At 36.8% G+C, this 121,331-nt stretch overlaps 2 protein-coding genes and 1 long non-coding RNA gene across 5 annotated transcripts; all 3 read left to right on the top strand.

The window, feature by feature from the left end:
* Window positions 1-54,407: 54,407 nt before the first annotated feature.
* LOC135156381 (uncharacterized) lies at window positions 54,408-61,489 on the top strand. The gene is made up of 3 exons (XR_010295509.1): window positions 54,408-54,489; window positions 59,925-60,044; window positions 60,403-61,489. It is a non-coding gene; the product is annotated as an uncharacterized LOC135156381 (long non-coding RNA).
* Window positions 61,490-71,637: 10,148 nt separating this feature from the next.
* Window positions 71,638-85,019, top strand: LOC129274464 (uncharacterized). The gene is made up of 7 exons (XM_064108246.1): window positions 71,638-72,294; window positions 78,753-79,778; window positions 80,106-80,244; window positions 81,567-81,731; window positions 82,751-82,893; window positions 83,238-83,335; window positions 84,597-85,019. Exons 1-7 carry the CDS (start codon window positions 72,168-72,170, stop codon window positions 84,843-84,845), a joined length of 1,947 nt encoding a protein of 648 aa, XP_063964316.1. The 5' UTR covers window positions 71,638-72,167; the 3' UTR covers window positions 84,846-85,019.
* A 10,688-nt stretch (window positions 85,020-95,707) lies between these two features.
* LOC129273937 (uncharacterized) lies at window positions 95,708-110,726 on the top strand. 3 transcript variants are annotated; one of them, XM_064108244.1, is made up of 8 exons: window positions 95,708-95,796; window positions 96,882-97,062; window positions 103,114-104,139; window positions 104,532-104,670; window positions 105,714-105,878; window positions 106,844-106,986; window positions 107,338-107,435; window positions 108,698-110,726. In XM_064108244.1, the coding sequence occupies exons 1-8, from the start codon at window positions 95,749-95,751 to the stop codon at window positions 108,944-108,946; spliced, it is 2,049 nt and encodes a 682-aa protein (XP_063964314.1). In that variant the 5' UTR covers window positions 95,708-95,748; the 3' UTR covers window positions 108,947-110,726. The 3 variants fall into 3 exon arrangements, 2 of the variants coding, with proteins under 2 accessions (XP_063964314.1, XP_063964315.1); XM_064108245.1 differs by lacking the exon at window positions 95,708-95,796 and adding an exon at window positions 96,412-96,432 and having other exon boundaries at window positions 96,721-97,062; XR_010295413.1 differs by lacking the exon at window positions 95,708-95,796 and having other exon boundaries at window positions 96,756-97,062; window positions 108,698-109,075; window positions 109,171-110,294.
* Window positions 110,727-121,331: the final 10,605 nt, after the last annotated feature.

The raw sequence follows: 121,331 nt of genomic DNA, 5'->3' as shown, positions 1-121,331 counted from the left end.
ACTCTCCCAGCAAACTATTAAACATTTGCTGCAGCTGTTGATGGGAAATTAAAAGATAATCAAATGGCTTGCATCACTCGCCCATTTCGCTGCCCTTTGTTGAAATATTAACATTTGTCGATCATGCTTCATGTGACGCGTTAGCAAGGTCGCAATCGACATTTAACATCATAACATCATATCACGCTTCTTTACATTGTCTATACTGACATGTCCATAGCAAATACATTTTTGTATCATTTTATCATTTCATTCTGCATTCTGAATTCTATTTAATAAAAAATCCATATAAAACAAATTATTTTCCCCATTGTTTATATTAAGAACCAAATTTGTCAAGTGAAGGGAAAAGATATACAAAAAATAGGCTACTAGAAACCATAAATGAACATTCGCAAAATAAGGTTATCGTGACATAAAACGCTGTTCAAATTTTAATCATGCCTTGAAATTTCATTAGTGTTTAAAATGGAACCCAACTGATTGAAAATACAAAAAACAATGGAAAATGGGAAAATAATATTTCCTAACAATTCGACTTATGAAATGTCGTAATGCCCTTATACAGTTCAGGCTCCTCTATTTCCTGGTGATTTTGCCCATTTATAGAATCCCCCTATTTATAAATTAAAGGAAAATAGTTGTTTTGGTACTATAGGTAAATAAATATACATACATAAAAGAACTTGTTAGCATTGCAAAAATTGCATTACTCGTGAATTTGTTTCGCATTTCTGATGTCTTATTATTGCCAATACGTGGAAAACCAAGATGCCTATATATATATATGTATATATATATATATATATATATATATACAACGCTAGCATCTCAGCTAATTGTCATCGTGGCAATGATTTTAAAAAGGCACTTTTCCTATCGGAAAGATTTTGTTTTCATCTTATGAAATTCCTGTCAATACTGGAATGCTCTAGAATGCTGTGCAAAAAAACAGGCCTCTTTAAAATTGACTATTTTTGTGTTACATTGGATACGCCACCGAATGTGTTCCGTAGAGTGTGGGGGTGCATAAAACAGCAATAGAAAACAAAGAAAAAAAGTTTGGTATTTGTCTTCTTCAAATCCTCTTGAAGGGTAGATTACTCCTACTTTGCTTGAAAATATCAATCAGTCAATCCTCCCACTTATATCATGCACATGCGTGATATAAGCTATGTAAATATCAACACACTTTCTGAAGAGTATTTCCAAAATTAAACTGGATCGCCATTTCCTCGATGCGAATATGACTTTCCGTCTCAAGAACACTGGCATGAGGCTTATTCAAACACCCATAATCTGTACATTAAATGAAATTACCCTTCATGTTCTTGACTTGCTTTTGCAATGAAAGATCACTTTAAATTTTCGATTAGAGAAAAAGTTTTCCCGTGACAATGAAAGTCCGCGAATAATGCCATTAATGAAGACTCATCGAGTCGTGAGGATATTTACATAGGGACTTACTACGTCTTGAGGGCTTTCTAACATTCCATTGGGCCCCATAACAAAGATGACCTCTGATTGGTTTCAGGTCACTGTCTCGAAGTGAGTGTTGATGCAAGAACGAACCTGATTGGCCATTGGCATTGATTGCGATTGATTCCAGATTTTTATCTTACTGGGCCCAGGTTTAAACAATGTCCCTGTCACCTCGCCGTGCGTGTGTCCGGGCGCCGTGGGATTTAGGAACGCGTGACCGATTAGACGGAAAACTTGTTATGATCACAGAGACACTCAGGGTCACTCCATAACAAGATGAAAAATGTTGAGGTTCAATATAGCACTTGAAATTGTCGAGGGACGAAAAGGACTGATAACGACAAAATGGAACACGCTACTCCGATATCGTTTGACGTAATATCAGAGATTAGTGTAAATAATATTTTCATTTAATTTTAAAGAAAAAAATATATAAGTGATATGGGTTATGTTAATAAATATTTTAAGATATTTCCCCTGTGAAATAATTGAGCGTTACCATGGCAACAGCAAATTGTTGAAAAGGCTTGGCAAAACATATTAGATCTAATCTAGATTATGCATTCAACAGAAATATGCTTGATTTGAATGGGAAAATGATGGAAGAAGGTGTTAAAATGATGTTAAAATGTTGGGCAACTTACTGTCCACTGTGTTGGGTATTGTTGGTAAAAAATGTATATATTCTGGGCAATTATTATCCAATTGAGCAAATTTACTACCCAAGTTGGACAGATTTTACCCAATAGATGTGTGGACAGTATGTTGCCCAGTGATGGATAAAAAATGGGCCTTTATGCTCAACCTTTTTAAGAGTGTACAGATGGCCAGAGCCACAGATATAGAAGGAGAAACTCACTGCTTGCAGTATGCGCTATCACAACCTAATGTCAAACTATATATATTTAAAAGTATGTGTCTGTTCTCAAGTTTTAAAATTCCCCCAAATCTAAAAAAAACGAAAAAAAAACAGGTCATTATTCCCCCCAACCAATTTCGCCAGGAAATGGTGTCCATTAAGTAATAAAGACAGGAATAATCTTCACCGATTTTTACATAATTCATATACATTTGAAGAGCTCACTTGCAAAAGGGGTTAGGTCCATTTTTCATCAAATTTGATTTTTTTTTTGTCTCAATGTATAGATTTTTAGTAGCTCTATTAGATGATACCAAAGAAAAGTTGAAATTCCCATTAAAAAGTGATCTAAAAGGGGGTTAGGTCCATTTCAGTTTAGTTGCAAAAGGGGTTAGGTCCACACAGATTTTTTTTGGAAAATAATATTTAAAAAAAATATGAAGACAGGTAGATTTATTTTACCCAATTTTATGTGTTCATGGTAGGGTATCATAACAATTTAGTTTCGCATAAGAATATAGCAATATGGGAAAAAAAATTCTTGGAGTGGACCTAACCCCTTTTGCAAACAAACTCTTAGAAGAACTCATTTGTCAAAAGGGGTTAGGTCCACTGTTCATAAATTTTATTGTTTTCTGTCTCAAAATCTCGTAATTTTTAGTCGCTCTGATGAAAACTTTGAAATTCATATGAAAACGTGAATAAAAGTGGCAAAGAAAAATCATTTTTTATTCAAAATAGATTGGATTCATTCCAGTTTGCTTGCAAAAGGGGTTAGGTCTACAACGATAATTTTTAAAAGAATGTATATAAAAAAAAAATGAAGACAGGTAGATTTCTTTTATACCCAATTTCATGTTCACATGATAGGGTAGTACATCATGACAATTTAGTTTCTCATAAGAATATTGCAATAAATGAGAATTAAAAAGGATGGTTTTTCTCGGAATGGTCCAAAGTGGACCTAATCCCTTTTGCAACCAAACTCTTCATTTATTTACTAATGAATGGAGAATATCAAATGGCAAAGATCTTAGTGAGATGTTCACAAACAGACAAATAGGCTTATACCGGTTAGCAAAAACAGTAAAATCACCAAGATCGGGCCAAATTCATGCTACTTACGACTGTCCAGGCACATGCCAGATGAGTGGACAATACTAATGGACAGTTCTAAGTGGATTGGCTCTTTTAAGCAAAGGTTACCTTTTAAGAAGCAATGCATAATGTAGACGAAATGAAGTGAAAAAGACATCTTAGAGCGTCCCACTGTCTAGCCCTATAGGATGAATATCAGAATAGAGTTTATCAGAAGAAGTTTCGTTTTCATTGGTAGTATAACATTTTAAGATATTTTCTTTATGGATTTAACTAATGTCTGTTGTTTGTTTATGAATGTTGTTTCTGAATGTTTGTCTTTGAACTCACTTATATTCTGATCATTCACACGATTTACAGAGGGAAAAGGCTGTTTAAAATTGTTAACGCTGGAACTTTACAGCAGTTGTTTAACAGTTTGGACAATAAATTAGTGTCTGAAATCGTAAACTACCAAGTTTGATTGCTAGTATTACGTCTTCAATGAATCAAGCATGGTTGTTTAAACTACCAAACAACCAACCAGTGTCAAGATCATTTAATTAACAGCGTTGTATAAAATTCTGTGTGCACTTTTTTTTCCAAAATCCAGTTAAAATTCTTACGTCTGGTCGGCTAAATAAAGTCTGTTAGAGATGCAAAGTCACGTTTGACAATGTTTTATCCAGAGGCCTAGCGTCCAACATGACTGCCAATAAAAGCATATTCGGTTACCTGACCAATATCTATGGCATCGAGAGCGTGGTCGGGCATGGGGGAGGTGTCGTATTTTTTCGTTTTAAATTAGACACTTTACATTCACCACTATTGAATAGACTCTCAACGTCAAAGATTGAAAACTTTTTCAGAAAAGGTTGTGAATAGTCACCAGCCGAAGATTGGATTTATTTCTAATTCAAACGATTAACTTTCAATTTGTCAACATATTAAAATTCAAAACTTTTAGCTTTACATTTCAATCCAAAAGGTCCATCATATCTGAATATAATATTTCGTCTGGTCACGAATCAAATCCTATCTGAATTAATTTTAAATCCGAGAAATTAAAAGTCTCTAAATTACATAACATACCACATAACTTGATTCCATGACATTTGCTCCGGCGACATTTGCTCCGTTGCAAATCCCACACATTAATTGAATCACCAGCTTCAACCCTGGGTTCAACACTATAATATCCTATCCTCAAAAATTAACACGAAACCTAACATAAAACCCTATTGCAACCCTAACCCTATATCGTACACGAAATAATTCCCGGAGATATTGTTGCCAGAGCAAACGTCGTGTCATCCATAATTGAGCCTGTGCTAGTCAAAAGCTTAGCATTTTTTTTTTAATGAATAAAATGTAGGTCAATATTTATTTCTTTTCCATCTTGAGCCAGAGCCATTAAACAGCTGGAAATATAAACGGTGAGAATTCATAGCCGAATAAAATAGCCATCGAAAGATGAAACAAAAAGTGGGTTACTGCATTATGGTGTGAAATCGAGAGAGTCGACGTCTAAGATGATTGCATCTTCTAAATAAAAAAGCTCCTCATCCAAAACCACATCCCTTCTCTAATTCAATGAACGCAAACCACAGTCTGACGGTAGTTTGAACATATAAATGTTTAACACATATGCCTACAAAATTGATAGATATCAAGTTGTTAATAGAACTTGGACAATTCCATTTCATCTGCTTATATGTTATTTCCGCTGAGTTTTGTTCTAGATAAATTGCTACATTTTTAAATTCCGTCCCCGATTTTCTTACTGAGTATTATATTAATTATTTAATTATTGTACTTTAATATTTGACTGAAAATTGTGTAAATGTTTTGCTTTGTAAAAATGTATTTTTGTATTCCGTTGACGGAAAATAAATGATTTTATCTATCTATTTGGTATTCTTAAAGTTATATCATAGGATACATTGTATAAGCATTATTACTTTACATCATTAAATATACCATTGTGATGTTTTTAATAAAAATATATGGTAACGTAAGACAATTTTTTTATGAATTGAAAAGATTCTATAGTTCATAGCTGTGTCCATGGCAGTAACTTATCATATAAATGAGTAAAATTAAATCAAAATTTAACATGTCATTATCTTTCATTATATACAGTCAATCAATTTGGATGGTATTTAAAAATGATTTCAGGAATTATGTTCAGTGGAAATACAAAAATAAGAAAGATGTTTTAGAAGAACTTGAACAGTTTCTGTTTTAGATACTCTTACCATTTCTGCATTTGTATTTACTCATTTTTTTGTCTACACCTGTTGATTAATTTTGTATACATGTGATTATATTGTTATTTTATTTTATGAAATAAGTACCTCAGAAGAGGAAAAGAACAAAACATTTCATTGTATAGGCTTATGTTATGTATGCGAGCTATGTTTCCTCATCATACTGGTCTTTATTAAAAGGAAAGATCACCTTGACAAAAGATTTGTTGTAAAAAAAAACCCAGAAAAATAATGAAAAAATATTGGTGAAGTTTTGAGGAAAGTTATTAGAATTTCAAGTTTTTGATTTGTGACGTCGTAAAACGAGCAGCTGCCCCATTGTTTTATGTAATATAAAATGCCTAAATTTCATTTTTTATGGTTCGTAATGACTTCGTTTTTATTTACATTATCTTTAGGAGCGGGTGTGAAATGATTTGTGCATTGATATACTGAAGGTTCAGTAAAACCATTTTCAATTTTTTGAGAAAATGACATTAAATTGATTTTTTTTAACCATACAATATGTAGGAAAGGTGTTCGCATATGACGACACAAGTCAAATGATCAAAATTCTAATATTCCTTTTTTTAATTCCCGGTTGGATTTCCCCAAACCGTCCCCAATATTTTTATTATTATTTCTTCTGCTTCTTTTTTTCAATAAACTTTTTTTTTAGGGTGAACTAATTCCCCTTTAAATTTCACAAATAAAATCTATCAGACTGCCAATAATTGAGCAGAGCTTACATTTTAGACTTGTCATGAATGGTGAGGATATCATTTTTATTGTGAGTGCTTTTAATATTTTCATCGCGAACTGTCAGTCCTCAATCGAAAAATAGTGAAGAGAGAGACAAGTTGATAAAGACGCATGATATATCAACGAACGATCAATGATTTATTAGGAGAGTGATAGTAGAATACAACATTCATGTATCTATATATGTTGCAAGTCATATTGAATTTTCGTGACTTTCTCATTCCCCTTTTTATTTGCTAGATGGCTTATTGAACTAGCAACATTTTAATCGAACAAAATGATTGTCGATATGTCCATAATGTTGATACGGCGTGGGTGTCTTGAGCGATATTTGTAATCGTAGCAAAGGGTAGAATTGGATTGTCAATTTCTCTTCAATAATCACGATGACGTCAGATTTTGAATTTTGATCTTTGTAATTAAGCTTTAGAATTAATCCAAATAGATGAATATTTTTTTTTATTAGTAAATTATTAGCAACCACCAAGATATGTTTGTATTTTTGAAAATTATTTTCCCCATTTTGGCGATGTCAGCTTCTGTATACATAAATTAATTTGTATTTGTGGAGCGTTGTAGCCCAATGGATTCGTCTCCGGACTTTTCTAATAGAGGGTCGTGGGTTCGAATCCCAGCCATGACGTATTTTTTTATTCAGCAAGAAATTGATCCACACTGTGCTGCACTCGACCCATGTGAGGTGAATGGGTACCCGGTATAGGATTTATTTCATGAACTCTTTAGCGCCTACATGGAGGCTAAATTCCAGCTGGGGTGATAATATGATACCAATTATTAAAGCCCAGCATAAGGCATAATTATATTACTGCGTTATATAAATGGACCACAAATATTATTATTAACATCATCACAAGAATCTGAATGATTATGATCTAAAAGTAGATAATTATCACATGATATTAAGGATGATATATTTGTATACATTATAGACTATTGTAGGGACGTACAGAGGCTGAAGAGGCTTTAATAGGAGGTAATAATAATTTGTAAACAAATTTTCGGCATTACTCCTATGTGTTTATAAGATCGCATGCTTGATCTGTAATGAAAATCATTAGTCAGAAAAAATTGGAACCAGTGGGATTCGAACCTGCCATCTACTGCTTGCCCGGCAGCAACTCGACCACACCAGGCTGTTCTGGTCACGCTGGTTCACGGCTAAGTCACGATGAAGTGGAATACGAATACCTTCGATCCTCTTCTTTCTGACTCATTAATATGCAAATGCAGTCCGCCGTGGACAATAGATAGTGATTATACTTTCAATTGTTTAAGTTGAAATCAAATTTCAATAAGAAAATTGTTTCAAGTTCACAATGAGAAACATAGCCAAACTTATATCCTACTTTTTCCGCTACTGAAATTATAAGAGTGAAAAATATTTTAAAAATTAAGTTACGTTGAACTGGAAATCTCACTTTTAAATATAGAAACAAAATTATTTTGACCACGAATACTTCAAATCAAAATTTTATTTAAACTCTAATAAGTTAACTGCTATTTCTTACACTTTCAGATATCTTGCATCAACAATATTGTTTGTTAATGAAAATCAGTGGCCTATGTAGGCTTTTACAGTAATCATTCCCCCTTTTTTGGAATCTATTGGGCTTTTATTTGAGAATATAAAATCTTTTTTTATGGTCAATAGCGTGCTGATAAAAGAAGGGACCATTGATTTTAACAAATTAAGCCGAAATATTGATTTTAGAATGAGACAAAAGGAAGGCCGTAATTTTGCGTCGGTGTATAAAGTCCTCTTCTTAGTGGGCGTGTGGTGAACGTGGTGTGCACGTTGATGTTTGTTTTGATGCATCTCCATAATGTTTTCTTGAAAAGTGCGGTTTGAAATAATTTCCTCTGTTGATGGCAACAATGGGAATTATGCTAAACAAAATGATTACTTTTCATGAGTTTATAAATACACATTTTTCATTTAATTGCAACCACGATGCTTTCTGCTGATTCCATTTTCAAAACCTAAAAGCTTGCAGTCGCCATCAACCTAAAGGGTTGATTTAAGATTGTATTTGTTTGATGCGATTCGATAAGCCTTCTGTTTTGAAAACGGTAGTTCAGAATAATCGTTTGTAAGATGTTCCTGTGACGATTTCATGTTTAATGTTTCCAAGGGCACAGTTTCTTTTTTATTGACAACCTACACACATTCATTTCATTGCAGGATGAAATAGTTGTGTAGTCTAGATAGATGTCTTGCTCAAACTTCCGTAAACGAGAAAGAACCCCGGACTTTTGTGTGTCTATAGTAAGGCGCCTTAGACCACGCTGCCACTGCTAATCAACAGTGATGTCAACCGATTTCAATACGGACACACACACTCATGCACGCACACACACCCAAACATGTTAACCAATGGGAGGGGGTATCAAAACTTCTTCTCTTTGTCTTCAATAGTATATAGTACCAAAACTGACATTAACGTGATTTATGACCAAGATGACAAACTAATATTTCCTTTTACCAAGATTTACTTACAGCCCTTATCATGTTTATAAGCATTTATGTCAAGGAAATTGTACATTTGGGACTAAAATAAGATTAGTTGTTGAGAATAACAATCGATGATCGAATGGGTTAAGTTTAAGAGCTTGAATTTTGTATTACATGTTTCATCATTATAACGATTCATCAGTTTGGTTTAATGCGTTTATTATACCACTGCATTCCAGCTACGAATATGGTGGATCTCACCTCAACCACTTCTCGTTGCATTAAAATGATTATTATGGAAATTAGTTTGGTATCAAATGGAAAGTTCCGTAGTAGTAGTAGTAGTAATGATAATAATTATAATAATAGGCCATATAGCGTCATCTATCTAGAAACAATCTATTCCGAGGTGCATTGTTGTTATTATTATTACCCCGGTTTTAGCGTTTTAGCTCGAGCTGCCTTTCAGCACTCGTGCATTCAAGGAATTATTCCTGTCGGGTATACCCATTCACTTCACCTGGGTCGAGTGCATCACAGTGTAGATAAATTTCTTGATGAAGGAAAACACGCCATGGCTAGGATTCGAACCCACGACCCTCTGTTTGAAAGGCGAGAGCCAGAACAGCTAGACCAATGATTCCAATGAAGGTACTGGATGAAAAGTTGCCAAAGTAGTAACCCCCTTTTTTATAACGGGGATCTGGATAACCATGGACGTAAGGGGGTTGTCCTTTTATTCTATATTTTTTTTAAAATCAAGTTTCGAAATCCATCTTCATTGAATCAAATACACCATGCGAATATTTATCATTCTTTTTTTTTATTATTCTATTAAACCTTGTAAATTACTATTTGTATTCGATATAATTCTTTAAATCAGTTATGTACGGCAGAGGACTCACATAAACAAGCGATGCTTTCCAGTGAGCTTGTTTTTTTTTCATTTCTGTTATTCATATTCCGCTTTGTACTTATTGTTAATCTGTTTGAGTCTGAAATGCAGAATACATTCCATCAATCAATCAATTAATGGACTGTGATTCCTTATAATTAATGAACTCAGCGAAACAATGTGTGGGCATTGGAAACAAAAGAAAACCTTTTTTTTTTCCTTTTTACTAAAGCATATGATTGAACTCCTGCATATCACCAAGCATTAACTAAATATTCTCATTTCATGTTTAATAATGAATCCCATATCCATGTGGGCTCGAATACAATAAGCCGTATTCACCTCTGCCACGTCTAAGTATTACTCCAAACGACTTTCATTTTTAATTATTGTTAATTATGATTATGATCACAAGCATGTTATACCCAACTGTGATAAAAGGTACCTTCTTAACAGGATATACAATGTTAGAAAAAATTAAACCTAGAATCATTCTGTACATGGTTGTGACATGAAATTTCCGCAATTAAAAAAACAAAAACAGGTCTGTTATATTATATAAAAAGGAAAAAAAAAGTTTCTTACAGGAAGTTTGTAAGAAATTTCTGTAATTTCCCACAATTCATGTAAGATTACACACGGCAGATAAGATGACAGCTCTGCTCAAGACTCTATTACAGCAACTTTTGATTTTGGGAGAAATTTTGTAATAGTGAAGGAAAATAACGAGTAACTAGTTGCATCTAAACGGGTTTCGATAACTCCTTGCCGTATTCTTGTTTCTCATACTAATTATTTTGAGTTTTATACTCCATTCTGAAAGAGGAGGATGTCGGGAAAAAGGCTTAACCGTAAACAACCGACATTTAGAATGTCCTATTTGCCTCATAGAGTGTAATAGTACCGCCAATATTTACATCCATCACGCCTTACTCCAGATGATGAATTACATCGCAAATATGGTCCTCTTTTAGCATGTGATAATCATAAGTGACCACTCAAACCTCGGGCAATTACGGTGATAGCCAGTGTCAAATTTGCTTAAAACGTAGCGATTGCACGGAAATTGAGTCAAATTGATCACGCTCGTCTCTTCCATATTGTTTTAATTACATTACTAGCGAGATAAGTGATATTACCTTTCACGTAAATTTTCAGTCAACATAAAAACAAGATTGAATTTTTTAAAGTAAAAGACGAGCATGGGAATGGATCTTAATTGGGTCTAGGTTTTGTACCACGCATAATCAGCGTTATCGTATTTTGCAATCATTACGAAGACGTTTTCTACAACGCACCAAATCCAGGTTTTTGTCGAAAGTTGGTGGACCGGGACAGCAGATAGTCCGAAGATTCGGACCAGACGAAAAATTGCAAACATTGTCGTTTTTCCCCAGTCCAGGACGACACTGCTGTTTTGATTCACCTTATTTTCGGCAAAGGGTACTTTGTCAGTGAAGAGGTTTTGAAAAAAAATTTATCTGCGTTACAGAAAAATCACCTGCGTAGTAATTGCGACAATACCCTATTACGGGCACATATATGTCAAGGGTGGATATAGAGGGGGGAGCAGTTAAAATATTCAAGAATGTAAGAAGAGACTGTGTTGTTTTTACGGTCAATGTTTTGCATTTTACATCTGATAATGAAGGATAGAGAACTAGGCCTATATGTCATGTATTATTAGCAGCTTTCTGAGAAAATATGTGGGAACAAGTATGGCTTTGGGGTGATGTACGACATGTAAGATTAGCGAAATGGGAAGCAACATAGATAGCAAAGATACCATACATTGAGTGGGAGAAGGGAGAGAAAGAGAGAAGGGAGTCGGGATGGGCAAAATCACGTACTTGGCGATATTTTAGAAGCCGGAACCCACTAAACACTGACAATCAGATATTCATTGGTGAATCTAAATTAACAATATTCACAAATCTGATACGGTAAAAACCTCAAGTATTGATTTACTTTATACTCAAATATTAACTTACTTTCGGACATAAAGGAGCATTTATAGCAAATCTAATTACGTTTTATTTCATCGAAAACTTGTTCGTTCTTCTCCTTACTTCGAGGCCCGACAAATTATTCAGAATTGACGTGCGAGTAGAAAGTCAATCCGAAATCTGATACATCAAATTTGGATCACAATTTAAAGAAGAAAATGCGTAAGGTATAGCCATTGCCACACTTCTTCATTTAAAATTTAGAGCTTGTCGTGCACGATGTAAGTAAATTGGATAATATTTCAGCATGCTTCTAAAAGGAAATCAAGGATGTTTAAAGGGTAAGTTAATAGTTATAACCAAACCACCTTCTTTATAGACACACGAGCGCAGTTAGTGTCAATAAAAACGACTACAGCACTTGTAACATGTGTATAATAAATTGTAACCCTTCGTTAATTACTAATGAGCTTAAAATGTGCCCTAGATTGAAGATATGTAAAATCATACATCTGGAACATTACATAAGCCGCAATAGAGTAATTACGCTCTTGAAGCTATTTTTTCGGTGACATTGATTTTTGCAAGGGCAAAATGAGTTAACACATCGGAATATTACGAGAACGTGTCATCCGGCTAATTCCCGAATTTTTCAGAAACAATGGACCCTCTTTCGCAGCGTTGATGTATTTTGTTGTAGGTCAGTGGTGTAATGAGCCCACACTGCAAAAACTCCGGTGTTGATTTAACACCAGCCCGGAATCCATATATGTCCACACCAGAGAAGTATTGAAACAACAACAGTTTGGGATCAAACCGATGCTGTTTTAATACTGATTGGTGTTGTATAAACACCTATCTGGTGTTAGACTAATACCGAAACCGGTGTTGTTTAACACTTCTCTGGTGTGGACATATAAAGATTCCGGGCTGGTGTTAAATCAACACCAGAGTTTTTGCAGTGCAACATTCCGAGGGGCCAGATATGGTGCATGACCAAAAAGTTCTAAAAGGCCGAGCGAGTGAAACAAGTGAGTAAAACATTTTGACGATTATAGAAAAAATTGTTCTGTTCTGTAGATAGATTTTGATATAATATATAGACAATAATACCATATTTTTGTGAGGGGATACACCAGAGACACGTATCGCTTGTCGATAAGTTAGAGTTCAATATAAATTTGAATTACACTTCAACACGAGTACAAAAAGAAAGTGTTAGACAGTCTCACGAATAAGCTTTTATTTTCAAAGCCACTATCATGGTAATTGACACATAATTTGCAAGCAGTATCAGACCGACTGGGCCTCCGGATATCTATAATTGTCACAGTTGATACGAGCCTTACGTAGCAAATTAAATGGAAAATCGACCAGTTTAAAAGAAAGCGAATATGCAAAATCGTTTACTGAGTGATAAGGGGACCTATTTCCATTTCAATTACCTGTGATCTTTCAATCAACATTCATTTTTCTGATAGCTTTCCATGATCTGTTCAATATCTACATACATGCGATCGCTTGTATCTACCACAAACACTTGTGTTTGACGGTATTCTTGGTAATCTAATATAAATAAGAAAATAGAAGGAATAGTATTTCAAGAACTGAAAAAAGGTTGGTCCAAAAGTTGACCGCTCTGTTGCTATATAAGGTCGAGGTGCCTTGGCCACACGGCCTAGGGCTCCTCTCTTTTTGTTATTTTATAACCTAACGATTACACATATTAAAAAAAAAACTGGGTAGCACTTCATGGAGATGATTTGTCGGATGTTGTATCCGACAGTCTGTTTTGTCTGACAGTTGATATAAGGCGGTGCTGCACCAGCCCTAGTTTGCTCAATCTCGAGACTTTAGCCCGATCGGCCTTCTTCGCGATTAATCTGGGGATTCAAGAAACCCCGTCTCGAGCGATTCCTGCTGGAGCGAGGCATCGATGCATTATGGTCTGACGCCGTTAATAATCCCGAGTGCGTCTGCACCGGCGAATTAGTATGGAAAGCCATTGGCGGCGGAAGTCAAACAAATTAGAGGGGGACCACCCAAATATTTTGACAAGAAAAAAAAAAAAAAAAAAAAGGTTATCAACCGAAATTTTAGGGGGGGACCACGCAGGAAACAAAATTGACAAGCAAAAAAAAATAATAATAAAAAAAAATAAATAAAAAGGTTATCAACTATAAATCTAGGGGGGGGGTCGTCCCCCCACCTCAAATTTAGGGGGGACAGGTCACCCCCGTCCCCCCGCTTCCGCCGCCTATGTGGAAAGCCATCGCTACCACAAGTCGCATTGCTATACGTATACTCACTTTCTTATACGTACAGGCATTTTTACTATACGTACAGAAATTGTCCAATCAGGAGACATTTTTTAGTATACGTACACTCTGTACGTATACTAGTTAACTCTGTACGTATAGTAGTTAACTCTGTACGTATACTAGTTAACTCTGTACGTGTACTAGTTAACTCTGTACGTATACGAGTTAACTCTGTACGTATACTAGTTAACTCTGTACGTATACTAGTAAACTCTGTACGTATACGAGTTAACTCTTGTACGTATACGATTTCACTCTTGTACGTATAGACGATTGGCCAATCAGCTGCCGCCTTGCATAGTGTCCTGGAGCATGCATTCTGCACTTGCTATAGCGCTAGCGTCCCATCTGGAAGAATGTTTATCCTCCAGGCGCTGGGTGGCAGAATTAAATCGCCCTGCCAGGCGATGTAACTGGGAAGACATACCTGCGATATGGCCTGGCCTGGAGTCCTGGGATAGCGCACCGACAGTAGCGCTTGGCAAGTGCAGAATGCATGCTCCGGGACACTATACAAGACGGCAGCTGATTGGCCAATCATCTATACGTACAAGAGTGAAATCGTATACGTATAAGAGTTAACTCGTATACGTACAGAGTTAACTAGTATAGGTACAGAGTTAACTAGTATACGTACAGAGTTAACTAGTATACGTACAGAGTTAACTAGTATACGTATAGAGTGTACGTATACTAAAAAATGCCTTCTGATTGGACAATTTCTGTATATACGTATAGTAAAAATGTCTGTACGTATAAGAAATTGAGTATACGTATAGCAATGCGACTTGTGGCAGCGATGGCTTTCCATAAACTAGCGGGATAATTCGTAAAATAGCGCGCTATTTTGCAAATAATCCCAAGTTGTCTTGAGATTGCAATCTCGAGATTAATCCTACGAACTAACCCGTTATTTGCGTCTCCATTACAAATAATCTCGAGATTGTTCAGATCGGGATAATTTGGCACATCAGAAATAACGCGCTAATTTGGAAAACTCGGGCTGGTGCAGATGGCCCTATAGTAACCGTCGCACGCATTTCTTTTATACGCAAATCAAAACCACGGACACTGACGGAAAGCTATCAGCACTCTATTCCTCCGTCCGCCTATATAGTTGTCAGATCTGACAACTGTCGGATGAAGGCTTGGTCCCACTGCATTTACGGATGCAGAGAGGAAGTGAAACGGAAAAGAATCTTGTCATATGTTGGAAAACGTATGAAAACGTAAACGCCAGTGGGACCAGGCCTTAAATCTGGACATGTCGGATAAAACGTCCGACAAGTCCGTTCATGAAACGTTCCCGAGATCTGACAACTAGTCAGATGAACTTGTCATATGACAAATGTTCATTTACTTTTTCTCACGTCTATTTATGTATATTAATGATCGTTTGAAGAAAAAAAAATAGTTAGGAGAGCGACATCCCTCGAAAGATATCAGGAAGACTTATACAGTTGGTTATACTTTGATATGAAGGGGGGAAATGACTCTTTCGTTTCCTCGCTGAGATGGTATTTTCAAGTACCTAGGCAAACATAAAGATACCACAATCTGGAAATTTTGCTGATGGTGATCATAATCTTATAAGATGAACCTTTTGACGGTATACACACAGGCAAACTGATTAATTGTCATTATAAAATTATGCATTCAAGAGGAACACATCCCGACTTTGAAGTTTGAGGACCCTTAACTGATTTTCGTGTATAAAAATAGACCTGGGAACAGGAACTCAAACAAACTGTTTACTTTTCATTCTCGTATTACCTAGCAACGAGCGTTTGAAATAACGTTTTCCTCGTTTTTATAGGATTCCCACCCAGTGAGTCAACACGTCCTGATATGCCGTTAGCTGACATGCCATAAGAGCACTTTCAAATTAAATGACGTTTGTCTAAGAGGTAAACACAAAATATATTGATCAGGGGCTGTACCACGTGCTAATTTCTCACAGGTATTTACCTACTCGTAGAACTTGGTGCATGCTTTTAGGAAAAACGCCATGCATTGAACGAATGGATTTTGTTTAAATGTCCATGAAACCTCAGAGGGAAAATGCGATACACCAAAAATTTATAAGAAATACAAGGGATGGTACTTTGAACAAGTTAAATAAATAATTTGAAAAAAGAGGAATTCTGCAAAGTGATTTGTTAATCATATTGACGAATTTGCATCAAAATAGCAACGGGGAGTTAAGAGGAATAATTGAAGGACGATTCTGAAAGTAAAGCTATACGATTTTCATGGATGTCATATAATTCTTTTAAAAGTATCTTTCAAAGTTACCGAAAGAATTCTACCCCTGCAATATAAACTCACCATGTATGTTGCAGGGCATTAAAATATAGTAAGATTTTAGTTTTTGGAGTAGTAGTAAATATAGCAGCAACTTCAGTTTCAGTAGGTTCCGTGTATAAACATGATAAACGGTGATGTAGACTGCATGGGGACGAGCCCCCCCCCCCCCCCCTTAACTCAGTGATCACCTAATTCTTTACAACAAAACTTATCATTTCTGCATTCACTTCTCTCAAGAAACAGCCATTTACAGTACGAAGACTGAAACCTAAAGAAGTGTAGGGGAAGGCGGGGTAAGTTGTGACACTTTTTGCTTTTTGTACTTTAGAATTGATATGATTAATAATCTTGTAGAAATAAGTACCTTGCCTTAAAATTTAATTCTTCTGAAATATTTTTCACCTATATTTGACTTTCTACCCCCATACTGAAAGTCACTATCACCTTTGAAAAAAGAGATGTCAAGTGGCTCAACTTGCCCCATCTGTGGGGTAAGTTGAGCCACTTTCTGGGGTAAGTTGAGCCACAAAAACTGTAGAAAATGTATGGGGGAAGAACCAGCATGTCAATTTTTGTATTTAATGTCTTTTCACTTGCTAATTCTCTATAAATACTAACATTCTCTAAGAGGAAAAGAACAGTCATGTAAATTTGCTCCGTTCTGCCTGCATATCGATGGCTTTTTAAGGTTTGTTTGTTTTTTATATACATTACCATAAGAATTACCATGGCTCAACTTGCCCCATGTTGGCTGGCTCAACTTACCCCAGTCCTAACTTAATACGATAATTTCATATCTACACATTTCTTATGCATCCATCATGTAAAAAACTATGACAAGAATGAAGATCAATACCTGGACTAACAATGTTGTTCTTATGTCTTTATTGTATTTAAAGACTTGTGCGTGTATAAAGCACATCTATTTCACACCCTTTTTATTTTTTTTTGCTGAAATCTGTATTTTTCCCTCTAAAAAAGTACTTTTTGTTTCAAAGTTGAAAACAATGTGGTGGGGTTAGGGATTATGCAATGGGTCATCAATACATGACACCACCACAATGTCTGACTCATTCATTATTGGCCTGGGGGTGGTGGCTCAACTTGCCCCTCTGCTCAACTTACTCCGCCTTCTTCTATTCCATTACTGTAAATCGCTTAATCCTTGGTTTGAAAAAACACGTTAGTATTGCCACGAAAGTGATGAAGGAGATCGCTTGTCTGAGATTCCCAAGCGATGGTGTCTTCAAAACACATCCCTTGCAGGAATGAGCCTATGAATAACGCAGATGTGAGCTAATGATGGCGATTATTTCTGACATTTCGAGTCCATTCCTCTCACCTCGAGCGCAAAGTCAGCGGGGAGTATTAATTCAATTTCAACGAACGTTCCCGGGGCAAAATAGGAAATGTCATTCGATTCGATTATAAATCGACTGCTTTCACGGACATTAAACAAAGACAAAATGACCAATAACTTCAGGCGGAGGATTCAGCGGAGAGTAACGTGATACTCCACGTGGTCGCACTCTCTTTCCTCCTATATCGACAAATAAATCCCAAAGAAAAGATCAGAAGTCTCTTTTGGGACAGCAGAATACAGACCTATCGTTATCATCACAATTTCTACAATTTCTGCTATTCTATGGAGGAATATGAATAATGGTTAAAATAACAAATCAAAATGAAAAAAAAAACAGATCTCTCCCACAGATCGAATTACTAATTATTTTTTGAACGGATTTTCGATTTAAACGAATGCATCTTCCCATTTTGTATCCGGAGGGTTCCACAGTATACACAAACCTTCGTATTTCATCACAGTGTATTTTTTATTTTAACTGAAGCAGAGTTACATCTGGACATTTCTCTATATGGTCATGATGATATTTCGCCTAGAAGCCTAGTTGATTTGGCTGCAAGCAACCGTTCTGATGAAGAGATCTGATACTCAACTTTCTAAGTAGAATTTTTCACATTTAGTAATTTTGCAATTTATTCGAGATAATTTCATTATACATAAATATTAAAAAAAACATTTTTCAAAAATGATGTATCCTATATTTAATTTTATAGGGTTTTAATGCAACCTGAGGTGGGAAGTGGATGGTTTCCAACTATGATTTTGTTCAATAGTGTAAAAAGAAACGAAAAAGGAAAAAAAAGGGGGAGTGACGAAAAAGCAGAAGAAGAAAAAAAGCGTCAAAGAGACCACAGTCGTGCAATTCTATGATACCCCTATCATTTAAAATAATAGGAAAATTGAATGACGTCATATTAATTTTTTTGTTCTATATTAAGATACCCTGGTGCCATCCTTACACACTATTTTAGACCTATGTATTTAGAAGTCTCCACCATATGAAGAGTTTGGTTGCAAAGGGGTTAGGTCCACTTTGGACCATTCCGAGAAAAAACACGTTTGTTATTCTCACTTATTGCAATATTCTTATGAGAAACTAAATTGTCATGACGAACTACCGTATCATGTGAACATAAAATTGGGTATAAAAGAAATATACCTATCTTCAATTTTTTTCTATGTATTTCTAAAAAAAAATCATTGCGGACCTAACCCCTTTTGCAAGCAAACTGAAATGAATCCAATCTCTTTTGATTAAAAAAGTGATTTTTCTTTGCCACTTTTATTCACGTTTTCGTTTGAATTTCAAATTTTCTTTGGTATCATCCGAGCGACTAAAAATTTAGAGGTCTTGAGACAGAAAACAATAAAATTTATGAAAAATGGACCTAACCCGTTATAACAAAATGAGCTCTTCAGAAGAGTTTGGTTGCAAAAGGGGTTAGGTGCACTCCAAGAAAATCATGTTTTAAATTCTCCCATATTGCAATATTCTTATGGGAAACTAAATTTTCATGATACCCTACCATGAAACATAAAATTGGGTATAAAAGAAATCTACCTGTCTTCATATGTTTTTAAATATTCTTTTCCAAAAAAAATCTGTGTGGACCTAACCCCTTTTGAAAGAAAAAAATCTTTGCCATTTTAGTTAAATTCTTAATGGGAATTTCAACTTTTCTTTGGTATCATCTTATAGAGCTACATGTACTAAAAATCTATTCATTGAGACAAAGCAATCAAATTTGAAAAAAAAATGGACCTTACCCCTTTTGCAAGTGAGCTCTTCATATGTATGAATGTTACACATTCATCACACTGCAAAAACTCCGGTGTTGATTTAACACCAGCCTGGAATCTATATATGTCCACACCAGAGAAGTATTTAAACAACACCAGTTTGGAATCAAACCGATGATGTTTTAATACTAATTGGTGTTGTATAAACACCTATCTGGTATTAGACCATAACGAAACTGGTGTTGTTTAACACTTCTCTGGTGTGGACTTATGTAGATTCCGGGCTGGTGTTAAATCAACACAAGAGTTTTTGCAATGCATGACTTGCAATTGGCTATTGCACAACTGTGCACTCACTCCTTTTTAAAAGCCTACACACGTATGATTTTTTTCATTAAGAAAATTATTAGTTTATTTTTTGCACACCTAGATACCAATAATGCATATAGCATTTCAATTTATTTGAAAGTAGGATAAAAGAGCATTGTAGATTAAATGCCTTGCTCACGGGCATAGGTGCCGCGGCCGGGGATCGAACCCCGGACTTTCCATGTATAGCCAGGCGCCTTAGACCACTCGGCCACGGCACCTCCACTACGATGAACCAAAACGATCACTTGAATTCATTTTAAGATTTAGTTTTCATTGAGCATGTTGAAAGGCAATATAACTATTATAATGAGTGTTTATTCCATGTACCGCATCTCACACAGAAACACAGCAATGGACACCTTTAATCTATCATCATCGTCTTTGTCGTCATCAGTAGCAGTTCACTCGTGATGCATAGCGCATATAATTCTAGGTATGTACTTCCAAACGCCTTCTACATGTCCTAGTCTAGCGAATACGACTCTCGTCTTTCAATCAGAGGGACGTGGCTTCGAATCCCAGCCATGGCATGTTTTCCTTTAGTAAGAAATTTACCCGCTAGCACTCAACCAAGGTGAGGTGAATGGGTAGCCTGCAGAATTAAGTCCTTGAATGCACCAGGCGCCTTTAGCAGCTGCTCGGCCGTTACACGGCAAAACGATGTATCTGCAAAATGCACATTCCTAGAAAAACACTTTGAAGTTGCAGCTTTTGTCTTTCTTCAATATAAAATTTCCCAGGGTTAAGTTTAGTTAGATTTATAAGAATGTCATTGAATTCATCTTCCTTAATAGTTTTTATAACATTTAACTTTTGTTTTTCATCAAAATAAATGTTTTTATGTAGATACAGCATATAGCCAACATATTCAACAATGTTTATGGCAAAATGATGTATCTGCAGATACATTTCATTTCATTTTTCATTTCGTTTATTTCCATTTTCAACAATTACAGTTTATTTTGTACATTTTAACATATAAATAACAAAACATATTTCAAGTATTCCTGTACAAAAATTATATTCAAGATTATTACTTATCAGGTTGGAAATGGAGGAGGCTGCTAAAAAGCGGAGCTTGTAGAGTGCAGCCTCCTAATAAATATTCTTGTAGTTGCATAACATATAAAAATCAAAATAACAACTAGCGCATAAACCAGTTAAATTAAAAGGAAATAGGGGAAATTAAAATAGAAAAGGAAATAAGAAAAAGAGAGATTAAAGGTCTCCAGAATCCAGCCCCAGCACTCACAGACGGACCTCGTTGGTCAACAGGAAAACGAAAGAGATGGAAAAGCGTACGTGACATGATAATCATGTTTGATTTAAAAAAAAAATGCAAGAGTTTGAGTGATAAAGAGTTAAATTCAATGGTTATCTTGGAGAAATTTTTTGAACTTATATTTGAAAGAATTAAGGCTTGGTGATTCTTTGATGTTTTTATTAATAGTTCCCCAGAGTCTAGGGCCTTCAAAAGTAAAAATAGATTTTGCAAGGATGGTCCGGGGTAGTGGTAAATGGAATTCATTTGATTGACGTGTGGGATATTTGTGAAGAGTTTTGTTTTTGTTAAATGAAGAATTAAATATGAATGGTAACATATTATTGTTTAACTTATACATGAATTGACCTAAGTTATATTGGTACAGTGTTTTTATTTTTAGAATGTTATTGTTAAAAAACAACTCATCTGTGTGAGATCTCCAGGACAAGTTGAAAATAACACGCCATGCCTTCTTTTGTAAAAGTAATATTCTATCAAGGTAGGTTGAGTGTGTATTTCCCCAAACAATTGCTCCATAATTTAAATATGGTAAAATTAATGTTGAATAAAGCATTTTTAGGGAGGAAGTTGGAAGAAAAAACTTAACTTTGTTAATAACACCAATATTGCATGAAATTGTACGACATATAAAGTCAATGTGTGTTTTCCAAGATAATTTGTTGTCTATTATGAGACCTAAAAATTTTGTTGTAGTAACAACTTCAATGTCTTTATTGTCCAATTTGATATTAGATGGCAATTGTTCTAAAGAATTGCTAATTCCAATTTGATATTAAATGGCAATTGTTCTAAAGAATTGCATCATACAATTACTACGGCGATATTATGGCAAAAGGTGTGCAGATACATTGATTAGTTTCTATGGTTGAATCAGGGCAAAATGATGTATCTGCAGAAACATCCTTTTGTGTTTTTGGTCAAATTCAATAATTTAGCCATGGAACAAGCCTTTAAAACTTTAAAAGACATGACAACTGGTGAAAGGGTGTAATTCGCACATACACACTTTTACCATAAACTAGTATTTGACTTTTGTTGGCACAATTTGTGGAAAAGAAAATGAATGTTGCAGATACACTATTTTGTCATAAACTAGTCTCTGACTTTCGTGGCACACAATTTGTATGATGTAGATACATTTTTTTTGCCATCAACTAGTCTATGAAGTTCGTGGCTCACCGATTATCGTAAAAATATGTATGTTGCAGATACATCCTTTTGCCATATTTCACGAAGCTGGGTGCGCTCACTCATTTGGTGGAAGAAAAGTGTAACTAACAGATACATCTTTTTGACAAAGAACATTGCGCTCTACTGCGGCACTTTTTGAATGTATCTGTAAGATACATCCTTTGACCATCAAACGAGTTGGCAAATTTGAAAAAAAAGGACCGCAGATAGCCCATGCTATCTTAAAATTAGAATATCTGTAATTATGAGAGTAAGATAAATGAAAAGAGCTCCCTGAAAAACCCCACCAAATTTCAAAACCTGAAAAAGTCAAAATTTTCAGATACATCGTTTTGCCATGTGACGGCCGAGCAGCTGGGGCTATATCCAGTTTTATATATAATGCGCCATTGAATAGGTAACTAAATAATGCTATATAATCAAATGAAATTGCGATTTTAATATTGATTCAAAAACCTTTTATCTCGATCATGATTTTATAATGCGAAAATTACACCAAAACAATAAGGCAAGAAGACTTAGAAAAGTTAAAGAAGAGCTTGAAGAAAAAGAAGTGCCCATGCATGAACATGCAGTGATGAAGACATCAATCATCATGTCTACCAAAAAATTATCATAGAAAATATCTTGCCAACATTTGCCCTCTCCACTTCCGCACGGCTCTCAGCCGAATGGCATTAGTAAATATGGAGATCGGGGATAAGAGCCCTCGGCCATGGATCATGAACCATGAGAAAGATGAATGGACGTGAGATTATCATTCATCACCAGAATGGAAAATAAAAATGGAAGATGGATAGTGAAACAGACTGTAAAAACATATGGCCTATACGAATGGGGAGAATAGGACAATACGGACTCTAAAGGGATGGTCCCCTCCCCCGCCCGCCCCCTTAAACAATAATTGAGAAGCAGTGCATCTAGAGTCTATGCATAAATCAAGTAAAAATGGGCCGTAGAAAAACTAAAACCACCATTTCAAGACTGTTCATAAGTGCTTCAGTGTGTGTGAGGGTGTATGGGGTGCGTTGGTGCGCGTGTGTGAATATATGGACAGGTGGTTTTACAGTATTTTATTCATGATATTATATACATTTCTAAAAAAAAAATAACACCTCATATTAAATCAATTCAAAGAATATTGACAAAAGGCATCTTTGTCCAAATTTAGTTGATATGACGTAAATTTTGCAAATTCTTGTTCATAATGGTCACCCCAAAAATGCATGGAGATTCTTTAGAAAGTTATATTTCTTGTCGTTTTTAAAGACACAATTTCATTTGAAGAAATATTAAACAATTCACTGTAAAGTTTGCAAAGCCAACGTATCACCTCGAATCACACATCCACTTCTGTCTAAATTCTATTACAGATTTACTTTTATGGTCACAATATCGGCACACATTTCCCGCTTAATATTCCAACTACATGGCGTGCGTTTCATGCTGATTCATTTTTTGAAAAGTTGGAATAAAATGTTGACGTATTTTTCTCATTTTCAGAGTGGTTGATCGTCATGATCTGTCTATTTGGACAAGACCCCAAAGGTTCTAATGAAGCAGAGAGTCTTAAACATGATGTCAAACAGAAATGTGTTAACTTTATTCTAGTATGGATTAGGGAGACTCAACAGGATTATTCATATATATTCAAAGAATTAGACTGAATATTCTACGTGATTAAAGTTTATTCATCGTGTTTACCGTGTTTGTCTTCGTTGGTAACAGTGGTATATGTTTTAAGTTATTTTCATGACAGGTTACAATATATTTATGATTGTATTTTCAATTAGATTTTTCTTTAAGTTTCTATCTAACTTTATCCCTTTCCCCGTTTTTTTCTTCCTCATCTCGTTCCTTCTCGTTTTCTTCTTTTTCTTGATATTATTCTTATTCTTGATCTTGTCATTTTTCTTGTTCTTCCTCTCCTCCTCCTCGTTCTTCTTCTTCTCCTTCTTCCTTTTCTTCTTCATTTAAATCCTTCTTTTTCTCTATCTGTTGTGCAGGGCAAAATATTCAGCGCACCCGTGATAATGTCCTGTATAACTTAACATTTTCCATTACTGGTGTCCTTTCAATCTATCTCAGTTTCTAGTAAATCATGTAGAAAGGTCAACTGACAGTTAACCAGAAGAATTAATATTTCTGAATAAAATTAAAAGTTGATTAAAAAAAACATGATTGGATGCACTTCACATCGTCGTCTGCTCGTAGTGTCCCTGACGTGACGTCATGTCGAAATCTTACAGAGCGAACGTTGGTTGGTTTTAGACTTATTCTTCCAAATCGTTGTCCCAATGGTATTGTGCTAGGACTTCTTTATTTTAGCAGAGGAAGGGTTCATCTCTCCAAGCTGAAAACATTGCCAATATTTTTAATTCAAGTATTCTATAGTGCAATAAAATAAATCCTATACCAATATGTTGCATTTCTAAGTTTCTAAGTTTACGCTATTTCTTTCTTCAGGTACAATCAAGTGAGTGATAATGATCTGCAAAAAGTCGCGTATATTATATATAGGGCTCTGGCTTTTTGCCAAAACGTCATACATGCATTGATAATAGAGATTCTACATCGCCATTTTTTAATATAAACGGCATTTTTTCATTTTCCACAACATGAATATGATATATTTTCTTGAAGGGTTCTACTGAGTTGATCTTCAGTCAGAATAAAATAGAATAAGTTTATGCATTCAGAGTAAGCAAGTGGAAACTGGAAATCTACTTGTATGATATCAGCCAAATCGAACAGCCTAACAGCCTATTTTCTCGCATCACTTTTGAATTTCAAGCCATCATTAGGGGCTTGTCATTTTTTTTCGGGTACGAAATACCCTTAATTTGTGGTTGAAAACCTTTTTTTCTCTCTCTTTTTTTTGCTTGTCAATTTTTTTTCCTTCGAAAAATTTGCCCCCCCCCCCTTTTAGAAAATCCTTGATCCGCCCCTGCGGCTCAACTTATTTTCGTTCCTAGCACAATGGGACAGATGCAGGGTGCTTTACCGCAGCTTGAAGTGTTATGCTGAACTCGCCTGCGACCCTTCAGAAAATAACCAGCTTCGCTTTGCAAGCTCGGAAACATGAGTTTGAAATAGAGTCCGGATATTAAAGTGTGAAAACGGTTAGGTTACCAGCCGGCTTTGATCTTTACGATTCTACAGATTTCAATCTAATTCCCTATAAAGCGAGAAAGTGTCGTGTAATTCAATCACTGTTTTGAGGTTTATTACCACACGCTCGTCCAGGATAAACAATGTGGTTTGATTAGATTATATACACACTGAGTAAAACTTTACCCAACATTCGGTAGAAAGGGAACATGCATGTTTGCTGGGTATTTTTTTACCCATATTGGGCTTTTTCAACGCAACATTGCTTAAAATTTACAATATATTTTTTTACCCAACCAACATGCATGTTCCCATTTTACAAAATATTGAGTAAACCTTTGTTTAAAGTGTATACATAACTTAATCCCAAAGGAACGAGATGTCAAGTATTTCTTTAACAACAAGCTTTGCTTTTCAGAAGGTTTCTATTTCATTTCATCATGTTATATTATATTTTGCTTTACTTTGTAACCTTGTTGAAATTTTTGGAATGAATAAATTCGTTATCAATTAATCAATTTCCACGATCAAAGAGAAAAAGCAGTGATCCATAAAGAGACTCGTATACTTCCCTTTGAAATAAGAATTATATTGGTCATGCGTTGATGGTCCATTATACGCTGTATAGGTCATCAATAAAAATCTCACACTTTAAGAAACAAGGTTTACCCAATGTTGAGTAAAATGGGAAAATGCACGTTGGATGAGTAAAAAGATACAAACTATTTTGTAAATTTACGCAATGTTGCGTTGAAATTTACCCTCTAAACATGATTTGGCCCAATATGTGTTAGGGTAAAAAAATAATACATTGCACGCCAAACCAACCATTTATAAGCAAGACATCGAGGCGGTGGGTCTGTGTAGCGAGTAACTTTCGTTTTTTTTTTTTTAATTCATGACATGTGACCCTTTTTTCTGCTTGGACATTTTTGTGATGTTGACGAAAATCTGCTACAATATTGATCTTCTCTTGTCTCTGCTTCCTAGCCATTATTCATGACGATATAGAACAAAGATTTATCAGACACACACAACCCTCTAGCAAGAGGTCAAGTTACTATCTACTGCTCATCATCATTGGAATAAGCATATCGTTTAGATCATTAAATTGCAAGCGATCATCATAGTCCCGTTTCATAACAAATTTACTACTAGCCAATCAGATTAAAGGATTTCGGTAGCTTTTAACTATTATTGTAAATTTGTTATTGTAGCAATTTGTTATTATGAAACGGACCCAAGATTTATAATTTGAAATTAATGTTAATGCAATTTTTAATTAATCGAGTCCATGGGCATACTGACAATATGGCTTGTTACTTATAAAAGGAAAAAATAGGTTAGAAAAATATAAATATTTAGAGCTATACATATGATTCATTTTTTAAATTATAATCGCTACAAACGCTACAATTAATTAACTAGAAAATCATCTTGAAATCCAAAAATATAATGAACTAAAAAAATGCTAAAAGAAACTATTTAAAACTTGCAAGGACTATAGGTACCATTATAGAAACTGAAAGTTACCACCTTCAGTTATGATATTTATTTTCCTAAATTGATACCCCATTTTATTTCATCTGTCAGTATTATTATTGATTTATTGACTTTTGTGTAATATCTCAGGCATATTTGCTCTACGGCGGCCGTACGGCGAGTCAAAAACAGCCGTTTTAACATTTTTTTGTACCAGCTGCATATTAGGTGGTTTGAATAAAAATCAATGAAACGCCTGTTTTCGACTCGCCGTACGGCCGCCGTAGAGCAAATGTGACCGAGGTATACGATTCATACAGCTGCCGAAAATTGTACCTTAATCCGTTAAAGAGCCCCTCCTAAATCGCTTTCAAACATTGTCAAATTGTTAACCCAGATAAGCTTGTTCAGCTTTCGGGTATTGGCGTATTATTTTTCGCTACTTGGAATATGATCGCATACAGAAATTGGAGTAATGCAATTAAATTAAGCTTCTTCTTAAAGCGAAATGCATAAGTCATGTACAAGCGTCTGGAGATTTAGATTAGATTTGTGAATTGGAGCAAGTCAATGGAAAGCATTGCGCGCTAAATAGTATGGATATCCTCTTGTTGATTACTACCGATGAGAGGTGATCTAGATTGAAAAGCAAGCGTTCTTCATGAAACCAAGAGCCGTGTAATTAGAGAATATTATTAAAACCTATTTCCACCATTCCTAATTAAGCTAATGGGGCTGATTTAGCCTCAAGCGCTATACAGGAACTGTTTGTTATCAATATCTTTATTAACTAGTTTGTCTTCTTTCCATTTTCTTTCTTTCCCATCTCTCCCTTTCTTTCTCCTTTTTCATTGTATTTATCTTCCCTCTCTTTAACACTCATGGGGCTGGAAAAAAAAAAAAAAAAAACGGTTTCATACTCTAAAAGGAAGGTGATGTGGATATGGAAAGATTTGACAAGCCCCCCCCCCCCAAAAAAAAAAAACAGTTCAAAATAAGGTACCGTTTTTATTGGCTTTTATTGTGTACGAGCCACAAAGCACGACGAACACAACAACTTTTGTCTTACATATTATATCTAGCTGTCATCATGGAGACCTATCAGCTTTATTGCAATGTACTGAAAGACATGAAAGAATAGCAACTGCTTTAGCAATAAGTCCCACCGCAAATAGTAGCTAATATCGAATAATTGGAAAGAAGCCTTCCGACTTTAATTCTTACAATTAGAAACTACCGTATCTTTTACTAATTAAGAGGTTTTCAACACCCGCTTAATTACTAATGTCTGTATTTTGCAGGCTTCCATCAATACCTTAAAATTGTTTGGTAGGCTTACTCTTGAAAGGCGAAGATATAGACCGCCGTTGACCACCTTTAATCATTTCGTCTACCACTTCAACACGAAAAACATGTAAAGTAAAGTGAATATATGCTATATAGAGAGAGAGGGGGGGGGGAGAGATTAGATAATGCAAACAAATTGTGACAACTCTCTTGTAGATAATATACAGTGAAACAAATGAAAATGAGAATAGTAGATGCGGAGCGTCACTCAAGGACCCTCAGAGTTGTCATCCATTCTGAATCTAAGGTTGAAAAGATGCCTCCGTTTGGAATCGAACCCGTGTCCCTGGCTCTGAACACCAATGCCTTAACCACTAGACCACGGAGGCGGGCCAGCAGTTAAGCGAGACCGGGTTCAATTTACCGGCAGGCAAATTTCCAACCTTTTTATTGATTATTTGTCTTTTTGGTGCAGATGATTTAATGAACAATCAGTAGCCGCATGCCAAAGTTGGATCCCAGCTCATTCAAGCCTGAATTCACGCATTTATTCATTCATTTATTCTGATGAATGAATGTATTCAGGCAAAAAAAAAAGACAAAGAATCAATAAAAAGGTTGGAAATTTGTCTGCCGGTAAATTGAACTCGGTCTCGCCTGTCATGCATGTATAGGCCAGCATCCGTGGTCTAGTGGTTAAGGCATTAAGGCGTTCAGAGCCAAGCTCCCGGGTTCGATTTCCTGCAGAGGCATTGTTCAACCTTTGATTGTCTCAGAAAGGATGACAGCTATGAGGGACCTTGAGTGAAGTTACGCATCTATTATTCTCTCATTTTCAGTTGTTTCACTATATATACATTACTCGAATTATATTCATTACTCATTACTCAACATCTACTCAAATTATTTCTTTATCAATTGAACAATACTCTGTTGCCAGTCATCCTTCACTTTACTGTATTGAAATGTTCATTATATCAATATGTTCTTTAGTAACATTGTAATACATGTATATGCCATTTTGATTGATGTATTCTTTGTGAATATTGTACATATGAATTTTTAGCTCAAGGCCCTCAATGACAGCTGCAGTTAAATGTGTAACTGATGAGGCCACCCTGATTAAATAAAGTTGAGAATAATATATACATATATTTATATATACATGTATACACACACACACATATATATATATATGTATATATATATATTATTATCATTATTATTATCATTATTATTATTATTAAAACCACGACCACATGGGTAGCATCGCATTTACGTTAAGAGAAAGGAATTTATGAAAGTATTCTTTGGTCATGTTGGCTGAAACCCGAAAGCTACAATTTGATCTGAAACAGCACAAATGCAAATCAAGATAAAATATTTTAAAAAAGACAATTTAAGCGGTCATCTACAGAAAGGACTTAATTAATATGTCACAACTCTACAATTAAACAAGTAACACACCCTCATCAGGGATATTCATGAAGCAAATCGAACGGTTTTTTTTATAGTTTATTAATTGGTTTTCTCGAACAATCTTCTTATCGCAGAATCATAATGCTGAAACTATCTATAGGGCTATCACTTTCAACTCAATTTGTTCTGTCTAAACAAAGAGTGAGAGAGTGAGTGAAAGCGAGAGAGAGAGAGAGAGAGAGGGGGTATCGACATGATAGAAGTGAATTTTGCAATTCGACTTCCATGCAGGCGAACTATGCGACTATTTCGATGACTGACTGAATGATAACATCGATGCAATGGGATTAATTAACACATCGTATTCAGGGTCAGAAAAGCGCAACAGAATAGATAAATAAGTAAACTATATTTGAAAAAACACTATCTCTTTGTACAATAATCAATCCCATCCTGACAGTTGCATATTCGAAAGTATAATTATTGTAATAAAAAATACGTCGATTTCATTATTTTCATCCAGAGGTAATATAGCAAATGGGTTGCTATTTCAAAAGGCGACGTTTTTTTTTTACTTTCAACCATGTCAACACCTACTTTCATTTCAAATTAAGGCATTGCATTTCAGGAGGATTTTATTAAACAAAAATATTATCCTGAAATGTGTTCCTTGCTTGAGAATTGTTTTGTTACAAAAAAGGAAAAACAACACAATTCGTTTATATGTCGTATGTGATCCAAGAAATAAGTTCTAGTAAAAACGAGAGCACACCCACCGACACACGATGTCATTTCGGGCGCGTCGTGGTCTAGTGGTTCTGACTCTCGCCTTTCAAGCAGAGGGTCGTGGGTTCGAATCCTAACCATGGCGTGTTTTCCTTTAGCAAGAAATTTATCCGCACTGTGCTGCACTCGACCCAGGTGAGGTGAATGGGTACCCGGCAGGATTAATTTCCTGCATGCACTGAGTGCCGGTGATGGTAGCTCGAGCTAAAGCCGGGGTAATAATAGCAGCGCTTTGTATCCTCCGGCAAAAGGCGCTTTATAAATACAGCTATTATAATGATTATTATTATTTCGTAAAGCATACGCACTGTAACAGTAATCATGGTAATAGAGCATTATAAATTCAGGTAAAATACCAACGCTTAACAATGCTTAAGGGGGTTTACAAAAACTTAAGAGAAACTTAAGAAAGGAGTCTGTTTGTCTGTTTGTTTCTTTCTCTCTCTCGATCTTACGCTCCCCCCCCCCCTCCCTCTTCTTTTCTCTCTTACTCATCCTCCCCCTTTCTCTTTTTTTCTCTCCCTTTTCATGTATTTTCTATCTTTCTCGCTACTTCATCAATTTGGAAAAATACATATTTGAGGTGGACCTAGGATTCGCGAGTGATTGCCCCCCCCCCCCACGTTCCTTCCCCTCATGTCGCAGGTACACAAACGATAGCACCTCCTAACCGATCGATGGTAAGCCATTGGTAAGAACGTATTAGCTTTGATCGATCTCGAGTCAATTCCTTTGGCGTGACTGTGGCTTCACTCTAATATCTCACTTTCACTACAGGTACGGTCGTTTTGATTCCCGTAACACAAAACTTTGCGTTGAATAGAAAATATCAAAGAACGCTTCTGATTGGTTCAGGGTCCTTATTTTGAACAAATTGCGCATGTTACATTGATCTTGATTGGTCAGCTCATCTAGCGATTGATCGCTAACCTCTGTGTACCGGACCCTGGTCATCTTTCGGAGCCGTACTTTTCATCAGCATGGCACGGTTCCTCAGCTGTGGCCGTGCTCCAGATATCAAATCATCTTACTTCGATTTATAACACCAAGACGAGTATGGGATGGAAATAGAATATCATCCTCAGATTGAGTGAGAAAGAAGACCACTTTATCTCGTTTGCAATCCGAGTTTTTGTCTTTCAACTCAGCAAGGCTGTTCGGGGATACGAAATGTCCAAGGGCTGTTACAAAACCTTCTGAATGAGGACTGGTATCAAAGGAAGATAAGTATCTTTGATCATGTTGAGGGATTGATTGAATTTATTCTTCTTAATTTCAAACAAATTGGCAAAGTAAGCAGGAACAAAACAGAATATGAATTACAGGAATGAAAAAAGGAACCTCATTGGAAAGCTTCGCTTGTTTATGTGAGTCCACTGAAATAAATAACTGATTAAAATTTATCAAATACAAATAGAAATTAACAATGTTCAATAGAATAATTGAATAATACTAATGGCGTCAAGCTTCGTATGTTTATGCACTATTTATCTCTAGTCCTTGTGTCTCACATATTTCTTTCTCATTACTTGTGTCGCCTTCTAATCACATGATTCATATAAAGTTATAAATACATTACTCATCTAATGTCTAAGCGTAATTGAAAATATTTTCGGGTAAATTAAATTTCGCAACTACCATGGAAACCTTGGTTGTGATTGGCTGCTGAGCCATGTTACCATGGTAGTTGCCACAGTGACAAAACCACAACGTTTTAAATCCTTTATCAACCGGACCACAGAATATCCAACATAACGTATGAAAATATTCAGCCAGGCCAGTGCTTGAACTAGGTATTGATACTGAGATAATGAATTTAACTTAACTGTCTTTTTTTAACTGAAAACAGGCCTCTAATGATTATTAACATGTCATTTATCAGTCGAGATATAATGCATGGTCTATGTAACACAACCCATGTAACAGTATCCTATCAAAAAGTTACGTAGACCCCTATTCCTTTTTCTTTTTTTATAGAAACCCCCTCCCCTAAGAAAGAAATATTCTTAAATCGGGTTCATCATTCTAGACGGTCATCGGTCGCCTTTGTTAAAGATATCGGTGTTAAAGAAAAAGATACGGGATGATGAATAGGAATAATTCGATCTCACAATAAATATCATGAAAATGAGATAAAGAGACAGTTAGGTTACTATTACCACATATAACTAATACAATTGTCCTACACAGGACAATAAATATATTCATTTCAATTCAATTCAAAGGTTTCAATTTCGATAAAGTGTTGGTAAGCCATTCATCTCTTCATACCCATTAAAACCCACACTTTAAGTCTGTGAATAACCCCCGAGTGCACGTTTCCTTTCCATGCCTGTGAACAACGCTAGCTTGAAGCAAAATTGGTAAACTCTGTAGTTTTCAGAGAATTTGAAGTAACATTCGTCTTCCTAACCATCCTAATTCTCGAAGGATAGCTTAACTTTGGGCGCTTTTTCCATTACCAGTAACATTCTATTGTGACATCGAGGGCAAGGATGAAGATATGGGATGGGGAATAATGTTGCACTTCCAGTAATAAATGTATTTGGAGCAGAGTAATTCATAGCCATTCGCCCATTTCCCCTCCCGTCGAATTGAGTTAGCCTGCAGATGTAGTATCAACAATACTCCATCATTGGATAAGTTTTGACTCTCGTGGGAGCTTTTTCGTACGAAATGAATTCTACCTGTAGCATCGGAGTCCATGTCACTCATAATTACACGAACTGTCAGAACATCTACCTCTTAGATAGATTGTCAACGAATCTTCTCTTCACTACCCCCACCCCACCCCCTATTTTCGGTGGATTTCTTATGATGCATTTGCTATAGGGAATCCCTTCTCTTTGTGGCATCCTGTTCATTGACAGAGGACTTGAAGCACATTTACATGGCGGTTCTTGCTTGACTTGTAGCTCTTCTATTTATTCCCTCCAGGCATTCTGTTTGGATCAACTTTAAGGCAAGTTACTTGACCTATTATGCTGTTTGCTTTAAGCAATGACATGTATTTTAAAAGGGGAAAAAAAGATCAATCAAATGTGATTGAAGTCAAATCTTAAAAAATGACGTAGATTTATGATTGTCAAAAGTATGATTTATCGGGTATGAAAATGAAAACCGTAAATTAGAAGAGACTGTCACGATTGACGTATCATCTACGCCAACTGAGAAAATAATACCATTTGAAGTATTTCCATGTATCAATTTCACCTACATGTAATCTTGCCAGTACGGACTACATCGACAATTCTCGGGTTATAACCTATCATTGTAACAATAGTGATGAGAATGAACTTTCTCTTCCTGGAATCACTTGCAGAAGTGAAAAGTATCATATATAATTCAAGCTCGAGCAAAGTCTGTAGCCAACGATAGTTGTATAAATATGTCTGCCTTATCATTTTCGTCACTTTCCTGTGTCGTATTTTCCCATCTCAGTCAAGAGTATTACAGTCGTATCCCGACACAATCACCTGCTTTGGGGTTTTTTACGCCATCTTCCATAATGACATAATTCACATACTGTATTCATATTAATTGTTTTGTACTACGTCATTGATTTGTATATTTTATATGAAAATAACGAAATCTCATTCGGAAGAAATGAATGTTTAACTGAATTGAATTAAACTGTTTTCTTATTTTTTATCCTTTTCTCCATGATTCCAACTGTTTTAGCTGTGTTTTCGAAGATACCATATACTTTTCTCCATGCAGTGCCCACACACTAGTGATATCGCAATAGAGTCCACCTACGTTTATCTCTTCATAAGGGTATATAAAATGACCTTGAATTAAGTGGCGATCAGCATTAGCTTTTAACCTCTCACGTTCCATGAAATGCCAAGTGTGCAACCCCATTAGTAACGTAACATTTTGTGGTATAAACCTTACAAAAAGGTTTTATCCGTTATAGGGTGAAGAGAGATCTTGCATGCCTGTTAGACAAAATGTTTTGCAAAAAGCTATCTTTAAGAATCTTACTGTCAACTGTTTCATGACAGATCTGTTTTCTTCCTTTCAAAGAAAAGATTGGGAGTTTGTAAGGTTCTGCAATCATTGAAATGGGGTCGGGGGGGGGGTCGGTATGAGGGTGCATTCGTCCTGGGGCCCGTAAAACAAGCTCAGCAATGATCGTAGAACATTTTTTAACGATTGATTGCATTGACTACTTTGTACAATCAATCGTAAAAACCAAGCGTACGATCAATCGCTAACCTTTGTGTTACGTAACCCTGGAATCGAAGCTTAAATGTGAAGATGACATAATTCGAGGTTATTGAAATACTCTACACCAGTTTCATATCTACTACAGATTATGAAACTTTCCCTCTTTCTTTCTTTTAATCCTTTACCTCACATCATAGAAAATTATCCAATAGACGATGAAGGTGTTAATAAAAGTCAGACAAATATATCTTGTGCAAATCATTTTATTTCTGGAAAAGTTATACTTAGCCCAAAACATATTCCTTTATTTTTCAATCTAATTCCTTCATTAAATTATTTCATTAAACGAACACGGATTTCTGTCCTCGGTTAATAACAGTGGAGATAGCAGAAGGGAGAGACTGCAAAAATTGACAGACAAATATTACGTGAGGGAAACATCCTCAAGAAAACATGAATGCGATAATTTCTTGACTTTTCGTCAGGTTCCAAGCATCCACATTCATTTTCAACAGATCAAGTATATCCTGAAATAGAATTACTGCTAATAAAGGTGTTTGTCACCACGAAGCCAAAATTAAGAAATCGTCGGGTGAAATCTCGTGACGTTTGCAAACATGAAATGCCAATATGCAATTCATTACGGCAAATAAGTTCTTTCTCTTGACAACTCTGTTTTTTGTTATCGGTTAGCATTTGCAATCATTCGTACGTATACGAAGTTCATTATTGCCAGTTGTCAAACAGTGTATTAGCAAATAACAATTAGTTGCTGCTGTTTGGTAATGATAAGAAAGAAAGAAAGACGTAAAAAACAATAAACGTTCCATGTACATGTGTAAAAAGACATTAACTTTCTTTTCAATTCACGAGTCGATCACAATTCTAATCCTGAATACCACGAGTTACAAAGATAATAGTTAATTTTTTTTCTTCAAATAAATGGGTAGTTTTAATTGTCTGAGTTGATCTATTTTTTCACTAGAAATTATCATTATATTAAGGTCAAGATTCATGCTGTCACATTGATTTGATATATTCAGATTCATTTATCCTACCCATTACACACGGCAGTAAACTCAAGAAAACTAAACCCGTCACTGTGAGCTATTCCCTCTCCCTCTCTCTCTATCTTCAGTAATTCATTCATGCACACCGCCTATTCACAAGAACCCGAACGCGCCCACACACACACAGCCTGAAGCACACGGACTCATATTCTTACATTTCATGCACACATACCCACAAAGTTAAAAACTTAAAAATAAAAAAAAATATTTATATTAATGGAAACTGGGTCGTCTACTCTTACCACATTAAGAGAAACGTTGTTTGAGAAACTTAGACAATTTCATATCTAATGAAGATAAATCAATTATTGAAAGTAAAAAGAAATATTACCAATTTTACCAGACTGGTGCCTTTCATTTTCAATTCGGCCCTCACTGGAAATGAACAAAAATTTGTATTTACCTTTTTACTTAATACACTTTTTTAATATACTAACCGCTTCACTAAATTTCACTACATGAAAGAAAGTGTGAGTATCACAATCCATATTTTCTTTTCTAGGGTTTCATTTCCAACATAAACTGTTTCATGCTTTTAACTCAGGAATTGCCTCCAAGCCACCCCTTTTATAATACCGCTAATGTACTTCATCGTGGGCATCTCACGGATATTTCTAGTTCAAGAATTATAACTGACAGGGTCGAGGCCTTGTTTGCTTCATTTAATCAGATTGGATACATGTAACACAGTCATGCAGGTTCACGAAAGTAGGAAAAATGGTTCCTAATGCTTGCTGATAGTTGCTCTGGACCTGGTTATAAATGTTCCTTTAAATCATATTATTGATTCTACATATCTAAAAGTTTTTTTCCTATTTTATAAAAGATGTCATGCCTGTTTAATTTATTTTGCAACTACGATGTAAACATGATGAACATTTTTTATATATATTTAAAAGTTACGCAATTATTAAGACAAAAATGGCATGCATCTGAGCATACCTTTATAAAAGAGCAAATAGACTCCAAATATATCTTCAGACTGATAAGAAACATTCAACCGTTTCATTTATTAAAAAACAATAATAAAAAATGATTCGATCCTGGAATGTGTATACTTAATTACAAAAAGTGGATTTGTTTATCACGCAACGAAATTAATCGTGTTTTTACAAGAGGGCATTCATATAAATGAATTTCATTTAAAATCGTATATTTTAACATACTTTAATTTATCACACAGCACTTTCTATTTCGCAAGTTCATATAAATGAAGATGTTTATCTGAAAAAACAATGAAAACGGGTATAGACTTTCGCCCATGAACCACGGATGAACATAAAACTGTTGAAATAATTATTGAACTGCAAACCTCTCATATAGGAATCATTAGGATCTTTAATTATTTTTTTTTGTTCTTTTACTACATAATATGATTCATTGATTCAAATTATGTGAAACAAAACATTGAAGTAAAATGAATAATTAAATACGACACAAAACTAACGGTTCATATATGCAAAACAAATTCGTCTAACATACAAATGCAATAAGTTCTAAAAAAGGTTTTACTTACCAGAATGTTGCACCATCTATTCCCTGATTCGGAGTAGCATCAGATGCTTATTCATTGAAATTCAGAAAAGGATTCCATTGGTGTATTGTGCATCCGATACGAGAACTACAATTTTTGTAACTGGTACAGTTGTCTTGAGGAAAATGATCTCGAATGAAGCCACAACTTCAGTGTGAAAAGTGAGAAATGGATGTGAGGACGTATACTGCGTCCGATTAAGTAGGTGACGATTGGACTTTCGAAACGCTTGCGTTAACAGGTACAACCAAAGATCGCCGCTCGTTGGAATATTGCTGATATACGGCGTACACACGGAAAGCACGCACGCACAATATTGACTGTTGATTCAGTGACCACGTTGGGCAATTGATGGCCGTGATTGGCTTAAAGCGCACGTACCACGTGCCCGACACAATGGTGGCATGCGCAATGCATATACTTGGCCTTATTGGTATGGATGGCCCATCAAACCTCGACTGTTGCCCTCAAATCGAAGTAAATTATTGAGCGAATGTCACCCTGATTTGCTGTGAATACTCGAGTCATGATAGATGATTGACGTATTGATCGAGACTTCATCATCAAGTTCACGCTACTGTTAGTTCAGACAATACCGGTTGTGATCACCAAACATTTTCTATTTTTTAAAAACATTGCTAGATCCAGGAAAACTTGAACTTTTCCATGGTTGAAGTTTTTATTTCAATTCAAACTTTTTTTATTTACTCAATAACGGTCGCTTTACGTTCTATAGATCAATTGCAGTAGATGAAACCCTATGACACGATGTTCTCTATAGCAAGTGCATTTTCTTATTGTTATTGAGGGGGATAATTTGTCAGGCTAGTGAACACCCCCGACAACCACATACAAAATGGCGCAACAAAAAATCACAACCCCCAAGAAAAAAAAACCGTGTTAAGTACCCCATAAGCATTCATTATCCTTTTTCATGAAGTTAAGGAAAAAAATAATAAAGGAACTCCATCTGACAGGCCTCGATGTAGAGTGCAAGTTTTTTTTTCCTTGTTCATTCATTCTTGGGGTAATCTATTATTCGTAACCCTAGACTCTTTTCTTGATGTCCTCATTAACTTGCGTACAGATGTATGGAGGGGCATGGTCCTCAAAAATTTCACAGGCAAGAGAGCCAAAAATGTGAAAAGAAAAAAAAAACATGAACAACTATATCATTTTCTGAATATCATGTCTAATCTATCAAAAACTAAGTTGGGTTTTTGGGTGAAATGTCAGTTCTTTATTCACTTGCTACACTCGCTCGCATTTTGGGGGGAACTTTTGCTCCATCACCCATGTCCGGCCCCTTCAACATTTTGGACTAATTACGCCACTCTCTTATCTCGATAAAGTGTACATGGACTCTAATTAGTGAAAGAGTTTTATTGAAATAGAACGTAAATATAAAACTTTTCTATATTTCTAACCAATCAAACAGACACATTGTTTTCCTATTTATCATCAGAATTGCTCTTTTAATTATTTGAGTAACAGAACACAGGTTCCAATTTTCCGCACGGGAATACTCATAAGAAAAGAAGGTTTAGACGTGGTTCTGAATTTCAAGAAGTGTATTATTCAAGTTGGAATCGTATCGGCTGCCTTCCATACCTCGAATTACCCAAGGGTCCACTATAGCACTCGCAGAAATCCTTAAGAGCTTGACTTACTATCTTTATTCCAAATAATTGATTATTCATTAACATTCAATTCATTCCGTGCATTCCGATTTGAATTAACGCCAATTATTCGTCAGAAAAAAATTGCTTATTTTCGTGCTGTAATAGCATCGGGTCCCTCGCGGATTATACTTTGAAAATGATGCAGACGCACTAAATGCCATTTCTTTGTCTTACCATTTCCTCCTACTAAAACCCCATTTCCTATGGCTTTGGAAACAGCAAACGTTTCAAAGCCAAAGGAAATTAAATTTCTTTTCGTTTTCAAAGCTATTGGAAATGAATGCGTTTTTTAAGAAAATGAAAAGAAAGTGTTGATATCGTTGACCGTTCAACAAAGCAATGTGGACCGACTCACCCTTCAAATTAATTTATTGAAAAGTCATTTACTCGATCGCCTTCTGCCTTCAGTTAGGTCAAGGTTTTAAGCTCGGATATTGATGTTTCGCCGTAATTCTGCAAACTTTTTTTTTTTAATAATGGTCAATAAGTTACCTGGTTTACTTTTCGGCAACCGAAAGAATGAAACATGACATAACCGTTTTGTATACGGAGTTCTCGTGGAGTTGTTAGTAATTATTATTATCTATATTATCGTGATATTTCCATGATATCGAGACGAATTTTATGAAAAAGTGTCTAATGCAATGGATAACTCTTCAAAATTCTATCACAATGAGCACATAATTGCAACTGAAACTGTTTGGCTGAGTATTTGGGTGTCGTTTAAGAGCTGTACCTCTATGTAAAGCGCTTGTGAGCTTTAAGGTCAAGTCCACCCCACAAAAAATGTTGATTTGAATAAATAGACAAAAACCAAACGAGCAAAATACTGAAAATTTTCATCAAAATCGGATGTAAAATAAGAAAGTTATGACAATTGAGTGGATGACGTCATCAGTCTCCTCATTAGCACACCCAACAGGATGTGCATATAACTGTTTTGTGAAATTAAGCAAAACTTTAAAATGTCATAACTTTCTTATTTTGCATCCGATTTTGATGAAATTTTCAGTGTTATGCTTGTTTTGATTTTTCTCTTTTTCATTCAAATCAACTTTTTGTTGGGGTGGACTTTTCCTTTAAGGAAGACTGACCGCAAGGCCCTGGATACGTTTTTTTTGTGAGGTGCTGAAGTAAATTTGAAAAGCAAAATAAGAAAAAGTTGTCAAATTGGTCCCGACAAAATTTGAAAAGCAAAGAAAAAAAAGGGGGTTTGCACTACAAAATAGAAATCAATTAATTGGTTCCGATAAATTTGAAAAGCGCAAAGAAAAAATGTTTCACTACGAAATTAAAGTTTTTTTTTTGTTACATTTGTATATTGTTACACATCCGATACCTTGGGGTACTGCCTATGGTGATTAATACAAGCAGCCCCAAAAGTAATTCTAGGGGTGCTTCATTTTACTTAACAGTGATTACATTAGGTATGTAGTATATTTTGTGTCATAAATTGCCTTTCCCGTTGTTGCTACACTACCCTGAAGATATAATTCCCACTTCGCAACAAGAAAAAAAAAATCATATTTATTTGATAATTCCGATATTGTGTAAGATGTGGATCCCTTGAAGCATTACAATGTGTATAAATGACATTAATGTTTACAACAGCTATCATGTGCGTAATTAATTAACATTAACATATTTCTCGGTTAAATTTGAACTATTATTTTTTACTTTCATCGTATGCATATTCCCATATTATATGCCTCTCTCTCTATTAGGACAGTACCGGATATCACAGTTTTCCCGTGTGGCGGGATGTGTGTATTGGTGATTCTTTTTACATTTTACCCGTCAATCGGGGACGTCCTATAACCAGGGACGCCCCCGATCCTGGTAACCATGTCAATCGCATCATTACCTCATTTCAAACATTTATAGTAAACTCGTGATATCTAAAAAGTCCCGTTCGGCCTATTAAGCTCAGGTTGTGTATGTAGGGTGACAGGAAGCCTCACTGTTTAGCCCGGTTAATGGATTGAATTAAAAATAGAATATATGAGCCCGCAGACACACGCCCCCACTTTGGCGATTAATGATAAGTGAGTCCCCGATGGTCAAAATACAAGGCTGTGTGTGTGTGTGCGTTTATAACTGAGTGCGAGTTGTCCACATAATAATGTGTTATATACAGTATATACACTTATAAAAAAACATCCGCTTACATACATGAACACACAGTATGTGTGTATGGGTACCCTCATCAAATCAAATTTCCATTAATGTTCATTAAAATTATGGTATGCACATTCTAATGAGGTTGTAATTTATTGGAATAGTGGCATGCAAATTAAGTGGAATTTGCTAAAACCTATAATCGACTTTTATTTGAGCATGGTCAATTTAACTTTTCATAAAACTATGAGGTGGTTCCCCCCCCCCTTTGAATGATGCCCGAATTCAGCAAACGATGTCGTTCGAGGGTGATTATTGATATGGACGATAAAGGAATCCCGATGAAGATGATAGGTCTGCTACTGAAAGTCAACATAAAACAGTAAATTTGCTTACCCGCGGCGCAGATGAAGATCGACTTAGTACAGAACATCTGGCCTCTTCAGAGCCAATCGATCTAAAATCTAAAAACGGTATCCCAAAGAGCCAGAGAGAAAAGATCGTTCTAAGTGCCCATGAATACGATGGATGCATTCACTCCTCTGGTCAATGATGTAAATATATACATAAACAGTATTGACCTCATAGGGCCGTCACATGCAAATACACGTTAGTCATGTTAGTGGCTTCATGGAATATCGGCTCCTGTTTCTGAACAAAGATCCAAAACGTCAACGCTTGTCGGGCCGGATGGCACCAGTGGCGGATCCGGGGCCGGGGGGGGGGGGGGAGTGGGAGGGTTACATGCGGCCCGTGCCGTATGCACAAGAACGACAAAACGTCTGAATTTCAGATAACCTTAACCCATTGATATGGACCTGCATTATGTTTCCATTCATACATTAAATGTGGATAAATTATTAGTAACAGACCTTCCTGAGACCTATCTGGAACAGTCCCAATTTACTCCTGCACAAAAAAAGTATAAGAGCATCATTGATTTTAGATGGTTTTGTGTGTGTGTGTGTGTGTGTGAGGGCATGCGCGTATTCACAAAGCATTTCATGTCTGGGGACAGTAGTGACTCTATTATGCTTCTGCTTGGGCCCATACATTTCTTTGTCATACTTGATGCTGGATACGCTATTGTGTCTGTGTGTGGGGGGGGGGGTTGAGGGAGGGCATGTGATGTCGAGAGAAATTCCCTGATATCACTGGACATAAATATGAGGGGTACGACCTTTACAAAGTCGTGAATAAAAAAAAATACAGATGCAGCCAAAATATCGCCGTATACAGGTATAGCTTGGAAATGCATTTTAAAGAATATGCGACATCTGGCTTACACAATACCTTCCCTAAGGGCAGCCTTCGAACCACCACGAGTTGAAAATAGAAACATAAATGTAGATCCATTTATCAAGTAAATGCGATCATTTCCTTGGTTTCCAAGAGGGAACAATCCTTTGAAAGCAAGAAGGATCACTGTAAGGTACCTTTATACAAAACGCGATGTCACAGGGTGGTTGGTTCCATGACATTTGCTCCGGCGACAATTCCACGCAATACTGGAATGACTAACTTCAACCCTAGATTTATAACTGTACCCTATTCTAAACTTTACCCTTAACCTAACGTAAAACCCTATTGCAACCCTAGCCCTATATACCCTGGACGAAATAAAGCCCCTAGCAATTGCCGCCGGAGCCAATGTCGTGTCACCATCACGGGGAACCAAGCAGTCGCCCAGGATCTAATGACACCATTGGCGGAATCTTGCGTACAAATGACCACGTGTGGACAAAACGACCTAAGGACTAATGTCCTTATGTATGTATAAATAACAAAATATGTGCATTTTAACATTTGAAACACGTTCTACATGATACACTCTCTAAATCGACACTTGTTTGTACCTCGAAATGAGGGATTTATTCATAATTCATATGTCATAAACATCACAATACATTTAAGATTTTTTCCAGAATCTCTTATCTGGCATTTTCAATTCTTGTTTGTAATTATTCTATTTTCCATTTATCTTACAAAAGGTATCTTAAATTTGAATCTCTTCTATCTAAACCATATCTTTTTCTATTATCATGATTAAGCAACAATTTATATATACAAGGCGATTTTATATATATAAAAGGCGATCGTCATTGTTATATCCATGTTTGTATTTGTAAGAGATAGACAGTCAGCAGACTCCGGGCAGGTTTTCGTGCATGGTGCACGTACGTAATTTCTTGATCAGTGCTACTGGATCTGATGAGATTGGGCCGCGGTGCGATTTTCTAAATCAAAGTCTTTGCGAGCGATGTATTTTTATGGAGAGTGAGTAAGTGAGTGAGAGAGGGAGAGAGTGAAAGAGAGAGGGGGGCGGGGAGCGAGAATGTTGCTGTGTTGTGTGCATGTGGAAGGTATGTTTGTGGATCGCAACGCGGCCCTGCATCAGCTATACTAGTCCATAATCTGTTTCAAAGAGGTTGTGCACACCAAAGAAAGGGAAGTGTATTTCTTTAGGGCTTAAATCCAATACGAAATTCATCCTTGAATGAGAGATTTTTAAAATCTTTGTTCTGCAGTCATTCATTTTATTTTCTTGTTACCTTGATTTTGTACTTTAATTATGCAATAATTCTTGTAAATATTGTGATTTTCTAAATTTTTTAATAAAAACAGAATTATAAAAAAAAAAGAGAAGAGCGAGTGCATTTACTGGAATTGAAACGAAATGAAATCGCTATTCTGGAACTCAAAACAAAACTCTCTGACTCTAGAATTGAGAATGAGGAAACATTACCTGATACAAAACCTAAAGTGCCTAAATTGCCCATATTCAATGAGGAAAATGATGATCTTGATAGTTATATCCTCCGGTTCGAGAAGTATGCTCTGCTCTCTGACAAGGCCTTGCAGGTATATGCTAGGTAGCCTGCAAGGAATTCCCAAGATCATTATTGAAAGAAGCCCTCTTTACTCGTTTTAACTTGACAGAGGAAGGCTTCCGCAAGAAATTTCGCAATGCTAGACCAGAAAAAGATGAAAACTCTCATGAATTTATTCTCAGATGAGAGAATTTACTTGATAAATGGGTAAAATTTGCTAGCATTGGTACCAACTTCTAAAAATTGAAAAATATAATGATACGTGAGCAATATTTCGTCGACGATCATCCGAACCGCCGCACAGTGGGCCGGGGCGAAACAAAAGTGCGCCAAAAGTCATTTTGGGCAATTTTAGATTTTTATTTTTTGTTATGCCCAATTGAAAGACAACACTTTGAAGAATACTTCAGCAAAATATTTCATTCCGAAATTTGCATAAAGGTTGTTAATTTCCAACCTCAAATCGTAAAATGTGACATTTTGCGACATGTCGCGTATATGACAACCTAGTTGAAAAACAGGCAATTTCCCAGGAGGTTTTTCATGTAGGAATCTGAAATGGCTCCAACATAATCCTGATATATTTTTTTTTGTGTGTGAAAGGGTTCAAAGTAGATAAAAGACACCTTTCAGGAGGTTTATAGTATGATTATTCCTCGAAATAGGCTGAAAATCCATGTTTTTTGCATTTACATTAGAAACGTTTGGATTTCCGTCTAATTTCTATCATCATCATTTTTTCTGATGTCTAAGCTTTAAGACAATACCAAATTTAGCTGCCCGTTTTTGCCCGTTGCCATTTGAGAGCCGATTTTACTTGACACAACACCCCCAAAACCTGTTCAAAAACGGTCATTTTATACCGCGCAGTCATCGTAGCGCACCGTATGGGTGTACATTGCCGTTCGCTTTTGCACGGCGAGGACGATTCCCCTTCCATTCCATGAAAATGACATGAATTCCGGGCAAAATGTAAACAAAATAAAGGTTGCTAACGCAAATAAGGGCTATACCCACAACTCTTCCAGAGTTAAAACTTACTTGTAGAATAATTTCAGCCAAAAACCCTCCTCATAGTGATACATTCTTGGTGCTATATACACTGCATTTTACACAAGTCAACACAGCTTCATAAAGCACGGTTAATATTTTTCAGATTTTATTTTTTCTTTTTATAAATCTAATTAATGATCATTTTGATGCCATAAAATTATTTTCAGGATCTCATACACACTTTTTAGGCATGTGAGAAGCCTAAACCAACATTCACTCTGGTCAATCTTAAAGTAGCACATAACACAAATTTATATACTACACATTGTCTAGCGTAATTTGTCTTCACAGATAGGTTTTAAGTAGCCAATCAAAATTTGGTATCAAGGTGACGTCAAATCGGCTTTAGATTATGTTCAGTCGATTCTACGCCCAAAATTACCCGTTATCAACATATTAAAGTAAAAATCTAACACGGAATATAATTTTGGCGCACTTTCAACTCATTCTGGCCCACTGTGCGCCGTATCAGTCAATTTTGGTCCAAAAATCGATTTTGAGATTTTTGCAGAAATTGACAGTACAAGTCCTACTCTATTCGTAACCAAATTTCTAGGTAGTTATTTATTTTATTTTTTGAGATATGAGAGGATTTTCACGGCGGTGTTATGCAAACTTTTAATAAAATGCGCAAATCCCATTGGAAACGTGTACTGTAACAGAGCGATACGACGTTTTGACTGACCGCGATGTCAATGCGTCGTATCGGCACTGGGCACTGCATTGACTTTGCACGTGAAAAGCGATACGAAGTTTTGACTGATCGCGCGCATTGAAATCGCGGTCAGTCAAAACGTCGTATCGCTTTTTCTCTACGGCCTTTTTGTACATGGAAAATCTAAGCCACTCAAACCGAAATTACAAGCATGTAGCTCTTTTGCGATATTTTCTCGGATCCTTGTTTTTTCAAAAAAAATACCAATACCAATGTCAAGCAATTGTCTTGCTCTTTCCAACCTTTTTTTTTTCTAGCAATGAATATGTTGTAAGGCCGGGGAACTAAGTGTGAAAATTATAGTTAACTTTGAAGTCGAGTTTCTCTAAAACGGGTTTGCACCGTCGTATATGCGATAAGACAGTTCGGATGACCGCCGACGATTTAATCAAATGTTGTTCAGATCTGTTGATTTTTTTAAAGGAACGCAGCGTGACAACACTTGAAGAGCTTGGGCAGCTGGCTGAGCATTATGTTGAAGCGATGAGATCAACATTCTCCCAATTCTGCCAACCTGATAGGAAGCTCAGCCTGGCGACTCCTAATCGTCCTTCGACAAACAATAACCTGACACATCCTGAACAGGATGTTGTCGCTTTTTGTGCTTTTCCTGAAAAGGTAAAAAAAAAAGGTTGCTGTTTTGATTTAGACTGAGTAACACTGAGATGCGGTCACCAACTTCCTATATTGTCTGCAGCATGTGGGGAGAGGAACTCCGAGGACATGCCAGTAGTTACGGGTTTTGTTGGTAAACAGCCAGTTAAAGTCCTCAGAGATAGTGGATGTAGCGGAGTTATCCGAAAGGGCCTTGTCCATGCGAGGACCAACTGACCGGTGAGATCAGGGTTCGTGTGTTGATTGACCGCACAGTCAGAAAGATCCCAGTAGCACGTGTTCACGTTGATACCCCCATTTTATAGGGGCGATGTTCCTGCTCTATGTGTAAAAAAAACAGATTTATGATCTTGTTTAAGGGAACATAAGAGGCGTCCCCGCCCAACAGACCCAGACCCAGAGTGGAAGCCTGACTACTCAACATCTGAAATAGAGCAACCAAGCACCCGTCGGCTGATTCACTCGACCAGGCTCAAGCTGTACAGACCAGAGCCCAGAAAGCAGGGACTGACAGACCAATTTAACCTCTGAAAGTACCTCCTCCTATTACCGATGTGGTGAATGTACAGTCCCTACAAAGCGAGCAACAGTCTGACTCCTCCCTAAGTCGTTGCTTCCAGCTAGCACAAGACAGTGATCCTAAGGTTAGTAAAGTGAGATCTGTATCACGGTTTCTTGTGGAAAAGGTGATGCTGTACATGGATTACAAAGACCCCAGTACTGATCTAACTGATATGCAGATAGTCCTTCCATCAACATCACTTCGCAGGCAAGTGATTAAGATAGCACGTGAATCACTCCTTGGTAGTCATCAAGGAATCAAGGAGACCTCTGACCGAATATTGAGAAATTTCTACGGGCCGGGTATTATTGGGGATATATCTCGCTTCGTCCAATCATGTGACATTTGCCAAAGAACCTATCCAAAAGGAAGAGTGCAGAAAGTTAAATTGGGTGCCATGCCCATTATCGTCACGCCATTCAAACGTGTAGCTGTAGACATTGTGGGTCCTACAGAACCACGGACATCTTGAGGCAACAAGCACATACTAACCCTAGTAGATTTTGCCACCCGGTACCCTAACGCAGTTGCTATGGAAAATAGTGAAGCAGTAACCATTGTTGATGCTCTTGTAGATATTTTTTCTCGTATTGGTGTGCCACAGGAAATTTTGAGTGACAAAGGATCACGGGTTGGTGGAAAGATTCAACGGAACATTGAAGATGATGTTCCGCTGAATGTGTGCAGAGAAACCAAGTGACTGGGATCGATACCTTGGAGCACTGCTTTTCACCTATCGTGAGGCCCCGCAGGCAAGCTTAGGTTTCTCGCCGTTTGAGTTGATCTATAGCAGACTTGTCCGTGTACCTCTCACCCTCCTAAAGGAGCTGTGGATAGGTGAATTCCAGCACGAAGAGACGGGCAGTACCTACGAATACGTCTATGACTTGTATGTGTTAATCACAAATCATTGTCTATGCAATTACTATGGTAAACGTCGCTTATACTATTTCAGGTGACTCCTCTTCAAAGAGGGATTTGGGGGATTTGACCTTACCAGCTTGCACTCATGTGCGTGACCCGGATCACGAGCTTGGGTGGTGCATTCAACGTTCTATGAGAAGATTATCGTACCTGTGTGAATCGGGAATTGCTGGACTAGCTCTGTGTGACTGGGGTTTGTTTGCCCATCGTCTGTTTTCTTCACGCACCCAGCTAATGGTTCGTTCAATCTGATATTCTAAACTGGAATACATCTGCATAACTATAACGTGATAAAGTAGGACTGTTGGGCCTACAAGACTTTGCTACCACTTATGAACAGTATTATGATATTTTTGTTATTTTATTCATACTCATACTTTATACCTGTACTCAAAGATTGTCGATTCATATATTTGCATAACTGAATTCAGTTGGTTGGGATGTTCCATATAATGTTCAATAGATTGCATGTAATCCTACATTTGACTTCAGTGTATGAAATGTTTGGAAAATACTTGATTACTTGATACAATTTTCGCTACGTGAGTTTAGTCTTGTAAATGTGAGTGACAATTATTTTCATGAGGCATTAAACTTGAGTTAAAAAGTATATGAAATCAGTTGTTTAGGTGGAAATTTGTGGAGTCCAAGTTTGTTCCTGACACAGGGCAAGTCCACTCCAGAAAAAAATGTTGATTTGAATCAATTGATAACAATCAAACAAGCATAATTCTGGAAATTTCATCAAAATCGGATTTAAAATGAGAAAGTCTCAGTGATATGCAAATCACTACTATTTCTTTATTTTTTTATTGTTTAAATTATAGTACATTTCAATTTTTCACGGATTTGACGATAATGACCAACCTGACTGAACTGCAAAATGTTATAACAATGGTCATTACACATGTTTAGGCGGGAATAAATCTTTCTTACACATGACCATGAGGAGAAAATCAAAATATTTCATATTTCAAAAAAAAAAAATAGTTAGTGGGTGACGTCATCAGTCCCCTCATTTACATACCGACCAGGATGTGCATATAACTGTTTTGTGAAACTTTTCAATTATTTTGCGAAACTTTAAAATGTAATAACCTTTTTATTGTACATACCATTTTACATATCATTTTGATTAACATTATAGTGTTATGCTATAGTTGGATTTTTCTCCTTCTATTCAAATCAACTCTTTGTTGGGGTGCACACGTCCTTTAAATCTAAGTAATTTAAAAGTGTGGATCATAATGTCACATATTCCATTATGTGAACACAATTCTAATACAATGAAATACAGCCGGCGTAACATACATGTACTGTGAAACACTGTGTTCGCTCCATCAAGGAAAAGCAAACTATAGATGACATTATTTTTTAATCATCAGTGTTGCAATATGTGATTTTCATCCCCTATTTGGAAAATCTAAGGATTTTTAGAATCCTTTGGGGGTGAAAAAAATTATTGGGGATTTAAATAAATGGGGATTGTTTTTTGGGGGGCATATTTTAGGGGATTTTTGAAGATTTTGGTGAAAAGCAGCAAAAATCGCCCTTTTCCAGTAACCTATGAATGCGATCTACTGAAGAGAGTATCAGCGCATGTCCTACGCACTGATCTGAATATTAATATTCAGATCAGTGGTCCTACGCAATCCCAATAATAGTACACTGAAGTCATTAAAATACAATGACAGTATTGCCAATCTAAAGTATCCCAACCGAAGTAGTGGGATGCATTGCATCGTATAAACGTGTAAAATGAACAAAACAAATAAACCTACCGCGGTGTGAACAGGCGAGCATACACATTCACGTGTAAATTTTGAGCAATGAAATATTTTTTTCCCGAAATTATTGTTATTTTAAAAAAATTGGGAAGTGGATCAAATTTGGGATCTTCCAAGTGCCTTTGGGGGATTTTGTTCGGCTCAGTCCTATCAACACTGGTTATCACGAGAACCTTTCTTAAATGTCCATTTTATTTTGTAGGTCATCGTGAACAACATTTTCTGAAGACTCTCGGTTCCCTTTTCTCATCATAATGAATGTAGCTGTTGATCGCAACGAACGCTTGCTGGAATCGTTCAAAATCAACGCATGCGGATCGACATCGGATGAGAAATCTTAGTTGACTTCGTTGCCAGGAGACTTTCTTTGTCTATACAACCCGTAACATATTTCTGCATTTTGATGAATACCCGGCGTCCAGCTTCGGAATAAAAAAACATCATATTTTACGAATAAAATAATTTGAATTTCCAGGTTATCCTAAGAAAATATCCATTGTTCTTTATTCAACGAAACAAAAATAGTCAATACGAAATTGCCACAGAGGTTTATCTTTCATACAATACATCAGTATATTAAAGTATGGTTCCGTATGTGTACAAGAAAACGAGCAGTAATTTCCAACCACAAAACCAAATCTCTTCAAAATGTTCTGTGTATATATTGCTCCATGCTGAAGCATAAACTGAAATTCCCTGATTTGTTTTTTCATGTTATGTAAAAAAAAATACAAATACAAATTTCTTCATCGGTGATATTAAAATCACTGTGACCATCCTTGAGTTATAATCTATTCAATTCTTGTAGATTGTTGAGATACACATTGTTTTTTATATGATTACCTTAAAAGTTGTTTCCTGTCTTCTAATATTCATACTTATCCCAAAGTCTACAAAATCATTTTTAACTTTATTGAACCAGTATGTTTCCACTTGTTGGTATAGCATGAACGATGTCAGGATGCCTGCCGCCGGCGGGTCGTTTTTTCACGTCGATTTCCAAACTTTTAGTCGCGGATCCGTTTGGCAGAGATATACTGCCGCAGTCGACACTTGCACAAGCCTCGATCCTGCCAGTACCACCACCATGCAACCTCCAGACGGCTACACTCTTTATTGTCAGCTCCAACAGCTCACCCGACCATATGCATCTAGCTTGTGTAATTAAGCTCTCTCGACCATATGCATCTGATTCCTGTAGTTAAGCTCTTACGACCATAGGTATGGGTTCCTCTGTAGTCAAGCTCCCAATACCATACCCATGGACTCTGCTCTACATGTAATGTCATCCGCCGTCTGCTCAAGATGTCCGTCTGTCTGCTTCAGACCAGTTAACACGTCTGTTCAGTACAGCGACCACGTCTGCTCCGTACTGCAACCACGTCTGATTTTTTACTGCAACCATGCACGTCTGATTCCGTACTGCAACCAGATCTGTTCAGTACAGCGACCACGTCTGATACCGTACTGCAACAACATCTGTTCAGCACTGCAACCACGTCTGTTCAGTACCACGACCACGTCTGAGTCCGTACTGCAACCACTGACATCTGTTCAGTACCGGAAACTACGCCTGGTTCTTCGACCATACCCTTACAAAAAATTCCTGCAGTACTTTAGTGGTACTCTGTTGTACCTGTGTGATACTTCTGTCATACACGACGGTACCGCAGAATTACCACAGGACTTCTGTGGTATCACTCTGTGATAGTTCTGTCATACTTCTGTGGTACATGAAAATATGAAAATTTCCTGCAATACCTTAATGGTACTCTGTCGTACCTGTGTGATACTTCTGTTGTACAAAACTGTATACAGAATTACGACAGGACTTCTGCGGTATCACTCTGTGATAGTTCTGTCATACTTCTGTGGTACATGAAAATATGAAAATTTCATGCAATACCTTAATGGTACTCTGTCGTACCTGTGTGATACTTCTGTTGTACATAACTGTATACAATATCACTCTGTGATAGTTATGTCGTACTTCTGTTGTACATGAAAATTCTAAAATATCCTGCAGTACTTCTATGACAACCCTGCGATACTTCTGTTGTATATGAACATTTTTTAAATTTCCTGCAGTACTCCTATTACTACGCACTTCTATGGAAACCCTGTGATACTTCTGTGGTACATGAACATTTTGAAATTTCCTGCAGTACTCGATCCTATTAAAGGCACTTCTATGGAAACCCTGTGATACTTCTGTGGTAAATGAAAATTTTGAAATTTCCTGCAGGACTCAATATAGGCACTTCTAAAATTCTATGGCAACCCCAGTGCTATACTTTCAAAATTTCCTTCGGTACTTCTCATGCAGCCACCCCAGAAATATGACTGAAACTGTATCACAGACGTTATGGTGTATTTTCTGTGGTACATGAAAAATTTAGTTTCCTTCAGTACTTGCATGGAAGCCCTGTTTGTACCACAGACTAAAATTTTTTTATTTCCAGTGAGGGATTTATCTTTTTTCTTCAGTTTCGGGAGAGGTCAGTAGCGTATTGAGTCTTAAATTTTTAGAAGGCCATATGGCTTAAAAGGGCACCATTCATTTTAAAAAGTAAAATTTTTTATATGAAAATTTAATTTTGTGATAGCTAGATTGTGACATATAGGCCCTATTTGAAAATTATATTTCACCCTGTCCCATCGTGTAGGTCTATATCAGCGAGGGGGGGTTATGCCTACTGAGACTCAGAGGTTTTAAGTTTGATAGCTTCTATTTCTACGAGAAAGGGTACTATACGTACTAGATCAAAACTAGGAGCAAAGCGCGAACTGAAAAATGTGAAAAATTATTGACCCCAAAATGGGCAACTTATATTTTGAGGACTCTTGTTCGTTTTCAGGGTTATTTCTTTTTCATGCGCTCTTTTAAATTTCAATTATCATTTGTTTTGTTTGTTCGCCACTTATTTTTACATAAAAAACAGGATGAATAATACAAAAATTGACTACATTTAAAAGGGTACGTGTTGAAATATACAGGACACACCTAACACCCTTAGAGCTTAATGGTTGTGAGGAAGCCGGGTTGAATTTCAAAGAGATATTGTAATGAATAAAAACATAAGCATGAACGTATTATTCTACTTCATCCATCTCTTTCTAACAATACAAGAAAATAATTGAAGGGGAGGTCAAGGCTAGAGATAATCAATAAATAAAGTAAAATTCACAGAGCAAAATGCTTAAAATTTATTCAAAATCGGATGACAAATAACGAAGTTAAGTTGAATTTTAAGGATTTGCAATATTCCCATGAAACAGTTTTATTTAGGCATGTCTCATGAATATTCAATAGGTGGGCTGATGATGTCATATCTCATGTTCTTTTGTACATTATATGAAATTAGGTTTATTCAACATATTTCTACCAAGAACTTAAACAATTGGAATGACAACTGATTAACCGCATTAGTTATTTAATGCAGCAACTTCATTACAATGGAGACACATTATTTACACATGTATTGAAAAAATTAGATAATCATAATTTCATATCTAACATTAAAAAAGGAAAATGGGAATGTCACATCATCAGCCCACCAAATGAATATTCATGACGATGTGCACACTATCTGTTTTCACAAACATAAGAAAGTTCAGCGTTGAATGTTGATTAAAAAATAAATCTCAGTTAAAATGCTATCTAAGATTTTGTTTTAAATGTTTGATAACCAAGTTTTAATGCGATACTGGCCCCTTGAAGTTTTTATTGCGAGAAAATACATTTTTCCAAGTTTCCCATCTATTTTTTTTATTTATTTTTTTTTTGTAAAAAGGACCTATTTTCTTACAAATATATTTTTACAAATAAAATTACTTCAATATTTGTTCTCCTATTCACAATATTTTTTTCTATTTTACAGGTGGAATAGGATAAACTAAAAATAGGATATTTAATTTCCATTTTAAGGCCTATTTTTTTTTTTGCTTTATATCCCCGGTTTATATCTTTGCAACCTTGCAATATGTTAGCCAGGCTGGTTTATATCTATTTCTTTTTAAATCAAATAAATTTGTATATTTTCAATCTATTTTTATGATGCGAGGCTATACATAGTTTGTAAATATGTTTTTTAATTGCAAGAACAATCTTGTATCTCTGTTCACATATGATGGCAGTTTATTTTGCTTCTTTTTTCTAATTTGTATGAAGTTTGTATCTATATATTTTCAAACTATTTTCCATCCTTAAAGTGTCACGACCGATGTCATATTATTTTTTTACCTCGTTGGCAAAGTTATTATCTTTTCTTATGTTTCGCTTCAAAATGGTATCTTTATATTTGCTTGTCTTGCTCCTCCACTGGCCGTTATCAAAATACCCTGCCGGCACTTGATCTAAGATTATTTTCTTTTACTACTTGAACCTTATAAAGGGATCTTTCCTTCGATCGCAAGAAAGGATAAAATGTGTGTTTTTGAAAATAAATAAAATGAAAAATACATAGGATTGGAGCTGTGATTTTCCTCATTGCTTTCTTTGTCATCCTACTTGCATACTAGTAGGCCTATATACCCGCCTATATAACATATTTTCAGTAAAAGCCCTGGTTAAATTGTGAGACATGTTTTTAAATCCTATCCTTATATTAAAAAAAAAAGAATTAATAAAGAGAAAGAAAAAATTAAAAGACATAGAAAAGAAAAAGAAAGGAAGAAGAAATAGATATTTGAATTTTACTTTATTTAATTACTTTACGTTAATAATATGATATATATGACGGCGAAAATAGTCAAATTGTCTGGTTGCCAAGTAAAAAGTAAGACCCCCCCCCCCCTCCCCGTACAAACGCACGGACTGCGGCTAACTAGTAATTTGCACGCGTATATACCTTACGTGTTTCCGGTTCCGCCATTTGAAAAAAAAAAAACGTTCGTAACTGCTCAGCTGAACCTGAAGCTTGATGAAGAAGGCCGTCAATATTTCAACAAAAAACTAACAGAATATGGATCAGATTCGGACAACGACTTCTTAAGACATTCACACAACAGGCTAAACAGTAAGTTAGATCCATTTTTCGTAGTTTGGCGCGGCATGCACTTAAATTTCTTCGACTTTTTAATCATTACCGTACGGCCACTGCACTGCCGTTGTTCCCGATCGCTTAACGGGTGGGGGCTGATCTGCGGTGTGCGCGGCCGGGGACGGCCAACGCGACGGCTGGCTAGTATTGATGGCGGCGGTGAGGATGTTTGTATCGTCATGATTGTAGCCAGGTCAGGGACAGGGGTGGCCTGGAGGCGTTTGGGGAGTGAAAGTAATATATAGGCCTACCCAGTTGTTGTGTGTCCGGACAGGTTGTGTGTCCGGACGATCAGTTTTAGAAAGTCATTTGGAAAAATTTACAAGCAAAGTTTCATAAAATGTTTAGTACGAAATGTTAGGTAATATTATAGAGAACAAAACAGAAGATGATTACAACTATTGAATTCGTATTTTTAGTGTAATCCAAAGACAAAACAGAAGGCTTCAAAAATATTAAGTGTCCGGACACCCCACCCCCCATCCTACTGTACGTATGGTCACTCCCCTAACGCCTGGCGTTTGTACTTATATACGGTATAGGCTCCCACACACCAAAGGAAAATGCAAAAGGAAAAACTAGGCCTATATTGTATAAAAATTCGCCAAACTGCTAGTTAAAAACTTTAGATTCCAGTTTTAACACTTCTGTACATGGGTAAAAATATTGGTTGGCAACGTTTGGCAAAAAAGGATAGTTATGGTTACAAAATGATGCCAGAATTATATGAATTAATTAAAGTAGAAGAGAGTTTAGTTTACTTCCACTGGTTGACATCGCCATCTTTGATCCTTTGTAAATGCAACCTAGTTACGTAACGCGTATAGAGGGCGGCAAAATCATGAGCGGTGCTAGATTAAAAAGTGCTAAAATGTCCAACCACTGAACTAGAAATACAAAGAGAAAACATATTGCATCTTGCCTTCTACGGCGCATTCTCGAACAATTGACCTAGCAAAATGGCGGCGGTCACTTATCGAGTTCGCTGGCAATGTTTTGCTTGGGTGTACACGACTTCCACGTATTTCTAGTTCAGTGATTGAAGCGGGTAGTGCTGTTGTCGATAGGCCTCATATCGACATTGATGTCGACATACGAAGGATTTTCAAAATTCCGACATGTCGACATGCACGCACCCACATCGACATGTAAATATAAAATAAAAAGGGGTCTAGCCTAAAGTCAAGAGTGTAAAGATTAGCTGAGAAGTTAGAAGCATTTGTCCACAGTAATTGGCGCGATTAAAAGGTTTATTCAGCTTAGCAGCGCATTAAACGAAAAAAGAATACCTGCGAGCTGTGCAGCAGCAGAGATACGTCAGTGTGGGGCCTGCCTGCCCGATCGAGCCGGCCGCCCTCGATCCCGACTCGCTCTAGATCTATATCTAGCGCTATAGCGAGCTGAGCGTAGCGTAGTAGCATTCACCGTACCCATCCATCGCGCGCTATTCACCGTGCTTGATAATACGTTGCTCCTAAATGCATTACTTTTCACATAAACGTGAGCAGCAGCAAACACGTGTTTTAGTCAAAGTTGTGACCGCCGCAATTCAGCGCTTACTTCATATCACGAAGTCACAGAAAACTTCCCTTCATTTGTTTGGAGATCGTTGCACGGATCGCCGCGGAAGTGATACTGAAATTATCGGTCGATTTTCATTATTTTTTATTGTCAATTTGAGGAGCTTGCGTTTGCAGCACATGTGTACCAGCGTATAATACGCAATGATCACTGTTGTAATTGGTGATTCCCAAATTGACTCCGAGTGTTATTGCGCAATGTTTTCGAGACCGGATCGTGGTACAAAAAATGTGGATTAAATCGGTTATTTTGGAAGTGAATTCACTCCAGCTTGGTAAAAAATATGTTTTCCCGAACTGAGCCTGTATTATATAGATCTAGGGATATCACTCGTGTCAAGGTGAATACATTTGATTGAGAGTGTTGTTCCACGATCGAATGCTTTTTTTATGTTAGGGAGCCTAGGCTAAATTACGGTCCCCTTTTCATGTCGACATTGTTGATGTCGGGATTAATTTTTAAGCGACATGTCGACATTGATTTTTGTTTCAGACAACAGCACTAGAAGCGGGACATTTTAGCACTTTTTAATCTAGCACCGCTCATGATTTTGCCGCCCTCTATACGCATCACGTAACTAGGTTGCATTTACAAAGATGGCGATGTCAACAAGTGTAAGTAAACTCTCTTCTACTTTTATTAATTCATATAATTCTGGCATCATTTTGTAACCATAACTATCCATTTTTTGCCAAACGTTGCCAACCAATATTTTTACCCATGTACAGAAGTGTTAAAACTAGAATCTAAACATAACTAGCAGTTTGGCGCATTTTTATAGTTGCATTTTTCTTTGGTGTGTGGGAGCCTATAAGTAAAAATGCCAGGCGTTAGGGGAGTGACCATACGTACAGTATATTACTTTCACTCCCCAAACGCCTCCAGGCTAGTCAGGGGCCCGTTTTTCAACACCGTCGTAAGTCTAACTTCTTGACTAAATCAAAGATAGTAAGCTACTTGTCCGCTAACCATTTCAAGAAAGGCAAGATCGGGGGCGCTAATGCAGTTTCGCACCCGCCGATTACAGTGCTAGCATACCTCATCACCAATAGGCTAGCAATACTTGGTCCCAAATCATGTCTTGTCATGACTAGCCTGGAGGTGTCTGGGAGTAAAATTATTTCTACTACATGTATATGTAGGCTTACTCCCCATGATGCCTGGCAAGGCATTGGGCCACACGAAGGAGAGTTTTTTGAAAAAACAATGTTGCTCCAAAATATTTGATTTATTTAACTTGCTTATCACACAATTTTGTAAATGGAAAAGAAGTAGTTCATTTCCCCCCATTAGGCACTTATAAAGTTTTTTACACGAAAAATAATACAAATATTAAGAAAAATCATGTGAGAAGATGAGCAGATACTCACCGATGATCTTGTCGCCATATTTCCTTCTTTGTTTGTAGCCTAGTTAAAAGACGTATAAGAGAGGGCGACGATATCATGAGCAGTGCCAATTAAAAAAAAAAACTTCGGCCGATGATAATCATGAATTATAAAATACTTGCATTAGCCAATAAATATTTATGTGCTAAGCCTACGTATAGTAGAAATAATTTTACTCCCCAGATGCCTCCAGGCTAGTCATGACAAGTCTCTCAGTCACATTTCGTCGTCAATATACCCACTGCTTTTCCGGCGCTAATACAGTTTCGCATCTGCCGATTACCAGCATACCTCATCACCAATACTTGTTCCCAGATGTCATGATAAGTCTCTTGGTTCACATTTCGATATCAATATACCCACTGCTTTCCCAAATATTGTGAAGGGTAACGGCTGTATTTTGACTGCGATCTCGAAGACATCGAATCCTCAGTCAAACACCGCTTTGCTCACATTATTTGGTTGCTAAATTCAGTCCATATTAACATTACAGCGATGGCAAATCCAAGCGATCTGCGAAGCGATGTCTACGGATTAGATCAACAAGGTCAAGATCGAAGCCGAAATACAGCCGTTCCCGATCAGGATATTTTGAAAAGCAGTAGGTATATTGACATCGAAATATGACTGCGAGACTTGTCATGACATTTGGAACAGATATTGGTGATGAGGTATGCTGGTAATCGGCCGGTGCGAAACTGCATTAGCGCCGCTTTTCCAAATATTGTCACTCGGAATATCAGATCCAGTTCACGGTCTCAAAGTTTGGGTAGGTGAAGCGTAGTGTAGCAATAGTGAAGTGGAGTGGAGCCTGCACGAACTTCACTCGAGGTAGGCGATCCCACAAATTTAAAAGAGGTTTCTATAAAATCAAGTCCGGCCTTCTATGAACATGACAAACTTACGAAAAGATGTGAAGTCAATTCACCCTAAATATCATCAATATCCCTCAAATAGCTTCATTTAAGCACTAATTTCTCTTCCGGTTGATAAAATATGGATCCGTCTTTAATTTCCAAAATTGTTCGTCTAATTAGCTAAAGGACGCATGTTTTATCTACATATTAAAGACACTACATAGAAAAGATCAGGCACAAAGACTATTATACATGTAAATCGATGCAAAGCATTACGCGATGTCGGCAAAGTGTCCAATCTTCTTATTGTAAAGACTTTAGCGACAATAACAGACTGTGAGTAAGGTTAAAATGCTCCTCTACTTTTAATGTTTTCATTAGTGCTGTTGTCGGGAACAAAAATCCATGTCTACATGTCGCTTAAAAATTAATCCCGACATCGACAATGTCGACATGAAAAAGGGACCGTAATTTAGCCTGGGCTCCCTAACATAAAAAAAGCATTCGATCGTGGAACAACACTCTCAATCAAATATATTCACCTTGACACGAGTGATATCCCCACACTAGATCTATATAATACAGGCTCAGTTCGGGAAAACATATTTTTTACCAAGCTGGAGTGAATTCACTTCCAAAATCACTGATTTAATCCACATTTTTTTTCTGGAGAATCAAGTTTTTGTACCACGATCCGGTCTCGAAAGCATTGCGCAATAACACTCGTAGCCAATTTGAGAATCACCTATTACAACAGTGATCATTGCGTAGTATACGCTGGTACCATGTGCTGCAAACGCAAGCTCCTCAATTTGACAATGAAAAATAATGAAAATCGACCGATAATTTCAGTATCACTTCCGCGGCGATCCGTGCAACGATCTCCAAACGAATGAAGGGAAGTTTTCTGTGACTTCGTGATATGAAGTAAGCGCTCAATTGCGGCGGTCACAACTTTGACAAAAACACGTGTTCGCTGCTGCTCACGTTTATGTGAAAAGTAATGCATTGAGGAGCAACGTATTATCAAGCACGGTGAATAGCGCGCGATGGGTAGATATTTCCGTGGGTGGGTACGGTGAATGCTACTCTCGCTACGCTCGCTATAGCGGGATATCGAGGGCGGCTCGATCGGGCAGGCCGGCCTGCACTGACGTATTTCTACTGCCGCACAGCTCGCAGGTATTCTTTTTTCATTTAATGCGCTGCTAAGCTGAATAAACCTTTTAATCGTGCCAATTACTGTGGATAAATGCTTCTAACTTTTCAGCTAATCTTTACACTCTTGACTGTAGGCTAGACCCCTTTTTATTTTATGTTTACATGTCGATGTGGGTGCGTGCATGTCGACATGTCGGAATTTTGAAAATCCTTCGTATGTCGACATCAATGTCGATATGAGGCCTATCGACAACAGCACTAGTTTTCATTGATTTTATGTTGAATATTATTAAAGAATATGACTCTTTGCACCTGAATTGTAACACTGAAATATGGAAATGAAGAAGTTTTATCATCATGTATTTTTATTAATCTGCAAATAAAATTTTACTATATCACTCAAATTCATTTCATTTCATTAAAGATTCAAAGAGGGATCTCTGGATGATCGAGCAGCAAGTCCAGCATTATGTGGGAAAGATACTACAGGTGTACACAGAAAAGGCCATGTTCATGTACAAGACACGGTTGGAGTTCATAAAAGGTGATTATGTAGGCATTCACTTCAGTAGATATTATAATTGCAAAATTAAGCAGATTGTATTCATGCAGTGGCATACAGTGTAATCCTTGTTAGAAGATGTAGATTTATTCTTCATTTTTTTATTAAAGAGTTTCAATATGTGCTTATGACAATTTGTTTGCATTATAAATTGTTTGTCACTCTTCGGCTTAGTTTGCTTTATAAGCAAGAATATGCTAAGAGAGATAGCCGCAAGGACCTCATGATCCGATAGGTATGTACTTGTGAAAAGAGATCTAGATGGTGGCAAAACACCTTATTTCTTGTATTTTTATGTTGTTCATGTTATCGTAATGGTACGTGTGTTTTTTTTCTACAGATTAAGCTGCCTCGTGCTATACAGACGTGGATAAAAACAAGCTGTCCAATGAATGGTGACTACTCAAGAGGAGCCAGAAAGTCAACTAAGGCCAGGGTATTTTGGGAGTTGATATGGCCGGGGAAGGGGGGGAGGGGGGGGGGGTTCCAGGGCCCCCCTCCCTTGAGATCTCGACCGCACAATCGCGTCTAACATTGGCACATGGGTTGTCTAGGGCATAATTTACAAAATTAAATTGTAAATTATTTCACGCAAATTGTTATTAAGTGATAATACTAATTTATGCGTAATTAGAATACAAAATCATACTTTTTCCTTTATTGCATTGACTTTGTACACAAAATCACGTTTTTGAGCAATTTTTGGTATGACATGTACTTACATAATGTCACGTTATTACAGAACCACGTACCGGGTGACACAAGATTGGTCTCAAAAGATGCACAAGACTAGAAAGAGGCATGTTTAAAAAAAATTGTGCGACAGCATGGTCGCAAAATTTTTGGAAGGGGGGGGGGGGTCAAATTGGTCCAATTTAACTAAGGGTTAATAACTGGGAGGCTGTTAGCTGCCTTTTTACTTTCAAGTCTTGCACATCTTTTGAGACCAAATTTGTGATGCCTGGGTACGCTGTTCCGAAATTTCGCAACATTTTTATGTATTAATCCAACACAAATACTGTTTCTTGCTAAAAATTCACAATTAGTATACCAGTAATATACATTTATCAAGATTAAAGTCAAATTATTTAATTACATTTATAATCATAAAAGCTTTGATAAAGTATAAAAAAAAACAAAGAGTTGTATGTAGGCCTGGGACTTTCGGGTTTTTTCTCTTCGGGTACCCGTGGTAATTTTCGGGCGGGTACCCGAAAATCATGTCACTTGAAATATGACTGGTGGAAAAACCCCATAGGTGACGTCATCAAGCCAATGCGATGCAAGCCAATTTATGAATGAAAATATAGTAAGCATGCGCATTGCAAGCCTCCAGTGCCCCACGCAGTATTCCATCGAAACAAGTTTCAATACTCTGTCACCTCGTACCAAAATCGACCTAGAATTCCACTTTCCTATATTTCATATGAATTATGAAAGGTTTTCTCACCGATACTGCACAGGTAAGCAAATTTGTATTACTTCTTGCTTTTCCGTCAAAATCTTACGAAGTAGCGTCGATATTACATCGTGTTCGTGAGTTTGTACCGCTACGTGAACAAAGTCAATTGATTTCCAGGTTTCGGAGCGTCAAATGCGCCAGCCAATCACGATCGTGTTCCCATTTTCGGTTTATGATGAACTAAAAATGGTAACAAGAACGTGATTGGCTGGCGCTTCGTAGGTCGATTTTGGTATGAGGTGACAGAGTATTGCAGACTTGTTTTGACGGAATACTGCGTGGGGCTGAGGCTTGCAATGCGCATGTTTACTATATTTTCATTCATAAATTGGTTTGCGTCGCAGTGGCTGGATGACGTCACTGCGCTGCAAAAGAAACATGGCGATGATTGAACGATCTCGGTCACATCATCATCACTTGAAAACTTGTATATTTATGGATATTTAGAGGGTAATTGGTGAAATTCAAAATGAGGCTTGTGTACTTTTGTGATGAGTTACAATCATGTCTTACACTACGCAATACAAATCAAATACATGTACATTATACTGGTGAGCAATTTTCGGGTATCGGGTATTGATTTTTCTACCCGGGTACCCGAGGCTTCCGGGCGGGACCCGGGTACCCGGGTTTTAGTCCCAGCCCTAGTTGTATGAAAATTTTCAAAAATAATGAAAGGTAAAAGAAAACAAGATTACAATGTCCATTGCAAGGGGGCTAGTCTATTCAGGATAATTGGGATTTTATTCAGTTTTTAATTGACATAACATTATGACAAGATCCCTCCATTTAGTGTATAAACAGCACATGGCCATGATTGAAATTCATATAACATTAAATAATGCAAACCAGGCAGCTACATGTACATGTAGGACTCACTGCTTGTCAATTCTATTGTCTGCCAGGGTCAAGTGACATACAGTGCACATGTATAACGTGTGTGAAAGTACATAAGAAAATCAGCTTTTATTTTTGTACTGTAACATTGGGTGAACTGGTGATCACTTTGGATATGATGCTCTTCATATTGGTTTATTTTATGTATATGAATTTTTGGATAATCATTAAGAATTAAAGCTATTTACTTAATATATGGAAGCATAAGCCCATCAAAAAAACAGAATTATGTCATGTACAGCTAATTCATTTTGCGTGATATTACAATTGTAATTGTTTACTTGAGCAAGTAATTTGAATTGCTGCATGACCTAAACAATGACATGTTCCAATTCGAATAGTAACATGACCTAAAGAAGAGTTACTCCACGTCGATTGAGAGTGCTTATGTTAAATAATTGATGTTGCTACTTCAAATAATTGAGGTCAATCAAATTGGTCATAATTATTCAAGTCAATTTTGAGCTATATGTCATAATTAATTAGGTCATATACTAATTGAAATTACTAAATGACTCGAGTAGGTATGAATTCACGTTGCCACATGACCTTAATTATTTTATGTAGCAACATCAAGTATTGAACGTCATTTAGTTATCAATTATGACATGTAGCAAATCAAATTACATGCCGCAATTTCGTGTTTATGATGGGCTCATGCTTACATTCATATATAACCCTTCAATACGTAGTTGGAGCAATTCTTAGACAAGAAGACTGTGTAAAACAATGATATGCCTATTCAATGTCAAAAAGGTTAATGTCTCTAAAGATTTGATCTACGTTTTGGCAAAGTAATCTTATGTTCATATTTTTTCTAACCTATGGTGAACATTCTAAATCATGTGAAATTAATTCAAAAATATCTTTCAGTATTCATGGACTTAAAGGGGTGGTCCGGGCTGAAAGTATTTATAGCTTAATAAATAGAGTAGAATTCACTGAGCAAAATGCTGAAAATTTCATCGAAATCGGATAACAAATAACAAAGTTATTGAATTTTAAAGTTTAACAATATTTTGTGAAAACAGTCGTCATGAATATTCATTAGGTGGACTGATGATGTCACATCTCCACTTGTTCTTTTGTATTTTATTATATGAAATTAGGTTTATTCAAATTTTTTCCTCCAAGAACTAGAAAAATTGGATTGACAACTGATCTAGTGCATTAGATATTTATTGCTGCAACTTATTTCATTATAAGGGAGACATATTATTCACACAAGTATGAAATAATGAAAAAATTATGATTTTATGTAATAACCTAAGAAAACGGAAAGTGGAGATGTGACGTCATCAGCCCACCTAATGAATATTCATGACGACTGTTTTCACAAAATATTGCTTAACTTTAAACTTCAATAACTTTATTATTTGTTAGCCGATTTTGATGAAATTTTCGGCATTTTGCTCAGTAAATTCTACTCTATGATTTAAGATAAAAATATTTATGTATGAATAGTGAAAGTAGTTCATGTGGCATCTCAATGTTGGTGGATATAAATCTTTGTACATGTATTATCCTAAAGATGAAATGTTACTGCATTATTCTAGCAGTCATTTATGATATCAAAGATGTTCTATACTGTGCATAGTACAACTCATACATAATAAAGGTATGTGAATATGCTTTTAACGTCTTTGCAAATTTGTGGGTTTTTTCACCCCTCTTTTCATTAGTCAAGATGTCAAAGTTGTTGTGCTGGATCAAAGGAAATTCTTACAAACTACTACGCCTAACAAACCAGTGCAGGACGGTGTCGTGAGAAAATCGCACAGACTACTACAGGACAATACCATAGGATTGTCACAGGAAATCAACAAGAATACCCCTGCAGGATTACCACAGTAAAGTATCACAAGAAGGCTGCAGGATGAGACCAATAATGCCACAGAAGATATCAAAGAACAGTATCACAGGAATACCACAGGACAGTACTGCAGGAATTGTCCTGCGGTAAGGTCTCTTTGTATTCCTGCAGTACTGTCCTGTAGTACTGTTCTGTAGTACTTTCCTGTGATACTGGTCTGCGGAATTCCTAAAGTACTGTCCTGTCATACTGTCCTGTCATACTGTCCTGTGATACTAGTTATCACCACAGGATAGTATCACAGGACAGTACTACAGGAATACCAGACCAGTATCACAGGACAGTACTACAGGAATACCAGACCAGTATCACAGGACAGTACTACAGGAATACCAGACCAGTATCACAGGACAGTACTACAGGAATACCAGACCAGTATCACAGGACAGTACTACTGGATACAGTACCAGAAGCCTGCGGTATTCCTGCAGTACTGTCCTGTAGTACTGTTCTGTAGTACTTTCCTGTGATACTGGTCTGCGGAATTCCTAAAGTACTGTCCTGTCATACTGTCCTGTGATACTATTTATCACCACAGGATAGTATCACAGCACAGTACTACAGGAATACCAGACCAGTATCACAGGACAGTACTACAGGACACAGTACCAGAAGCCTGCGGTACTCCTGTAGTACTGTCCTGCGATACTGTCCTGTAGTACTTCCCTGTGATACTGGTCTGCGGAATTCCTGTAGTACTGTCCTGTCATACTGTCCTGTCATACTATCATGTGATACTATCCTGTGATATTCCTGTGATACTGTCCTGTAGTACTAGTAGTAGTGTGGTAGCGGTTGTAGCGGTTGTGGTGATCGTGTCCTGTCATACTTCCTGCCATACTTATGCGGTTATTACCACAGGAAGTATCACAGGACACGGACCTGTTGTACTCCTGTTGTACATTTCTGTAGTACCGTCCCAAATTACGTGCACGTAATTCCTGCAGTACTTTCCTGCGATACTTCCTGCAGTACATATCACAGAGTACTACAGGAATTTTTTGTAAGGGTATGTATGGGTCCTTCTGCAGTCAGGCTCTCACGACCACACCCACTGACTCTGCTCTACTTGTAGTTTTCCCCGTTGTCTGCTCCAGACCTCCGACCTTCTGCTTCAGACCAGCAACCATCCGCTTCAGACCAACCCGTCAGCTCCGGACCACCAGCCGTCTGCTCCAGACTCCGAACCGTCCGCTTCCAGACCAACCAGACTACCAAAAGAGCAAGCCCTGGTATAGTCTCTTGCTGGCGTGCAAAAGATCCAACATACAAGAAAATCTAACCACAGTCGTCGCCTAGAACTAGAAGTCCATCCTAGGTTTCCTCGTGGAAAGACATGCGAACGATCATATAAATCATTTCGATCGCATCCACCAACTTTATTTATTGGATAGCGAATCCAAATCAATCTGCATACTTCAGCTATAACTTTGCTCTCCGAAATCGGATATGCATGAATGACATATCAAATTAAAGCATTTATTTAGTTCAAGCTAGTGATAACCAAATTAATCAGCTAAACATCTCCAGTAATTAATTATTCCACAAAAACCGTTTAAAACATGCATAACTTTCATGTTCCTATCTACGTCATTATCAGTGTAGAAGCATGCATGGAATATCGCCAGCTACGACAAAAACATTATAAATCAACCAAAATAACTTTCTAAACACGAAATAAAACCCATTTCGTGACAATATATATATATATATATATATATATATATATATATATATATATATATACAGTGCGTCCCACACAAAAAAACGAAACCGAGATTTATCAATGATTTATCATAACTTAATCACAAATATATTAGACAAATGACCTATTATTGTAAAGCTTAGAATCTCTTCTTTCATCTGAAATTATAGATTATTTCTCATTCACGCATAAGTGAGTAAAAAAAAATTGAAGAGGGGATACCAAAAAGTCATTTGGCGGGCTGTATCTGGGTTTCAAATAGTTCAATATCTGCTCTTTAATTTGATACCTCAATTACAGAAAAAGACCAGCAAAATAAAGTTCTGGTTATTTGAAATAAGGCTTGAATTTCAATAATTTCATGAAATGAAGAGGTTTTACAGGCTACCGTTTAGTCTCACTCGACACTCCGTTTTGTTAACCATGAGATAGCTTCTGTGGGAAACCGGAGAAAACGCGTTTATTTAATGAAATTATTGAAATACAAGAATTGTTTCGAGGGAACAGAACTTTTTACCTCTTGACCATTTTCTGTGATTTAAGGTATCAAATAAAAGAGCAGATATTGAACTTTTAAGGCATGAGATTTTATTTTTGAAATTCAGATACTGCCCGCCAAATTAGTTTTTTGTATCCTTTCTTCAAATTATTTTTGCTCACTCATGCGTGAATGAGGAATAATCTAAGTAATTTCAGATGAAAAAGGAGATTCTAAGCTTTACATTGGTAGTTCTATTTGTCTATTGTATTTATAATAAAGTTATGATAAATCATCGCTGAATCTCGGTTTCATTTTTTTCTGGGACGCATTGTATATCCTAAACCATATAAATCACTTCTCAAGCATGGAATTGCTTAAATAAAATTAATAATTTTAATCTTTGTCAGAAGGTTCCTGATGTCTAATCTCCAGATTTTAAGACAACTGGCCAAAGGCTACTTCTGTCAAAATAATATAAAGGTATTGATGAGAGAGGGCGCTAAATACATATTTAACAATTACATGTTAATTTCACAAAGAATCACCCATTGAAAAGAATTTAAAAGTCATTCCATTCAGTGACTGCCGAACGGTTTTGGAAGTGGAAGGTTTGGAGGGCTGACCATGCAAATATCGCAATCAGATGGTCATTTTTTGTTACGTTTTTGTACCTCCCCATTCCGCGGCCCCTGCCACTGTCTTATACCCTAGTCACACTAGAGACGGAATGAGCCAGAATGCCGTCGGAATGAAAATTTTTGGCACATTCCTGGATATTCGAAGTGCATCCTACAAATTCTGACTGCATTCTCAGTGCATTCCAAATATTCGGGTCCATTCTTGTGTCCGGTCCGAATGTTTTGCTTATGCTCAAAACTTTCGAGGTTCATTCGAACTGGAAAAATATCGAACGGCATTCAAAGTGCAGTCCAACAGCACTCTGACTACATTCCAAATATTCTGACTACATTTCAACAACATTCGAAACATTCCGATCGTATTCATGGGAGAATCGAATCGCATAAAAGCACGTCTCGCTGTTGCTGCAACGTCAGTCAGCACTGAGGAGCATCGAGGTCATCGAACAGCATTTTTACAAATTTAGATCAAATCGAAATTCCCTCCCAAATGTGGATCAAATTTAGAAAAATTTTCATTCCGGCTGGTTCTGCTTGATTCCGAATAAGTGTGACGGGGGCTTAAATGTTGGCATGTTAAATGATAGTCTTACACAAGAATAATGTAAATTTATTGACTGCTGCGTATTTATTACCGGCCAGACGATTTGTAGAAGAGGAGTTTTAAAATGTGAGGTAGTCCATCATTTTTTGTTCCCATGTTCTAATTCGTGTTGTCATTTCCTCTTTCCAGAAACAACACTGATGAGAGAGACTCAACTCCGAAATACATGGCTCCCTGCAAGTCACGGTACTCATAAGGAACCAACTGACGACAAGGTTATCACGTTTGTAAAGCAAAGGGGTTATACGACCGATGTAAGAAAGATAAATATCAAGTGGGATCTCACTGACCTATTTGAAGAAAAATCCTAATTCGTGATAAACTTGCCGATTTCTTTACTTCAGTGGCGCACTTCCGGAGAACAGTCCCCGCTGAAAAGCTAAACAAATTGATGTCGTTTTGGCGGTCTTTTTGCTCAAAGAGTGAGGATGGACGTCTATATGCCCCGGCAGGAGATCTTATCAGAACTGCATCAACATGAATATTGTGGAACTTGAAACGCAAGTTTATGGCCCAAACTCACAAAAAGTGGAGGGAATTATTAAACTCCCGCCTCACTGAAATTAGCACATTTATTTCCCAATGTGCGCTCGTACAATTAGTATGCTTAGGTCATATTAAAAGTGCGCAAACTCATAAAACCTAGGTGGAGGTTAAAGACAAGCGAAAGTAGTTGATCTCGAATTGCTTAAGCCAATAAACTTTGTCAAATCATGAAATGTATTAAGTCTTAAAAAAAAAAAACTTTATACTGTAGATCGTCACACAGAAAGGCACATCCGTGACATGCGGGACAATGGGTCAGATGCATACAAAGTACCAATTAATGGCTCTTGCTAGGCTTTTGCTTGGCATTTGCTTGGCATCTGCTTGATTCCGCATACATAGAAATGAGCAAGCATTTGATTTTGCTAGTAAGTTCAAGCAATCACTAATTGACTGTTGGCATTTTATTCATGACTAAGCTATTGCCAACAAGCGTATGCATATAAAGCGAACATTCTTGCTTGGTTTTTTTTTTCAAGCTTCGTCAGAGCAGCTTGCGCGTTTGCTTGATCTGGGCGTTCCTGTTTTTTTAGTCATATTTATGCACCTGATAGAGAACCCTAAAGTGTACCGTAGCCTACATGTACATGTTTTCTTCCTGATAAGTGCAAACCAAATGTGAAATATCTAAATTTATTAGTTTTTAACTTAATTAGACACCACGTCTGAGGAAAAGATGTTACATGAGAGAAGCGGTATTTTGCACTGTCACACTTTTGCATTCGATTCTCGCTTTCGTTCTGTGAGTCGTGTCCGCACCAGCGCGGCGTGACGTCGCTATTGTTCGAACCGCGAGCAATTTTTTTCTCAAGGCAAGACAACTGTTTACGCACAATCAAAGAGTTATGCACACGAAACAAAGCAATTGCTAATTCATGATCTTCTGCTTGGCTAGCAATTGCTGGCCAGGAAATACTAACTTTTATGCATCTGACCCATTGTTCAAACCACTAGCAATTGATTTCCGAAGGCAAGAAAACGGTTAAGGCACTAGCAAGGAGTAATGAATATGAAATAAAGTAATTGCTGAGGCATGATCTTTTGCTCGCCTAGCTATTGCTTGTGCTTGAAGCAAGTGCTTCCCAGCAATTGCTACTTTTTTATGCATCTGATCCATTGTATTATTATTGCTAAGAAAAAGATTCGACATTTTGCTCGAATCCCATGCTATTTTGCTAGTTTCTCAGCAATAACGCAATTTCTTCCACAATCCCCTGTCATAGGTTTTATATATAAACAGACCGACACTTGGGTTGTTATTCCATTGGATTCTTTACGAAGTCATTTCGAAATCGTTACAACTGGAACTTATTTTTCACACTTCATTATTAATTTCGGCCAGTAAACAATAATTGGCTTCGTGATGATACTAAAGATTCATACGTTTTGGCCTTTCCAGTAAAACATGATTTACATTTTTTAATTAAGTTGTATGTTTCTTATTTTTACTGTGCTCTTTCCCAATTCATCGATGGTGAAGGCAATCATCTATTTATACTTCCTGGACAATTATGAATGATTTGAGAGCCAAATGAGCTGAAATATAATATCTCTACTGTTAGTGATTTATGTAACAATTGGCTATCTATACTTAAACCACAACTTTAAACCTGAGTTTAAGTTTAACCCGACTTCAGAATACGGGCCTTTGTGTATTGTTTATGTCGACTAGTGTTAGTTATAAGTAGAATTAGCAATTATTCGGTGTTGTGTGAACTGATTTATTTAGGTTATATTTAGAAAATATGTGAACATAGTATAATAAATGTGAATATCGAAAGTTTGAAGAGTTAAGTAATCGAATCGAATCCCCCCCCCCCCCTGGTATGGAATCATGTTCAGTTTGTGTACTCTTTAAACAAGCCTAATTTACAGGCACAATTCAGAGCCATTCTGTAAATAATTATAACATTAAATGGACTGCAAATTCAAAGAACGGGTCAATTACAAAAAATACCAAAAATGTGTAAGGTTACATACCCAATATACAAAATTTCTGTATTGTTACAAAATGTAAGATACATCTGGACCCCGTCTTACAAAGAGTTATGATTGATCCAATCAATCTCAACTGTATGGAAATCCATCCATACCATAATTTTTTCTACTGGAAATTCTCCTTAGCAAGCAAAGAGAATCTCACTGAATCTTCAAGAGAATGATGAATGCATGAATGTACATCATATCTATAAAATATTTTGAACCAATTTGCATTTTAGATGTTGACGTTGCTGGCCGTCCATGTAATTGATCGTATCAATCGCAACCCTTTGTACTCTTTTGAAATATTTTAAGGAGAAATGTTATAATAGTGTAGTGTAGAATATAACATTTGGTAGAAAAACTTTATTCTACACTATTGTACGTGATGCTGAGTTCAGTACATTGCGACGGGACCAAAGTCATTGCAGACGCTATAGAGCCCTTTATTGATGGTTATTTTTATTGTATAATTGCTAGGAATTTTATATCTTGATTATGATTTTTCTTTTCATCTTCCTCTTTTGCAACACCATATATTAAGACGTAGATTAATGAAGTTATTGAATATTTCATTTCACATTGCATAGCCACGCGATTGTTGAAAGAGAGAGAGAGAGAAGGTGATGATAAGGAGAAAATGGCTCGTTCGGTCCTCACCCCCCCCCCCCCCACATGTCTACTCCGTACAGCTCCGAGCTCGAATTTCCAAAAAGGACACTTATAATCAGCCAGGACTTCTCAAACAAAGATGACAAAGGATAAACGGTATTTTGGCTAATAAGGCCTAATAATTATAACGCACACAAATCAAGCTCAATTATAGTCTGGATATCGCTGGTAAAAAATGGGGGGGGGGGTGATATTGTCAGGGGGAGCCTTACAAGGAGTAGATATGGAAGAGACTGTTCCCTTTGAAATAACAGGGGAGAAGGAAAGCATATAGGGGACAGTAAAGACCGTATAAAACTGTTGTTAAGTAACGTTATAGCACCCCTACATTTTATTGCTTAATCAAAACAAAATATCAAAGATTAGCCAACAAAAATGACAAGGACCATTTTTTTAACATGTATCAAACTATCAGAGATGGAGTTAAAAAAAATAATTAGGGGTTTTTCTCAATACTACGCTTTCTAGAACATAGAGAATCTTCATGACGTAGAAATCAGTCTTTGTCGAAAATTGGTGAATCAAAACAGCAGCTTCGACATAACAAACGAAATAATTTGCAATTTATCGTTAGCTCCAAAACTTGAAAAGATCTGCTCTCCCGGTTCACCATTTCTCGACAAAGACCTTAGAGCTGATCCCCGGGAGCTGATCATACTGCGATTTGACGGGCATTTTCAATGTATTTACTTACGTTCTTGAATCCGTTCCCATTGTAATTGCGAAAATTTGCTAATAACATTCGGAACGTGGTATCATCAGGATTGGAAGGAGTTAAGGTGGTTCTTTCACCGCATCCAACTTCTCCTTTAGTACGCAGACGAGAGATTTGTTTACTTACAATTTCCCGCTTAGACGACCAGCATATGCAACTACTTTACACATTCAAGTTGTCTTGTTTACATATCCTCTTCCACATCGTGTGTTTACTGCTGCGTCCTAATTGAAATGGAGTTCAATCGGTACGCACGTATATATGTTGAACATGACTGAACCATACGTACACTTGAAATCAGATTATTGCACTATGTGTGATTTTGACCACACTCTGAACTTAACCATCACTTCAGCACGGAGGGTCAGGTGGATTCGAGCGTGTAACACAGAACATATGAATATTTCACGTGACTTGTTCTCAACCTGCACTTCACCATTGTTATACCGAATCTACATAACACCAGCAGCACTCCTCAACGTCATAACATCAACCCACCCAGTGCAGTTGGGAACATTACCAGACCAACATCATGGGCGGAACACGTCTGCTTCGATGGAAGCTCCTAGGAGTGGCAGGACTAACATTCTGTATGGCCTGGTGCCTCCTACAGATGGCTTCTGAACACCAGGAACAGATGTGGAAACGCATTTTGGCAGGTAAGAACCTACTTCTTCCAAGAAAACTAGCTGCAGAAATAGTGTAATCAGAAGTTTCAAGAAAGTGGCTGATACTATATGCTTGTTTGACTAGATGCTTAAAACCAGAACGGGGACATATATCCTTTATTACTTTAATTTCATTTATGTGTTTATAAACCCCACAAAAAAGTTCTGCAACTCAAAGATTGGGGGACGATATGTTTTTGTTTGTATTAATGGTGAAACTGGTATCAATGGAAAGCTTTATTATTCCTCTTTACATTGATTTGCATTTTTTTACGATAAAGGAAACAAAAATACATACAATACAAACAAAGAAATAGACTTGTGAATGAGAGAAATGTGCAATTACCCTAAATAAAGGGCAAATAAAGAAATGAAATGTTGCAAAATTCACTGTTTTCTAACCAATCTCCTTTTTTTTATAGAATTTTGCCCAGGATGCAGGTGACAATGAATTGTTGGGTGTCTTCATTAGTGTATCATTAAGGTTTATGTTGTTGAATTGAAGAGTTGTGTATCGACTGTTTGCATGGTGAAGTGTTAGCTTGAAGTGAAAGCTTTCATAATTTATAAATGTTCAACAACAATGAAACCAACATTCTCATCTTTTATAAATTCAACATCTTTAAACTTTTTGAAATGACGGGGTTCAGCATTCAACACTACCATCCCACACACGTTGCTCAAATCGGACCCTAAACACGTAGTGTTAGGGCAAAATTCTTTATAAAGTATTTTAGTCTTTTTATACTCTCGCAAATTGGACCGTAAACACGTACTTTTCCCAGCGAAATATAAACCCTTTTTTCATTAGTACTTTTGACTCCCTTAATCCGTTACGTACGTCATAACGTGCCCTATCTTGAAAAAAAATAGATATTTTTACGTGTATTGGGGGTCACGCATGGTATCCAATCGAGTTGCAGAAACTTTTTTGAGGGGTTTAGCTAATCATCATCTTAATGATTTTCTTGAAATCATAAAAAACTAAAGCAAAACAAACTGACTATGATGTACCTTGCAAATATATATACATTTATATTGAATCGATGCAGCGTGTCCCTTCTAAAGTTCTTGATATATTTCCCTAGTTATAAAGTTGCTGTATGGAGCCTCTATGGTTAAGTGTCATTTTATCCCTAACTCGTTCGCGTGAGTACCAACTCGTTTTCTTGACTGATATAAACTCGTTCACTTGACTTATTGTTCGCTCCACGCATTCTTGCGTTCCCACGATCAATAGATAAAGTCGAGGGACCTAGTTATGAAGACGAGGGAAGAAAATATAAGTTGTGGGAATGAATTAGGACAAACAAAATTGTCACGTCACCCTTGGCATGCTTGGGCTCTGTAGCCATGTAACCTCAAACAGTAGCATAATGAGTCAATAAATAATAATAGATAAAAACTTTGAGGGAGCACTATACATGTATAGACGTTAGAGCAAAATTTCAAGAGAGTCACGAGCGAACAAAAATGTTGACACTTTTACAATATAAATCAAACGTAGTGATATGTTTTTACACGATATTAAGAAAGTGATATCAAACTGACTCTCCCTTTCTTCCATGCTGCTTGCTCGTGAAACCTTTAGGGTGTAGCTTGCTACTGTTTGAGTTCCTTTTTTGTTGTAATCAACTTCGCATACCATGAACGTTCTAATATCTTTTCTCTATTTGGCATCGCGCTGTAATTCATGATAGTTTACCTGAACCTGACAATTGTCTAAAACATAATTCTCATTACTGATTATTACCGAAGCTTTATAAGGCCAGGTCCTCCACATTATAACGTCGATTTGTACAAAATAGAAAATAAATCTTTACCCAGTTTAAATAAACAACCGTTTATTTTGTACAATGGTTGTTTTACCCAAATCATGGTATACACACTCAGTATTTCCATTCTTGAAATATTGTTATAAGAAATACATCGTTTCCAATGTTTCATTCCTTTTTCCTGTATGTTTTGCATAATATTCTGGTGAATACCAAGGTTCTTCATTATTGCTTCAAAAGTTCATGAAATCACTCTTAGGGAAGGAAATAGTATACAAAAAAGGAAATTCATTATCATGACTAGGGCTGCATTTTGATATACTTTGCGGTGTTTAACCATTTGTTAACTGTAATATAACGAGTTCGCATTTCTTCAGTACACGATAATTACTGCCAAGTGACTGCATGTTTATGGAGTCTAAAAAACAAATTTCCGATAAAAATTAATGAAAGGAAATTCTTCAACATGACTATGAGCTTGTTGCCATGGTAGTGTACTTTAGAACGGGATTCTTTATTAAGTGATTATTAATTGATTTCTCCTATTTTTCATACACGGGAGTCTATTTCAGCGTCAGATGATCTCCCATGCCCCCCCCCCCCCCCCCTTAAAAGGCAACAACAACAAAAAGCAAACAAATATAATCAAAAGTGATTTTCGGGAGTAAATTCATATGATTCGTATGTAAATCTTCAACATATATCAAAAAGAATAACAGGGAAAACGTCAGAATATTCAGATAGGGACGGGCTGGCACGACGACATACAGGTACAGCAACATTTGACCTCAATTGAATTCAATAAATATTTTAGCGTTCTACGACCACGAACTCTATTGTCATGCTTTTCTTCCTTCTTTCGACACTTTACTACCCCCCCCCCCCTCCTCCTCCCCCAATTTCTCACTCCTCGACAAATCATTGGGTTGGTAGTCGACCCCTGTCCCCTTTATTGTGGCGCAGCCCTTTAACATATTTCATTAGATGAAGACAAGACCACGATTACACACTACATTGCAATAGTGCGTCCCGGTAGTGCGCATTGCTCTGATAAAAACGTAGGGCAAATATGAAGTGTGAATTGAAAATGCTATACTCTGCAATACAAATTCTGTTAAAATTGGAATTCGAAGAAAAACTTTATTTAACGTTGATGCACAGATTGTTCACAATCGTCCTCTGTCAATTAACACAGACGCAGAGCAAATATTTGTTTTGGGTTTTCGTAACTACATTACAATAGGCTTTGTGCCAAAATTAAAGAAGCGATTCGAGTAAAGTGCATGCACTCCAATTTTTAATGTCTATATATAGCATAATTTCTTCGGTCTTTCTTCTGTCTTGCGCAACACATCCTTTATTACGAAGACCTCTTTGTGTGAAAGCTTTGCATTTGTTCAGTAATCATATTTGCATCCGTATGATTTCTTTTGTTCTCTTTTTCTTTCATGTAATACATATATGTACGCATATAAGAATAAGTCTACTATACTTTCTTCATTTCCAAGGGGGATCCACACTTTACAAGCTTTGCTTTTTAGTGGATCCCCCTCATTTCCATTTATGCTCTATATTATACTGTTTTTTCTGGGTTTTTTTTACGAAGTAAGAATGCCCTTCTGTAAAATTGTACTTGATTTGTATTACTTTATATTACTTTGTATTATGTTTTGAATGGAAATGAAATAAAAGAATTTAATTGAATTGAATAATTATGTTTTAATGTTTTAATGTGTCATTTGATTGCCATATAATTGTAGCAGTAGCAATAATAACGTCATATTTACCCAGGGTTCTGTTCAATAAAAAGTAGTCTCCCAGATCGGGCCCTGCTTACATGATGAAGTTACAATTACCCCTGATTTAGCTGGGCTGTCTCGGTGCCCAAGCATTCGTGGAATTCCTACCGGGTACCCATTTATTGCCACTGGGTTGAGAGTGGCAAATGTAGACGAACGCCTTTTTTAATTGCTTGAAAGGGATGAGATGAATAAAGGTTTAAGATTTCTGCTACAATATTGCTTACTTGGCAGTCTGGGCATCAACAATAAATTTGACCTCATTCTTCTTGACCAATATAACCGCCGAGATGATATGATTTTGCTCCAACTTTGGGTGTCATTTGCCATGCAGACTCAGATTTCAGGCAATGTTTCGCTTAAGAATTAAAGCAGATTACTCAACTTTGAATAAATGAGCAATGGAAATCATATCACAAAATGAACACGTATATAGTGTTCGGGATTGGCCTGAATACGTGTGACATTGAATTTGCGTGTGACATGAATCAATATCATATGGAGGCCACAGGAACAACCAAGAGAAATGCAATGCTTTAACACTGCTCGGTTTGTAAGTGTTATTGGAAAGGTCAAAACCACTTATCTATCATGTCTGTTATTTTGATCACTCCAAAATGTCTTCGGATTTTATAATTTGCTCATAAACTGCTATAGAATACAGGACATTATTATTATTTTTTAATAATTATGTCTGCATTTAAGTTCTTTATTATCATCCAGTTACATACTGATTGGAATTTTTATTATTTTTTGCGGAAGGGTGGGTGGGCGCTGTCATATTTTTTTTTTCAAATAGAGTGTTGCTTTCTTTAGTCAAAAGTACAAATTAATTAGCACCACAATCTTATTCAATTTTCCTTTAAGGATTTTACGTCTTACACACCAAGTTTATTACAGAATGTATTCATAAGTTGAAATAATTCATTGGTTTTGTTATTCTCGCAGTTTCCCATAACAATGCATCATAAAATTATCCTCGAGAGAATGTGTGCCTTATTATCACCACTGTCGTCATCATCATTACCACCATCATCTTCGTTCGTCATCATTATAATTTTCATTATATTGCCATGCGCGGAGATTTCATGGGGTTCTATTAATCCCTCGGCCATTCTCTATAGGGGAGGGGTGAAATTATTTTATAGAACCATGATCGAACTAAACCAGCTTGTAAATGAGGTGTTTTCCTACAAAAATTGTGATATCACTATTTCTAACGCAACATTGTTCATTTTTGGCTTCTCTATAGTCGGACCATTTTCCCATTTGTAAATTTAGTTCTGTCCAGGAAGTTTATAACAATATCCTTTTTCCGAGTGGGGCCTTACTTGTTTACACCTGAGGCTTGTTTTTATAAGAAATAGGAAAAGCGTTTTCTCTTACCATCCTGACCTGGGAAATTCATAAAAAATACGAGGAAAAACCGAATTCAATACAAAATGACTGAGAGAGCGAGTATCAGTTGTAACAACAATATCATTGGAAGTTTTAAAACGATTAAAATGTAGCTTTATGATAAGGTTGTTTTTTTTATACAACGTAAAATCATGGATTATCGTTAATCCTCAACCCCTTACACCTTGCGCAAATTTGGTTCGATTCTTCCCTCTGACGTGATATTGGCAAATAAGGGAAAGGTGATATTCAAATTTGATAGAAACCAATTACAGGTCCCCACCATGCAATGAAATATGAAACCCATAGGCCGGTATTCTGAAGTCAGGTTTGATTTAGACCATGGTCTAACTCTGTGCTAAAATTATGGAAAGCCAAACATGTCAAAATTTTCTCCTTCCATTGCATGTTTATTATGCTTACTGTGCTCTTTCCTAACTCGTGAATGGTGAAGAAAGTTATCTTATCTATCTTTCCAAAACAATTGAGAATGATTTTAGCGAAAAATGAGCTGGTACATTTATATTATATTGTTAAAGATTTATGCAACTATTGGCTGTCCATATTAAAACCACAACTTTAAACCAGATTTTAAATTAAACCCGACCTGAGAATACAGGCCAAAAGGTTTTACTTTATTTTCTCAGGATGGGGATGGTTTATTTTCTAATGTATTTCTTTACGTTTTACGTATCTAATGCATTCCACTGCTCTATAAACAGCAAGAACTGTGGTGTTAACCGGTTTAAATAGAGGACCACACCACTTATTTTACACCGGTGTTATATTGACAGTGTTAGTTTAACACCTATATAGGTGTTATTACAACACATTTGGTTGTTGCATTTACACTCTTTGGTGTTACGTTCAATCTCTGGGGTGTAGTTTTAACACCTCAGGGTGTGGTCCTCTATTAACACCAACTGGTGTCAGTTTTAACACCACGGTTTTACAGGGTAGTTTTAGCAGTTAACTTCTCTGCTATTTATGTGTTCATGAACGAATACAGATTCAAAAATACACAATAACATTTCTTCGCATCCTATGCCAAAACATGACGTAAACTGCTCATGACTTGCACCCGGGGTGGGGATGTCGGGGGGGGGGGGGCACTGAGCAGTGGGCACTTTTATAGTGTATCTTTATCACTTTGACATGTTTGATGTTTCCTTAAAAAGGGGATGTTTTCAGCTTCAAATACTGTTTTCGGCGTTTTGAGTACTTTAACTAGGCAAACTTTTTTTGTTTTACTTCTAGGGATTTAAGTCACCTATCCTTGGCTTTTGTGACGATACGGGTTTTAGGCCATCTTAGAGGTATTTTTTTCCGAAATAAGGTAGATTACTTTCATTCACGTTCATTTCCAAATGTGTGGACGCGCGTGGGTATAGCTCAAATTTTGGAGCAAAATATGTGTGAAAAGGCTTCAATGCAAGTTAATTTTAATGTAACTGCATAGTATTTTTCTCTTTTCCAGGCTTGTTTGGTGTTCCGAGTATCTTGGTGACCGTTCTATCACTTTGGATGTCAACATTGCACATATCCCACGGACATGGGCTTGTCTCATCCTACCTCCATATTACCATTATATCAATCCTTTTTGTGACCCGTTTCCCTGTGGTTTGGAAGTGCAAGAAGGCCTGGAAGAACCCCAGGAAATCACAGGAAGAATATCTGAAAGACATCATCAAGGCAAATGCGCAATCCGAATACTCAAAAGACTTTGGACTCTTTTCAGTAACATCTTTGGCGGACTTGAGGAAGAAACATACATTAACCGACTACGAACGGTACAGGCCATACGTAGATCGTTTGGAGAAAGGTGAAACAGGTTTGTTGGCAGGTGACCCTGTTATACGGTTCGCGCTCACCTCCGGAACCACAGGAAAAGCTAAGATGGTGCCGTACACTGAAGCCTATCAAAAGAATCTCTTCAAGTGGGCATTTGGAATACACTTCGATGTCAGGGCGAACTGTTTCGGTCATGACGGTCTCCAACGAGAGCTGTACATGTATACAGCACCAAAGGTAAGGCATTCAGAAGGCGGCGTCTTGATGGCCCCTGCATCAGTAATGACTAAGACCTTAAAACGACTCTTGTTTTTGTACTCAACACCTGCAGTTGGTTACGACATCAGTGATCCTATTGATTCCGTTTATGTCCATCTTCTTTTCGGGCTCCGTGATCCAAACCTTCGTAGCATCAACGCCAATTTCACTTCAAACCTGATGTCAGCAATGCGAATGGTTGAGCAACAATGGCCCGAGTTTGTTCGAGACATTGAACTTGGAACCGTGACGACAACCAATGTTCCACCTGACATTCATAGAGCACTTGTAAAGGAGCTTGGAGGAGGGGATAAGGCTAGAGCTACAGAATTGAAGAAGGAGTTCCAGAAGGGTTTCGAAGGCATCATGAAGAGGGTCTGGCCACACATGAGATATGTTCAAGCAATCGATTCAATAGGCCTCAAGGATGCTCTCCTGAAATCATATGCGAAAGGTTCTGATTTACTCTTATAATGTACTCTCATCGTCGCTATAATTCATGCCTAATATCTATGAAATTATATTTATATAAAAAAAGAAAATTTTTCATCTAGGTTCGAGAAATCCCCCGAAAACAAACAGAAAATAAAACTTTAAAAATGTTTTCATGATATGGATCGATCATGTAAACTCTGTCATTTTCTGAAATATCACGATCATGATCTATAACCAAGACTTGTTCCCCTATTTTTAAAATAGAACTTCATTTTTCATATGTATCCATCTCTACAATAGTAATTCGTCTTGAGTTTATAATTTTGTCTTTTCAATTTTTATACAGGTTTGACGCTGTATGGTGGGGTGTTTGGTGCTTCCGAGGGTTTCTTCGGGTTTAACCTCTGGCCAAAGTCATCGGGCAAAGATGAATTTGTTCTGTTGCCAGGCACAGCAATCTACGAATTTATTCCACAGGATAATATGCAAGTGCTTACGAACAACCATGAGTTTATTTTAAATATGTTCATAAATAACGCACTTCCGTAATCATTCCCGTGATTTTTGTGGTTCCACAGGGCAACCTTGTCGACCCACTAATTATTTTACTCTTTACACCAGTTCATTGTCCGAAATCATTCAATCCCACCAATGTGTTGAGCGTGTCTGTGCTGATGAAACAAACATTTATATTGCAATTAAGCTATATTTTAGCAGCTTTGATGTCATTCAGGAATGGTATATACAGGACAACGAACGAAATCTGAAATACATGTAATCCTCTTATCTTCCAGCGTCAGAAGCACTGCGTTTATCTCCAAATTAACCACTAATGTTTATCTGAACTCTGAAGGGTAGTGATTGTGAACTTATGTGATGAATGGCTATAATCTTTTCTCTTACATCCACTTAAATGGGCAATAATGTGTAAAGTTTTGCTGCGAGACTCGTTTCTCACCAATGAAAAAAAGTATTAAAAAAGAGAAAGAAATACGAGCGTGTTCTTACTTTCCTACTGTTTTTTTGTAAATTAAAGGCCAAACCTAACGGTGAATCAGTGTTTGTCTCAAACAGTAAGCAAGTATCTTACGTGCATTATAAGTAGGATAAGATCTTGATTGCAATTTTTTTCTGTCATCAGTATCACAGTGAAGAAGGGAAAAAGATATGACAAACCTTGGGTGAATCTGTGGGTAACGTCGGAATTTGTAGACAGGGGTTAGATTAAATTTCACATAACAAAAGAGAGGCCTTTCCACAAAGATAGACCGACATTTGCAAAACCTGTTTCTCCATACCTTATGATCTGTGAATGTACATGCTTTTTTTTAATAATGTGGAATCGTCCAATGCTAGGAGTCCACTGGGCCGTCGCCAGTTGGCGCCAATGCAAAGCAGCTGTGGCTCCCAGTGTCTCCAAAAAGGTGTCTAGTGACGTACAGTGGCTCAAACGCTGCCTCCCAACTAAAGCGTGGTGGTGCGTAACGGCGCCAAAATTGAATTTGGCAAGATGAAAATTTCGCGTAACGGCACAAACAATGAAATTTGGCGCCGTTACGCGCCACCATGCGCCAGCTGGGAGGCAGTTGGGTCGCTGCACGCCACTGGGCTTCTTTTTTTTTGGCGACAATTGGCGCCACAGCCGCTTCGCATTGGCGCGAAGTGGCGCAAACTGCCCAGTTGACTACTAGCATTAGTAGCCCTATAGTTGTTCCGATCGACTCTCGCCTTGTAATCAAAATGGCCATGAGTTGTGTTTGTTTGCCAAACCCCATCATCACTTATTCCATACAATGCTTTGTTCCAGAACTGAAGATCAACCGGAGACTTTCTTTATTGATGAGCTCCAAGTTGGTGGCATTTACGAGGTCGTCATTACTCAAGTGTTCGGTTTCTACAGGTTTAGATATGGTGACGTCATCCGAGTCCGGCGATTTCACTTCAATGCTCCCGTTGTGGAATTCATGTACAGGTATTTCATTTCCTGTCTTTGTTTCATTGATGTACATGTAGCTATCAGAGAACCCATCAGAATAGAAAATATGCTGAGAAAAATAATGTGCGTTGTTTCCTCTCACAAAATGTGTAATTTGGATAGCAGTAAAATTAAAAGAAATTTTGTATGGTACCAACTGAAGCCCTGAAAAGGAATGAATGATGCAGATGGTGAATAAATTTATTCACAGTCTTTACATTCAAGAGATATTGTAAATATTGCTCACTTATTGCAAGATTTTTTTTTTTTTTTTTTTTTGCTTTTAAATATTTCGATTATCCTTAGCGGTGATGTTATCTATATTCAATAAATGACCTTTAACTTTATTTTCAACTTTTTCGTTTATTGATTTATTCAACTTCAATTGCGCAGTCATATGTATCCATTTATTCATTCGTCAATTCATCGCAGCTGTCATCATGAAGATGGTCTCCTTCAGGAGAGCTTTCGACATGTAAAGAATATAATAATGTCCGGGTCCACGTAACATGAAGCTATAGCGGGTTTTGGCAATCGCGACGGGAACAAAATAATTCTACAACAAAGAAAATCTAGTGAAAATGCCCGTCAAATCACAATGGACGGCTGAGAGGCCTTTGTCGGAAATCATGGTGAACCGAGACTGCCGATCGCCGTAAGATTCTGAGCTTACGAAAAATGCAAATATGCCGAATATCCACAGTCCCGGACGAAACTTCCGTTTTGACTCACTGATTTTTGACAAAGACTGTTTTGTCATGAAGGGCTTTTCACAATATATTTTTTATGTTGCAGAATCCGTTCCCGTTGCAATAGCGAAAATTGCCTATCAGCGATTAATCATGGGATTATTTCTACAAAATCTTGTATTGATTAGTGTGTATGATCAATACAAGAAGTCAGCCCCACGATCAATCAATATGCTTTTTGTTACGGAACCCTGAACTCAACCAATGGCACAATACTTTGGCATGTTGGGATTGATTAACGACTGTTAATTCATTTCCGTTGTCCAGGTCAGGTCAAATCCTCAATGTGCATGCAGAGAAACTTGACCAACATACTGTGAAGACTGCTATGGATGCTGCCGTGGGCCACTGGCCCGGTGTTTCCCTTGAGGAATATGCTGTAGCTGAGAGTACTCTCCTTGATCAACTAGGTAAGAAGTGTTTCCCGATCAGAGTGTTCCAAAAATATCCTCAGACATCACGATCGAGATAATAGGCTATTGAACAGCATTCAAACTTGTGTGATTTCTTAGTCTTATGTGTTAACTTTAAGGTCAATTCCACAATCAAATCAAGTTGATTTGAATACCAGCCAACCGCCTATCAAGCACAGCAGTGAAAACCCCTTCAAAATCCGTCGTAAAACAAGAAAGTTATGATTTTTTCAGGTTTTGCTTGATTTCACAAACGGCGATGACCGATCGGGTAAAATGTGGATAGAATTTAACACGTCTTCTCATTAACCAGTTGCATAATTATCATTCTCCTCATGTAGTGAAGACTGATGCTGATCATAGACCGTACTATGTGGTATTTCTTGAGCTGCTTCCTCCCCCGGAGAGAGATTCTATGGACAGCATCAAACTGGAAAAGGTAATATTCTAACGGGAATCTCGTACCATCATTCATTGATTTATCGGATTTTTTGTATTCACTCTTTTATTTCAAAGCACATACAGTGGTATCGATAAAACTTAACTGATTTTCCTAATGGTTGTTTAAGGTGCCTGACTATACACTTAGTCTGGGGTTCGATCCGCAGCCACGGCACTAATGAGCAAGGCAATTAATCAACATTGCACTTTTAACCTACATTCAATTAAACGGAAATGCTATACTCATTCTTGGAAACTATGTGAGCACTTTTTAAAAAATATCTTTGAATTTTAATAAATGAAATACAATTTAAAAGGAAGGTTAGTGTCGTACAGGGAATTGAACCCCGGTCTTTTGCAAAGCCATATCATATTTTTATGCGATATCAGTACATGTATAGCCTTCCAGATCCATTCTTACTTTTGAGGAACAATGATTGTTACTGAAACATATGACAGAGCCATGTTCCCGATTATGTTTACCAGCATTTTGTTTTAAAGGCTTAAGATTCAGCTTTTCCACATTCGTAACCGTTTTTGTAAATCTGAGTCGATATTAAAGAATCCTGTCTGTCGCCGATTTCAGAAGGTCTTTGTCGAAAATTTGAAAAAAAAACCGGGACAGGTCATTGTCGTAAGTTTCGGAGCTGACAAAAACTTTTAAATATGCTGTTTGTCCAGAGTCACGGACCAGGGGCGGGTCCAGGATTTTCCAAGGGGGGGGGATTCGTATTGGAAAACGTAGACAACCCTATAAAAAAGTTTTCACTACCAAATCGAGGTCATTTGTTCTTGGAAAACTTCGACAAGGAAAAAATAACAAAGAAATAAAGGTCTTCACTACTAAATCGAGGTCCAAGTTCCAAGAAAAATGTAAAAAATAGCCATAAAAAGATAGAACACAAAATCTAAAAAAAAGGGTCCGCACTTCCAATATGCATAACATCGTCCACTAGAAAAGTTGTTGGCGTCTCTCAAGGGGGGGGGGTACGCGCCGGATGTGCCCCCCCCCCCTCTGGATCCGCCACTGTCACGGACGGTTCTGTTGTTTCTATTCACCAATTTTCGACAAAGACTGCTTTATCATAAAGGCCTTTGCAATTAGATTCTCTACGTTCCAGAAAGCATCTGTGTAGTTATTGCAAAAAAAACTCCTCAATAAAATGGTCATCACAACAAATCTGCCAGTGATGGACAATAAAGGAAATCTGGAGATTTCCAATGAATATTTTTGATCAATGATGAACTATTTTTGGTAGGTTGACGAGGAGCTCTGCCATCATTCCTTCACGTACAACTCGTTCCGCGAAAAGGGAGCCATAGCCCCTCCCTTGGTGCACATCGTGAAACCCGGCACATTTGTTCGTCTGCACACTTTTATCCTGAATAACAGCACGACATCTGCCAACCAGTACAAAGTCCCGCGGAAACTGCGCACGAAGGAAACCCTCCAACTCATGCTGGATAACTCCATTTATCATCGTGAAGAGAATGCAAATTCCAAGTGAAAACAGTCAGGAAAGGCTTGTATCATTCGAATAAACAGTTTTAACATTCTGGTTTGTCTTCCAACTACAATTCCTGCCATATCTGTAATGTGCCATATCTGTATATCTTCCATATCTGTTCTTAATACAGGGTTTTGAATTATCAATCAATAAAGAATCAAATCGAGTTTAAAATCTTAGAGTTGTCATTGTAAGTTTTAAACCAATGAAAAAGACTACTTCTTAGAACTCGCGGCCAGGTGTTCATATGCCCAAGATACACATACGTCGAAAGTGGACCGAGGCCGGCCCCATAGACGCGTCGACATATGTTATCAGCTCACTACTTTTGATTGCCGGACTGGACGGAGTCCACCTGAAAGGCGGCAATTACGACTGTAGCGAACAATTATTGCTATTAAACAAACAATAGAAAATGTTGACTAGAAAAGATGGGCACATGTGTCACTTCAATAGGCGAAGTGGATAAATAATCTAAAAGCGATTTTAGTCTTCTTCTGGCGTATGTGTAACGTCACCCATTGCATGCTTGAGGCCAGATCGAAAGCCGGCGTTGGAGGAGGCTTCAAACCAGACGCATGTGTAATTCGGGCCATAGTTTTACAGAACACTTTCAGTAAACATTGCATTCTAGATGATAACGTCTCCAGTTGAGGTTGATTTGATCTGGTGGACAGGTTTTTCAGTGTCTTGATTGTGTGAATTAAAAAGAGAATAAGCACCGATGGAAAGGTGACGGACAAACCATATCTCCCGCCGTGGCTGAGTCAATTGTGTCCTATAAAGCGTTGCGATTGATTCGATCAACCTCAGTTGTATGGAAATCCATCAATGTCAATTTCTTTTACAGGAAATTTGCAAATGTCTATTTACAAATGTCCTTTGTAAATAAAGAGAAGCACACTGAATTTTCAAGAAACCAATGTATAGATATTCATCGTATCTGGAAAATATTTTTAACAAACATGTATTTTAGATATTGACGTTACTGGCTTTCCATAGTTGTGGTTTATGGGATCTTTCGCAACTCTTTGTAAGACGGGGCGCAGGAAACGCTGTGACTTTGTATGTTCTATCAGGACGTCTGTTAGCACATTGTTAGCGTTGAAAACGTTTCTGTGCGATCGGTACGGGCTATGCTGAACTGAGTGACGGTGAAATACTTCAATTTATTTGATAGTTCAGAAGACCAGAAGTGTCCTTTACACTAAATAACAAGTTGTCCATAATATCAGGAAGAGTTATCAATTTCGGTCCCAACATTGATTATGATTGACTATGAAAGCGATCTTACCAATCGCTTTTACATAAGTTTTAATGTATAAAGATAAGAAGTATCCTTTTTTTTTTTTTTTTATAAATCACCTTTTATTCATAAAAAAGGGAATCAATTACAATAATGGGCCCATGTTACCAGTTCTAAACGAACGTAATACAGGGCAACATAAATTGAATACAGTAAAGATATACATAAACAAACATAAAACAAGATATAATAATTATTTACATATCAAACGCGTCAATTCAATTCATAGCAAAATTTATACTTAAAGTAGTGAGAAGGTGGAAGGAGGGGATGTGCTGTCCCGTGGTTTAACTTAGGTTGTTCTTATTTTAAAATGAGGTCATCGTACTAACATATGGAATTACAAAAATATATAAATTATGCAATTATGAATATATGAACAGATAAAGTGTAAATTCACATAGGTAGGCCTAAATCTTGAGTTTATATTTTGTATATGTAACAGGTGTGATATATTAAAGTATATGATATATTACAGTCTGGCATACATAAATGAAACAAGAATGGTTGGAATGGGGAAGAATGAGGAAGCAAGGGCTGATGGAAAAGAAATGGTGTGGAATAGGTTGGAAAGAAGAGAAGAAATAGGAAAAGGGGAGAAGGGAATATAGATAGAGAGGTAGAGAGGGGGTGAAGTATAAGGGGAAAGGAATCAGCCCTTACGCCATAATAATCTGTGGCAAAAAGAAGCTGCTGAAAACTGCTTATTTAATAAAAGAGAGCCAATGGAGTAAATTAGAAAATCAAAAAGGGGCCTAAGCTTTCGATCCTAGCAGAATCTTCGTCGGACTAATAATACTAATAATAATCTGAACAGCATAATATTGACGGAAAAATGAGCAAATAATTATCTTTAGATGTACAACAATCATATTGGGGAAATTCAAAATGAGTCAGTGAAGAAGTGTCATGTCGGTCCACTGTGGTTCACTCTTTGCATTGTAGATCACGTATGAACCAATTAGTGCTAGTTTACTCATTGTAAGGATAACATCTTTGTATTTCCTTGAACCGACGTGGTGTAGAATTGTCTTAATTTGCTGTTTATTGTCTCTGGTAACCACCCCTCTACTTCCGACTTCAAAAAATACCAGATGCGACTCAATTCTTAGATATGATGTCCCTATTCAGCTGAACGTACCTCACCTCCTTACGTTCTCTCGCCTTACGAATATTAGGTTCAAAAGGAACTGTCAACTCAATGAGTACAATCTTTGGAGGGGTAGATTCTGGGAAAAAGAGAGTTATATCTGGTTTCTCTGTGGTGACTATGACATTAGAAGGGATTGTACCACCATTAATTCTCATCCCTGGGAGGTCAGCATACAAATCAAGTCTTATGCCATTGCTTTCTGCACAACTTTTCAATTCCTTTGCAAGGTAACCTAACACGCTATTGTGTCGGTATGTAAATCTGCCTTGAGTAAGGACAACAGTGCACATATTTAAAATATGGACCAAAGAGCCGGTACAATTGCATAGACAACATTTTTCATTCATCTTTTTACCCCATAACTTGAGATTTTGGGGAGTTGGAAGGCTATCGATTGCAGCCCTCGAGGCAAAACTTAGGACACCTCTGGGTAAACCATACATAATTGTTTTCCACGTAAGATCGCTTTTTTCTACTTCTAACAAATGTAATAAGATACCCTGTTTTGCGAGCTTCTGTAAACGCTCTGACCAGTTATCGTTTTTCTCTTTCACGATTACATTTTTAATTGCCCTTTTCATTGATTTCCATTGTTGTGAATCATCATTATTCGTATCCCTTGCTGTTTCCATCATTTTCATTGATACTTTAACGCCAAATTTCTTGTTTTTACTAGACCATTTACTTTCCCTTTCTATTTTCGACTCTACTGCATGCCTTACCTTTGGATCACCTTTGGTCAAGGTAGAGGCAAAAGACAATGTATGACACTCAAGATACAACTCTGATAATGTTTTTATATTCAATCCCTTTGATGCGTACAATATGGAAGGCGTTGCACCGTGACTGGGAATTTTCAGCCATTTTTTCAGCATTCTAGTCTGAATAGAATCAAGCGAGGTGAGTTGTGTATCAGTCAAGTTGTGTACAGTTAACAAATATCTGAGAGAAGGTAAGGCATACTGAGTGAACACACGTATTTTGCATTCAGTTCATAGCAAAAATTATTACATTTGATAAGAAAGGTAGCATTTTATTCGGGAACAACAAAGTAAATCCTAAGAGTCATCATGAATTCCTGTGTCATTTTATAATCTTGATCTAATATCTTTTTGTCTAATGCGAGAGTTTATGACGATTTTATTCCCTATATCACTTAAACCGTCAATGCGTGTCTGACGTGTGGATTCCTATCGGAATGTTTGAGTTGAAAACCTTAAGGGGGTATCTCACATTGTCGGTTAAATGGCGGTTCACGGCGGTTTTCCCCCGGAAGTTGGATGCAATTAGAGCCCTTAATTCGGACAATTCGCTTTCAGTGGGTCACATTGTTTCTTATTTCTGTTTTAATTGTGACTGCCAAAAAACCAATATGCAAATTGAACATGAATTCGCCATTTGGAAATTTCTTATTCGTTCAAATTTTTGTTAAATTATTGTATGCTCTAACTTCAAATCTAAATTCACAAATTTGATTCAAGTTATCAGTTGATTATCAAATTAACATTATTCCCAAGAATTTTTCTAATAACATGTTTACATGCATTTTGTTTATTACTCTATTATATCCTGTTTATAACTACCTATTATTTTCATTATTCATATTATTTGTTGATCTCTTTGTTACCAGGGCCACAATGAAGACCACCAAATTGGTGATGTGTGCCACCCTCTATAATTTTCAGAAATAAAATATATATATCTAGGTCGGCTGACTAGAGCGTATCGGTCCTTGCTAACATGCTGGACAATGCATGCAAGAAGATCCGATCTGAAAATACCAAGGTCAGTACTTAGAGAAGAGGGAAAGGTAATGCTACATTAATAATCAAAATGAAGTTTCGGGCGTCGATTGCATAAAATCGGATGAAAATAAACAGAGCATGGAAAGGCATTTGGCGTTATGAAAAATAACTGTAAATTTATTTATTTATTTATTTATTTCGGTATTAAAAAACATTGCACATAGCAGCCTTACGGCTGAATTGCGTACAATTTAAAAAAATGGTTGATATATTCAATACACATACAATAGTTGATCAAAATAAGATATTGACAAATGATTTTACTAGATAAAGTTTTTATAACATAATTCAATACGGTTGCTTTGGGATGTATATGGCATGCCATCTTTCATATAATTTATGTACCCCATGCAAACCAATCACCTCTGCTGCAATATTATACTGTATGATCACAGCAGAGGCAGCCAGCTGGCTTGCATGAATTAGGGCATTTTCGGTGCAAGTATAGAAGGATACAAAGTTTAAGGTCATATCATTCATACAATATGAGTGGAAATGGAAATATTGTTTTGTATCGACAAAACACTGATAAATTGCATTAGCAAACATGATAACGACTAGCGGGATGTCCAGCTTGAAATATATAAAAGGGTAAAAAGAAAATTGTGTCCAAGAACATCCAAGATTTATCATTTTAGCATAATTTATAAAAAAACATCTATAAGTAGTATAAGTCACTTTGTTGCTAATCTTTTAATTTCATTTCCTACATGTACTGCCAACTAAGCAATCAATTATTCATATAATTTATTATTTGGTATTATTTAGCCAGTTATTCAGATTTTGGGTTTGAGTAGCCTCACAATGAGTGGCAGTGTGCTCTTTTTATAGCGCTCGGTTTTGCACTTAATTTCAGAGTATTTCCCAGCATTCCGCAGGTTATGGGAGGTGCTAATGGCTCTGGTAGGAGGGAGCCAGTGATGGAATGGGGATGTCTCCTTTGTAAGGTTACTTGCTAGTTTCCCTTCTCTCTTCCAATGTTGGGAGGTGAAGAACAGTGAGGGCATCATCATAACTGATGTACCTTTGGCCAAGCATGAGGCGACACGCATGATTCTGAATTCTCTCTATCAATTTTTTTCTCTTTCTGCGTTAGGCCAGAATGCCAAACCGGGGAGCAGTATTCGAGTTTCGGGCGCACATATGAACAATATACTACTTTAAAATCCTCAAGTGGTAGCCGAAATCCTTTCAGGATCCGCATCATGTGTAGCCTCATGCTTGCTGCCTTGACCATTTCTGTAACATGGTATGACCATTTTAAGTCATCTCGTACGAACACACCTAAAAGTTTAACAAGATGGACTTCACCTAGTTCATGATCATCAATTTTTACTTTTGGGACACGTGTTGGGTTTCTAATAAACTGAACGTTCATTACAACACATTTCCTAGGGTTCAGTTTCATGCAGTTGTCTTTGGTACATTTCTCAAGTTCACTTACTTCTTCTTGGATTTTTGGTTGGTCCGTTGAATTCCTACATTCGAGCAGGGGGAGGTCGTCGACGTATTTCCAATATTGTTGGTCGCTATCCTTGAACAAGTCGTTGATCATGCAGATGAAGATTATCGGTCCAAGTCGAGTGCCCTGCGGAGTACCTGCCGAAATCTCCATCCAATCAGAGATAACATACACTCTGCTTTCGGTTGGAGAGGAAATTAGAGATCCAAGCCACCAATGACGGAGATGGAGATGCTCCCATATCAAGCAGTTTCCTAACAGCTAGCCCATGATCTATCCTGTCGAAGGCTTTGCTGAAGTCCATAGCCACCAGAGTTGAGACCGTTGGGGTTTATCGGCATTCTTTAGTATATCTATCAAATAATGTGCAGTTGAATGGCCTTTCCTGTTGCCGAACTGTGACTTATCAATCGTCTTGCCCACCAACCACTTCGCAATTAAAAAAAAAGGCGAAAAGCGAACTGAATCACTATGACCCGCAAGTCTCTCCTCCTGATATAACTGATTGGGGGGAGTGCAGGTGGACCACCGGGGTTTCCCCCATACTCTTATACGAATAGTGCAGTGGGTTCTTAACGTGCAAAGGTGGTGACTCTCCTCTACACGGGGCCTCCATTTAACGTCCTATCCTTGGGACGGAGTGTTTTCCATTGTAACAGAGCCTGCATCTATGAAACATGGGAGAGACGTTTACACACAACGCACTGGCTTCAGTCATCCGCCCGGGGTGGACTCGAACCCACGATCTTTGGTTCGACAGGCAGACGCGTTACCGACTGAGCCAACAACGCTCTCTTGTTTAAGCAGCGCCATTATATTCAAATTTATCTCAAATATTCTCAGCGTTGCATACCCCCCCCCCCCCCCAACAAAAAAATTGATTGATCTAGACGTTTTCGGCTACATTAAGTGTATTACTTTGGGTTTTCAATTGAACGAACTTGATTTCTCCAAAATGTTGTGAAATTTATGTTTAGGATATTGATTATCATTATTGTGTGTTCTGTGATGTGAAATTAATTCTCTACTTGGTATACTCACCGACGCAGGTAACTCAATTTTTCCATAATATGTCCACAAATGTCAAAGCTCCACTGAAGTTCGGAGCGAATATCCAGTAGATATTTAACTAAAGTTACTAAACGAAGGAGGACGCGATCAACTTCGAGCTAGTTCTTGTTAACTGGCGGATGATCAATAAATAACAGCGAAAGTCCAAAGTTATTGCACAATCCGATGAAAATTAAACTTGTCGTATCATCTTGTCCGTATAAATAACGAATGAAGATTTTACTATGCACACAATGAACGAATGATATAATCTACATGTATATGTGTCGACAGACACAAATATGACCAAATATGAAAAGCCAGTTATTTGCATGTATGTCGTGCAATCAAGAAGTTTACTCCTCGAGATCACAAGAAGAAGTGGGGCAAATCAAGCCAAACCTTGAAATAAAATGATTGGTTGAACCAAAGTTTATTGTCCATTCAATAACAAAAGCTGTAATTCGTCGGTAGTTTGTACAGAAAGTAAATGGTTCGGTGTTCAGAAAATCAATTCGGCGTGCAAGGTTTGGAATGCGCTTACGCGTAAAAAGTACAAAAAGTACCACAAAACAGAAAATATGTGTTCGCTTACAAAAATATGCGAAAACATGCGCTTTACAAAAGTGAATGGACTTTCAAAAAAAAAAGTTTTATGCGATGTGGAGTTGGTACACTTTCTACGTAAAACTACATTATTCACTAAAATGATATTAATATCATAATTATGTATCATCTGCAGCATTAGGTTAGTACTAGAGTATTGTATTCGTTAAGTAAGGTTAAATGTAAGTTTTGCTAAAGATCTTTGTAGATTCATGTCTAAATTTCTTCTCTTTCTCTCTCTCTCTAAAATACCGAAAATGTGTAAGGTTACATATACCTAATATACAAAATTTATGTATTATTACACAATGTAAGATGCATCTGATCTCGAAACTCTTCTGCATGAACTTTTTTTCTCTCTTTTTGAGGAGAAATGTTCTAATAGTGTAACATATTTGGTATATAAACTTTATTAGTGTGGTAGGTTTCACAGGACACGGTGTTCCGTGAAACTTACTACGTACACTACTACTACACTATTCTCCTTCGCCACGGAAACATTCAGAAGTTACATAAACTTTATTCTACACTATTCTACGTCATGCTTTAATAGTCAAGTTAGTTCAGTACATTGCGACAGGACCAAAAGTATTTCAGACGCTATAGACCCATTCATTGATCATTGTTTTGATTGTGTAATTGCTAGGAATTTCATATATTGATTCTGATGTTGATTTTTTTCATCTTCCTCTTTGGTAACACAATATGAACACGGAATAAATTGAATAAATTACAAAAAAAGGGCATATGGAAAATTCACCCACGCAAGTGTTGTAAAAAAGAGAGAGAGAGTGAGAGAGATAGAGAAGGTGATTTTTTTTAACACGTGCACACGTTGGTATCAATAATGCATAAAGCATTTTCATTTATTTGATGCAAGATAAGAGCAATGATGGTAAAGAGGAAAGGGGTCGTTTGGTACCCCCCCCCCCCCCTCAAGTCTTCTCCTGACAGCTCCGAGTTCGAATTTCCAAGAAGGCCACTTATATAATAAGGTCTCCCCAAACAATGATGAGAAAGGATCAACGGGATATTGGATAGTTATACACTTTTAAAATAGTTGGGCAAAAATGCCAAACTTTTAACCAACCTTAGGTAACATACCGTCCACACAACTATTGGTTAAAATCTGCCCAAATAGGGTAATAAGAACTAATAATTGGGTAAGAAATTTACTCAATTGGATAATAATTGCCCAGAATATATATGTTTCACCAACATACATTACCCAACACAATAGACAGTATGTTGCTCAACATTTTAAGTGTGTAGGGCAAAATACAATACACACAAACAAATCATGCTCAACTTTAGTCTGGAAATTGCTGGTAAAAATGGGGGGTCCTTACATAGAGTAGATATGGAAAAGACTGTCCCCTTTGAAGTGAAGGGGAGAAGGAATGTATAGGGGACAGTAAAAACAGTAAACTGTATAAAAACAGATGGCTTGGTTAAAGGGATGGTCAGGGCTGAAAATATTTATATCTGAATAGAGTAAAATTCACATAGCAAAATGCTGAAAATTTCTTCAAAATCGGATAAATAACAAGTTATTGAATTTTAAAGTTTATAAATATTTTGTGAAAACAGTTATATACACATCGTCATGAATATTCATTAGGTGGGCTGATGATGTCGCATCGCCACTTTCCTTTTTCTTATGTTGTTACATGAAATCATAAATGTTTCATTTTTTCAATACATATGTAAATGATGTGTCTCCGTTATGATGAAATAAGTTGTGGCAATAAATAACTAATACACTTAATCAGTTTTCGATCCAATTGTTTTAGTTCTTGGTAGAAAATTTTTGAATAAACCTTATTTCATATAATAAAATGCAAAAGAACAAGTGGGGATATGACATCATCAGCCCACCTAATGAATATTCATGACGACATGACTAGAACTGTTTCACCGGAATAATGCACATTTTTTAAATTCAATGACTTCGTTATTTGTAATCCGATTTGGATCAAATTTTCAACATTTTGCTTTGTGAATTTTGCTCTATCTACTGAGATAGAAATATCTCCAGCCTGGACCATCCCTTCAAGTAACGTTATGGCGCTCCGTTTTACTACTTAATCAAAATAAAATATCACAGATAATATAGTCAACAAACATGACAAAGACAATTTTTGACATGTGGACAAATTTAGTTTTATGTTAGCGCCCAAAGAATTGGATATAATTAAAACGTGCATCACTGGAATAAAGAAAATGTAATTGAAAATGATTTGCAATCCAAGTAGGCCTATATCAATGGCATGGATTCAAGTTAAATCCAACACACAATTACAAATATTTCACAAATTGTATGATATGCAGTTGATATTTAGAACGGCAAATTAGTACCTGATGATCATTGCCATGTTATGAATAATTATGTCCTGTAAATTGATAGATAATCGAGATTAAAAGAGTTTCTGACAGCATATAGCATTATTGTTTTGTTTTTTATGCGTTTTGTTTTATCTAATTTGTGACTCTGTTTATTCTTTAATTTTTTTTTATTTATCAATGAATGTAACTTTTTGTTTGATTTTGTAAAAATTCTTAGTATTTGATTGAAATTCTTTGTTTGGATTTGTAATCAATGAATAAACTTGAAACTTGTATCGAACTATCGGAGTTGGAGTTCAATTCAATTTAAATAAATTCTTTATTCCATTTCCATTCAAAACATAAAAAAAGTAATATAAAGTAATACAAATCATATACAATTTTACAGACGAGCATTCTTACTTCGTAAAACAAAAAAAACAGTATAGTATTGAGCATAAATGGAAATGAGGGGGGGGGGTCCACTAAAAAGCAAAGCTTGTAAAGTGTGGATCCTTCTTGGAAATGAAGAAAATATTCATATATGCGTTTATATACAGGAAAGAAAAAAGAGAAGGAACAAAAAGGTCGAAATCATATTGAAATAAGCATAATTACAAAACAAGTGCAAAGTTATTCACACATAGAGGTCATCGCTGTGAATGATATGTTGCGCAATAGACAGAAGAAAAGCAGAAAGAGAGAGGGAATGACAAGACATAGAAGACAAGTCAAAACAAGAGATAGGACAGTACAAGACAAGATAACATAATAAGTAATAAAAAAAGTTTAAAGGAGGAAAAGTCAGAATGGGGAAGGGCTGAGTAATAATGTTTTCACCAAGACATTTAAAGACTCTATCCTCTAAATGGATTATTAGGGAGCTTATGCAACCACTGCGCAGACGCTTCCTGGAACATAGAGAATCTATTGTCAAAAGCGCTTACAAAGAAGTCTTTGTCGAGAATCAGTGATTCAAAACAAAACGGCTCACGCAATAATTTGCAATTATTCGTCAGCTCCAAATCTTGGGAAGATCTGCTCTCCCGGCTTCACCATTTCTCGACAAAGACCTCAGAGCTGATCATACTGTGATTTGACTGGCATGTTCAATGTATTTACTAAGTTCTTGAATCCGTCTTCCATTGCAGTTACGAAAATTCGCCAATAACATTCGGAACGTGGTATCATCAGGAATGGAAGGGGTTATGGTGGTTCTGACACCGCATCTAACATTTCCTTTGGTACGCAGACAAGATATTTGTTTACTTACCATTCCCCTCTTAGACGACCAGCGTATGCAACTCCTTTACATATTATCAAGTTGTCTTGTTTACACATCTGCTTCCATGTCGTGTGGGCGTCACGCGCGTGAAACATTCCCCATAGACTTGTGTGTTAAAATGGCACTTTTGAAAAATTCATAAAAATAAACATGAAATTAGAGGATCGAATGTTTACTACCGTTGGATAGGATACATATCTGACATTCCATATATGACCAGAGAAGGGTATCGTAGCCAGCTCATATAAAAAAATAAATCGCCATTTATGAAGATAACTATGATGGGATCAAATTTATCAACTCAAACAGTACAATAGCCCTATAATGCTTCCGCCAGTCAAAACATAGTTCCAAAGTCATTGATATATCTTTCCAATTTGGGCAAAGGAAGTTCAGTAGTTACCATTTCTAGAATCAGTGTTAGATTTTCAATTATATTCATACACTGTTGTCAATCAGCAACATCAAATTGAAAAAAAAATCGAATGGGTTGGGTCGAACGAATATCTGTAGCCTTCCTGTTGTAATTAGGCTCATGAAACCTGTGACTGCGGCGAATATTTTAATGCGTCTTAATTGAAGTGGAGTTCATTCGGTACGCACGTATGGCAAGACATTTTAAAATTTAAGCCTATTTCTTGATATCAAGAATTCGATTTCTTGATATCAAGAAATGAATTCTTGATATCAAGAAATCGAATTCTTGATATCAAGTAATGGTTTTGTGTAGTAAAGCAATGGTAATTCGTGATATCAAGAAATCGAATTCTTGATATCAAGAAATGAATTCTTGATATCAAGAAAAAGGCTTAAATGTTAAAACGGCTTGCCATACGCACGTATATGTTGAACATGACTGAACGGTACGTACACTTGAAATCAGATTATTGAACTCCATTTGGTTTTGACCCCACTCTGAACTTAACCATCGCCTCAGCACGGAGGTGGATTCGAGCGTGTAACACAGAACATATGAATATTTCACGTGACTCGTTCCCACCTGCACTTCACCATTGTTATACCGAATCTATACAACACCAGCAGCACTCCTCAACTCAACCCACCCAGTGCAGTTGGGAACATTACCAGACTAACATCATGGGCGGTACACGTCTGCTTCGATGGAAGCTCCTAGGAGTGGCAGGACTAACGTTCTGTATGGCTTGGTGCCTCCTACAGGTGGCTTCTGACCACCAGGAACAGATGTGGAAACGCATTTTGGCAGGTAAGAACCTACCTCTTCCCGGAAAACTATCAGAAGTTTCAAGAAAGTGGCTGCATCTGCCTAGCTGTTTGACTAGATGCTAAAACAAGAGCTTAGAAGTTTATTTCATATCCCATTACTTTAATTTAATTTCTGTGTTTATAAGCCCCACAAAAAAGTTCTGCAACTCAATGATTGAGGGACGATCTATTTTTTTTTGTATTAATGGTGAAACTGGAATCAATGGAACGCTTTATTATTCCTCTTTACATTGATTTGCAATTTTTAGTGATAAAGGAAACAAAAATACATACCATACAAACAAAGAAATAGACTTGGGAATTACAGAATTGTGCAGTTACCCTAAATAAAGGGCAAATTCAGAAGTGAAATGTTGCAAAATGCACTGTTTTCTAACCTTTTATTTAGAATTTTTCCAAGGAGGCAGGTGACAAGGAATGTTTGGGTGTCTTCATTAGTGTGTCATTAGGGTTGAAAGGAGTGGTTTGTGTTGTTAATTTAAGAGATGTCTATCGACTGTTTGCATGATTGAGTGTTTGCTTGAAGTGAAAGCTTTCATAAATTTAAATGTTCAACAACGATGAAACCAACATTCTCAGCTTCTATAAATTCAAAAATTTAGACTTTTTGAAATGACAGGGTTCAACATTCAATAGAACCACACCACAGACCTGGCTCAAATCGGACCCTAAACACGTAGTGTAGGGCAAAATTCTTTATAAAGTATTTAAGTGTTTTTATACCCTCGCAAATTGGACCGTAAACACGTACTTTTCCCAGCGAAATATATACCCTTTTTTCATTAGTACTTTTTACTCCCTTAATCCGTTACGTACATAACGTGCCCTATCTTGAAAAGGAGAACTTTTGTACGTGTTTTGGGGGTCACGCATGGTATCCAATCGAGTTGCAGAACTTTTTTTGAGGGGTTTAGCTAATCATCATCTTGACGATTGTCTTGAAAATCATTAAAAAAACAGAAGCAAAAGAACTGACTATAATGTACCTTGCAAATATTTTTTTATATTGATGCGATGCAGCGAGTTTCCCTTCTAAAGTTCTAATAATACCCTCGTTGTTATTAAGTTGTTGTATGGAGCTTCTATAGTGAAGTGACATTTTTTTCCTAACTCGTTCGCGTGAGTACCAACTCGTTTCCTTGAGTGATAAAAACTCGTTCACTTAACTTCCAAATTGTTCCCTCCACGTATCTCGCGTTCCCACGATCTATAAGTCGAGGGACCTAGTTATGAAGACGAGGGAAGGAAATATAAGTTGTGGGAATGAATTAGGACAAAAAAACTTGTCATGTCAGCCTTGGCATACTTGGGCTCTGTAGCCATGCAACCTTGAACTCAAGAAATCGATTATTAATATAATAGTATTTAATTGAAAAGGGAAAACCGTGCTCCGGCTTCCAGAGAACGACTCGGCGTGCTGTTATAATAAAAACCACTGAGGACAGGGGTTCTAACAGTACCATAATGAGTCAAAATATAAAATATATAATTAAAAAAAAAATTGAGGAAACACTACATCTGTAGTCGTTAGTGGCTTAGTGCAAAATTTCAAGAGAGTTGCGAGCGAACTTTCCCCAGTTTTAATCTTTGCTGTTTGCTCTTGAAACCTTTAGGGTGTAGCTTGCTACTTCCTAAGTCCTTTTTGTAAGGAACCTTGAATCAACTTCGCATTCCCCTACCATGAACGTTCTGATATCTTTTCTCCATTTGGCATCGCGCTGTAATGATAGTTTACCTGACAATTCTCTATATAATTCTCATTACGGATTTTTACCAAAGCTTTGGTCAGACTTATAAGGCCTGGGGGCCGTTTCATAAAGCTGTTCGTAAGTTAAGAGCAACTTTAAGAACGACTGGTGATCCCTTATTGTGGTAAATGGTATATTCATTGGCGATGGTTACGCGCGGAAGAAAGGATCACCAGTCGTTCTTAAAGTCGCTCTTAACTTACGAACAGCTTTATGAAACACCCACCAGGTCCTCCACATTATAACGTCGATTTGTACAAAATAGAAAATCAATCTTTACCCAGTTATAAAAAAACGTTTATTTTGTACAATGGTTGTTTTAACCAAATCATGGTATACACACTCAGTATTTCCATTCTTGAAATATTGTTATAGAAAATACATCGTTTCCAATGTTTCATTCATTTTTCCTGTATGTTTTGAATAATATTCTGGTGAATACCAAGGTTCTTCATTATTGCTTCAAAAGTTCATGAAATCACTCCTAGGGAAGGAATAGTATACAGAAAAGGAAATTCATTATCATGACTAGGGCTGCATTTTGATATACTTTGCGTTGTTTAACCATTTGTTAACTGTAATATAACAAGTTCGCATTTCTTCAATACACGATAATTACTGCCAAGTGACTGCATGTTTATGGATTCTAAAAAACAAGTTTCCGATAAAAAATAATTAAAGGAAATTTTTCAACATGACAATGAGCTCGTTGCCATGGTAGTGTACTTTGGAACGGGATTCATAATGATGTGATTATTTATTGATTTCTCCTTTTGTTCATACACGGGAGTCTATTTCCCATGCCCCCCCCCCCCCCTTAAAAAGGCAACATCAAAAAAAGCAAACAAAATATATAATCAAAAGTGATTTTCAGGAGTAAATTCATATGGTTCGTATGTAAAACTTCAGCATATATCAAAAAGAATATCAGTTTGCTCTAAATCGTCCTCTGTCAATTAAAGCAAACGCAGAGCAAATATTTGTTTTTGGTTTTCGTAACTACATTACAATAGGTTTTGTGCCAAAATGAAAGAAGCGATTCGAGTAAAGTGCAGGCACTCCCATTTTTTAATGTCTATATACGTATGATTGCCATATAATTGTAGCAGTAGTAGTAATAACGACATATTTACCCAGGATTCAGTTCAATAAAATAAAAAGAAAATAGTATCCCATCGGGCCCTGCTTACATGATGAAGTTACAATTACCCCCTGATTTAGCTGGGCTGTCCAGGTGCCCAAGCATTCGTGGAATTCTTGCCGGGTACCCATTTATTGCCCCTGGGTTGAGAGTGGCAAATGTAGACGAACGCCTAAATTGCCAGAGGGTGCCAGTTTGCCCCGTACATGAAAGGGAGGAGATGAATAAAGGGATAAGATTTCTGCTACAATATTGCTTATTGGGCAGCCTGGGCATCAAAACAAAAGAATTAATTTGACCCTTTTCTTCTTGACCAAATAACCACCGAGATGATATGATTTTGCTCCAACCTTGGGTGTCATTTGCCACGCAGACTCAGATTTCAGGCAAAGTTTCGATCAAGAATTAAAGCAGATTACTCATCTTTGAATGAATGGGCAATTGAAATTATTGCACAAAATGAACACGTGTTGTGTTCGGGATTGGCCTGAATACGTATGACATTGAATTTGCGTCTGACATGATCCTATATGGAGGCCACAGGAATAACCTGAAAAAAATGAAAGGCTTTAACACTGCTAATTTTGTAACTGTTATTGGAAAGGTCAAAACCCTATTCTTTGATCACTCCAACATTTTCTTTGATTTTATCATTTGCTCATAAACTGCTAAATACAGGACACTATTATTATTTTTTAATAATTATGTCTGCATTTAAGTACTTTATTGTCATCCAGTTACATACTGATTGGAATTTTTATTATATTTTTGCGGAAGGGCGGTTGAGCGCTGTCATATTTTTTTTTTCAAATAAAGTGTTGCTTTCTTTAGTCAAAAGTACAAATTAATAAGCACCACAATCTTATTTAATTTTCCTTTAAAGATTTTACGTCTTACACACCAATTTTATTACAGAATGTATTCATAAGTTGAAATAATTCATTAGTTTTGTTATTCTCGCAGTTTCCCATAACAATGCATCATAAAATTATCCTCGAGAGAATGTGTGCCACTGTCGTCATCATCATCATCATCACCATCATCATCTTTGTTCGTCATCATTATAATTTATATTATATTGCCATGCGCGGAGATTTCATGGGGTTCTACTTTTCCCTCAGCCATTCTCAAGGGGATGGTCGAAATTATTTTATAGAACCATGATCTAACTAAACCAGCTTGTAAATGAGCTGATTTCCTACAATAGTTGTGATATCACTATTTCTAACGCAACACTGTTCATTTTTGGCTTCTATATAGTCGGACCATTTTCCCATTTGTAAATTTGGTTCTATCCAGGAAGTTAATAACAATATCCTTTTTCCGAGTGGGGCTTTACTTGTTTACACCCGAGGCTTGTTTTTATAAGAAATGGGAAAAGCGTTTTCTCTTACCATCCTGACCATGGAAATTCATATAAAACACGAGGAAAAAACCGAATTCAATACAAAATGACTGAGAGTGCGAGTATCAGTTATAACAACAATATCATTGGAAGATTAAAAAAGATTAAAATTTAGCTTTATAATAAGGTTGTTTTTATACAACGTAAAAGCATGGATTATCGTAAATCCTCAACCCCTTACACCTTGCGCAAATTTGGTTCGATTCTTCCCTCTGACGTGATATTGGCAAATAAGGGAAACGTGATATTCAAATTTGATAGAAACCAATTACCATGATTACAGGTCCCCACCATGTAATGAAATGTGAAACCCATAATGTTTTACACTGCAAAAACTCCGGTGTTGATTTAACACCAGCCCGGAATCTATATATGTCCACACCAGAGAAGTGTTAAACAACACCAGTTTGGTTTTGCTCTAACACCAGATATGTGTTTATACAACACCAATTAGTATTAATACAGCATTGGTTTGATTCCAAACTGGTGTTGTTTCAATACTTCTCTAGTGTGGACATATAAAGATTCCGGGCTGGTGTTAAATCAACACCGGAGTTTTTGCGGTGTACTATATTTTCTCAGAATGGGGATGGTTTATTTTCTAATTTATTTCTTTACGTTTTACGTGTGTAATGCATTCTACTGCTCTATACACATCAAAAACTGTGGTGTTAACCAGTGTACATAGAGGACCACACCAGTTATTTTAAACCGGTGTTAAATTGACAGTAATAATTATAATAATGATAATAATAATAATAATAATTACGGCATATTTACCAAGGGTAGCCACTTCAGTTCCGAGAACTGCTATTATTATTACCCGGCTAAGCTAGGCTACCGATTCAGATGCACACAGCTTTCAGTGAGGAATTATTTCCTGCCGGTACCCATTTACTTCACCTGTGTTGAGTGCAGCACAGTGTGGATAAATTTCTTGCTGAAGGAAAACACGCCACGGCTAGGATTCGAACCCACCACCCTCTGTTTGAAAGGCGAGAGTCAGAACCACAAGACCACGACGGGCCCTATAGGTGTTACATTTACACTCTTTGGTGGTACGTTCAATCTCTAGGGTGTAATTTTAACACCTCAGGGTGTGGTCCTCTATTACCACAAACTGGTGTCAGTTTTAACACCACAGGTTTTACAGTGTAGTTTTTAGCAGTTAACTTCACTGATATTTATGTGTTCATGAACGAGTACAGATTAAAAAATACACAATAACATTTCTTCGCATCCCATGCCAAACTGCTCATGAATGGCACCGGGGGGGGGGGGGGGGCACTGAGCAGTGAACACTCTTATGCACAGGCGCGTCCACAAAAAGCGCCGAAATAGTTATGTTTTCACAAGGGTCTGAGAACGACCCCGCTCTCCACGGCCATGTATCTTTATCACTTTGAAATATTTGAAGTTTTCCTTAAAGTAGGTATGTTTTCAGCTTCAAATGCTAGTTTCGACGTTGTGAGTACTTTAACTACAAACTTTTTTTTACTTCTGGGGATTTAAGTCACTTATTCTTGGCTGTTGTGACGTTAGGGGGTCTAGGCCATCTTAGAGGTATTATTCTTTTTGACAAGTTAGAATATTACTTTGCGTAATACGCCATAAAGGTTCTATTTTTCAAATGTGTGGACGCGCATGGGTAGCTCAAATTTGGGAGCACAATATGTGTAAAAAGGCTTCAATACAACTTAATTTCAATGTAACTGCATCGTTTTTTCTCTTTTCTAGGTTTGTTTGGTGTTCCGAGTATCTTGGTGACCGTTCTATCACTGTGGATGTCTACATTGCGCATATCCTACGGACATGGGCTTGTGTCATCCTACCTCCATGTTACCATTATATCAATCCTTTTCTTAACTCGTTTCCTTGTGGTATGGAAGTGCAAGAAGGCCTGGAAGAACCCCATGAAATCACAAGAAGAATATCTAAAAGAAATCATCAAGGCAAATGCGCAATCCGAGTACTCAAAAGACTTTGGACTCTGTTCAGTAACATCTTTGGCTGACTTGAGGAAGAAACATACATTAACCGACTACGAACGGTACAGGCCCTACGTAGATCGTCTGGAGAAAGGTGAAACAGGTTTGTTGGCCGGTGACCCTGTTATACGGTTCGCGCTCACCTCCGGAACCACAGGAAAAGCTAAGATGGTGCCGTACACTGAACCCTATCAAAAGAATCTTTTGAGATGGGTTTTTGGAATACTCGTCGATGTCAAGGCGAACTGCTTTGGTCATGACGGTCTCCAGCAAGAGCTTTTCATGTATACAGCACCAAAGGTAAGGCATTCAGAAGGCGGCGTCTTGATGGCCCCTGCATCAGTAATGACTAAGACCTTCAAACGACTCTTGTTTTTCTGCTCAACACCTGCAGTTGGTTACGAAATCAGTGATCCTATTGATTCCGTTTATGTCCATCTTCTTTTCGGGCTCCGTGATCCCAACCTTCGTAGCATCAACTCCAATTTCACTTCAAACCTGATGTCAGCAATGCGAATGATCGAGCAAAAGTGGCCCGAGTTTGTTCGAGACATTGAACTTGGAACCGTGACGACAACCAATGTTCCACCTGACATTCATAGAGCACTTGTAAAAGAGATCGGTGGAGGGGATCATGCTAGAGCTACAGAACTGAAGAAGGAGTTCCTGAAGGGTTTCGTAGGCATCATGAAGAGGGTCTGGCCCCACATGAGATGTGTTCAAGCAATAGATTCAATAGGCATCAAGGATGCTCTCTTAAAATCATATGCAAAAGGTTCTGATTTACTCTTATCATGTACTCTCATCGCTATAATTCATACCTAATATCTATAAAATTATCTTTTCTTTTGTTTTTAAGATATCTATCTAGGTTCGAGACCCCCCCCCCCCCAGAAGAAAAAAAAAAGAGGAAAAAAAATGTTTTCATCAATTGAAAATCTTAAAAAAGGGATCGATCATGTAAGATCTCTCATTATCTGAAATTTAACGATCATGATGAAGAGCATGATCTACGAAGTATAACTTATACAGAAAAATATCGGTCTCCTTTTTTCTTATAACCAAGACTTGTTCCTCTGTATATAAAATAGAACTTCATTGGTCATTATCCATCTCGACAATAGTTATTCTCCTTGAGTGAATTTTGTCTCTTCAATGTCTCTACAGGTTTGACTCTTTATGGTGGGATGTTTGGTGCGTCCGAGGGTATCTTTGGATTTAACCTCTGGCCAAACTCGCAGGGCAAAGATGAATTTGTTCTAATGCCAAGCACAGCAATCTACGAATTTATTCCACAGGATAACATGTAAGTGTTTACTAACAACCATGACATAACAAATTGTGTTCATATCTTCACGGACAGCAGTGATCATAAATAAAGCGCTCCCTCAATCATTCCTCTGATTTTTGTGGTTCCACAGGGGTCCGTTGTCGACCCACCCCTTTTTACTCTTTAGGCCAGGCCATTTTCCGAAATGGTACATTCTCACCAAGGTGTTAAGCGTAGCTATGCTGATGATACAAGCATTTATATTGCATTAAAATAAATTTAACTAGCTTTGATATCATTCAGGTGTGGTCCAAAGATAATAAACGAAATCTGAAATAATCTTCATATCTTCCAGAATAAAGAAGCACTATGCATTTCTCCAAGATCTGATGCTTCTATAAAGGGTAGTGATTGTGGACCTGTGAGATGAATGAAAATGCTCTTCCTCTCAGCATATATTTTCTTACCTACATCGTATATACTTGCATCCAATCCTCTGGTTGATGATGGGGAAAGCATTGCTGCGAGACTCGTTTCTCATCAATCATGTAATTAAAAAGAAGTTGAAAAGGGAGAAAGGATGCACCCGTGTATTCTTACTTTCCTACTGATTATTTACAAATTAAAGGTCAAACCTTACGGCGAATCAGTTTTTGTCTCAAAATGGTAATCAGGTATCATATCTGCATTGTAAGCAGGGTAAGAGCTTGATTTCATTGTTTTTTCTGTCATTAATATCACAGAAGAAAAAAAAGTTATGATAAACCTTGAGTGAATATGTGGGGTAACGTTGGAATTTATTGACGAGTGTTTGATGAACTTTCACATAACCAAAGATAGACCTTCTCAACGAAATTTCCCATAACGAAGTAGAGGTCTTTCCACAAAGATACCCAGACATGTGCAAAAACCTGTTTCTCCATACCTTCAACGATCGGGTAATGTCAGATTTTGACTGAGAGAATGTGGAATCGTCTTTGTGTCGTTGTTCCGACTCTCGCCTTGTAATCAAATGGCCATGAGTTGTGTTTGTTTTCCAAACCCCATCATCACCTATTCCATACAATGTTTTGTTCCAGAACTGAAGATCAACCGGAGACTTTCTTCATGGATGAGCTCCAAGTTGGTGGCATTTACGAGGTCGTCATTACTCAGGTGTTCGGTTTCTACAGATTCAGATATGGTGACGTCATCCGAGTCCGGCGTTTTCACTTCAATGCTCCCGTTGTGGAATTCATGTACAGGTATTACATTTCATGTGTTTGTTTCATTGAGGTAGCTATCAGAGAACCCATCAGAATAGAAAAATGCTGAACATGTTTTATGGTGTTTCTTCTCACAAAATGTGTAATTTGGATAGTAAAATTAAAAGGAATTTTGTCTGGTATCAATTGAAGCTTTGAAAAGAAATGAATGATGTATGTGGTGAATTTAATATTCGAAAGATATTGTAAATATTGCTCACTTGTTGCACGAGTTTTTTTTCGTTTAAATATTTAGATGATTACTGGTGATGGTATCTATATTCAATAAATGACCTTTAAGTTTATTTTCAACCTTTTCGTTCATTGGTTTATTCAACTTCAATTGCTCAGTCATATGTATACATTTATCCATTCGTCAATTCATCGCAGCTGACATTATGAAGATGGTCTTCTTCAGGAGAGCTTTCGACATGTAAAGAATATAATAATGTCCGGGTCGACGTAAAATGAAGCTATATAGGGGGTTTTGGCAATCGCGACGGGGACAAATTCTACAACAAAGAAAATCTAGAGAATAAGGCCCGTCGAATTACAATGAACACCTGAGAGGTCATATTGTCGGAAATCATGGTGAACCGGGACTGCTGATCGCCGTGAGATTCTGAGCTTAGGGAGAAATGCAAATATGTCGTTTATCCACAGTCCCGGACTAAACTTCCGTTTTGATTCACTGATTTTTTACAAAGACTGTTTTGTCATGAAGGGCTTTTCACAATATATTTTCTATGTTACAGAATCCGTCCCCGTTGCGATTGCGAAAATTGCCTATTAGCGATTAATCATGGGCTTATTTCTACGAACTCTTGTAATGATCATTGTGTATGATCAATCAAAAAGTCAGCCCCAGTAAGCTTTATGTTACGGAACCCTCAACTCAACCAATGGCACAATACTTTGGCATGTTGGGATTGATTAACGACTGTTAAATCATTTCCGTTGTCCAGGTCAGGTCAAATCCTCAATGTGCATGCAGAGAAACTTGACCAACATACTGTGAAGACTGCCATGGATGCTGCCGTGGGCCACTGGCCCGGTGTTTCCCTTGAGGAATATGCTGTAGCTGAGAGTACTCTCCTTGATCAACTAGGTAAGAAGAGTTCCACGGTAAGAGTGTTCCCAAAATATCCTTAGACATCAGGATCAATATAACAGGCTATTGAACAATATTCAAACTTGTGTGATTTCTTAGTCTTATGTCATGTATGTGTTTACTTTAAGGTCAATTCCGCAACCAAACAAGTTGATTTGAATACGAGCCAACCCCCTATCAAGCACAGCAATGAAAACCCCTTCAAAGTCCGTCGTAAAACAAGAAAGTTAATTTTTTTCAGGTTTTGCTTAATTTCACAGACAGCGATGACCGATCGGGTAAAATGTGGATAAAATTTCACACGTCTTCCCATTAACCAGTTGCATAATTATCATTCTCCTTATGCAGTGAAGACTGATGCTGATCATAGACCGTACTATGTGGTATTTCTTGAGCTGCTTACTCCCCCGGAGAGAAATTCTATGGATAGCATCACACTGGAAAAGGTAATATTCTAACGGGAATCTCGTACCACCATTTATTGATTTATCGGATTTTTTATTCACTCTTTTATTTCAACGCACAAAGAATGGTATCCATAAATTTACCTAACTTATTTTCATAATGGTTGTTTAAGGTGCCTGACTAGACACTGATAGTCTGGTGTTCGATCCGCGGCCACGACACCTATGAGCAAGGCAATTAATCAACATTGCACCTTTAACCTACATTCAATTAAACAGAAATGCTATACTCATTCTTGGAAACTATGTGTGCACTTTTTTTTTTAAATATCTTTGATTTTTAAATACTGCCATAGATGAAATACAATTTTGTAGGAAGGTTAGTGACGTACAGGGAATCGAATCCCGGTCTTTTGCAAAGCCATATCGTATTTTTATGCGATATCACTTCATGTATACCCTTCCAGATTCATCCTTTGTTTTGAGGAACAATGATTGTTGCTGAAACATTTTTACAAAGCAATTTTCCCGACTATGTTTACTATCATTTTGTTTTAAGGGCCCAAGATTCAGCTTTTCCACATTCTCAATCGTTTTTTTGTAAATCTGAGTCGAGATTAAAGAATCCTGTCTGTTGCCGATTTCAGAAGGTCTTTGTCGAAAATTGGGTAAAACCGGGACAGGTGATTGTCGTAAGTTTCAGAGCTGACAAAAACTTTCAAATATGTTTTTTGTCCAGAGTCACGGACCAGTGGCAGGTCCAAGGGGGGGGGGGTTCGTATTGGAAAACGTAGACAACCCTAAAAAAAGTTTTCACTACCAAATCGAAGTAATTTATTCATGGAAAATTCGACAAGGAAAAAATATAAAAAAAGAAAGAGGTCTTCACTACTAAATCGAGGTCATTGTTCCCGGAAATATGTAAAATATCCACACAAAAATAGAACACAAAATCTAAAAAAGGGTCCTCACTCCCAATATGCATAACATCGTCCACTAGAAAAGTTGTTGGTGTCTCTCAAAGGGGGGTGGGGGGTACGCGCCGGATGTGCCCCCCCCCCCCCACTGGATCCGCCACTGTCACGGACGGTACTGTTGTTTCGATTCATCAATTTTCGACAAAGACTGCTTTATCATGACGGCCTTTGCAAATAGATTCTCTACGTTCCAGAAAGCGTCTGTGTAGCGTTGCAAAAACTCTCATATAAATGATTATCACAACAATCCGCCAGTGATGGACAACAAAGGTAATCTGGAGATTCTCAATGAATATTTTTGATCAATGATGAATTATTTTTTGGTAGGTTGACGAGGAGCTCTGCCATCATTCCTTCACGTACAACTCGTTCCGCGAAAAGGGAGCCATAGCCCCTCCCTTGGTGCACATCGTGAAACCCGGCACATTTGTTCGTCTGCACACTTTTATCCTGAATAACAGCACGACATCTGCCAACCAGTACAAAGTCCCGCGGAAACTGCGCACGAAAGAAACCCTCCAACTCATGCTGGATAACTCCATTTATCATCGTGAAGAGAATGCAAATTCCAAGTGAAAACAGTCAAGAAAGGGTTGTATCAATCGAATAAATAGTTTAATATTCTGGTTTGTCTTCCATTACCATTCGTGCCACATCTGTTCTGTGCCATATCTGTATATCTACCGTATTTGTTCTTAATGCAGGGTTTTGAATTATCAACCAATAAAGTATCAAAATTATTTTAAAGTCTCAGAATTGTCATTGTAAGTTTTAAACCAATGGAAAAGACTACTTCTTAGAACTCGCGGCCAGGTGTTCATATGCCCAAGATACACATACGTCAAAAGTGGACCGAGGCCGGCCCCATAGGCGCGTCGACATGTGTAATATCAGCTCACCACTTTTGATTGCCGGACTGGACGGAGTCCACCTGAAAGGCGGCAATTACGACTTAACTTAGAAGTAGCGAACTATTATTGCTATTAAACGAACAATAGAAAATGTTGACGTGAAAAAGATGGGCACATGTGTCACTTCAATAGGCGACGTGGATGAAGAATCTAAAAGCGATTTTAGTCTTCTTCTGGCGTATGTGTAACGCCACCCATTGCATGCTTGAGGCCAGATCGAAAGCCGGCGTTGGAGGAGGCTTCAAACCCGACGCATGTGTATCTCGGGCCATAGTTTTACAGAACACTTTCAGTAAACATTGCATTCTAGATGATAACGTCTCCAGTTGAGGTTGATTGGATCTGGTGGACAGGTTTTTCAGTGTCTTGACTGTGTGAATTAAAAAGAGAATAAGCACCGCTGGAAAGGTGACGGACAAACTATCTTCTGCCGTGGCTGAGTCAAATTGTGTCTTATAAAGAGTTGCGACTGATTCGATCTACCTCAGTTGTATGGAAATCCATCAATGTCATAATTTGCAGGAAATTTGCAAATGTCTATTTACAAATGTCCTTTGTAAATAAAGAGAAGCACACTGAATATTCAAGAAACCAATGTATAGATATTCATCGTATCTGGAAAATATTTTTAACAAACATGTATTTTAGATATTGACGTTGCTGGTTTTCCATAGTTGTGGTTTATCGGATCTATCGCATTTCTTTGTAAGACGGGGTGCAGGAAACGCTGTGACTTTATATCGATTCTATCAGGACGTTAGCGTTGAAAACGTTTCTGTGCGATCGGTACAGGCTATGCTGATCTGAGTGACGGTAAAATACTTCAATTTATTTGATAGTTCAGAAGACCAGAAGTGTCCTTTACACTAAATAACAAGTTGTCGATATTATCAGGAAGAGTGATCAATTTCGGTCCCAACATTATGATTGACTATGAAAGCGATCTTACCAATCGCTTTTACATATAAGTTTTAATGTATAAAGATATGAAGTATCCGGGTATTGTTCATAGCAAAAAAAATTGCATTTTAATAAGACAGCTGGTATTTTCTTTCGTAACAACAAACAAAATCCTTAGAATCATCATGAATTCCTCTGTGTCATTTTATAATCTTGATCTAATATCTTCTTGTCTAATGCGAGAGTTTTCGACGATTTTATTCCCTATATCACTGAAACCGTCAATAAGTGTCTGACGTGTGGATTTCTATCGGAATGTTTGAGTTGAAAACCTCGGGGGGTGGGTGGGTATCTCACATTGTCGGTTAGATGGCGGTTTAACGGCGGTTTTCCCCCGGAAATTGGATCTAATTAGAGCCCTTAATTTGGACAATGTGCTTTCAGTGGGTCACAACGTTTTGTATTTTTCTTTAAATTGTGATTGCCAAAAAAAGCAATATGCACTCTGTTGTAAACAATTATTGAACATGAATTCGCCAATTGGTAATTTCTCTTTCGTTTTGATTTATTGTTACGTCATTTTATGCTCTACTTTAAAATTTTAATTCACAAATTTGACTCAAATTATCAATTAAAGTTGATTATCAAATTAACATAATTCCCAAGGATACCAATACTTTTTCTAATAACATGTTTACATACATTTTAGCCTAAACATATTGTTTGTTACTCTATTATATCTTGTTTATTACTTACCTATTATTTCATTATTGATATTATTTGTTGATCTCTTTGTTAACAGGGCCACATGAAAGACCACCGAATTGGTGATATGTACGACCCTCTATAATTATCCTTTATATATATATATATATATATATATATGGTGGATGAATCCTTTCTTGTCGGACATAATATAACAACTACAGACCAATAACATTGAAAATCTTCAACATTTGGGCGTTTGATTAAAAGGGTTCTTTCGACATTTTACCAGAAGAATGAGAATAAACTGATTCCTTTCCATGCAGCGTATACGGCAGAGGGGATAAATGGTGTTATACCTGGGAGGCAATGAGGGAGCTAGAATTAGCGAAATATATCAAGGTACACACGGTAAACATCATGGGTGTCGATTTGTGTTGTGAGTCTATTTTTCAAGGGGCGATGATCTATCGTTTTACCCCTCCTCCACTTGAATAGTATGTATCGACACTAGTGGTAAATGTGTATAAATTTGTGTGCATGTGAATTGCTTTATGTTTATATCTGTCTAGATCGTAAAGGGGTTGTTTCTATGAAGGTGGAAGCGTCGTGGTGTACCGGTTCTGACTCTCGCCTTGTAATCAGAGGGTCGTGTATTCGAATCCCACCATGGCCTGGCGTCCTTTGGCAAGGCGTTAATCCACACTTTGCCACTCTCCACCCAGGTTTTAAATGGGTACCCGGTAGGATGTGAAAGCCTATATGTATATGCCTAGCAATTGAGTCTTGGAACTCTTGTTGGAATGCTCCCCAGGGAGTGGAGAAGGTGCATACATTGTATGCGGTCATGCAAGGATCCGATGATCGGGGTAATAATATGTCTGTAAGGCGCTTAGAGACGTCGTTCCGATGTATTAAGTGCTATATAAATGCGGAATATTATTATTATAAGGTACATCGTCTTCTTTCGGTCTAAACCTTTTCTGTCTCCCAGGGTTCTGTGATCGGCCCATTACTGTTTAATGTGTATACTATGCATATTATATTGGGGGAAAATACAGTGCTAGCTTATGTATGAAAAGACTTAAATTTACTTTATTTGAGACATGTTCAGACACGTATAGATTGATGGTAATGTAATTGAGAATTATATAGCTGGTGTAAAGAGTTAGATGACTTGGAATCGCTAAAACTGTCTAATGAAAAAGGTATTTCATCCTGCTGGAAAAAAAAATTGGCGTCTTTATAAACATGATGAAGTTGTTCTCCAACTGGCTCTCTCTGTATCTCCAAACTAGGAGACTTTGTAATATTGGATTCACTGTGTCGTTTTATCAAAGTCGTGTTGAATCACATTATACTGGCCAATAGTAATATTTGTTATATCCGGCATTCCCAGGCATTATCTCCCATTTCTATCCACCCATGCAGCCTTATAACATTATCACCTTTTTACTTTCTGTTTACCGCTCCTTGGCAATTCAATTTCATTACCCTTGAGACTACCAGCCAACCAATAAACCGGCTGCAAAAACTCTTTATACAAGTCGAACCGAGAAAATGTTGATTTTAATCAATAAAAGAAAAATAAAAGAAGCATAACACTGAACATTATTTTCATCAAATCGGATGTAAAATAAGACATTTATGATATTTTGAAAGTTTTTATTTTTCACAAAACAGTTATATGCTTAACTCAGTAAAATATGCAAATGAGAGACTCGATGAAGTACCTCACAATTGTTTTTTTTTAATTGCTTGAATGATAAACATGTTAATTTCTTTTTACAGATTTCACAATAATGACCAACTTGACTGAACCTCAAAATGTGAAAACAATAGTAATTCCATATATTCAGGGTAGAATAAAACTTTGTTGCTCATAATAATGAGGAGAAAGGTAAAACATGTCATATTTCATATAATATAATACAAAAGTAAAAGAGTTGGTGATGTCATCAGTTACCTAATTTGCATACCGACCATGATGTACATATTACTGCTTTGTGAAATTAAGCAAAAGTTTTAGATGTCATAACTTTCTTAATTTTCATCCGATTTTGATGAAATCTTCAGTGTTGTACTCGTTAGATTTTTCTCTTTTCATTCAAGTCAACTTCTTGTTGGGGTTGACTTGTCCTTTAATAAAAAATATCATCAAATATTTATATGATTTATGACGTAGACTGAATTTTCGTGGGGGTTTTTCTGTTTGTTTTTTTAGGTATGATATGATGCTTGTATACCAGTAAATCCTACAATGGGCTGCTTTGGTTTCAGCTTTGCGTTATGCATATCTTAAATGGTCTCAGTTGTCTATATGTATAAATCGATTTGTAAGTATCGCGATACATATTGTTTTTATCGACTGCTAGTACTAAACGATATTGTGATATTACTCTGTATGTATTTCATTGTTATAATAAATGAAACGCAGAAGTTCTGCATAAAGTGAAGAAGTTTCAATCGAATTCTAATTTTATGGGTCAATTTAGCAAAATCAATCATTTCTAATATTTTTAGAACAATGTTGAATAAACAAGAACTACACATTCTACCATTTCCGTGATGTGAGTTCCCCAAAATTCATGTCATTTTTTTTAGATATGATATATGATTAGACCAAGGAGATCCTTGGTCAGAGACATAATTTCATACTCTTTTTATAAGAAAAACATTTTTATTCATTTTTTATTTTAAAAAGTGGAATGTATAGGATATTTTGTTACAGTAGATATGGCTGTACGGGGGAGCTGGTAGTATATGACCTCGCGTATTCAAATCGAATCAATTCAGAACTCCGTTGCAATTCTTTGATTGATTTTCATGACACCTTCACCAATATTTTGTCCCATGTTTTTTTTTTTTTTTTTTTGCTTTTAAGAAAAATAAGTTTTTATCTCTTGGATCCTCCCCTATTAAAATGTATAAAGGGTTAATTTTCCAGTATTCCAGTACACATCAAGCGTGGTGATATATAGATAATAATAATAATAATAGCTGGATTTATAAAGCGCTTTTTGCGAGAGGATACAAAGCGCTGCTATTATTACCCCGGCTTTAGCTCGAGCTACCATCACCAGCGCTCAGTGCATGCAAGGAATAACTCCTACCGGGTACCCATTCACCTCACCTGGGTCGAGTGCAGCACAGTGTGGATAAATTTTTTGCTGAAGGAAAATACGCCATGGCTATACGATTCGAACCCACGACCGGCTCTGTATGATGTATCTTTAATCTCGTTTTCAACCACTCGGTCCTATTATATCGTGTTTCTATTACAACAAACTTGATAAAAACATAAAATGGTTACTAATTAGATGTGACATTCATATATACATAAGGTCGTTACTAAATATCAAGCCAATTGAGCAACATAATGTTATGTGATGCTAAGACCTATCTCACATATTCAATAATATACCAATACATAATCAATACTTCTACAGGAAGTATGATAGGAAATCATATGTTTACCAATTCCAACTTTCTTAAGAAAGTATTACTCATTCTTCCAGCTAATCTTCTGACGCATACACATTTTATGGGTTTCTTATCGACTACATTTCATGTTCTCCCTAAAAGGTCAACTCCCCCAATTCAGAGTGAAGTTATGACGCACAGATTGTTTTGGTCAAGCGTCCAAGGTTGACCAACACCTGTTTGGCTGTAAAGAGTCTTGACCAGACCAATATAAAAGGGGTTCACTTCTGAACCAAAGGAGATTACTTTAGAGATTGTTCCAGCATACAGATAGATTAGAGATTGGAGTTTAGAGCTACAGAAAAGTATACTACATCAGTTTGCAGAATTAATATTATCTTCATCTTCAGAGTATATATAGTCACCATCAGACTTACTCATGTATTTTTCATCATCAACATCTTGTTTATAATCTTCAATAAATATATATGAACTGTACATCCTGCATCGATTCGTCTCTTATTAAGTCTGGTTGAAAGTTAAAGAGCAGTATCGTTCCAACCCCAACACAACAATAAGACAAAAATACCCCCTCTCACGTACGTTGTTTGGCAAAAAAAAAAAAAAAAAAAAAAAAGTCGGTGATGTAAAATATACCGTTTCTGGTACAATTTTTTAATCTCAATATGACGTCATCACTTAGGGAGACAACTTGACAAATTACAACGGATTGTTACGGAACATTTTGGTAACTGCACAGTTTGGTAAATTGCACAGTTTAGTTTGGTAATTTACCAAAAACGTGCCGTACGTAACACCCCTTCTTCTGCTTTCAACAGCTGATTTTCCAAACTTTAGTTCCACCTCCCCAAGATGTGCACCATACAGGACGTCACGTACGTGAACCTCCCCGTGCTCAAACCAGCCAACGCCCTTGAATCCGAATCTCTTTCGTGCTGTTGTTAACACCTCTGGTGTAAACGATCCCACTATTGATTACATGCACATCGAATTAAGCACCGTGTTATGTCATAAGGGCTGCACGTAGTCTGCAAGCACAGACTCAAAAAGGATACTGTAATCAATTACACCATGTCTATAGAGAAGAATAGACTCCAAGTCTCGGCAGAGGCAGCCAGCAGCGGTCCGTGGTAAATCTAGTCTCACGTCTTCAGCCTCTGCATTATGCACTAAGCAAATTGCGAAGCCCATATACAGTTCCGTGCCTGCAGACTACGCTGCACGTATGTCCACACTATTTATGTAAGCATCACAATGCATGCATGTTTGTTTCATTCAGGCCTCCCACATACACTCTTTCTATGCCCGAACGGGCAGCATATTCACTAAACCTAGCACGGTTACAGGGTCTATGGTTATATACTCTGCATTATTTATATATGCCTGTAATCATAATAGTCATCTTACCGTCCAGGTCAACATTCAGAGGGGTCAGGGTTATGGTCGCTCATATGGAGCTACAACACTTGACCAATTCCATGCAGTATGATATAAGGTCGTGATGCTGATATCACGTACATTCAACACGGTTATATGTCAGAAGAACTTGTGATTGAATAGCCATGGCGTATCGTGTTGCAGTGGTCGGGGCAGGGGCCTCCGGACTTGCGTCCATCAAAACATGCCTTGATGAAAACTTGGAACCTGTCTGCTACGAACGGTCATCACATTTGGGTAAGTGGCATGAAGTTCTCGTGAAAACTGGGTTCATATGGTTTTACCTTTCCATCATGGATCGACCCTTAATTCCGAATGCAGATTTGGGAGATTCGCTTCGACCGCTTCGTATGATATCGGTGTCAGGCGGAATAATCAGTGTAATAATATAGATATTCCAATAGTTGACTGCGCATGTATGCTGATTCAAGTTCGATAGCGACGTTTTTAATCGAAATGTGCTCATGTAATTACTTTTCTTTGATTCTTGAAGGGAAAGTAATTAAAGTACACGTCACACACGCCCATGCGCACACCTATATTCAATTCTCAGTCACATGCAGTGGCGGCGCCATGGCGTAGTAACTATTAAAGTGATCATTTCACTTTGTTCTGATTTTAAAAATTCTCCTTTTGGCCCCTGAAAATGGGCTAAACATTAGGCTTATAGTGTAAAAATTAAAATACCATCCCAAAAGTTTCAAAATATTATATTTACAGGATCAATTTTAAAACCTTGGGAGATGTAAACCAAAGTTTGAAATAATTGGGAGTTGGTTTCAATGACTATGTGTAAGCACCACAACACATTAATTCTAGATGAACACAGCATGACCTACATTACAGTGTGTACAAGGTATACACTGAATGTATAGTGCAGCTAATAGTGTGTGTATAGGAGATACACACAACAGAAGGCAGTCAAAATAGCCAACGGACTTTTTGAATTGGAGAAAACTGGTCATAAGCTGAACCCGTCTACTAGACGGTTCTCAAAATCAGGCTAATAAATTGCTACTTGTATCTAAATTAGAGTTTTTCATCCTATATGGTGGTCTGTTTCAGGGTTTTTGAGGACAAATACAGGCACTCATACGCACGTTTCAACTCAGTTTGATAATTTTTTTTAAGCCAAACATTTGAGGGGGCCAGATCAGAGGCGTCGATCCTGGGGGGGGGGGCCGGGGGGCGATCGCCCCACCAATGAAAATATTGGGGGGCAAACCTATCGTTTTGCCCCCCCCCCCCAATAATTCCGTATGTGCAAAAATAAAATAAAAAGATTGTAATGTTACACAGAAATCAGCAAGCAAGATTGACATACACAACTCGTTCTTTATTTCAAATCGTGCTCAAAATGTCTGCTTTTGAGATTGTAACATATAAATGTGAGATATGTATCCTCCTAATGAGTTACTACAAACAGTCCTAAACAGGTATCTTTTCCTGTTTTCAGGTCAGGATACTAAAAAATTTTAGCTCGCGCTTCGCGCTCGCATTAATTTGTTATGAGTAATATATATATATATATATAGGCTTATGTGTGGGCGAGTTTGTTTGTTTTGTGTGATCGAGCGCCTTTTGAACATTGATTCATGATTTTGCCCCCCCCCCCCCAATCTGAAAAATGGATGGCGGATGGAGCAAAAGTAATTCTAAAAGAATGCAACCGAGCGAGCAGAAATTTTGGTGCCGAAATTTTCAATATAATAAATTAATAGTGCCAATAACTTTGAAAATTCTGGTGCCGTCCCCGTACGTACCCTGGTGATTGGCGCATATCGTTAGTAAAATATAGGAATAAGTCTCGGTATCGCATACAGTTTCTATTATTATAGGTAAAACAATGGACCTATAGTAGGAGGTCCATTAGTAAAACGAATACTAAAATCGGATGGGTGTAATTCACCCTAGCTCTCTAGCCTGTACATATTATACCTATAACTGAGGGAGGATGAACTGTGGCTCTGTACCGAGAAAGGAAAGAAAGATTTTTTATTATTATCTACACACCTCTTTCCTCATGTTCCTTTTGCCGACGGCAATTGCAAATTTGCCGCCAAAGAAAATGGGTGGTGTTGTGCCACCTCCCATAATGACCCCCCCCCCCTGCGCGACCATTGCTATAAATATAATTCAATTCAATTCAATTCAATTCATTTATTTTCTCTTTCAATCTTTTTACATTTACAATGATAGTTCAATATACATATTTACAAAATATAACATTTAAATCATTTTTTTATAATACAATAATACCATGAAATCGAAAGGGAAGGAGACTAACTAAAAAGCAGAGCTTGTAGGGTGAAGGCCCCCTGTTATAAGTAAATTTTATGAATAAAAAATAAGATAAAATAAAGAAATAAACAATATATATATATATATATATATATATATATATATATATATATATATATATATATATATATATATAAAATGAATAATAAATAAACAAATAGAGATAAAAATAAATAAATAATAATAAAAATAAATGATTCAGTATACACTGTATACAGAAATCATAAAACGAGTAAACATATATACAAAGAGAAATTAATAAATGGTTATTATCATGGTGTGTGGTGGTAATATGTCTAGTTGTGTTGGCTGATATGCATATAATTTGTAAACATATCTTTGACGCCTGTCAGAGAAAATCTGTCTACGCGTTTTGGGTCAGGTACGATATACTCTCCTCCAAATACATGTAGTTAATGTTTAAAAGCATGTTTAAGGAGAAACTGTTTCCCGTCACGCAGAAGTGTAGTTCAAGGTACTAACTTCGTGTAATTCGAGATGCAACAACGTATGAGAGAATTTCGTTATATTATAGTTTTATGCCAGCTACAAGGTTTCGAATTTTTGATGAATTAAAACATCTCGAAAAGATGACCACTTGTTTACAGCAAAGGTCACAAATACTAGTTACGGTTCAATGACATAGGCACACTTGGGGTTTTAGTCGAGGTTTCTGACTGTATTACACTTTGCCAACATGTCAAGCAGTTCCTTTGTGCTTTGTTATTTTTATTGTGAATACCTGTAGATTGATCTGAATATATACAAACAAAACAAAAAAACATAGGAGGCATGACACTGTAGGAAAAAACAATTAAATCATTGAACCATAATAGTAGGGTTCATTTTATCAGTCTACAGGAATTTATAAGTTAAAGGTCTAGTCTACCCCTGAAGAATGTTGATTGGAATAAATAGAGAAAACTCAAAGTAGCATAACACTGAAAATTTCATCAAAATCGGATGTAAAATAAGTTATGACTTTTTAAAGTTTCAATTATTTTTCACAAAACAGTGATATATGCACAACTCAGTGACATGCAAATGAGACAGCCGATTATGTCCCTCGGTCATTGTTTCTTTTATTGTTTGAAATATACAATATTTCATTTTTTACAAAATTTGACAATAAGGGCCAACTTGACTGAACCAAATAGTATTAAACAATGCTAATTCCACTTGTTCAGGGAGGAATTAATCATTGTTTCACTTGACAATGAGGAGAAAGTTAGAATATTTCATACAATAAAATACAAAAGAAATAGTGAGTGGATGATGTCATCATAACTTTCTTGTTTTACATCTGATTTTGATGAAATTTAAAGTGTTATGATTGCTTGCTTTTTCTCTTTTTATTGAAATCAACTTTTGTCGGGGTGGACCTGTCCTTTAAGGATGTCATACCGTACTATTAAACGAAAGAGTGAATGCTGGTGTTAATTGTTATTAGTATCAATCCTTTATTTTCGTACCACTGCTGTTTAGCATATATGCTTGATAGAAATAAGCGACAATCCTAAAGATTTCATTACTTCATGTGTTGCATTTCAATGTTGATGACGCAGCTGTAAGTGTCAATAATTGTTTTATTTTCCTCTGATTACTTAAAAATCAAACTTGCTGTTCGGGCGGACTCGGCAAAAGGGTGTTATTCACAATCACTATATACACAGACGCTTTCTATACAACTCACCAGTTCGTTTGACCATCGTAATAGGTCCATGGTTTGACAATGCAGGTCAAATCACAATGGCCAATAAGCCAGTTCGTAGTTCCACTCTGCGCATGATCAGAAGATTCTGCGCATGATCAGAGGAAGGCCATTTGTACTAAAGTGACATGGTGGTTTAAAATTTAATGAGATAAGCACCAAATTCGATGTCTTGATTATTCATATATTCTTTTGAACTGTGTTTTTCATTCACATCCACAAAAAAATGCGTCCACGAATGACTGGTATATTTCACAGTTTGCCAAGTACATTGTACAACATCCTCTAGTATGCATTCAAAGTAGAAATGCAACAAATAACTTCATAGAGTGTTCATTGATGTGCTATTCTAGTCACCTGGGGCGGTATTCTGAAAACGTTCTTATCTTAAGTTTGTTCTTATATACGTCACGATCTCAAATTGGTATTCTGAAAACGTTCTTATCTTTTTCTTATCTTTTGTTCTTATCTTTTTCTTATCTTGCTAAACAAAATATGCTGAGCGCGTAAATGTATTACTCGCGCATATAATACAAAAGCGCGCTAAAAAGATAAGAACAAAATGAAGATAAGTGGTGTTCTGAAAACGTTCTTATCTTTTCTCTTTCTTATCTTTCACGAAATTTATGATACTATTTAAGATAGCTAGAGGGTTATCACATCTCACGATGTCCGCGTTCTTTCTTGCTTAAAATCGATGGCCACTAGTAGTAACAAGTACCCACAAGTATTCCTCCCACCCTTTCTTTCATTCACCCTTTATTTTCCCGTCTCTTTTTTCTATCCCTTTTTTTTTTCTTTCTTTCTTTCTTTATTTATTTTCTCTTTTTCTTCCTTTCTATCTGTCTGTCTTTCTTCCTTTCTATTACCGTGTTTACACTTAATCGGCATTTGAATCGGCTCGCGGTTCTGAACCGCGAGCCGATTCAGCATCGGCTTTTTTATAGCGTGTAAACGCGAGCAACTTGAATCGGCTCGCGGTTCAGAACCGGCAATTTGCACCACCAAAGTAGTAGGTTCTGAACCGCGAGCCGATGCAGAATCGGCTTTTTTACTAAAACAGAAAGCCGATTCTGCACCGGCAATTTGTGCGCATTTCAATTACTTTACCATTGTGACGTAATTTAAAGCGCACTGATCCAGCGTTGTCTTTATTATGACGTATATTGTAGGTATGCGTATCATTTCAGGTTTTTGCATCGGCTCGCGGTTCTGAACCGCGAGCTGTAACAACGTGTAAACGCAATCCAAATGCCGATTCTGCATCGGCATTTGGTTCAGAACCAATTGCCGATTAAGTGTAAACACGGTATATGTGTCTGTCTTTCTTCCTTTCTTTAATGAAGTTCATTCTTTATTTATATTTTTTGTTTTATTCTTTTGAATCTTTTAATTTCTTTACTTTTCTTTTGCTTTGTTTCATTTATTCTTCATCTTTCTTCCTTTTTTATTTTCCCTTTTCATTTTATCCCCTTCTTTCTTTTCTTGAATAAGTCTTTATTTCTGTTTTAATTCTTTCCCCTTTCTCTCTTCCTTTCCTTTTCTTTTCTTT

Source organism: Lytechinus pictus, chromosome 13, assembly GCF_037042905.1.
Source record: "Lytechinus pictus isolate F3 Inbred chromosome 13, Lp3.0, whole genome shotgun sequence".
NCBI lineage: Eukaryota > Metazoa > Echinodermata > Echinoidea > Temnopleuroida > Toxopneustidae > Lytechinus > Lytechinus pictus.
The sequence above is the reverse complement of the archived record's forward strand: the minus strand, read 5'-3'. Positions and strand labels throughout refer to the sequence as shown.

Coding starts and splice junctions, on each gene's coding strand:
- LOC129274464 (XM_064108246.1), top strand. CDS start 72,168: ATGGGCGGAACACGTCTGCTTCGATGGAAGCTCCTAGGAGTGGCAGGA. Junction 79,779..80,105: donor CCTGAAATCATATGCGAAAG/GTTCTGATTTAC, acceptor ATTTTTATACAG/GTTTGACGCTGTATGGTGGG. Junction 82,894..83,237: donor TACTCTCCTTGATCAACTAG/GTAAGAAGTGTT, acceptor CTCCTCATGTAG/TGAAGACTGATGCTGATCAT.
- LOC129273937 (XM_064108245.1), top strand. CDS start 96,810: ATGAATATTTCACGTGACTCGTTCCCACCTGCACTTCACCATTGTTAT. Junction 105,879..106,843: donor GTTGTGGAATTCATGTACAG/GTATTACATTTC, acceptor TCCGTTGTCCAG/GTCAGGTCAAATCCTCAATG. Junction 107,436..108,697: donor ATAGCATCACACTGGAAAAG/GTAATATTCTAA, acceptor ATTTTTTGGTAG/GTTGACGAGGAGCTCTGCCA.